Here is a 144,179-nt window from a genome sequence, read left to right as displayed (position 1 = left end):
ATTTCAGGGTCAACTAGCTCAAAAAAAAAGTTAATCCACGAAATATACCAAATGAAGTCAGAAATTGTTGAAATTTTGTGATGTGCCCTTGAATGGTGCATTTTGAACACACAAAAAGTATGGAGTTCAAATAATTTCAAAAAAATGAAATCTCTTTGTAAGAGATGAGTTCTCGTTCGAAACCCTGATACTTCGAGAGAGATTGTCCGTTTTGTACAGGAAGTGCATCCAGTTTTTGTCGTAGCCATCTCAACTTTTTAACACATGCTATGTGGGTGAAATGATGATAGCATGCCAACTTTCAACATTTTCAGAGTTCATTTGTAGTGCTTTTCAATTTCAGGGTCAACTAGGTCAAAAAAAAAAGTAAATCCACGAAACATACCAAATGAAGACAGAAATTGTTGAAATTTTGTGATGTGTCTTTGAATGGTGCATTTTGAACACACACAAAAGTATGGAGTTCAAATAAGTTCAAAAAAATGAAATCCCTTTGTAAGAGATGAGTTCTCGTTCGAAACCCTGATACTTCGAGAGAGATTGTCCGTTTTGTACACGAAGTGCATCCAGTTTTTGTCGTAGCCCTCTGAACTTTTTAAAACATGCTATGTGTGTGAAATGATGATAGCATGCCAACTTTCAACATTTTCAGAGTTCATTTGTAGTGCTTTTCAATTTCAGGGTCAACTAGCTCAAAAAAAAAAGTAAATCCACGAAATATACCAAATGAAGTCATAAATTGTTGAAATTTTGTTATGTGCCTTTGAATGGTGATTTTTGAACACACAAAAAGTATGGAGTTCAAATAAGTTCAAAAAAATGAAATCCCTTTGTAAGAGATGAGTTCTCGTTCGAAACCCTGATACTTCGAGAGAGATTGTCCGTTTTGTACACGAAGTGCATCCAGTTTTTGTCGTAGCCCTCTCAACTTTTTAACACATGCTATGTGGGTGAAATGATGATAGCATGCCAACTTTCAACATTTTCAGAGTTCATTTGTAGTGCTTTTCAATTTCAGGGTCAACTAGCTCAAAAAAAAAGTTAATCCACGAAATATACCAAATGAAGTCAGAAATTGTTGAAATTTTGTGATGTGCCCTTGAATGGTGCATTTTGAACACACAAAAAGTATGGAGTTCAAATAATTTCAAAAAAATGAAATCTCTTTGTAAGAGATGAGTTCTCGTTCGAAACCCTGATACTTCGAGAGAGATTGTCCGTTTTGTACAGGAAGTGCATCCAGTTTTTGTCGTAGCCATCTCAACTTTTTAACACATGCTATGTGGGTGAAATGATGATAGCATGCCAACTTTCAACATTTTCAGAGTTCATTTGTAGTGCTTTTCAATTTCAGGGTCAACTAGGTCAAAAAAATAAGTAAATGCACGAAATATACCAAATGAAGTCAGAAATTGTTCAAATTTTGTGATGTGCCTTTGAATGGTGCATTTTGAACACACAAAAAGTATAGAGTTCAAGTAAGTAAAAAAAGAAATCCCTTTGTAAGAGACGAGTTCTCGTTCGAAACCCTAATACTTCGAGAGAGATTGTCCGTTTTGTACACGAAGTGCATCCAGTTTTTGTCGTAGCCCTCTGAACTTTTTAAAACATGCTATGTGTGTGAAATGATGATAGCATGCCAACTTTCAACATTTTCAGAGTTCATTTGTAGTGCTTTTCAATTTCAGGGTCAACTAGCTCAAAAACAAAGTAAATGCACGAAATATACCAAATGAAGTCAGAAATTGTTGAAATTTTGTGATGTGCCTTTGAATGGTGCATTTTGAACACACAAAAAGTATGGAGATCAAATAAGTTTAAAAAAATGAGATCCCTTTGTAAGAGATGAGTTCTCGTTCGAAACCCTTATACTTCGAGAGAGATTGTCCGTTTTGTACACGAAGTGCATCCAGTTTTTGTCGTAGCCATCTCAACTTTTTAACACATGCTATGTGGGTGAAATGATTATAGCATGCCAACTTTCAACATTTTCATAGTTCATTTGTAGTGCTTTTCAATTTCAGGGTCAACTAGCTCAAAAAAAATAAGTAAATGCACGAAATATACCAAATGAAGTCAGAAATTGTTGAAATTTTGTGATGTGCCTTTTAATGGTGTATTTTGAACACACAAAAAGTATGGAGTTCAAATAAGTTAAAAAAAATGAGATCCCTTTGTAAGAGATGAGTTCTCGTTTGAAACCCTGATACTTCGAGAGAGATTGTCCGTTTTGTACACGAAGTGCATCCAGTTTTTGTCGTAGCCCTCTCAACTTTGTAACACATGCTATGTGGGTGAAATGATTATAGCATGCCAACTTTCAACATTTTCAGAGTTCATTTGTAGTGCTTTTCAATTTTAGGGTCAACTAGCTCAAAAAAAGTAAGTAAATCCACGAAATATACCAAATGAAGTCAGAAATTGTTGAAATTTTGTGATGTGCCTTTGAATGGTGCATTTTGAACACACAAAAAGAATGGAGTTCATAGAAGTTCAAAAAAATGAAATCCCTTTGTAAGAGATGAGTTCTCGTTCAAAACCTTGATACTTCGAGAGAGATTGTCCGTTTTGTACACGAAGTGCATCCAGTTTTTATCGTAGCCATCTCAACTTTTTAACACATGCTATGTGGGTGAAATGATGATAGCATGCCAACTTTGAACATTTTCAGAGTTCATTTGTAGTGCTTTTCAATTTCAGGGTCAACTAGCTCCAAACAATAAGTAAATGCACGAAATATACCAAATGAAGTCAGAAATTGTTGAAATTTTGTGATGTGCCTTTGAATGGTGCATTTTGAACACACAAAAAGTATGGAGGTCAAATAAGTTCAAAAAATGAAATCACTTTGTAAGAGATGAGTTCTCGTTCGAAACCCTGATACTTCGAGAGAGATTGTCCGTTTTGTACACGGAGTGCATCCAGTTTTTGTCGTAGCCCTCTCAACTTTGTAACACATGCTATGTGGGTGAAATGATGATAGCATGCCAACTTTCAACATTTTCAGAGTTCATTTGTAGTGATTTTCAATTTCAGGGTCAACTAGCTCAAAAAAAAAAGTAAATCCACGAAACATACCAAATGAAGACAGAAATTGTTGAAATTTTGTGATGTGCCTTTGAATGGTGCATTTTGAACACACACAAAAGTATGGAGTTCAAATAACTTAAAAAAATGAAATCCCTTTGTAAGAGATGAGTTCTCGTTCGAAACCCTGATACTTCGAGAGAGATTGTCCGTTTTGTACACGGAGTGCATCCAGTTTTTGTCGTAGCCCTCTCAACTTTTTAACACATGCTATGTGGGTGAAATGATGATAGCATGCCAACTTTGAACATTTCCAGAGTTCATTTGTAGTGCTTTTCAATTTCAGGGTCAACTAGCTAAAAAAAAAGTAAATCCACGAAATATACCAAATGAAGTCAGAAATTGTTGAAATTTTGTGATGTGCCTTTGAATGGTGCATTTTGAACACACAAAAAGTATGGAGCTCAAATAAGTTCAAAAAAATGAAATCCCTTTGTAAGAGATAAGTTCTCGTTCGAAACCCTGATACTTCGAGAGAGATTGTTCGTTTTGTACACGGAGTGCATCCAGTTTTTGTCGTAGCCCTCTCAAATTTGTAACACATGCTATGTGGGTGAAATGATGATAGCATGCCAACTTTCAACATTTTCAGAGTTCATTTGTAGTGCTTTTCAATTTCAGGGTCAACTAGCTCAAAAAAAATAAGTAAATGCACGAAATAGACCCAAATGAAGTCAGAAATTGTTGAAATTTTATGATGTGCCTTTGAATGGTGCATTTTCAACACACAAAAAGTATGGAGTTCAAATAAGTTAAAAAAATGAAATCCCTTTGTAAGAGATGAGTTCTCGTTCGAAACCCTGATACTTCGAGAGAGATTGTCCTTTTTGTACACGAAGTGCATCCAGTTTTTGTCGTAGCCCTCTCAACTTTGTAACACATGCTATGTGGGTGAAATGATGATAGCATGCCAACTTTCAACATTTTCAGAGTTCATTTGTAGTGCTTTTTCAATTTCAGGGTCAACTAGCTCAAAAAAAAAAAGTAAATCCACGAAATATACCAAATGAAGTCAGAAATTGTTGAAATTTTGTGATGTGCCTTTGAATGGTGAATTTTGAACACACAAAAAAGTATGGAGTTCAAGTAAGTTCAAAAAAATGAAATCCCTTTGTAAGAGATGAGTTCTCGTTCGAAACCGTGATACTTCGAGAGAGATTGTCCGTTTTGTACACGAAGTGCATCCAGTTTTTGTCGTAGCCATCTCAACTTTTAAACACATGCTATGTGGGTGAAATGATGATAGCATGCCAACTTTCAACATTTCAGAGTTCATTTGTAGTGCTTTTCAATTTCAGGGTCAACTAGCTCAAAAAAATAAGTAATTGCACGAAATATACCAAATGAAGTCAGAAATTGTTGAAATTTTGTGATGTGCCTTTGATTGGTGTATTTTGAACACACAAAAAGTATGGAGTTCAAATAAGTTCAAAAAAAAGAAATCCCTTTGTAAGAGATGAGTTCTCGTTCGAAACCCTCATACTTCGAGAGAGATTGTCCGTTTTGTACACGAAGTGCATCCAGTTTTTGTCGTAGCCCTCTCAACATTGTAACACATGCTATGTGGGTGAAATGATGATAGCATGCCAACTTTCAACATTTTCAGAGTTCATTTGTAGTGCTTTTCAATTTCATGGTCAACTAGCTCAAAAAAAAGTAAATCCACGAAATATACCAAATGAAGTCAGAAATTGTTGAAATTTTGTGATGTGCCTTTGAATGGTGCATTTTGAACACACAAAAAGTATGGAGTTCAAAAAAGTTCAAAAAACTGAAATCCCTTTGTAAGAGATGAGTTCTCGTTCGAAACTCTGATACATCGAGAGAGATTGTCCGTTTTGTACACGAAGTGCATCCAGTTTTTGTCGTAGCCATCTCAACTTTTTAACACATGCTATGTGGGTGAAATGATGATAGGATGCCAACTTTCAACATTTTCGGAGTTCATTTGTAGTGCTTTTCAATTTCAGGGTCAACTAGCTCAAAAAAAAAAGTAAATGCACGAAATATACCAAATGAAGTCAGAAATTGTTCAAATTTTGTGATGTGCCTTTGAATGGTGCATTTTGAACACACAAAAAGTATGGAGTTCAAATAAGTTAAAAAAATGAAATCCCTTTGTAAGAGATGAGTTCTCGTTCGAAACGATGATACTTCAAGAGAGATTGTCCGTTTTGTACACGAAGTGCATCCAGTTTTTGTCGTAGCCCTCTCAAATTTTTAACACATGCTATGTGGGTGAAATGATGATAGCATGCCAACTTTCAACATTTTTAGAGTTCATTTGTAATGCTTTTCAATTTCAGGGTCAACTAGCTGAAAAAAAAAATCAACGAAATATACCAAATGAATTCAGAAATTGTTGAAATTTTGTGATGTGCCTTTGAATGGTGCATTTTGAACACACAAAAAGTATGGAGTTCAAAAAAATGAAATCCCTTTGTAAGAGATGAGTTCTCGTTCGAAACCCTGATACTTCGAGAGAGATTGTCCGTTTTGTACACGAAGTGCATCCAGTTTTTGTCGAAGTGCATCCAGTTTCAGAGTTCATTTGTAGTGCTTTTCAATTTCAGGGTCAACTAGCTCAAAAAAAATAAGTAAATGCACGAAATATACCAAATGAAGTCAGAAATTGTTGAAATTTTGTGATGTGCCTTTGAATGGTGCATTTTGAACACAGAAAAACAAGGGGTTCAAATAAGTTAAAAAAAATGAAATCCCTTTGTAAGAGATGAGTTCTCGTTTGAAACCTGATACTTCGAGAGAGATTGTCCGTTTTGTACACGAAGTGCATCCAGTTTTTGTCGTAGCCCTCTCAACTTTTTAACACATGCTATGTGGGTGAAATGATGATAGCATGCCCACTTTCAACATTTTCAGAGTTCATTTGTAGTGCTTTTCAATTTCAGGGTCAACTAGCTCAAAAAAAATAAGTAAATGCACGAAACATACCAAATGAAGTCTGAAATTGTTGAAATTTTGTTATGTGCCTTTGAATGGTGCATTTTGAACACACAAAAAGTATGGAGATCAAATAAGTTCAAAAAAATGAGATCCCTTTGTAAGAGATGAGTTCTCGTTCGAAACCCTGATACTTCGAGAGAGATTGTCCGTTTTGTACACGAAGTTCATCCAGTTTTTGTCGTAGCCATCTCAACTTTTTAACACATGCTATGTGGGTGAAATGATGATAGCATGCCAACTTTCAACATTTTCATAGTTCATTTGTAGTGCTTTTCAATTTCAGGGTCAACTAGCTCAAAAAAAAAAAGTAAATGTACGAAATATACCAAATGAAGTCAGAAATTGTTGAACTTTTGTGATGTGCCTTGTAATGGTGCATTTTGAACACACAAAAAGTATGGAGTTCAAATAAGTTAAAAAAATGAGATCCCTTTGTAAGAGATGAGTTCTCGTTCGAAACCCTGATACTTCGAGAGAGATTGTCCGTTTTGTACACGAAGTGCATCCAGTTTTTGTCGTAGCCCTCTCAACTTTGTAACACATGCTATCTGGGTGAAATGATTATAACATGCCAACTTTCAACATTTTCAGAGTTCATTGGTAGTGCTTTTCAATTTCAGGGTCAACTAGCTCAAAAAAATAAGTAAATCCACGAAATATACCAAATGAAGTCAGAAATTGTTGAAATTTTGTGATGTGCCTTTGAATGGTGCATTTTGAACACGTAAAAAGTATGGAGTTCATATAAGTTCAAAAAAACGAAATCCCTTTGTAAGAGATGAGTTCTCGTTCGAAACCTTGATACTTCGAGAGAGATTGTCCGTTTTGTACACGAAGTGCATCCAGTTTTTGTCGTAGCCATCTCAACTTTTTAACACATGCTATGTGGGTGAAATGATGATAGCATGCCAACTTTGAACATTTTCAGAGTTCATTTGTAGTGCTTTTCAATTTCAGGGTCAACTAGCTCCAAACAATAAGTAAATGCACGAAATATACCAAATGAAGTCAGAAATTGTTGAAATTTTGTGATGTGCCTTTGAATGGTGCATTTTGAACACACAAAAAGTTTGGAGGTCAAATAAGTTCAAAAAATGAAATCACATTGTAAGAGATGAGTTCTCGTTCGAAACCCTGATACTTCGAGAGAGATTGTCCGTTTTGTACACGGAGTGCATCCAGTTTGTGTCGTAGCCCTCTCAACTTTGTAACACATGCTATGTGGGTGAAATGATGATAGCATGCCAACTTTCAACATCTTCAGAGTTCATTTGTAGTGATTTTCAATTTCAGGGTCAACTAGCTCAAAAAAAAAAGTAAATCCACGAAACATACCAAATGAAGACAGAAATTGTTGAAATTTTGTGATGTGCCTTTGAATGGTGCATTTTGAACACACACAAAAGTATGGAGTTCAAATAAGTTAAAAAAATGAAATCCCTTTGTAAGAGATGAGTTCTCGTTCGAAACCCTGATACTTCGAGAGAGATTGTCCGTTTTGTACACGGAGTGCATCCAGTTTTTGTCGTAGCCCTCTCAACTTTTTAACACATGCTATGTGGGTGAAATGATGATAGCATGCCAACTTTGAACATTTCCAGAGTTCATTTGTAGTGCTTTTCAATTTCAGGGTCAACTAGCTAAAAAAAAAGTAAATCCATGAAATATACCAAATGAAGTCAGAAATTGTTGAAATTTTGTGATGTGCCTTTGAATGGTGCATTTTGAACACACAAAAAGTATGGAGTTCAAATAAGTTCAAAAAAATGAAATCCCTTTGTAAGAGATAAGTTCTCGTTCGAAACCCTGATACTTCGAGAGAGATTGTTCGTTTTGTACACGGAGTGCATCCAGTTTTTGTCGTAGCCCTCTCAACTTTGTAACACATGCTATGTGGGTTAAATGATGATAGCATGCCAACTTTCCACATTTTCAGAGTTCATTTGTAGTGCTTTTCAATTTCAGGGTCAACTAGCTCAAAAAAAAAGTAAATCCACGAAACATACCAAATGAAGTCAGAAATTGTTGAAATTTTGTGATTTGCCTTTGAATGGTGCATTTTGAACACACAAAAAGTATGGAGTTCAAATACGTTAAAAAAATGAAATCCCTTTGTAAGAGATGAGTTCTCGTTCGAAACCCTCATACTTCGAGAGAGATTGTCCGTTTTGTACACGGAGTGCATCCAGTTTTTGTCGTAGCCATCTCAACTTCTTAACACATGCTATGTGGGTGAAATGGTGATAGCATGCCAACTTTCAACATTTTCAGAGTTCATTTGTAGTGCTTTTCAATTTCAGGGTCAACTAGCTCCAAAAAATAAGTAAATGCACGAAATATACCAAATGAAGTCAAAAATTGTTGAAATTTTGTGATGTGCCTTTGAATGGTGCATTTTGAACACACAAAAAGTATGGAGGTCAAATAAGTTCAAAAAATGAAATCACTTTGTAAGAGATGAGTTCTCGTTCGAAACCGTGATACTTCGAGAGAGATTGTCCGTTTTGTACACGGAGTGCATCCAGTTTTTGTCGTAGCCCTCTCAACTTTTTAACACATGCTATGTGGGTGAAATGATGATATCATGCCAACTTTGAACATTTTCAGAGTTCATTTGTGGTGCTTTTCAATTTCAGGGTTAACTAGCTCAAAAAAAAAGTAAATCCACGAAATATACCATATGAAGTCAGAAATTGTGGAAATTTTGTGATGTGCCTTTGAATGGTGCATTTTGAACACACAAAAAGTATGGAGTTCAAATAAGTTCAGAAAAATGAAATCCCTTTGTAAGAGATGAGTTCTCGTTCGAAACCCTGATACTTCGAGAGAGATTGTCCGTTTTGTACACGGAGTCCATCCAGTTTTTGTCGTAGCCCTGTCAACTTTGTAACACATGCTAGGTGGGTGAAATGATGATAGCATGCCAACTTTCAACATTTTTAGAGTTCATTTGTAGTGCTTTTCAATTTCACGGTCAACTAGCTCAAAAAAAAGTAAATCCACGAAACATACCAAATGAAGTCAGAAGTTGTTGAAATTTTGTGATGTGCCTTTGAATGGTGAATTTTGAACACACACAAAAGTATGGAGTTCAAATAAGTTAAAAAAATGAAATCCCTTTGTAAGAGATGTGTTCTCGTTCGAAACTCTGATACTTCGAGAGAGATTGTCCGTTTTGTACACGGAGTGCATCCAGTTTTTGTCGTAGCCCTCTCAACTTTTTAACACATGCTATGTGGGTGAAATGATGATAGCATGCCAACTTTGAACATTTTTAGAGTTCATTTGTAGTGCTTTTCAATTTCAGGGTCAACTAGCTCAAAAAAAGTGAATCCACGAAATATACCAAATGAAGTCAGAAATTGTTGAAATTTTGTGATGTGCTTTTGAATGGTGCATTTTGAACACACAAAAAGTATGGAGTTCAAATAAGTTCAAAAAATGAAATCCCTTTGTAAGAGATGAGTTCTCGTTCGAAACCCTCATACTTCGAGAGAGATTGTCCGTTTTGTACACGGAGTGCATCCAGTTTTTGTCATAGCCCTCTCAACATTGTAACACATGCTATGTGGGTGAAATGATGATAGCATGCCAACTTTCAACATTTTTGGAGTTCATTTGTAGTGCTTTTCAATTTCAGGGTCAACTAGCTCAAAAAAAAAGTAAATCCATGAAACTTACCAAATGAAGTCAGAAATTGTTGAAATTTTGTGATGTGCCTTTGAATGGTGCATTTTGAACACACAAAAAGTATGGAGTTCAAATACGTTAAAAAATGAAATCCCTTTGTAAGAGATGAGTTCTCGTTCGAAGCCCTCATACTTCGAGAGAGATTGTCCGTTTTGTACACTAAGTGCATCCAGTTTTTGTCGTAGCCCTCTCAACTTTTTAACACATGCTATGTGGGTGAAATGATGATAGCATGCCAACTTTCAACATTTTCAGAGTTCATTTCTAGTGCTTTTCAATTTCAGGGTCAACTAGCTCAAAAAACAAAGTAAATGCACGAAATATACCAAATGAAGTGAGAAATTGTTGAAATTTTGTGATGTGCCTTTGAATGGTGCATTTTGAACACACAAAAAGTATGGAGATCAAATAAGTTCAAAAAAATGAGATCCCTTTGTAAGAGATGAGTTCTCGTTCGAAACCCTGATACTTCGAGAGAGATTGTCCGTTTTGTACACGAAGTGCATCCAGTTTCAGAGTTCATTTGTAGTGCTTTTCAATTTCAGGGTCAACTAGCTCAAAACAAATAAGTAAATGCACGAAATATACCAAATGAAGTCAGAAATTGTTGAAATTTTGTGATGTGCCTTTGAATGGTGCATTTTGAACACACACAAAGTATGGAGTTCAAATACGTTAAAAAAATGAAATCCCTTTGGAAGAGATGAGTGCTCGTTCGAAACCCTCATACTTCGAGAGAGATTGTCCGTTTTGTACACGGAGTGCATCCAGTTTTTGTCGTAGCCATCTCAACTTTTTAACACATTCTATGTGGGTGAAATGATGAAAGCATGCCAACTTTCAACATTTTCAGAGTTCATTTGTAGTGCTTTTCAATTTCAGGGTCAACTAGCTCCAAAAAATAAGTAAATGCACGAAATATACCAAATGAAGTCAGAAATTGTTGAAATTTTGTGATGTGCCTTTGAATGGTGCATTTTGAACACACAAAAAGTATGGAGGTCAAATAAGTTCAAAAAATGAAATCACTTTGTAAGAGATGAGTTCTCGTTAGAAACCCTGATACTTCGAGAGAGATTGTCCGTTTTGTACACGGAGTGCATCCAGTTTTTGTCGTAGCCCTCTCAACTTTTTAACACATGCTATGTGGGTGAAATGATGATAGCATGCCAACTTTGAACATTTCCAGAGTTCATTTGTAGTGCTTTTCAATTTCAGGGTCAACTAGCTAAAAAAAAGTAAATCCACGAAATATACCAAATGAAGTCAGAAATTGTTGAAATTTTGTGATGTGCCTTTGAATGGTGCATTTTGAACACACAAAAAGTATGGAGTTCAAATAAGTTCAAAAAAATGAAATCCCTTTGTAAGAGATAAGTTCTCGTTCGAAACCCTGATACTTCGAGAGAGATTGTTCGTTTTGTACACGGAGTGCATCCAGTTTTTGTCGTAGCCCTCTCAACTTTGTAACACATGCTATGTGGGTGAAATGATGATAGCATGCCAACTTTCTACATTTTCAGAGTTCATTTGTAGTGCTTTTCAATTTCAGGGTCAACTAGCTCAAAAAAAAAAAGTAAATCCACGAAAAATACCAAATGAAGTCAGAAATTGTTGAAATTTTGTGATTTGCCTTTGAATGGTGCATTTTGAACACACAAAAAGTATGGAGTTCAAATACGTTAAAAAAATGAAATCCCTTTGTAAGAGATGAGTTCTTGTTCGAAACCCTCATACTTCGAGAGAGATTGTCTGTTTTGTACGCGGAGTGCATCCAGTTTTTGTCGTAGCCATCTGAACTTTTTAACACATGCTATGTGGGTGAAATGGTGATAGCATGCCAACTTTCAACATTTTCAGAGTTCATTTGTAGTGCTTTTCAATTTCAGGGTCAACTAGCTCCAAAAAATAAGTAAATGCACGAAATATACCAAATGAAGTCAGAAATTGTTGAAATTTTGTGATGTGCCTTTGAATGGTGCATTTTGAACACACAAAAAGTATGGAGGTCAAATAAGTTCAAAAAATGAAATCACTTTGTAAGAGATGAGTTCTCGTTCGAAACCGTGATACTTCGAGAGAGATTGTCCGTTTTGTACACGGAGTGCATCCAGTTTTTGTCGTAGCCCTCTCAACTTTTTAACACATGCTATGTGGGTGAAATGATGATAGCATGCCAACTTTGAACATTTTCAGAGTTCATTTGTAGTGCTTTTCAATTTCAGGGTTAACTAGCTCAAAAAAAAGTAAATCCACGAAATATACCAAATGAAGTCAGAAATTGTGGAAATTTTGTGATGTGCCTTTGAATGGTGCATTTTGAACACACAAAAAGTATGGAGTTCAAATAAGTTCAGAAAAATGAAATCCCTTTGTAAGAGATGAGTTCTCGTTCGAAACCCTGATACTTCGAGAGAGATTGTCCGTTTTGTACACGGAGTCCATCCAGTTTTTGTCGTAGCCCTGTCAACTTTGTAACACATGCTATGTGGGTGAAATGATGATAGGATGCCAACTTTCAACATTTTCAATGTTCATTTGTAGTGCTTTTCAATTTCAGGGTCAACTAGCTCAAAAAAAAGTAAATCCACGAAACATACCAAATGAAGTCAGAAGTTGTTGAACATTTGTGATGTGCCTTTGAATGGTGCATTTTGAACACACACAAAAGTATGGAGTTCAAATAAGTTAAAAAAATGAAATCCCTTTGTAAGAGATAAGTTCTCGTTCGAAACCCTGATACTTCGAGAGAGATTGTCCGTTTTGTACACGAAGTGCATCCAGTTTTTGTCGTAGCCCTCTCAAATTTTTAACACATGCTATGTGGGTGAAATGATGATAGCATGCCAACTTTCAACATTTTTAGAGTTCATTTGTAATTCTTTTCAATTTCAGGGTCAACTAGCTGGAAAAAAAAAATCAACGAAATATACCAAATGAATTCAGAAATTGTTGAAATTTTGTGATGTGCCTTTGAATGGTGCATTTTGAACACACAAAAAGTATGGAGTTCAAAAAAATGAAATCCCTTTGTAAGAGATGAGTTCTCGTTCGAAACCCTGATACTTCGAGAGAGATTGTCCGTTTTGTACACGAAGTGCATCCAGTTTTTGTCGAAGTGCATCCAGTTTCAGAGTTCATTTGTAGTGCTTTTCAATTTCAGGGTCAACTAGCTCAAAAAAAATAAGTAAATGCACGAAATATACCAAATGAAGTCAGAAATTGTTGAAATTTTGTGATGTGCCTTTGAATGGTGCATTTTGAACACAGAAAAACAAGGGGTTCAAATAAGTTAAAAAAAATGAAATCCCTTTGTAAGAGATGAGTTCTCGTTCGAAACCTGATACTTCGAGAGAGATTGTCCATTTTGTACACGAAGTGCATCCAGTTTTTGTCGTAGCCCTCTCAACTTTTTAACACATGCTATGTGGGTGAAATGATAATAGCATGCCAACTTTCAACATTTTCAGAGTTCATTTGTAGTGCTTTTCAATTTCAGGGTCAACTAGCTCAAAAAAAAATAAGTAAATGCACGAAACATACCAAATGAAGTCTGAAATTGTTGAAATTTTGTTATGTGCCTTGGAATGGTGCATTTTGAACACACAAAAATTATGGAGTTCGAATAAGTTCAAAAAAATGAAATCCCTTTGTAAGAGATGAGTTCTCGTTCGAAACCGTGATACTTCGAGAGAGATTGTCCGTTTTGTACACGAAGTGCATCCAGTTTTTGTCGTAGCCCTCTGAACTTTTTAAAACATTCTATGTGTGTGAAATGATGATAGCATGCCAACTTTCAACATTTTCAGAGTTCATTTGTAGTGCTTTTCAATTTCAGGGTCAACTAGCTCAAAAACAAAGTAAATGCACGAAATATACCAAATGAAGTCAGAAATTGTTGAAATTTTGTGATGTACCTTTGGATGGTGCATTTTGAACACACAAAAAGTATGGAGATCAAATAAGTTCAAAAAAATGAGATCCCTTTGTAAGAGATGAGTTCTCGTTCAAAACCCTGATACTTCGAGAGAGATTGTCCGTTTTGTACTCGAAGTTCATCCAGTTTTTGTCGTAGCCATCTCAACTTTTTAACACATTCTATGTGGGTGAAATGATGATAGCATGCCAACTTTCAACATTTTCATAGTTCATTTGTAGTGCTTTTCAATTTCAGGGTCAACTAGCTCAAAAAAAATAAGTAAATCCACGAAACATACCAAATGAAGTCAGAAATTGTTGAAATTTTGTGATGTGCCTTTGAATGGTGCATTTTGAACACACAAAAAGTATGGAGTTCAAATACGTTAAAAAATGAAATCCCTTTGTAAGAGATGAGTTCTCGTTCGAAACCCTCATACTTCGAGAGAGATTGTCCGTTTTGTACACGAAGTGCATCCAGTTTTTGTCGTAGCCCTCTCAACTTTTTCACACATGCTATGTGGGTGAAATGATGATAGCATGCCAACTTTCAACATTTTCAGAGTTCATTTCTAGTGCTTTTCAATTTCAGGGTCAACTAGCTCAAAAAACAAAGTAAATGCACGAAATATACCAAATGAAGTGAGAAATTGTTGAAATTTTGTGATGTGCCTTTGAATGGTGCATTTTGAACACACAAAAAGTATGGAGATCAAATAAGTTCAAAAAAATGAGATCCCTTTGTAAGATATGAGTTCTCGTTCGAAACCCTGATACTTCGAGAGAGATTGTCCGTTTTGTACACGAAGTGCATCCAGTTTCAGAGTTCATTTGTAGTGCTTTTCAATTTCAGGGTCAACTAGCTCAAAACAAATAAGTAAATGCAAGAAATATACCAAATGAAGTCAGAAATTGTTGAAATTTTGTGATGTGCCTTTGAATGGTGCATCTTGAACACACACAAAGTATGGAGTTCAAATACGTTAAAAAAATGAAATCCCTTTGTAAGAGATGAGTGCTCGTTCGAAACCCTCATACTTCGAGAGAGATTGTCCGTTTTGTACACGGAGTGCATCCAGTTTTTGTCGTAGCCATCTCAACTTTTTAACACATTCTATGTGGGTGAAATGATGAAAGCATGCCAACTTTCAACATTTTCAGAGTTAATTTGTAGTGCTTTTCAATTTCAGGGTCAACTAGCTCCAAAAAATAAGTAAATGCACGAAATATACCAAATGAAGTCAGAAATTGTTGAAATTTTGTGATGTGCCTTTGAATGGTGCATTTTGAACACACAAAAAGTATGGAGGTCAAATAAGTTCAAAAAATGAAATCACTTTGTAAGAGATGAGTTCTCGTTCGAAACCCTGATACTTCGAAAGAGATTGTCCGTTTTGTACACGGAGTGCATCCAGTTTTTGTCGTAGCCCTCTCAACTTTTTAACACATGCTATGTGGGTGAAATGATGATAGCATGCCAACTTTGAACATTTCCATAGTTCATTTGTAGTGCTTTTCAATTTCAGGGTCAACTAGCTAAAAAAAAAGTAAATCCACGAAATATACCAAATGAAGTCAGAAATTGTTGAAATTTTATGATGTGCCTTTGAATGGTGCATTTTGAACACACAAAAAGTATGGAGTTCAAATAAGTTCAAAAAAATGAAATCCCTTTGTAAGAGATAAGTTCTCGTTCGAAACCCTGATACTTCGAGAGAGATTGTTCGTTTTGTACGCGGAGTGCATCCAGTTTTTGTCGTAGCCCTCTCAACTTTGTAACACATGCTATGTGGGTGAAATGATGATAGCATGCCAACTTTCCACATTTTCAGAGTTCATTTGTAGTGCTTTTCAATTTCAGGGTCAACTAGCTCAAAAAAAAAGTAAATCCACGAAACATACCAAATGAAGTCAGAAATTGTTGAAATTTTGTGATTTGCCTTTGAATGGTGCATTTTGAACACACAAAAAGTATGGAGTTCAAATACGTTAAAAAATGAAATCCCTTTGTAAGAGATGAGTTCTTGTTCGAAACCCTCATACTTCGAGAGAGATTGTCCGTTTTGTACACGGAGTGCATCCAGTTTTTGTCGTAGCCATCTCAACTTTTTAACACATGCTATGTGGGTGAAATGGTGATAGCATGCCAACTTTCAACATTTTCAGAGTTCATTTGTAGTGCTTTTCAATTTCAGGGTCAACTAGCTCCAAAAAATAAGTAAATGCACGAAATATACCAAATGAAGTCAGAAATTGTTGAAATTTTGTGATGTGCCTTTGAATGGTGCATTTTGAACACACAAAAAGTATGGAGGTCAAATAAGTTCAAAAAATGAAATCACTTTGTAAGAGATGAGTTCTCGTTCGAAACCGTGATACTTCGAGAGAGATTGTCCGTTTTGTACACGGAGTGCATCCAGTTTTTGTCGTAGCCCTCTCAACTTTTTAACACATGCTATGTGGGTGAAATGATGATAGCATGCCAACTTTGAACATTTTCAGAGTTCATTTGTAGTGCTTTTCAATTTCAGGGTTAACTAGCTCAAAAAAAAAGTAAATCCACGAAATATACCAAATGAAGTCAGAAATTGTGGAAATTTTGTGATGTGCCTTTGAATGGTGCATTTTGAACACACAAAAAGTATGGAGTTCAAATAAGTTCAGAAAAATGAAATCCCTTTGTAAGAGATGAGTTCTCGTTCGAAACCCTGATACTTCGAGAGAGATTGTCCGTTTTGTACACGGAGTCCATCCAGTTTTTGTCGTAGCCCTGTCAACTTTGTAACACATGCTATGTGGGTGAAATGATGATAGCATGCCAACTTTCAACATTTTCAGAGTTCCTTTGTAGTGCTTTTCAATTTCAGGGTCAACTAGCTCAAAAAAAAGTAAATCCACGAAACATACCAAATGAAGTCAGAAGTTGTTGAACATTTGTGATGTGCCTTTGAATGGCGCATTTTGAACACACACAAAAGTATGGAGTTCAAATAAGTTCAAAAAAATGAAATCCCTTTGTAAGAGATAAGTTCTCGTTCGAAACCCTGATACTTCGAGAGAGATTGTCCGTTTTGTACACGAAGTGCATCCAGTTTTTGTCGTAGCCCTCTCAAATTTTTAACACATGCTATGTGGGTGAAATGATGATAGCATGCCAACTTTCAACATTTTTAGAGTTCATTTGTAATGCTTTTCAATTTCAGGGTCAACTAGCTGGAAAAAAAAATCAACGAAATATACCAAATGAATTCAGAAATTGTTGAAATTTTGTGATGTGCCTTTGAATGGTGCATTTTGAACACACAAAAAGTATGGAGTTCAAAAAAATGAAATCCCTTTGTAAGAGATGAGTTCTCGTTCGAAACCCTGATACTTCGAGAGAGATTGTCCGTTTTGTACACGAAGTGCATCCAGTTTTTGTCGAAGTGCATCCAGTTTCAGAGTTCATTTGTAGTGCTTTTCAATTTCAGGGTCAACTAGCTCAAAAAAAATAAGTAAATGCACGAAATATACCAAATGAAGTCAGAAATTGTTGAAATTTTGTGATGTGCCTTTGAATGGTGCATTTTGAACACAGAAAAACAAGGGGTTCAAATAAGTTAAAAAAAATGAAATCCCTTTGTAAGAGATGAGTTCTCGTTCGAAACCTGATACTTCGAGAGAGATTGTCCGTTTTGTACACGAAGTGCATCCAGTTTCAGAGTTCATTTGTAGTGCTTTTCAATTTCAGGGTCAACTAGCTCAAAAAAAATAAGTAAATGCACGAAACATACCAAATGAAGTCTGAAATTGTTGAAATTTTGTTATGTGCCTTTGAATGGTGCATTTTGAACACACAAAAAGTATGGAGTTCAAATAAGTTCAAAATATGAAATCACTTTGTAAGAGATGAGTTCTCGTTCGAAACCCTGATACTTCGAGAGAGATTGTCCGTTTTGTACACGGAGTGCATCCAGTTTTTGTCGTAGCCCTCTCAACTTTGTAACACATGCTATGTGGGTGAAATGATGATAGCATGCCAACTTTCAACATCTTCAGAGTTCATTTGTAGTGATTTTCAATTTCAGGGTCAACTAGCTCAAAAAAAAAAGTAAATCCACGAAACATACCAAATGAAGACAGAAATTGTTGAAATTTTGTGATGTGCCTTTGAATGGTGCATTTTGAACACACACAAAAGTATGGAGTTCAAATAAGTTAAAAAAATGAAATCCCTTTGTAAGAGATGAGTTCTCGTTCGAAACCCTGATACTTCGAGAGAGATTGTCCGTTTTGTACACGGAGTGCATCTAGTTATTGTCGTAGCCCTCTCAACTTTTTAACACATGCTATGTGGGTGAAATGATGATAGCATGCCAACTTTGAACATTTCCAGAATTCATTTGTAGTGCTTTTCAATTTCAGGGTCAACTAGCTAAAAAAAAAGTAAATCCACGAAATATACCAAATGAAGTCAGAAATTGTTGAAATTTTGTGATGTGCCTTTGAATGGTGCATTTTGAACACACAAAAAGTATGGAGTTCAAATAAGTTAAAAAAATGAGATCCCTTTGTAAGAGATGAGTTCTCGTTCGAAACCCTGATACTTCGAGAGAGATTGTCCGTTTTGTACACGAAGTGCATCCAGTTTTTGTCGTAGCCCTCTCAACTTTGTAACACATGCTATGTGGGTGAAATGATTATAGCATGCCAACTTTCAACATTTTCAGAGTTCATTTGTAGTGCTTTTCAATTTCAGGGTCAACTAGCTCAAAAAAAATAAGTAAATCCACGAAATATACCAAATGAAGTCAGAAATTGTTGAAATTTTGTGATGTGCCTTTGAATGGTGCATTTTGAACACGTAAAAAGTATGGAGTTCATATAAGTTCAAAAAAATGAAATCCCTTTGTAAGAGATGAGTTCTCGTTCGAAACCTTGATACTTCGAGAGAGATTGTCCGTTTTGTACACGAAGTGCATCCAGTTTTTGTCGTAGCCATCTCAACTTTTTAACACATGCTATGTGGGTGAAATGATGATAGCATGCCAACTTTGAACATTTTTAGAGTTCATTTGTAGTGCTTTTCAATTTCAGGGTCAACTAGCTCCAAACAATAAGTAAATGCACGAAATATACCAAATCAAGTCAGAAATTGTTGAAATTTTGTGATGTGCCTTTGAATGGTGCATTTTGAACAGGTCAAATAAGTTCAAAATATGAAATCACTTTGTAAGAGATGAGTTCTCGTTCGAAACCCTGATACTTCGAGAGAGATTGTCCGTTTTGTACACGGAGTGCATCCAGTTTTTGTCGTAGCCCTCTCAACTTTGTAACACATGCTATGTGGGTGAAATGATGATAGCATGCCAAATTTCAACATCTTCAGAGTTCATTTGTAGTGATTTTCAATTTCAGGGTCAACTAGCTCAAAAAAAAAGTAAATCCACGAAACATACCAAATGAAGACAGAAATTGTTGAAATTTTGTGATGTGCCTTTGAATGGTGCATTTTGAACACACACAAAAGTATGGAGTTCAAATAAGTTAAAAAAATGAAATCCCTTTGTAAGAGATTAGTTCTCGTTCGAAACCCTGATACTTCGAGAGAGATTGTCCGTTTTGTACACGGAGTGCATCTAGTTATTGTCGTAGCCCTCTCAACTTTTTAACACATGCTATGTGGGTGAAATGATGATAGCATGCCAACTTTGAACATTTCCAGAGTTCATTTGTAGTGCTTTTCAATTTCAGGGTCAACTAGCTAAAAAAAAAGTAAATCCACGAAATATACCAAATGAAGTCAGAAATTGTTGAAATTTTGTGATGTGCCTTTGAATGGTGCATTTTGAACACACAAAAAGTATGGAGTTCAAATAAGTTCAAAAAAATGAAATCCCTTTGTAAGAGATAAGTTCTCGTTCGAAACCCTGATACTTCGAGAGAGATTGTTCGTTTTGTACACGGAGAGCATCCAGTTTTTGTCGTAGCCCTCTCAACTTTGTAACACATGCTATGTGGGTGAAATGATGATAGCATGCCAGCTTTCCACATTTTCAGAGTTCATTTGTAGTGCTTTTCAATTTCAGGGTCAACTAGCTCAAAAAAAAAAGTAAATCCACGAAACATACCAAATGAAGTCAGAAATTGTTGAAATTTTGTGATTTGCCTTTGAATGGTGCATTTTTAACACACAAAAAGTATGGAGTTCAAATACGTTAAAAAAATGAAATCCCTTTGTAAGAGATGAGTTCTCGTTCGAAACCCTCATACTTCGAGAGAGATTGTCCGTTTTGTACACGGAGTGCATCCAGTTTTTGTCGTAGCCATCTCAACTTTTTAACACATGCTATGTGGGTGAAATGGTGATAGCATGCCAACTTTCAACATCTTCAGAGTTCATTTGTACTGCTTTTCAATTTCAGGGTCAACTAGCTCCAAAAAATAAGTAAATGCACGAAATATACCAAATGAAGTCAGAAATTGTTGAAATTTTGTGATGTGCCTTTGAATGGTGCATTTTGAACACACAAAAAGTATGGAGGTCAAATAAGTTCAAAAAATGAAATCACTTTGTAAGAGATGAGTTCTCGTTCGAAACCGAGATACTTCGAGAGAGATTGTCCGTTTTGTACACGGAGTGCATCCAGTTTTTGTCGTAGCCCTCTCAACTTTTTAACACATGCTATGTGGGTGAAATGATGATAGCATGCCAACTTTGAACATTTTCAGAGTTCATTTGTAGTGCTTTTCAATTTCAGGGTTAACTAGCTCAAAAAAAAAAGTAAATCCACGAAATATACCAAATGAAGTCAGAAATTGTGGAAATTTTGTGATGTGCCTTTGAATGGTGCATTTTGAACACACAAAAAGTATGGAGTTCAAATAAGTTAAGAAAAATGAAATCCCTTTGTAAGAGATGAGTTCTCGTTCGAAACCCTGATACTTCGAGAGAGATTGTCCGTTTTGTACACGGAGTCCATCCAGTTTTTGTCGTAGCCCTGTCAACTTTGTAACACATGCTATGTGGGTGAAATGATGATAGCATGCCAACTTGCAACATTTTCAGAGTTCATTTGTAGTGCTTTTCAATTTCAGGGTCAACTAGCTCAAAAAAAAGTAAATCCACGAAACATACCAAATGAAGTCAGAAGTTGTTGAAATTTTGTGATGTGCCTTTGAATGGTGCATTTTGAACACACACAAAAGTATGGAGTTCAAATAAGTTTAAAAAATGAAATCCCTTTGTAAGAGATGAGTTCTCGTTCGAAACCCTGATACTTCGAGAGAGATTGTCCGTTTTGTACACGGAGTGCATCCAGTTTTTGTCGTAGCCCTCTCAACTTTTTAACACATGCTATGTGGGTGAAATGATGATAGCATGCCAACTTTGAACATTTTCAGAGTTCATTTGTAGTGCTTTTCAATTTCAGGGTCAACTAGCTCAAAAAAATTAAATCCACGAAATATACCAAATGAAGTCAGAAATTGTTGAAATTTTGTGATGTGCTTTTGAATGGTGCATTTTGAACACACAAAAAGTATGGAGTTCAAATAAGTTCAAAAAATGAAATCCCTTTGTAAGAGATGAGTTCTCGTTCGAAACCCTCATACTTCGAGAGAGATTGTCCGTTTTGTACACGGAGTGCATCCAGTTTTTGTCATAGCCCTCTGAACATTGTAACACATGCTATGTGGGTGAAATGATGATAGCATGCCAACTTTCAACATTTTTAGAGTTCATTTGTAGTGCTTTTCAATTTCAGGGTCAACTAGCTCAAAAAAAAAAGTAAATCCACGAAACATACCAAATGAAGTCAGAAATTGTTGAAATTTTGTGATGTGCCTTTGAATGGTGCATTTTGAACACACAAAAAGTATGGAGTTCAAATACGTTAAAAAATGAAATCCCTTTGTAAGAGATGAGTTCTCGTTCGAAACCCTCATACTTCGAGAGAGATTGTCCGTTTTGTACACGAAGTGCATCCAGTTTTTGTCGTAGCCCTCTCAACTTTTTAACACATGCTATGTGGGTGAAATGATGATAGCATGCCAACTTTCAACATTTTCAGAGTTCATTTCTAGTGCTTTTCAATTTCAGGGTCAACTAGCTCAAAAAACAAAGTAAATGCACGAAATATACCAAATGAAGTGAGAAATTGTTGAAATTTTGTGATGTGCCTTTGAATGGTGCATTTTGAACACACAAAAAGTATGGAGATCAAATAAGTTCAAAAAAATGAGATCCCTTTGTAAGAGATGAGTTCTCGTTCGAAACCCTGATACTTCGAGAGAGATTGTCCGTTTTGTACACGAAGTGCATCCAGTTTCAGAGTTCATTTGTAGTGCTTTTCAATTTCAGGGTCAACTAGCTCAAAACAAATAAGTAAATCCACGAAATATACCAAATGAAGTCAGAAATTGTTGAAATTTTGTGATGTGCCTTTGAATGGTGCATTTTGAACACACAAAAAGTATGGAGTTCAAATACGTTAAAAAAATGAAATCCCTTTGTAAGAGATGAGTTCTCGTTCGAAACCCTCATACTTCGAGAGAGATTGTCCGTTTTGTACACGGAGTGCATCCAGTTTTTGTCGTAGCCATCTCAACTTTTTAACACATGCTATGTGGGTGAAATGATGAAAGCATGCCGACTTTCAACATTTTCAGAGTTCATTTGTAGTGCTTTTCAATTTCAGGGTCAACTAGCTCCAAAAAATAAGTAAATGCACGAAATATACCAAATGAAGTCAGAAATTGTTGAAATTTTGTGATGTGCCTTTGAATGGTGCATTTTGAACACACAAAAAGTATGGAGGTCAAATAAGTTCAAAAAATGAAATCACTTTGTAAGAGATGAGTTCTCGTTCGAAACCCTGATACTTCGAGAGAGATTGTCCGTTTTGTACACGGAGTGCATCCAGTTTTTGTCGTAGCCCTCTCAACTTTGTAACACATGCTATGTGGGTGAAATGATGATAGCATGCCAGCTTTGAACATTTTCAGAGTTCATTTGTAGTGCTTTTCAATTTCGGGGTTAACTAGCTCAAAAAAAAAAGTAAATCCACGAAATATACCAAATGAAGTCAGAAATTGTTGAAATTTTGTGATGTGCCTTTGAATGGTGCATTTTGAACACACAAAAAGTATGGAGTTCAAATAAGTTCAGAAAAATGAAATCCCTTTGTAAGAGATGAGTTCTCGTTCGAAACCCTGATACTTCGAGAGAGATTGTCCGTTTTGTACACGGAGTGCATCCAGTTTTTGTCGTAGCCCTGTCAACTTTGTAACACATGCTATGTGGGTGAAATGATGATAGCATGCCAACTTTCAACATTTTCAGAGTTCATTTGTAGTGCTTTTCAATTTCAGGGTCAACTAGCTCAAAAAAAAGTAAATCCACGAAACATACCAAATGAAGTCAGAAGTTGTTGAAATTTTGTGATGTGCCTTTGAATGGTGCATTTTGAACACACACAAAAGTATGGAGTTCAAATAAGTTAAAAAAATGAAATCCCTTTGTAAGAGATGAGTTCTCGTTCGAAACCCTGATACTTCGAGAGAGATTGTCCGTTTTGTACACGGAGTGCATCCAGTTTTTGTCGTAGCCCTCTCAACTTTTTAACACATCCTATGTGGGTGAAATGATTATAGCATGCCAACTTTGAACATTTTCAGAGTTCATTTGTAGTGCTTTTCTATTTCAGGGTCAACTAGCTCAAAAAAAGTAAATCCACGAAATATACCAAATGAAGTCAGAAATTGTTGAAATTTTGTGATGTGCTTTTGAATGGTGCATTCTGAACACACAAAAAGTATGGAGTTCAAATAAGTTCAAAAAATGAAATCCCTTTGTAAGAGATGAGTTCTCGTTCGAAACCCTGATACTTCGAGAGAGATTGTCCGTTTTGTACACGGAGTGCATCCAGTTTTTGTCATAGCCCTCTGAACATTGTAACACATGCTATGTGGGTGAAATGATGATAGCATGCCAACTTTCAACATTTTTAGAGTTCATTTGTAGTGCTTTTCAATTTCAGGGTCAACTAGCTCAAAAAAAAAGTAAATCCACGAAACATACCAAATGAAGTCAGAAATTGTTGAAATTTTGTGATGTGCCTTTGAATGGTGCATTTTGAACACACAAAAAGTATGGAGTTCAAATACGTTAAAAAATGAAATCCCTTTGTAAGAGATGAGTTCTCGTTCGAAACCCTCATACTTCGAGAGAGATTGTCCGTTTTGTACACGAAGTGCATCCAGTTTTTGTCGTAGCCCTCTCAACTTTTTAACACATGCTATGTGGGTGAAATGATGATAGCATGCCAACTTTCAACATTTTCAGAGTTCATTTCTAGTGCTTTTCAATTTCAGGGTCAACTAGCTCAAAAAACAAAGTAAATGCACGAAATATACCAAATGAAGTGAGAAATTGTTGAAATTTTGTGATGTGCCTTTGAATGGTGCATTTTGAACACACAAAAAGTATGGAGATCAAATAAGTTCAAAAAAATGAGATCCCTTTGTAAGAGATGAGTTCTCGTTCGAAACCCTGATACTTCGAGAGAGATTGTCCGTTTTGTACACGAAGTGCATCCAGTTTCAGAGTTCATTTGTAGTGCTTTTCAATTTCAGGGTCAACTAGCTCAAAACAAATAAGTAAATCCACGAAATATACCAAATGAAGTCAGAAATTGTTGAAATTTTGTGATGTGCCTTTGAATGGTGCATTTTGAACACACAAAAAGTATGGAGTTCAAATACGTTAAAAAAATGAAATCCCTTTGTAAGAGATGAGTTCTCGTTCGAAACCCTCATACTTCGAGAGAGATTGTCCGTTTTGTACACGGAGTGCATCCAGTTTTTGTCGTAGCCATCTCAACTTTTTAACACATGCTATGTGGGTGAAATGATGAAAGCATGCCGACTTTCAACATTTTCAGAGTTCATTTGTAGTGCTTTTCAATTTCAGGGTCAACTAGCTCCAAAAAATAAGTAAATGCACGAAATATACCAAATGAAGTCAGAAATTGTTGAAATTTTGTGATGTGCCTTTGAATGGTGCATTTTGAACACACAAAAAGTATGGAGGTCAAATAAGTTCAAAAAATGAAATCACTTTGTAAGAGATGAGTTCTCGTTCGAAACCCTGATACTTCGAGAGAGATTGTCCGTTTTGTACACGGAGTGCATCCAGTTTTTGTCGTAGCCCTCTCAACTTTTTAACACATGCTATGTGGGTGAAATGATGATAGCATGCCAACTTTGAACATTTTCAGAGTTCATTTGTAGTGCTTTTCAATTTCGGGGTTAACTAGCTCAAAAAAAAAAGTAAATCCACGAAATATACCAAATGAAGTCAGAAATTGTTGAAATTTTGTGATGTGCCTTTGAATGGTGCATTTTGAACACACAAAAAGTATGGAGTTCAAATAAGTTCAGAAAAATGAAATCCCTTTGTAAGAGATGAGTTCTCGTTCGAAACCCTGATACTTCGAGAGAGATTGTCCGTTTTGTACACGGAGTGCATCCAGTTTTTGTCGTAGCCCTGTCAACTTTGTAACACATGCTATGTGGGTGAAATGATGATAGCATGCCAACTTTCAACATTTTCAGAGTTCATTTGTAGTGCTTTTCAATTTCAGGGTCAACTAGCTCAAAAAAAAGTAAATCCACGAAACATACCAAATGAAGTCAGAAGTTGTTGAAATTTTGTGATGTGCCTTTGAATGGTGCATTTTGAACACACACAAAATTATGGAGTTCAAATAAGTTAAAAAAATGAAATCCCTTTGTAAGAGATGAGTTCTCGTTCGAAACCCTGATACTTCGAGAGAGATTGTCCGTTTTGTACACGGAGTGCATCCAGTTTTTGTCGTAGCCCTCTCAACTTTTTAACACATGCTATGTGGGTGAAATGATTATAGCATGCCAACTTTGAACATTTTCAGAGTTCATTTGTAGTGCTTTTCAATTTCAGGGTCAACTAGCTCAAAAAAAGTAAATCCACGAAATATACCAAATGAAGTCAGAAATTGTTGAAATTTTGTGATGTGCTTTTGAATGGTGCATTTTGAACACACAAAAAGTATGGAGTTCAAATAAGTTCAAAAAATGAAATCCCTTTGTAAGAGATGAGTTCTCGTTCGAAACCCTGATACTTCGAGAGAGATTGTCCGTTTTGTACACGGAGTGCATCCAGTTTTTGTCATAGCCCTCTGAACATTGTAACACATGCTATGTGGGTGAAATGATGATAGCATGCCAACTTTCAACATTTTTAGAGTTCATTTGTAGTGCTTTTCAATTTCAGGGTCAACTAGCTCAAAAAAAAAGTAAATCCACGAAACATACCAAATGAAGTCAGAAATTGTTGAAATTTTGTGATGTGCCTTTGAATGGTGCATTTTGAACACACAAAAAGTATGGAGTTCAAATACGTTAAAAAATGAAATCCCTTTGTAAGAGATGAGTTCTCGTTCGAAACCCTCATACTTCGAGAGAGATTGTCCGTTTTGTACACGAAGTGCATCCAGTTTTTGTCGTAGCCCTCTCAACTTTTTAACACATGCTATGTGGGTGAAATGATGATAGCATGCCAACTTTCAACATTTTCAGAGTTCATTTCTAGTGCTTTTCAATTTCAGGGTCAACTAGCTCAAAAAACAAAGTAAATGCACGAAATATACCAAATGAAGTGAGAAATTGTTGAAATTTTGTGATGTGCCTTTGAATGGTGCATTTTGAACACACAAAAAGTATGGAGATCAAATAAGTTCAAAAAAATGAGATCCCTTTGTAAGAGATGAGTTCTCGTTCGAAACCCTGATACTTCGAGAGAGATTGTCCGTTTTGTACACGAAATGCATCCAGTTTCAGAGTTCATTTGTAGTGATTTTCAATTTCAGGGTCAACTAGCTCAAAACAAATAAGTAAATGCACGAAATATACCAAATGAAGTCAGAAATTGTTGAAATTTTGTGATGTGCCTTTGAATGGTGCATTTTGAACACACAAAAAGTATGGAGTTCAAATACGTTAAAAAAATGAAATCCCTTTGTAAGAGATGAGTTCTCGTTCGAAACCCTCATACTTCGAGAGAGATTGTCCGTTTTGTACACGGAGTGCATCCAGTTTTTGTCGTAGCCATCTCAACTTTTTAACACATGCTATGTGGGTGAAATGATGAAAGCATGCCGACTTTCAACATTTTCAGAGTTCATTTGTAGTGCTTTTCAATTTCAGGGTCAACTAGCTCCAAAAAATAAGTAAATGCACGAAATATACCAAATGAAGTTAGAAATTGTTGAAATTTTGTGATGTGCCTTTGAATGGTGCATTTTGAACACACAAAAAGTATGGAGGTCAAATAAGTTCAAAAAATGAAATCACTTTGTAAGAGATGAGTTCTCGTTCGAAACCCTGATACTTCGAGAGAGATTGTCCGTTTTGTACACGGAGTGCATCCAGTTTTTGTCGTAGCCCTCTCAACTTTTTAACACATGCTATGTGGGTGAAATGATGATAGCATGCCAACTTTGAACATTTTCAGAGTTCATTTGTAGTGCTTTTCAATTTCGGGGTTAACTAGCTCAAAAAAAAAAGTAAATCCACGAAATATACCAAATGAAGTCAGAAATTGTTGAAATTTTGTGATGTGCCTTTGAATGGTGCATTTTGAACACACAAAAAGTATGGAGTTCAAATAAGTTCAGAAAAATGAAATCCCTTTGTAAGAGATGAGTTCTCGTTCGAAACCCTGATACTTCGAGAGAGATTGTCCGTTTTGTACACGGAGTGCATCCAGTTTTTGTCGTAGCCCTGTCAACTTTGTAACACATGCTATGTGGGTGAAATGATGATAGCATGCCAACTTTCAACATTTTCAGAGTTCATTTGTAGTGCTTTTCAATTTCAGGGTCAACTAGCTCAAAAAAAAGTAAATCCACGAAACATACCAAATGAAGTCAGAAGTTGTTGAAATTTTGTGATGTGCCTTTGAATGGTGCATTTTGAACACACACAAAAGTATGGAGTTCAAATAAGTTAAAAAAATGAAATCCCTTTGTAAGAGATGAGTTCTCGTTCGAAACCCTGATACTTCGAGAGAGATTGTCCGTTTTGTACACGGAGTGCATCCAGTTTTTGTCGTAGCCCTCTCAACTTTTTAACACATCCTATGTGGGTGAAATGATTATAGCATGCCAACTTTGAACATTTTCAGAGTTCATTTGTAGTGCTTTTCTATTTCAGGGTCAACTAGCTCAAAAAAAGTAAATCCACGAAATATACCAAATGAAGTCAGAAATTGTTGAAATTTTGTGATGTGCTTTTGAATGGTGCATTCTGAACACACAAAAAGTATGGAGTTCAAATAAGTTCAAAAAATGAAATCCCTTTGTAAGAGATGAGTTCTCGTTCGAAACCCTGATACTTCGAGAGAGATTGTCCGTTTTGTACACGGAGTGCATCCAGTTTTTGTCATAGCCCTCTGAACATTGTAACACATGCTATGTGGGTGAAATGATGATAGCATGCCAACTTTCAACATTTTTAGAGTTCATTTGTAGTGCTTTTCAATTTCAGGGTCAACTAGCTCAAAAAAAAAGTAAATCCACGAAACATACCAAATGAAGTCAGAAATTGTTGAAATTTTGTGATGTGCCTTTGAATGGTGCATTTTGAACACACAAAAAGTATGGAGTTCAAATACGTTAAAAAATGAAATCCCTTTGTAAGAGATGAGTTCTCGTTCGAAACCCTCATACTTCGAGAGAGATTGTCCGTTTTGTACACGAAGTGCATCCAGTTTTTGTCGTAGCCCTCTCAACTTTTTAACACATGCTATGTGGGTGAAATGATGATAGCATGCCAACTTTCAACATTTTCAGAGTTCATTTCTAGTGCTTTTCAATTTCAGGGTCAACTAGCTCAAAAAACAAAGTAAATGCACGAAATATACCAAATGAAGTGAGAAATTGTTGAAATTTTGTGATGTGCCTTTGAATGGTGCATTTTGAACACAAAAAAAGTATGGAGATCAAATAAGTTCAAAAAAATGAGATCCCTTTGTAAGAGATGAGTTCTCGTTCGAAACCCTGATACTTCGAGAGAGATTGTCCGTTTTGTACACGAAGTGCATCCAGTTTCAGAGTTCATTTGTAGTGCTTTTCAATTTCAGGGTCAACTAGCTCAAAACAAATAAGTAAATGCACGAAACATACCAAATGAAGTCAGAAATTGTTGAAATTTTGTGATGTGCCTTTGAATGGTGCATTTTGAACACACAAAAAGTATGGAGTTCAAATACGTTAAAAAATGAAATCCCTTTGTAAGAGATGAGTTTTCGTTCGAAACCCTCATACTTCGAGAGAGATTGTCCGTTTTGTACACGAAGTGCATCCAGTTTTTGTCGTAGCCCTCTCAACTTTTTAACACATGCTATGTGGGTGAAATGATGATAGCATGCCAACTTTCAACATTTTCAGAGTTCATTTCTAGTGCTTTTCAATTTCAGGGTCAACTAGCTCAAAAAACAAAGTAAATGCACGAAATATACCAAATGAAGTCAGAAATTGTTGAAATTTTGTGATGTGCCTTTGAATGGTGCATTTTGAACACACAAAAAGTATGGAGATCAAATAAGTTCAAAAAAATGAGATCCCTTTGTAAGAGATGAGTTCTCGTTCGAAACCCTGATACTTCGAGAGAGATTGTCCGTTTTGTACACGAAGTGCATCCAGTTTCAGAGTTCATTTGTAGTGCTTTTCAATTTCAGGGTCAACTAGCTCAAAACAAATAAGTAAATGCACGAAATATACCAAATGAAGTCAGAAATTGTTGAAATTTTGTGATGTGCCTTTGAATGGTGCATTTTGAACACACAAAAAGTATGGAGTTCAAATACGTTAAAAAAATGAAATCCCTTTGTAAGAGATGAGTTCTCGTTCGAAACCCTCATACTTCGAGAGAGATTGTCCGTTTTGTACACGGAGTGCATCCAGTTTTTGTCGTAGCCATCTCAACTTTTTAACACATGCTATGTGGGTGAAATGATGAAAGCATGCCGACTTTCAACATTTTCAGAGTTCATTTGTAGTGCTTTTCAATTTCAGGGTCAACTAGCTCCAAAAAATAAGTAAATGCACGAAATATACCAAATGAAGTCAGAAATTGTTGAAATTTTGTGATGTGCCTTTGAATGGTGCATTTTGAACACACAAAAAGTATGGAGGTCATATAAGTTCAAAAAATGAAATCACTTTGTAAGAGATGAGTTCTCATTCGAAACCCTGATACTTCGAGAGAGATTGTCCGTTTTGTACACGGAGTGCATCCAGTTTTTGTCATAGCCCTCTCAACTTTTTAACACATGCTATGTGGGTGAAATGATGATAGCATGCCAACTTTGAACATTTTCAGAGTTCATTTGTAGTGCTTTTCAATTTCGGGGTTAACTAGCTCAAAAAAAAAAGTAAATCCACGAAATATACCAAATGAAGTCAGAAATTGTTGAAATTTTGTGATGTGCCTTTGAATGGTGCATTTTGAACACACAAAACGTATGGAGTTCAAATAAGTTCAGAAAAATGAAATCCCTTTGTAAGAGATGAGTTCTCGTTCGAAACCCTGATACTTCGAGAGAGATTGTCCGTTTTGTACACGGAGTGCATCCAGTTTTTGTCGTAGCCCTCTCAACTTTGTAACACATGCTATGTGGGTGAAATGATGATACCATGCCAACTTTCAACATTTTCAGAGTTCATTTGTAGTGCTTTTCAATTTCAGGGTCAACTAGCTCAAAAAAAAGTAAATCCACGAAACATACCAAATGAAGTCAGAAGTTGTTCAAATTTTGTGATGTGCCTTTGAATGGTGCATTTTGAACACACACAAAAGTATGGAGTTCAAATAAGTTAAAAAAATGAAATCCCTTTGTAAGAGATGAGTTCTCGTTCGAAACTCTGATACTTCGAGAGAGATTGTCCGTTTTGTACACGGAGTGCATCCAGTTTTTGTCGTAGCCCTCTCAAGTTTTTAACACATGCTATGTGGGTGAAATGATTATAGCATGCCAACTTTGAACATTTTCAGAGTTCATTTGTAGTGCTTTTCAATTTCAGGGTCAACTAGCTCAAAAAAAGTAAATCCACGAAATATACCAAATGAAGTCAGAAATTGGTGAAATTTTGTGATGTGCTTTTGAATGGTGCATTTTGAACACACAAAAAGTATGGAGTTCCAATAAGTTCAAAAAATGAAATCCCTTTGTAAGAGATGAGTTCTCGTTCGAAACCCTGATACTTCGAGAGAGATTGTCCGTTTTGTACACGGAGTGCATCCAGTTTTTGTCATAGCCCTCTCAACATTGTAACACATGCTATGTGGGTGAAATGATGATAGCATGCCAACTTTCAACATTTTTAGAGTTCATTTGTAGTGCTTTTCAATTTCAGGGTCAACTAGCTCAAAAAAAAAGTAAATCCACGAAACATACCAAATGAAGTCAGAAATTGTTGAAATTTTGTGATGTGCCTTTGAATGGTGCATTTTGAACACACAAAAAGTATGGAGTTCAAATACGTTAAATAAATGAAATCCCTTTGTAAGAGATGAGTTCTCGTTCAAAACCCTCATACTTCGAGAGAGATTGTCCGTTTTGTACACGAAGTGCATCCAGTTTTTGTCGTAGCCCTCTCAACTTTTTAACACATGCTATGTGGGTGAAATTATGATAGCATGCGAACTTTCAACATTTTCAGAGTTCATTTCTAGTGCTTTTCAATTTCAGGGTCAACTAGCTCAAAAAACAAAGTAAATGCACGAAATATACCAAATGAAGTGAGAAATTGTTGAAATTTTGTGATGTGCCTTTGAATGGTGCATTTTGAACACACAAAAAGTATGGAGATCAAATAAGTTCAAAAAAATGAGATCCCTTTGTAAGAGATGAGTTCTCGTTCGAAACCCTGATACTTCGAGAGAGATTGTCCGTTTTGTACATGAAGTGCATCCAGTTTCAGAGTTCATTTGTAGTGCTTTTCAATTTCAGGGTCAACTAGCTCAAAAAAAAAAGTAAATGCACGAAATATACCAAATGAAGTCAGAAATTGTTGAAATTTTGTGATGTGCCTTTGAATGGTGCATTTTGAACACACAAAAAGTATGGAGTTCAAATAAGTTTAAAAAATGAAATCCCTTTGTAAGAGATGAGTTCTCGTTCGAAACCTTGATACTTCGAGAGAGATTGTCCGTTTTGTACACGAAGTGCATCCAGTTTTTGTCGTAGCCCTCTCAACATTTTAACACATGCTATGTGGGTGAAATGATGATAGCATGCCAACTTTCAACATTTTCAGAGTTCATTTGTAGTGCTTTTCAATTTCAGGGTCAACTAGCTCAAAAAAAAGTAAATCCACGAAATATACCAAATGAAGTCAGAAATTGTTGAAATTTTGTGATGTGCCTTTGAATGGTGCATTTTGAACACACAAAAAGTATGGAGTTCATATAAGTTCAAAAAAATGAAATCCCTTTGTAAGAGATGAGTTCTCGTTCGAAACCTTGATACTTCGAGAGAGATTGTCCGTTTTGTACACGAAGTGCATCCAGTTTTTGTCGTAGCCATTTCAACTTTTTAACACATGCTATTTGGGTGAAATGATGATAGCATGCCAACTTTCAACATTTTCAGAGTTCATTTGTAGTGCTTTTCAATTTCAGGGTCAACTAGCTCTAAAAAATAAGTAAATGCACGAAATATACCAAATGAAGTCAGAAATTGTTGAAATTTTGTGATGTTCCTTTGAATGGTGCATTTTGAAAACACAAAAAGTATGGAGGTCAAATAAGTTCAAAAAAATGAAATCACTTTGTAAGAAATGAGTTCTCGTTCGAAACCCTGATACTTCGAGAGAGATTGTCCGTTTTGTACACGGAGTGCATCCAGTTTTTGTCGTAGCCCTCTCAACTTTTTAACACATGCTATGTGGGTGAAATGATGATAGCATGCCAACTTTGAACATTTTCAGAGTTCATTTGTAGTGCTTTTCAATTTCAGGGTTAACTAGCTCAAAAAAAAAGTAAATCCACGAAATATACCAAATGAAGTCAGAAATTGTTGAAATTTTGTGATGTGCCTTTGAATGGTGCATTTTGAACACACTAAAAGTATGGAGTTCAAATACGTTAAAAAAATGAAATCCCTTTGTAAGAGATGAGTTCTCGTTCAAAACCCGCATACTTCGAGAGAGATTGTCCGTTTTGTACACGAAGTGCATCCAGTTTTTGTCGTAGCCCTCTCAACTTTTTAACACATGCTATGTGGGTGAAATTATGATAGCATGCCAACTTTCAACATTTTCAGAGTTCATTTCTAGTGCTTTTCAATTTCAGGGTCAACTAGCTCAAAAAACAAAGTAAATGCACGAAATATACCAAATGAAGTGAGAAATTGTTGAAATTTTGTGATGTGCCTTTGAATGGTGCATTTTGAACACACAAAAAGTATGGAGATCAAATAAGTTCAAAAAAATAAGATCCCTTTATAAGAGATGAGTTCTCGTTCGAAACCCTGATACTTCGAGAGAGATTGTCCGTTTTGTACACGAAGTGCAACCAGTTTTTGTCGAAGTGCATCCAGTTTCAGAGTTCATTTGTAGTGCTTTTCAATTTCAGGGTCAACTAGCTCAAAAAAAATAAGTAAATGCACGAAATATACCAAATGAAGTCAGAAATTGTTGAAATTTTGTGATGTGCCTTTGAATGGTGCATTTTGAACACACAAAAAGTATGGAGTTCAAATAAGTTAAAAAAATGAAATCCCTTTGTAAGAGATGAGTTCTCGTTCGAAACCCTGATACTTCGAGAGAGATTGTCCGTTTTGTACACGAAGTGCATCCAGTTTTTGTCGTAGCCCTCTCAACTTTTTAACACATGCTATGTGGGTGAAACGATGATAGCATGCCAACTTTGAACATTTTCAGAGTTCATTTGTAGTGCTTTTCAATTTCAGGGTTAACTAGCTCAAAAAAAAAGTAAATCCACGAAATATACCAAATGAAGTCAGAAATTGTTGAAATTTTGTGATGTGCCTTTGAATGGTGCATTTTGAACACACAAAAAGTATGGAGTTCAAATAAGTTCAAAAAATGAAATCCCTTTGTAAGAGATGAGTTCTCGTTCGAAACCCTGATACTTCGAGAGAGATTGTCCGTTTTGTACACGAAGTGCATCCAGTTTTTGTCGTAGCCCTCTCAACTTTTTAACACATGCTATGTGGGTGAAATGATGATAGCATGCCAACTTTCAACATTTTCAGAGTTCATTTGTAGTGCTTTTCAATTTCAGGGTCAACTAGCTCAAAAAAAAGTAAATCCACGAAATATACCAAATGAAGTCAGAAATTGTTGAAATTTTGTGATGTGCCTTTGAATGGTGCATTTTGAACACACAAAAAGTATGGAGTTCAAATAAGTTAAAAAAATGAAATCCCTTTGTAAGAGATGAGTTCTCGTTCGAAACCCTGATACTTCGAGAGAGATTGTCCGTTTTGTACACGAAGTGCATCCAGTTTTTGTCGTAGCCCTCTCAACTTTTTAACACATGCGATGTGGGTGAAACGATGATAGCATGCCAACTTTGAACATTTTCAGAGTTCATTTGTAGTGCTTTTCAATTTCAGGGTCAACTAGCTCAAAAAAAAAGTAAATCCACGAAATATACCAAATGAAGTCAGAAATTGTTGAAATTTTGTGATGTGCCTTTGAATGGTGCATTTTGAACACACAAAAAGTATGGAGTTCAAATAAGTTAAAAAAAAGAAATCCCTTTGTAAGAGATGAGTTCTCGTTCGAAACCTTGATACTTCGAGAGAGATTGTCCGTTTTGTACACGAAGTGCATCCAGTTTTTGTCGTAGCCCTCTCAACTTTTTAACACATGCTATGTGGGTGAAATGATGATAGCATGCCAACTTTCAACATTTTCAGAGTTCATTTGTAGTGCTTTTCAATTTCAGGGTCAACTAGCTCAAAAAAAAGTAAATCCACGAAATATACCAAATGAAGTCAGAAATTGTTGAAATTTTGTGATGTGCCTTTGAATGGTGCATTTTGAACACACAAAAAGTATGGAGTTCATATAAGTTCAAAAAAATGAAATCCCTTTGTAAGAGATGAGTTCTCGTTCGAAACCTTGATACTTCGAGAGAGATTGTCCGTTTTGTACACGAAGTGCATCCAGTTTTTGTCGTAGCCATTTCAACTTTTTAACACATGCTATTTGGGTGAAACGATGATAGCATGCCAACTTTCAACATTTTCAGAGTTCATTTGTAGTGCTTTTCAATTTCAGGGTCAACTAGCTCTAAAAAATAAGTAAATGCACGAAATATACCAAATGAAGTCAGAAATTGTTGAAATTTTGTGATGTGCCTTTGAATGGTGCATTTTGAACACACAAAAAGTATGGAGTTCAAATAAGTTCAAAAAATGAAATCCCTTTGTAAGAGATGAGTTCTCGTTCGAAACCTTGATACTTCGAGAGAGATTGTCCGTTTTGTACACGAAGTGCATCCAGTTTTTGTCGTAGCCCTCTCAACTTTTTAACACATGCTATGTGGGTGAAATGATGATAGCATGCCAACTTTCAACATTTTCAGAGTTCATTTGTAGTGCTTTTCAATTTCAGGGTCAACTAGCTCAAAAAAAAGTAAATCCACGAAATATACCAAATGAAGTCAGAAATTGTTGAAATTTTGTGATGTGCCTTTGAATGGTGCATTTTGAACACACAAAAAGTATGGAGTTCATATAAGTTCAAAAAAATGAAATCCCTTTGTAAGAGATGAGTTCTCGTTCGAAACCTTGATACTTCGAGAGAGATTGTTCGTTTTGTACACGAAGTGCATCCAGTTTTTGTCGTAGCCATTTCAACTTTTTAACACATGCTATTTGGGTGAAATGATGATAGCATGCCAACTTTCAACATTTTCAGAGTTCATTTGTAGTGCTTTTCAATTTCAGGGTCAACTAGCTCTAAAAAATAAGTAAATGCACGAAATATACCAAATGAAGTCAGAAATTGTTGAAATTTTGTGATGTGCCTTTGAATGGTGCATTTTGAACACACAAAAAGTATGGAGTTCAAATAAGTTCAAAAAATGAAATCCCTTTGTAAGAGATGAGTTCTCGTTCGAAACCTTGATACTTCGAGAGAGATTGTCCGTTTTGTACACGAAGTGCATCCAGTTTTTGTCGTAGCCCTCTCAACTTTTTAACACATGCTATGTGGGTGAAATGATGATAGCATGCCAACTTCCAACATTTTCAGAGTTCATTTGTAGTGCTTTTCAATTTCAGGGTCAACTAGCTCAAAAAAAAGTAAATCCACGAAATATACCAAATGAAGTCAGAAATTGTTGAAATTTTGTGATGTGCCTTTGAATGGTGCATTTTGAACACACAAAAAGTATGGAGTTCGTATAAGTTCAAAAAAATGAAATCCCTTTGTAAGAGATGAGTTCTCGTTCGAAACCTTGATACTTCGAGAGAGATTGTCCGTTTTGTACACGAAGTGCATCCAGTTTTTGTCGTAGCCATTTCAACTTTTTAACACATGCTATTTGGGTGAAATGATGATAGCATGCCAACTTTCAACATTTTCAGAGTTCATTTGTAGTGCTTTTCAATTTCAGGGTCAACTAGCTCTAAAAAATAAGTAAATGCACGAAATATACCAAATGAAGTCAGAAATTGTTGAAATTTTGTGATGTGCCTTTGAATGGTGCATTTTGAAAACACAAAAAGTATGGAGGTCAAATAAGTTCAAAGAAATGAAATCACTTTGTAAGAGATGAGTTCTCGTTCGAAACCCTCATACTTCGAGAGAGATTGTCCGTTTTGTACACGGAGTGCATCCAGTTTTTGTCGTAGCCCTCTCAACTTTTTAACACATGCTATGTGGGTGAAATGATGATAGCATGCCAACTTTGAACATTTTCAGAGTTCATTTGTAGTGCTTTTCAATTTCAGGGTTAACTAGCTCAAAAAAAAAAGTAAATCCACGAAATATACCAAATGAAGTCAGAAATTGTTGAAATTTTGTGATGTGCCTTTGAATGGTGCATTTTGAACACACTAAAAGTATGGAGTTCAAATACGTTAAAAAAATGAAATCCCTTTGTAAGAGATGAGTTCTCGTTCAAAACCCGCATACTTCGAGAGAGATTGTCCGTTTTGTACACGAAGTGCATCCAGTTTTTGTCGTAGCCCTCTCAACTTTTTAACACATGCTATGTGGGTGAAATGATGATAGCATGCCAACTTTCAACATTTTCAGAGTTCATTTCTAGTGCTTTTCAATTTCAGGGTCAACTAGCTCAAAAAACAAAGTAAATGCACGAAATATACCAAATGAAGTGAGAAATTGTTGAAATTTTGTGATGTGCCTTTGAATGGTGCATTTTGAACACATAAAAAGTATGGAGATCAAAATAGTTAAAAAAAATAAGATCCCTTTGTAAGAGATGAGTTCTCGTTCGAAACCCTGATACTTCGAGAGAGATTGTCCGTTTTGTACACGAAGTGCATCCAGTTTTTGTCGAAGTGCATCCAGTTTCAGAGTTCATTTGTAGTGCTTTTCAATTTCAGGGTCAACTAGCTCAAAAAAAATAAGTAAATGCACGAAATATACCAAATGAAGTTAGAAATTGTTGAAATTTTGTGATGTGCCTTTGAATGGTGCATTTTGAACACACAAAAAGTATGGAGTTCAAATACGTTAAAAAAATGAAATCCCTTTGTAAGAGATGAGTTCTCGTTCAAAACCCGCATACTTCGAGAGAGATTGTCCGTTTTGTACACGAAGTGCATCCAGTTTTTGTCGTAGCCCTCTCAACTTTTTAACACATGCTATGTGGGTGAAATGATGATAGCATGCCAACTTTCAACATTTTCAGAGTTCATTTGTAGTGTTTTTCAATTTCAGGGTCAACTAGCTCAAAAAAAAGTAAATCCATGAAATATACCAAATGAAGTCAGAAATTGTTGAAATTTTGTGATGTGCCTTTGAATGGTGCATTTTGAACACACAAAAAGTATGGAGTTCATATAAGTGCAAAAAAATGAAATCCCTTTGTAAGAGATGAGTTCTCGTTCGAAACCTTGATACTTCGAGAGAGATTGTCCGTTTTGTACACGAAGTGCATCCAGTTTTTGTCGTAGCCATCTCAACTTTTTAGCACATGCTATGTGTGTGAAATGATGATAGAATGCCAACTTTCAACATTTTCAGAGTTCATTTGTAGTGCTTTTCAATTTTAGGGTCAACTAGCTCCAAAAATTAAGTAAATGCACGAAATATACCAAATGAAGTCAGAAATTGTTGAAATTTTGTGATGTGCCTTTGAATGGTGCATTTTGAACACACAAAAAGTATGGAGGTCAAATAAGTTCAAAAAAATGAAATCACTTTGTAAGAGACGAGTTCTCGTTCGAAACCCTGATACTTCGAGAGAGATTGTCCGTTTTGTACACGGAGTGCATCCAGTTTTTGTCGTAGCCCTCTCAACTTTTTAACACATGCTATGTGGGTAAAATGATGATAGCATGCCAACTTTGAACATTTTCAGAGTTCATTTGTAGTGCTTTTCAACTTCAGGGTTAACTAGCTCAAAAAAAAAGTAAATCCACGAAATATACCAAATGAAGTCAGAAATTGTTGAAATTTTGTGATGTGCCTTTGAATGGTGCATTTTGAACACACAAAAAGTATGGAGTTCAAATAAGTTCAGAAAAATGAAATCCCTTTGTAAGAGATGAGTTCTCGTTCGAAACCCTGATACTTCGAGAGAGATTGTCCGTTTTGTACACGGAGTGCATCCAGTTTTTGTCGTAGCCCTCTCAACTTTGTAACACATGATATGTGGGTGAAATGATGATAGCATGCCAACTTTCAACATTTTCAGAGTTCATTTGTAGTGCTTTTCAATTTCAGGGTCAACTAGCTCAAAAAAAAAGTAAATCCACGAAACATACCAAATGAAGTCAGAAGTTGTTGAAATTTTGTGATGTGCCTTTGAATGGTGCATTTTGAACACACACAAAAGTATGGAGTTCAAATAAGTTAAAAAAATGAAATCCCTTTGTAAGAGATGAGTTCTCGTTCGAAACCCTGATACTTCGAGAGAGATTGTCCGTTTTGTACACGGAGTGCATCCAGTTTTTGTCGTAGCCCTCTCAACTTTTTAACACATGCTATGTGGGTGAAATGATGATAGCATGCCAACTTTGAACATTTTCAGAGTTCATTTGTAGTGCTTTTCAATTTTAGGGTCAACTAGCTCAAAAAAAAAAGTAAATCCACGAAACATACCAAATGAAGTCAGAAATTGTTGAAATTTTGTGATGTGCCTTTGAATGGTGCATTTTGAACACACAAAAAGTATGGAGTTCAAATACGTTAAAAAATGAAATCCCTTTGTAAGAGATGAGTTCTCGTTCGAAACCCTCATACTTCGAGAGAGATTGTCCGTTTTGTACACGAAGTGCATCCAGTTTCAAAGTTCATTTGTAGTGCTTTTCAATTTCAGGGTCAACTAGCTCAAAACAAATAAGTAAATGCACGAAATATACCAAATGAAGTCAGAAATTGTTGAAATTTTGTGATGTGCCTTTGAATGGTGCATTTTGAACACACAAAAAGTATGGAGTTCAAATACGTTAAAAAAATGAAATCCCTTTGTAAGAGATGAGTTCTCGTTCGAAACCCTCATACTTCGAGAGAGATTGTCCGTTTTGTACACAGAGTGCATCCAGTTTTTGTCGTAGCCATCTCAACTTTTTAACACATGCTATGTGGGTGAAATGATGATAGCATGCCAACTTTCAACATTTTCAGAGTTCATTTGTAGTGCTTTTCAATTTCAGGGTAAACTAGCTCCAAAAAATAAGTAAATGCACGAAATATACCAAATGAAGTCAGAAATTGTTGAAATTTTGTGATGTGCCTTTGAATGGTGCATTTTGAACACACAAAAAGTATGGAGGTCAAATAAGTTCAAAAAATGAAATCACTTTGTAAGAGATGAGTTCTCGTTCGAAACCCTGATACTTCGAGAGAGATTGTCCGTTTTGTACACGGAGTGCATCCAGTTTTTGTCGTAGCCCTCTCAACTTTTTAACACATGCTATGTGGGTGAAATGATGATAGCATGCCAACTTTGAACATTTTCAGAGTTCATTTGTAGTGCTTTTCAATTTCAGGGTCAACTAGCTCAAAAAAAAAGTAAATCCACGAAATATACCAAATGAAGTCAGAAATTGTTGAAATTTTGTGATGTGCCTTTGAATGGTGCATTTTGAACACACAAAAAGTATGGAGTTCAAATAAGTTAAAAAAATGAAATCCCTTTGTAAGAGATGAGTTCTCGTTCGAAACCCTGATACTTCGAGAGAGATTGTCCATTTTGTACACGAAGTGCATCCAGTTTTTGTCGTAGCCCTCTCAACTTTTTAACACATGCTATGTGGGTGAAATGATGATAGCATGCCAACTTTCAACATTTTCAGAGTTCATTTGTAGTGCTTTTCAATTTCAGGGTCAACTAGCTCAAAAAAAAGTAAATCCACGAAATATACCAAATGAAGTCAGAAATTGTTGAAATTTTGTGATGTGCCTTTGAATGGTGCATTTTGAACACACAAAAAGTATGGAGTTCATATAAGTTCAAAAAAATGAAATCCCTTTGTAAGAGATGAGTTCTCGTTCGAAACCTTGATACTTCCAGAGAGATTGTCCGTTTTGTACACGAAGTGCATCCAGTTTTTGTCGTAGCCATCTCAACTTTTTAACACATGCTATGTGGGTGAAATGATGATAGAATGCCAACTTTCAACATTTTCAGAGTTCATTTGTAGTGCTTTTCAATTTTAGGGTCAACTAGCTCCAAAAATTAAGTAAATGCACGAAATATACCAAATGAAGTCAGAAATTGTTGAAATTTTGTGATGTGCCTTTGAATGGTGCATTTTGAACACACAAAAAGTATGGAGGTCAAATAAGTTCAAAAAAATGAAATCACTTTGTAAGAGATGAGTTCTCGTTCGAAACCCTGATACTTCGAGAGAGATTGTCCGTTTTGTACACGGAGTGCATCCAGTTTTTGTCGTAGACCTCTCAACTTTTTAACACATGCTATGTGGGTAAAATGATGATAGAATGCCAACTTTGAACATTTTCAGAGTTCATTTGTAGTGCTTTTCAATTTCAGGGTTAACTAGCTCAAAAAAAAAGTAAATCCACGAAATATACCAAATGAAGTCAGAAATTGTTGAAATTTTGTGATGTGCCTTTGAATGGTGCATTTTGAACACACAAAAAGTATGGAGTTCAAATAAGTTCAGAAAAATGAAATCTCTTTGTAAGAGATGAGTTCTCGTTCGAAACCCTGATACTTCGAGAGAGATTGTCCGTTTTGTACACGGAGTGCATCCAGTTTTTGTCGTAGCCCTCTCAACTTTGTAACACATGATATGTGGGTGAAATGATGATAGCATGCCAACTTTCAACATTTTCAGAGTTCATTTGTAGTGCTTTTCAATTTCAGGGTCAACTAGCTCAAAAAAAAAGTACATCCACGAAACATACCAAATGAAGTCAGAAGTTGTTGAAATTTTGTGATGTGCCTTTGAATGGTGCATTTTGAACACACACAAAAGTATGGAGTTCAAATAAGTTAAAAAAATGAAATCCCTTTGTAAGAGATGAGTTCTCGTTCGAAACCCTGATACTTCGAGAGAGATTGTCCGTTTTGTACACGGAGTGCATCCAGTTTTTGTCGTAGCCCTCTCAACTTTTTAACACATGCTATGTGGGTGAAATGATGATAGCATGCCAACTTTGAACATTTTCAGAGTTCATTTGTAGTGCTTTTCAATTTCAGGGTCAACTAGCTCAAAAAAAAAGTAAATCCACGAAACATACCAAATGAAGTCAGAAATTGTTGAAATTTTGTGATGTGCCTTTGAATGGTGCATTTTGAACACACAAAAAGTATGGAGTTCAAATACGTTAAAAAATGAAATCCCTTTGTAAGAGATGAGTTCTCGTTCGAAACCCTCATACTTCGAGAGAGATTGTCCGTTTTGTACACGAAGTGCATCCAGTTTCAGAGTTCATTTGTAGTGCTTTTCAATTTCAGGGTCAACTAGCTCAAAACAAATAAGTAAATGCACGAAATATACCAAATGAAGTCAGAAATTGTTGAAATTTTGTGATGTGCCTTTGAATGGTGCATTTTGAACACACAAAAAGTATGGAGTTCAAATACGTTAAAAAAATGAAATCCCTTTGTAAGAGATGAGTTCTCGTTCGAAACCCTCATACTTCGAGAGAGATTGTCCGTTTTGTACACAGAGTGCATCCAGTTTTTGTCGTAGCCATCTCAACTTTTTAACACATGCTATGTGGGTGAAATGATGATAGCATGCCAACTTTCAACATTTTCAGAGTTCATTTGTAGTGCTTTTCAATTTCAGGGTAAACTAGCTCCAAAAAATAAGTAAATGCACGAAATATACCAAATGAAGTCAGAAATTGTTGAAATTTTGTGATGTGCCTTTGAATGGTGCATTTTGAACACACAAAAAGTATGGAGGTCAAATAAGTTAAAAAAATGAAATCACTTTGTAAGAGATGAGTTCTCGTTCGAAACCCTGATACTTCGAGAGAGATTGTCCGTTTTGTACACGGAGTGCATCCAGTTTTTGTCGTAGCCCTCTCAACTTTTTAACACATGCTATGTGGGTGAAATGATGATAGCATGCCAACTTTGAACATTTTCAGAGTTCATTTGTAGTGCTTTTCAATTTCAGGGTCAACTAGCTCAAAAAAAGTAAATCCACGAAATATACCAAATGAAGTCAGAAATTGTTGAAATTTTGTGATGTGCTTTTGAATGGTGCATTTTGAACACACAAAAAGTATGGAGTTCAAATAAGTTCAAAAAATGAAATCCCTTTGTAAGAGATGAGTTCTCGTTCGAAACCCTGATACTTCGAGAGAGATTGTCCGTTTTGTACACGGAGTGCATCCAGTTTTTGTCATAGCCCTCTCAACATTGTAACACATGCTATGTGGGTGAAATGATGATAGCATGCCAACTTTCAACATTTTTAGAGTTCATTTGTAGTGCTTTTCAATTTCAGGGTCAACTACCTCAAAAAAAAGTAAATCCACGAAATATACCAAATGAAGTCAGAAATTGTTGAAATTTTGTGATGTGCCTTTGAATGGTGCATTTTGAACACACAAAAAGTACGGAGTTCAAATACGTTAAAAAAATGAAATCCCTTTGTAAGAGATGAGTTCTCGTTCGAAACCCGCATACTTCGAGAGAGATTTTCCGTTTTGTACACGAAGTGCATCCAGTTTTTGTCGTAGCCCTCTCTACTTTTTAACACATGCTATGTGGGTGAAATGATGATAGCATGCCAACTTTCAACATTTTCAGAGTTCATTTCTAGTGCTTTTCAATTTCAGGGTCAACTAGCTCAAAAAACAAAGTAAATGCACGAAATATACCAAATGAAGTGAGAAATCGTTGAAATTTTGTGATGTGCCTTTGAATGGTGCATTTTGAACACACAAAAAGTATGGAGATCAAATAAGTTCAAAAAAATGAGATCCCTTTGTAAGAGATGAGTTCTCGTTCGAAACCCTGATACTTCGAGAGAGATTGTCCGTTTTGTACACGAAGTGCATCCAGTTTTTGTCGAAGTGCATCCAGTTTCAGAGTTCATTTGTAGTGCTTTTCAATTTCAGGGTCAACTAGCTCAAAAAAAATAAGTAAATGCACGAAATATACCAAATGAAGTCAGAAATTGTTGAAATTTTGTGATGTGCCTTTGAATGGTGCATTTTGAACACACAAAAAGTATGGAGTTCAAATAAGTTAAAAAAATGAAATCCCTTTGTAAGAGATGAGTTCTCGTTCGAAACCCTGATACTTCGAGAGAGATTGTCCGTTTTGTACACGGAGTGCATCCATTTTTTGTCGTAGGCCTCTCAACTTTTTAACACATGCTATGTGGGTGAAATGATGATAGCATGCCAACTTTGAACATTTTCAGAGTTCATTTGTAGTGCTTTTCAATTTCAGGGTCAACTAGCTCAAAAAAAGTAAATCCACGAAATATACCAAATGAAGTCAGAAATTGTTGAAATTTTGTGATGTGCTTTTGAATGGTGCATTTTGAACACACAAAAAGTATGGAGTTCAAATAAGTTCAAAAAATGAAATCCCTTTGTAAGAGATGAGTTCTCGTTCGAAACCCTGATACTTCGAGAGAGATTGTCCGTTTTGTACACGGAGTGCATCCAGTTTTTGTCGTAGCCCTCTCAACTTTGTAACACATGATATGTGGGTGAAATGATGATAGCATGCCAACTTTCAACATTTTCAGAGTTCATTTGTAGTGCTTTTCAATTTCAGGGTCAACTAGCTCAAAAAAAAAGTAAATCCACGAAACATACCAAATGAAGTCAGAAGTTGTTGAAATTTTGTGATGTGCCTTTGAATGGTGCATTTTGAACACACACAAATGTATGGAGTTCAAATAAGTTAAAAAAATGAAATCCCTTTGTAAGAGATGAGTTCTCGTTCGAAACCCTGATACTTCGAGAGAGATTGTCCGTTTTGTACACGAAGTGCATCCAGTTTTTGTCGTAGCCCTCTCAACTTTTTAACACATGCTATGTGGGTGAAATGATGATAGCATGCCAACTTTGAACATTTTCAGAGTTCATTTGTAGTGATTTTCAATTTCAAGGTCAACTAGCTCAAAAAAAAAGTAAATCCACGAAATATACCAAATGAAGTCAGAAATTGTTGAAATTTTGTGATGTGCCTTTGAATGGTGCATTTTGAACAGACAAAAAGTATGGAGTTCAAATAAGTTCAAAAAAAATGAAATCCCTTTGTAAGAGATGAGTTCTCGTTCGAAACCCTGATACTTCGAGAGAGATTGTCCGTTTTGTACACGAAGTGCATCCAGTTTTTGTCGTAGCCCTCTCAACTTTTTAACACATGCTATGTGGGTGAAATGATGATAGCATGCCAACTTTCAACATTTTCAGAGTTCATTTGTAGTGCTTTTCAATTTCAGGGTCAACTACCTCAAAAAAAAGTAAATCCACGAAATATACCAAATGAAGTCAGAAATGTTGAAATTTTGTGATGTGCCTTTGAATGGTGCATTTCGAACACACAAAAAGTATGGAGTTCATATAAGTTCAAAAAAATGAAATCCCTCTGTAAGAGATGAGTTCTCGTTCGAAACCTTGATACTTCGAGAGAGATTGTCCGTTTTGTACACGAAGTGCATCCAGTTTTTGTCGTAGCCATCTCAACTTTTTAACACATGCTATGTGGGTGAAATGATGATAGAATGCCAACTTTCAACATTTTCAGAGTTCATTTGTAGTGCTTTTCAATTTTAGGGTCAACTAGCTCCAAAAAATAAGTAAATGCACGAAATATACCAAATGAAGTCAGAAATTGTTGAAATTTTGTGATGTGCCTTTGAATGGTGCATTTTGAACACACAGAAAGTATGGAGGTCAAATAAGTTCAAAAAAATGAAATCACTTTGTAAGAGATGAGTTCTCGTTCGAAACCCTGATACTTCGAGAGAGATTGTCCGTTTTGTACACGGAGTGCATCCAGTTTTTGTCGTAGCCCTCTCAACTTTTTAACACATGCTATGTGGGTGAAATGATGATGGCATGCCAACTTTGAACATTTTCAGAGTTCATTTGTAGTGCTTTTCAATTTCAGGGTTAACTAGCTCAAAAAAAAAGTAAATCCACGAAATATACCAAATGAAGTCAGAAATTGTTGAAATTTTGTGATGTGCCTTTGAATGGTGCATTTTGAACACACAAAAAGTATGGAGTTCAAATAAGTTCAGAAAAATGAAATCCCTTTGTAAGAGATGAGTTCTCGTTCGAAACCCTGATACTTCGAGAGAGATTGTCCGTTTTGTACACGGAGTGCATCCAGTTTTTGTCGTAGCCCTCTCAACTTTGTAACACATGCTATGTGGGTGAAATGATGATAGCATGCCAACTTTCAACATTTTCAGAGTTCATTTGTAGTGCTTTTCAATTTCAGGGTCAACTAGCTCAAAAAAAAAGTAAATCCACGAAACATACCAAATGAAGTCAGAAGTTGTTGAAATTTGTGATGTGCCTTTGAATGGTGCATTTTGAACACACACAAAAGTATGGAGTTCAAATAAGTTAAAAAAATGAAATCCCTTTGTAAGAGATGAGTTCTCGTTCGAAACCCTGATACTTCGAGAGAGATTGTCCGTTTTGTACACGGAGTGCATCCAGTTTTTGTCGTAGCCCTCTCAACTTTTTAACACATGCTATGTGGGTGAAATGATGATAGCATGCCAACTTTGAACATTTTCAGAGTTCATTTGTAGTGCTTTTCAATTTCAGGGTCAACTAGCTCAAAAAAAAAAGTAAATCCACGAAACATACCAAATGAAGTCAGAAATTGTTGAAATTTTGTGATGTGCCTTTGAATGGTGCATTTTCAACACACAAAAAGTATGGAGTTCAAATAAGTTCAAAAAAATGAAATCCCTTTGTAGGAGATGAGTTCTCGTTCGAAACCCTGATACTTCGAGAGAGATTGTCCGTTTTGTACACGAAGTGCATCCAGTTTTTGTCGTAGCCATCTCAACTTTTTAAAACATGCTATGTGGGTGAAATGATGATAGCATGCCAACTTTCAACATTTTCAGAGTTCATTTCTAGTGCTTTTCAATTTCAGGGTCAACTAGCTCAAAAAACAAAGTAAATGCACGAAATATACCAAATGAAGTGAGAAATTGTTGAAATTTTGTGATGTGCCTTTGAATGGTGCATTTTGAACACACAAAAAGTATGGAGATCAAATAAGTTCAAAAAATGAGATCCCTTTGTAAGAGATGAGTTCTCGTTCGAAACCCTGATACTTCGAGAGAGATTGTCCGTTTTGTACACGAAGTGCATCCAGTTTTTGTCGAAGTGCATCCAGTTTCAGAGTTCATTTGTAGTGCTTTTCAATTTCAGGGTCAACTAGCTCAAAAAAAAATAAGTAAATGCACGAAATATACCAAATGAAGTCAGAAATTGTTGAAATTTTGTGATGTGCCTTTGAATGGTGCATTTTGAACACACAAAAAGTATGGAGTTCAAATAAGTTAAAAAAATGAAATCCCTTTGTAAAAGATGAGTTCTCGTTCGAAACCCTGATACTTCGAGAGAGATTGTCCGTTTTGTACACGAAGTGCATCCATTTTTTGTCGTAGCCCTCTCAACTTTTTAACACATGCTATGTGGGAGAAATGATGATAGCATGCCAACTTTGAACATTTTCAGAGTTCATTTGTAGTGCTTTTCAATTTCAGGGTCAACTAGCTCAAAAAAAAGTAAATCCATGAAATATACCAAATGAAGTCAGAAATTGTTGAAATTTTGTGATGTGCCTTTGAATGGTGCATTTTGAACACACAAAAAGTATGGAGTTCAAATAAGTTCAAAAAAAATGAAATCCCTTTGTAAGAGATGAGTTCTCGTTCGAAACCCTGATACTTCGAGAGAGATTGTCCGTTTTGTACACGAAGTGCATCCAGTTTTTGTCGTAGCCCTCGCAACTTTTTAACACATGCTATGTGGGTGAAATGATGATAGCATGCCAACTTTCAACATTTTCAGAGTTCATTTGTAGTGCTTTTCAATTTCAGGGTCAACTACCTCAAAAAAAAGTAAATCCACGAAATATACCAAATGAAGTCAGAAATTGTTTTAATTTTGTGATGTGCCTTTGAATGGTGCATTTTGAACACACAAAAAGTATGGAGTTCATATAAGTTCAAAAAAATGAAATCCCTTTGTAAGAGATGAGTTCTCGTTCGAAACCTTGATACTTCGAGAGAGATTGTCCGTTTTGTACACGAAGTGCATCCAGTTTTTGTCGTAGCCATCTCAACTTTTTAACACATGCTATGTCGGTGAAATGATGATAGAATGCCAACTTTCAACATTTTCAGAGTTCATTTGTAGTGCTTTTCAATTTTAGGGTCAACTAGCTCCAAAAAATAAGTAAATGCACGAAATATACCAAATGAAGTGAGAAATTGTTGAAATTTTGTGATGTGCCTTTGAATGGTGCATTTTGAACACACAAAAAGTATGGAGGTCAAATAAGTTCAAAAAAATGAAATCACTTTGTAAGAGATGAGTTCTCGTTCGAAACCCTGATACTTCGAGAGAGATTGTCCGTTTTGTACACGGAGTGCATCCAGTTTTTGTCGTAGCCCTCTCAACTTTTTAACACATGCTATGTGGGTGAAATGATGATAGCATGCCAACTTTGAACATTTTTAGAGTTCATTTGTAGTGCTTTTCAATTTCAGGGTTAACTAGCTCAAAAAAAAAGTAAATCCACGAAATATACCAAATGAAGTCAGAAATTGTTGAAATTTTGTGATGTGCCTTTGAATGGTGCATTTTGAACACAGAAAAAGTATGGAGTTCAAATAAGTTCAGAAAAATGAAATCCCTTTGTAAGAGATGAGTTCTCGTTCGAAACCCCGATACTTCGAGAGAGATTGTCCGTTTTGTACACGGAGTGCATCCAGTTTTTGTCGTAGCCCTCTCAACTTTGTAACACATGCTATGTGGGTGAAATGATGATAGCATGCCAACTTTCAACATTTTCAGAGTTCATTTGTAGTGCTTTTCAATTTCAGGGTCAACTAGCTCAAAAAAAAAGTAAATCCACGAAACATACCAAATGAAGTCAGAAGTTGTTGAAATTTTGTGATGTGCCTTTGAATGGTGCATTTTGAACACAGACAAAAGTATGGAGTTCAAATAAGTTAAAAAAATGAAATCCCTTTGTAAGAGATGAGTTCTCGTTCGAAACCCTGATACTTCGAGAGAGATTGTCCGTTTAGTACACGGAGTGCATCCAGTTTTTGTCGTAGCCCTCTCAACTTTTTAACACATGCTATGTGGGTGAAATGATGATAGCATGCCAACTTTGAACATTTTCAGAGTTCATTTGTAGTGCTTTTCAATTTCAGGGTCAACTAGCTCAAAAAAAAAAAGTAAATCCACGAAACATACCAAATGAAGTCAGAAATTGTTGAAATTTTGTGATGTGCCTTTGAATGGTGCATTTTAAAACACACAAAAAGTATGGAGTTCAAATAAGTTCAAAAAAATGAAATCCCTTTGTAAGAGATGAGTTCTCGTTCGAAACCCTGATACTTCGAGAGAGATTGTCCGTTTTGTACACGAAGTGCATCCAGTTTTTGTCGTAGCCATCTCAACTTTTTAAAACATGCTATGTGGGTGAAATGATGATAGCATGCCAACTTTCAACATTTTCAGAGTTCATTTCTAGTGCTTTTCAATTTCAGGGTCAAGTAGCTCAAAAAACAAAGTAAATGCATGAAATATACCAAATGAAGTGAGAAATTGTTGAAATTTTGTGATGTGCCTTTGAATGGTGCATTTTGAACACACAAAAAGTATGGAGATCAAATAAGTTCAAAAAAATGAGATCCCTTTGTAAGAGATGAGTTCTCGTTCGAAACCCTGATACTTCGAGAGAGATTGTCCGTTTTGTACACGAAGTGCATCCAGTTTTTGTCGAAGTGCATCCAGTTTCAGAGTTCATTTGTAGTGCTTTTCAATTTCAGGGTCAACTAGCTCAAAAAAAATAAGTAAATGCACGAAATATACCAAATGAAGTCAGAAATTGTTGAAATTTTGTGATGTGCCTTTGAATGGTGCATTTTGAACACACAAAAAGTATGGAGTTCAAATAAGTTAAAAAAATGAAATCCCTTTGTAAGAGATGAGTTCTCGTTCGAAACCCTGATACTTCGAGAGAGATTGTCCGTTTTGTACACGAAGTGCATCCAGTTTTTGTCGTAGCCCTCTCAACTTTTTAACACATGCTATGTGGGTGAAATGATGATAGCATGCCAACTTTGAACATTTTCAGAGTTCATTTGTAGTGCTTTTCAATTTCAGGGTCAACTAGCTCAAAAAAAAAAAAGTAAATGCACGAAATATACCAAATGAAGTCAGAAATTGTTGAAATTTTGTGATGTGCCTTTGAATGGTGCATTTTGAACACACAAAAAGTATGGAGTTCAAATAAGTTCAAAAAAAATGAAATCCCTTTGTAAGAGATGAGTTCTTGTTCGAAACCCTGATACTTCGAGAGAGATTGTCCGTTTTGTACACGAAGTGCATCCAGCTTTTGTCGTAGCCCTCTCAACTTTTTAACACATGCTATGTGGGTGAAATGATGATAGCATGCCAACTTTCGACATTTTCAGAGTTCATTTGTAGTGCTTTTGAATTTCAGGGTCAACTACCTCAAAAAAAGTAAATCCACGAAATATACCAAATGAAGTCAGAAATTGTTGAAATTTTGTGATATGCCTTTGAATGGTGCATTTTCAACACACAAAAAGTATGGAGTTCATATAAGTTCAAAAAAATGAAATCCCTTTGTAAGAGATGAGTTCTCGTTCGAAACCTTGATACTTCGAGAGAGATTGTCCGTTTTGTACACGAAGTGCATCCAGTTTTTGTCGTAGCCATCTCAACTTTTTAACACATGCTATGTGGGTGAAATGATGATAGAATGCCAACTTTCAACATTTTCAGAGTTCATTTGTAGTGCTTTTCAATTTTAGGGTCAACTAGCTCCAAAAAATAAGTAAATGCACGAAATATACCAAATGAAGTCAGAAATTGTTGAAATTTTGTGATGTGCCTTTGAATGGTGCATTTTGAACACACAAAAAGTATGGAGGTCAAATAAGTTCAAAAAAATGAAATCACTTTGTAAGAGATGAGTTCTCGTTCGAAACCCTGATACTTCGAGAGAGATTGTCCGTTTTGTACACGGAGTGCATCCAGTTTTTGTCGTAGCCCTCTCGACTTTTTAACACATGCTATGTGGTTGAAATGATGATAGCATGCCAACTTTGAACATTTTCAGAGTTCATTTGTAGTGCTTTTCAATTTCAGGGTTAACTAGCTCAAAAAAAAAGTAAATCCACGAAATATACCAAATGAAGTCAGAAATTGTTGAAATTTTGTGATGTGCCTTTGAATGGTGCATTTTGAACACACAAAAAGTATGGAGTTCAAATAAGTTCAGAAAAATGAAATCCCTTTGTAAGAGATGAGTTCTCGTTCGAAACCCTGATACTTCGAGAGAGATTGTCCGTTTTGTACACGGAGTGCATCCAGTTTTTGTCGTAGCCCTCTCAACTTTGTAACACATGCTATGTGGGTGAAATGATGATAGCATGCCAACTTTCAACATTTTCAGAGTTCATTTGTAGTGCTTTTCAATTTCAGGGTCAACTAGCTCAAAAAAAAGTAAATCCACGAAACATACCAAATGAAGTCAGAAGTTGTTGAAATTTTGTGATGTGCCTTTGAATGGTGCATTTTGAACAGACACAAAAGTATGGAGTTCAAATAAGTTAAAAAAATGAAATCCCTTTGTAAGAGATGAGTTCTCGTTCGAAACCCTGATACTTCGAGAGAGATTGTCCGTTTTGTACACAGAGTGCATCCAGTTTTTGTCGTAGCCCTCTCAACTTTTTAACACATGCTATGTGGGTGAAATGATGATAGCATGCCAACTTTGAATATTTTCAGAGTTCATTTGTAGTGCTTTTCAATTTCAGGGTCAACTAGCTCAAAAAAAAAGTAAATCCACGAAACATACCAAATGAAGTCAGAAATTGTTGAAATTTTGTGACGTGCCTTTGAATGGTGCATTTTCAACACACAAAAAGTATGGAGGTCAAATAAGTTCAAAAAAATGAAATCACTTTGTAAGAGATGAGTTCTCGTTCGAAACCTTGATACTTCGAGAGAGATTGTCCGTTTTGTACACGGAGTGCATCCAGTTTTTGTCGTAGCCCTCTCAACTTTTTAACACATGCTATGTGGGTGAAATGATGATAGCATGCCAACTTTCAACATTTTCAGAGTTCATTTCTAGTGCTTTTCAATTTCAGGGTCAACTAGCTCAAAAAACAAAGTAAATGCACGAAATATACCAAATGAAGTGAGAAATTGTTGAAATCTTGTGACGTGCCTTTGAATGGTGCATTTTGAACACACAAAAAGTATGGAGATCAAATAAGTTCAAAAAAATGAGATCCCTTTGTAAGAGATGAGTTCTCGTTCGAAACCCTCATACTTCGAGAGAGATTGTCCGTTTTGTACACGAAGTGCATCCAGTTTTTGTCGTAGCCCTCTCAACTTTTTAACACATGCTATGTGGGTGAAATGATGATAGCATGCCAACTTTCAACATTTTCAGAGTTCATTTCTAGTGCTTTTCAATTTCAGGGTCAACTAGCTCAAAAAACAAAGTAAATGCACGAAATATACCAAATGAAGTGAGAAATTGTTGAAATCTTGTGACGTGCCTTTGAATGGTGCATTTTGAACACACAAAAAGTATGGAGATCTAATAAGTTCAAAAAAATGAGATCCCTTTGTAAGAGATGAGTTCTCGTTCGAAACCCTGATACTTCGACAGAGATTGTCCGTTTTGTACACGAAGTGCATCCAGTTTCAGAGTTCATTTGTAGTGCTTTTCAATTTTAGGGTCAACTAGCTCAAAAAAAATAAGTAAATGCACGAAATATACCAAATGAAGTCAGAAATTGTTGAAATTTTGTGATGTGCCTTTGAATGGTGCATTTTGAACACACAAAAAGTATGGAGGTCAAATAAGTTCAAAAAAATGAAATCACTTTGTAAGAGATGAGTTCTCGTTCGAAACCCTGATACTTCGAGAGAGATTGTCCGTTTTGTACACGGAGTGCATCCAGTTTTTGTCGTAGCCCTCTCAACTTTTTAACACATGCTATGTGGGTGAAATGATGATAGCATGCCAACTTTGAACATTTTCAGAGTTCATTTGTAGTGCTTTTCAATTTCAGGGTTAACTAGCTCAAAAAAAAGTAAATCCACGAAATATACCAAATGAAGTCAGAAATTGTTGAAATTTTGTGATGTGCCTTTGAATGGTGCATTTTGAACACAGAAAAAGTATGGAGTTCAAATAAGTTCAGAAAAATGAAATCCCTTTGTAAGAGATGAGTTCTCGTTCGAAACCCTGATACTTCGAGAGAGATTGTCCGTTTTGTACACGGAGTGCATCCAGTTTTTGTCGTAGCCCTCTCAACTTTGTAACACATGCTATGTGGGTGAAATGATGATAGCATGCCAACTTTCAACATTTTCAGAGTTCATTTGTAGTGCTTTTCAATTTCAGGGTCAACTAGCTCAAAAAAAAAGTAAATCCACGAAACATACCAAATGAAGTCAGAAGTTGTTGAAATTTTGTGATGTGCCTTTGAATGGTGCATTTTGAACACACACAAAAGTATGGAGTTCAAATAAGTTAAAAAAATGAAATCCCTTTGTAAGAGATGAGTTCTCGTTCGAAACCCTGATACTTCGAGAGAGATTGTCCGTTTTGTACACGGAGTGCATCCAGTTTTTGTCGTAGCCCTCTCAACTTTTTCACACATGCTATGTGGGTGAAATGATGATAGCATGCCAACTTTGAACATTTTCAGAGTTCATTTGTAGTGCTTTTCAATTTCAGGGTCAACTAGCTCAAAAAAAAAAGTAAATCCACGAAACATACCAAATGAAGTCAGAAATTGTTGAAATTTTGTGATGTGCCTTTGCATGGTGTATTTTCAACACACAAAAAGTATGGAGTTCAAATACGTTAAAAAATGAAATCCCTTTGTAAGAGATGAGTTCTCGTTTGAAACCCTCATACTTCGAGAGAGATTGTCCGTTTTGTACACGAAGTGCATCCAGTTTTTGTCGTAGCCCTCTCAACTTTTTAACACATGCTATGTGGGTGAAATGATGGTAGCATGCCAACTTTCAACATTTTCAGAGTTCATTTCTAGTGCTTTTCAATTTCAGGGTCAACTAGCTCAAAAAACAAAGTAAATGCACGAAATATACCAAATGAAGTGAGAAATTGTTGAAAATTTGTGATGTGCCTTTGAATGGTGCATTTTGAACACACAAAAAGTATGGAGATCAAATAAGTTCAAAAAAATGAGATCCCTTTGTAAGAGATGAGTTCTCGTTCGAAACCCTGATTCTTCGAGAGAGATTGTCCGTTTTCTACACGAAGTGCATCCAGTTTCAGAGTTCATTTGTAGTGCTTTTCAATTTCAGGGTCAACTAGCTCAAAAACAATAAGTAAATGCACGAAATATACCAAATGAAGTCAGAAATTGTTGAAATTTTGTGATGTGCCTTTGAATGGTGAATTTTGAACACACAAAAAGTATGGAGTTCAAATAAGTTAAAAAAATGAAATCCCTTTGTAAGAGATGAGTTCTCGTTCGAAACCCTCATAGTTCGAGAGAGATTGTCCGTTTTGTACACGGAGTGCATCCAGTTTTTGTCGTAGCCCTCTCAACTTTTTAACACATGCTATGTGGGTGAAATGATGATAGCATGCCAACTTTGAACATTTTTAGAGTTCATTTGTAGTGCTTTTCAATTTCAGGGTCAACTAGCTCAAAACAAATAAGTAAATCCACGAAATATACCAAATGAAGTCAGAAATTGTTGAAATTTTGTGATGTGCCTTTGAATGGTGCATTTTGAACACACAAAAAGTATGGAGTTCAAATAAGTTAAAAAAATGAAATCCCTTTGTAAGAGATGAGTTCTCGTTCGAAACCCTGATACTTCGAGAGAGATTGTCCGTTTTGTAGATGGAGTGCATCCAGTTTTTGTCTCAGCCCTCTCAACTTTTTAACACATGCTATGTGGGTGAAATGATGATAGCATGCCATCTTTGAACATTTTCAGAGTTCATTTGTAGTGCTTTTCAATTTCAGGGTCAACTAGCTCAAAAAAAAAGTAAATCCACGAAATATACCAAATGAAGTCAGAAATTGTTGAAATTTTGTGATGTGCCTTTGAATTGTGCATTTTGAACACACAAAAAGTATGGAGTTCAAATAAGTTCAAAAAAATGAAATCCCTTTGTAAGAGATGAGTTCTCGTTCGAAACCCTGATACTTCTAGAGAGATTGTCCGTTTTGTACACGGAGTGCAACCAGTTTTTGTCGTAGCCCTCTCAACTTTGTAACACATGCTATGTGGGTGAAATGATGATAGCATGCCAACTTTGAACATTTTCAGAGTTCATTTGTAGTGCTTTTCAATTTCAGGGTCAACTAGCTCAAAAAAAAAGTAAATCCACGAAACATACCAAATGAAGTCAGAAATTGTTGAAATTTTGTGATGTGCCTTTGAATGGTGCATTTTGAACACACAAAAAGTATAGAGTTCAAATACGTTAAAAAAATGAAATCCCTTTGTAAGAGATGAGTTCTCGTTCGAAACCCAAACACTTCGAGAGAGATTGTCCGTTTTGTACACGAAGTGCATCCAGTTTTTGTCGTAGCCCTCTCAACTTTTTAACACATGCTATGTGGGTGAAATGATGATAGCATGCCAACTTTCAACATTTTCAGAGGTCATTTCTAGTGCTTTTCAATTTCAGGGTCAACTAGCTCAAAAAACAAAGTAAATGCACGAAATATACCAAATGAAGTGAGAAATTGTTGAAATTTTGTGATGTGCCTTTGAATGGTGCATTTTGAACACACAAAAAGTATGGAGATCTAATATGTTCAAAAAAAATGAGATCCCTTTGTAAGAGATGAGTTCTCGTTCGAAACCCTGATACTTCGAGAGAGATTGTCCGTTTTGTACACGAAGTGCATCCAGTTTTTGTCGAAGTGCATCCAGTTTCAGAGTTCATTTGTAGTGCTTTTCAATTTCAGGGTCAACTAGCTCAAAAAAAAATAAGTAAATGCACGAAATATACCAAAAGAAGTCAGAAATTGTTGAAATTTTGTGATGTGCCTTTGAATGGTGCATTTTGAACACACAAAAAGTATGGAGTTCAAATAAGTTAAAAAAATGAAATCCCTTTGTAAGAGATAAGTTCTCGTTCGAAACCCTGATACTTCGAGAGAGATTGTCCGTTTTGTACACGAAGTGCATCCAGTTTTTTTCGTAGCCCTCTCAACTTTTTAACACATGCTATGTGGGTGAATTGATGATAGGATGCCAACTTTGAACATTTTCAGAGTTCATTTGTAGTGCTTTTCAATTTCAGGGTCAACTAGCTCAAAAAAAAAGTAAATCCACGAAATATACCAAATGGAGTCAGAAATTGTTGAAATTTCGTGATGTGCCTTTGAATGGTGCATTTTGAACACACAAAAAGTATGGAGTTCAAATAAGTTCAAAAAAAATAAAATCCCTTTGTAAGAGATGAGTTCTCGTTCGAAACCCTGATACTTCGAGAGAGATTGTCCGTTTTGTACACGAAGTGCATCCAGTTTTTGTCGTAGCCCTCTCAACTTTTTAACACATGCTATGTGGGTGAAATGATGATAGCATGCCAACTTTCAACATTTTCAGAGTTCATTTGTAGTGCTTTTCAATTTCAGGGTCAACTAGCTCAAAAACAAGTAAATCCACGAAATATACCCAATGAAGTCAGAAATTGTTGAAATTTTGTGATGTGCCTTTGAATGGTGCATTTTGAACACACAAAAAGTATGGAGTTCATATAAGTTCAAAAAAATGAAATCCCTTTGTAAGAGATGAGTTCTCGTTCGAAACCGTGATACTTCGAGAGAGATTGTCCGTTTTGTACACGAAGTGCATCCAGTTTTTGTCGTAGCCATCTCAACTTTTCAACACATGCTATGTGGGTGAAATGATGATAGCATGCCAACTTTCAACATTTTCAGAGTTCATTTCTAGTGCTTTTCAATTTCAGGGTCAACTAGCTCAAAAAACAAAGTAAATGCAAAAAATATACCAAATGAAGTGAGAAATTGTTGAAATTTTGTGATGTGCCTTTGAATGGTGCATTTTGAACACACAAAAAGTATGGAGATCAAATAAGTTCAAAAAAAAATGAGATCCCTTTGTAAGAGATGAGTTCTCGTTCGAAACCCTCATACTTCGAGAGAGATTGTCCGTTTTGTACACGAAGTGCATCCAGTTTTTGTCGAAGTGCATCCAGTTTCAGAGTTCATTTGTAGTGCTTTTCAATTTCAGGGTCAACTAGCTCAAAAAAAATAAGTAAATGCACGAAATATACCAAAAGAAGTCAGAAATTGTTGAAATTTTGTGATGTGCCTTTGAATGGTGCATTTTGAACACACAAAAAGTATGGAGTTCAAATAAGTTAAAAAAAATGAAATCCCTTTGTAAGAGATAAGTTCTCGTTCGAAACCCTGATACTTCGAGAGAGATTGTCTGTTTTGTACACGAAGTGCATCCAGTTTTTGTCGTAGCCCTCTCAACTTTTTAACACATGCTATGTGGGTGAAATGATGATAGGATGCCAACTTTGAACATTTTCAGAGTTCATTTGTAGTGCTTTTCAATTTCAGGGTCAACTAGCTCAAAAAAAAGTAAATCCACGAAATATACCAAATGAAGTCAGAAATTGTTGAAATTTTGTGATGTGCCTTTGAATGGTGCATTTTGAACACACAAAAAGTATGGAGTTCAAATAAGTTCAAAAAAAATAAAATCCCTTTGTAAGAGATGAGTTCTCGTTCGAAACCCTGATACTTCGAGAGAGATTGTCCGTTTTGTACACGAAGTGCATCCAGTTTTTGTCGTAGCCCTCTCAACTTTTTAACACATGCTATGTGGGTGAAATGATGATAGCATGCCAACTTTCAACATTTTCAGAGTTCATTTGTAGTGCTTTTCAATTTCAGGGTCAACTAGCTCAAAAAAAAGTAAATCCACGAAATATACCCAATGAAGTCAGAAATTGTTGAAATTTTGTGATGTGCCTTTGAATGGTGCATTTTGAACACACAAAAAGTATGGAGTTCATATAAGTTCAAATAAATGAAATCCCTTTGTAAGAGATGAGTTCTCGTTCGAAACCTTGATACTTCGAGAGAGATTGTCCGTTTTGTACACGAAGTGCATCCAGTTTTTGTCGTAGCCATCTCAACTTTTTAAGACATGCTATGTGGGTGAAATGATGATAGCATGCCAACTTTCAACATTTTCAGAGTTCATTTGTAGTGCTTTTCAATTTCAGGGTCAACTAGCTCCAAAAAATAAGTAAATGCACGAAATATACCAAATGAAGTCAGAAATTGTTGAAATTTTGTGATGTGCCTTTGAATGGTGCATTTTGAACACACAAAAAGTATGGAGTTCAAATAAGTTCAAAAAAATAAAATCCCTTTGTAAGACATGAGTTCTCGTTCGAAACCCTGATACTTCGAGAGAGATTGTCCGTTTTGTACACGAAGTGCATCCAGTTTTTGTCGAAGTGCATCCAGTTTCAGAGTTCATTTGTAGTGCTTTTCAATTTCAGGGTCAACTAGCTCAAAAAAAATAAGTAAATGCACGAAATATACCAAACGAAGTCAGAAATTGTTGAAATTTTGTGATGTCCCTTTGAATGGTGCATTTTGAACACACAAAAAGTATGGAGTTCAAATAAGTTAAAAAAATGAAATCCCTTTGTAAGAGATGAGTTCTCGTTCGAAACCCTGATACTTCGAGAGAGATTGTCCGTTTTGTACACGAAGTGCATCCAATTTTTGTCGTAGCCCTCTCAACTTTTTAACACATGCTATGTGGGTGAAATGATGATAGGATGCCAACTTTGAACATTTTCAGAGTTCATTTGTAGTGCTTTTCAATTTCAGGGTCAACTAGCTCAAAAAAAAGTAAATCCACGAAATATACCAAATGAAGTCAGAAATTGTTGAAATTTTGTGATGTGCCTTTGAATGGTGCATTTTGAACACACAAAAAGTATGGAGTTCAAATAAGTTCAAAAAAAAAATCCCTTTGTAAGAGATGAGTTCTCGTTCGAAACCTTGATACTTCGAGAGAGATTGTCCGTTTTGTACACGAAGTGCATCCAGTTTTTGTCGTAGCCCTCTCAACTTTTTAACACATGCTATGTGGGTGAAATGATGATAGCATGCCAACTTTGAACATTTTCAGAGTTCATTTATAGTGCTTTTCAATTTCAGGGTTAACTAGCTCAAAAAAAAAGTAAATCCACGAAATATACCAAATGAAGTCAGAAATTGTTGAAATTTTGTGATGTGCCTTTGAATGGTGCATTTTGAACACACAAAAAGTATGGAGGTCAAATAAGTTCAAAAAAATGAAATCACTTTGTAAGAGATGAGTTCTCGTTCGAAACCCTGATACTTCGAGAGAGATTGTCCGTTTTGTACACGGAGTGCATCCAGTTTTTGTCGTAGCCCTCTCAACTTTTTAACACATGCTATGTGGGTGAAATGATGATAGGATGCCAACTTTGAACATTTTCAGAGTTCATTTGTAGTGCTTTTCAATTTCAGGGTCAACTAGCTCAAAAAAAAGTAAATCCACGAAATATACCAAATGAAGTCAGAAATTGTTGAAATTTTGTGATGTGCCTTTGAATGGTGCATTTTGAACACACAAAAAGTATGGAGTTCAAACAAGTTCAAAAAAAAAATCCCTTTGCAAGAGATGAGTTCTCGTTCGAAACCTTGATACTTCGAGAGAGATTGTCCGTTTTGTACACGAAGTGCATCCAGTTTTTGTCGTAGCCCTCTCAACTTTTTAACACATGCTATGTGGGTGAAATGATGATAGCATGCCAACTTTGAACATTTTCAGAGTTCATTTACAGTGCTTTTCAATTTCAGGGTTAACTAGCTCAAAAAAAAGTAAATCCACGAAATATACCAAATGAAGTCAGAAATTGTTGAAATTTTGTGATGTGCCTTTGAATGGTGCATTTTGAACACACGAAAAGTATGGAGTTCAAATAATTTAAAAAAATGAAATCCCTTTGTAAGAGATGAGTTCTCGTTCGAAACCCTGATACTTCGAGAGAGATTGTCCGTTTTGTACACGGAGTGCATCCAGTTTTTGTCGTAGCCCTCTCAACTTTTTAACACATTCTATGTGGGTGAAATGATGATAGCATGCCAACTTTCAACATTTTCAGAGTTCATTTGTAGTGCTTTTCAATTTCAGGGTCAACTAGCTCCAAAAAATAAGTAAATGCACGAAATATACCAAATGAAGTCAGAAATTGTTGAAATTTTGTGATGTGCCTTTGAATGGTGCATTTTGAACACACAAAAAGTATGGAGGTCAAATAAGTTCAAAAAATTGAAATCACTTTGTAAGAGATGAGTTCTCGTTCGAAACCCTGATACTTCGAGAGAGATTGTCCGTTTTGTACACGGAGTGCATCCAGTTTTTGTCGTAGCCCTCTCAACTTTTTAACACATGCTATGTGGGTGAAATGATGATAGCATGCCAACTTTGAACATTTTCAGAGTTCATTTGTAGTGATTTTCAATTTCAGGGTTAACTGGCTCAAAAAAAAAGTAAATCCACGAAATATACCAAATGAAGTCAGAAATTGTTGAAATTTTGTGATGTGCCCTTGAAAGGTGCATTTTGAACACACAAAAAGTATGGAGTTCAAATAAGTTAAAAAAATGAAATCCCTTTGTAAGAGATGAGTTCTCGTTCGAAACCCTGATACTTCGAGAGAGATTGTCCGTTTTGTACACGGAGTGCATCCAGTTTTTGTCGTAGCCCTCTCAACTCACATGCTATGTTGGTGAAATGATGATAGCATGCCAACTTTGAACATTTTCAGAGTTCATTTGTAGTGCTTTTCAATTTCAGGGTCAACTAGCTCAAAAAAAAGTAAATCCACGAAATATACCAAATGAAGTCAGAAATTGTTGAAATTTTGTGATGTGCCTTTGAATGGTGCATTTTGAACACACAAAAAGTATGGAGTTCAAATAACTTCAAAAAAATGAAATCCCTTTGTAAGAGATGAGTTCTCGTTCGAAACCCTAATACTTCGAGAGAGATTGTCCGTTTTGTACACGGAGTGCATCCAGTTTTTGTCATAGCGCTCTCAACTTTGTAACACATGCTATGTGGGTGAAATGATGATAGCATGCCAACTTTCAACATTTTCAGAGTTCATTTGTAGTGCTTTTCAATTTCAGGGTCAACTAGCTCAAAAAAAAAGTAAATCCACGAAACATACCAAATGAAGTCAGAAATTGTTGAAATTTTGTGATGTGCCTTTGAATGGTGCATTTTGAACACACAAAAAGTATGGAGTTCAAATACGTTAAAAAAATGAAATCCCTTTGTAAGAGATGAGTTCTCGTTCGAAACCCTCATACTTCGAGAGAGATTGTCCGTTTTGTACACGAAGTGCATCCAGTTTTTGTCGTAGCCCTCTCAACTTTTTAACACATGCTATGTGGGTGAAATTATGATAGGATGCCAACTTTGAACATTTTCAGAGTTCATTTGTAGTGCTTTTCAATTTCAGGGTCAACTAGCTCAAAAAAAAGTAAATCCACGAAATATACCAAATGAAGTCAGAAATTGTTGAAATTTTGTGATGTGCCTTTGAATGGTGCATTTTGAACACACAAAAAGTATGGAGTTCAAATAAGTTCAAAAAAAATAAAATCCCTTTGTAAGAGATGAGTTCTCGTTCGAAACCCTGATACTTCGAGAGAGATTGTCCGTTTTGTACACGAAGTGCATCCAGTTTTTGTCGTAGCCCTCTCAACTTTTTAACACATGCTATGTGGGTGAAATGATGATAGCATGCCAACTTTCAACATTTTCAGAGTTCATTTGTAGTGCTTTTCAATTTCAGGGTCAACTAGCTCAAAAAAAAGTAAATCCACGAAATATACCCAATGAAGTCAGAAATTGTTGAAATTTTGTGATGTGCCTTTGAATGGTGCATTTTGAACACACAAAAAGTATGGAGTTCATATAAGTTCAAATAAATGAAATCCCTTTGTAAGAGATGAGTTCTCGTTCGAAACCTTGATACTTCGAGAGAGATTGTCCGTTTTGTACACGAAGTGCATCCAGTTTTTGTCGTAGCCATCTCAACTTTTTAAGACATGCTATGTGGGTGAAATGATGATAGCATGCCAACTTTCAACATTTTCAGAGTTCATTTGTAGTGCTTTTCAATTTCAGGGTCAACTAGCTCCAAAAAATAAGTAAATGCACGAAATATACCAAATGAAGTCAGAAATTGTTGAAATTTTGTGATGTGCCTTTGAATGGCTGCATTTTGAACACACAAAAAGTATGGAGTTCAAATAACTTCAAAAAAATGAAATCCCTTTGTAAGAGATGAGTTCTCGTTCGAAACCCTAATACTTCGAGAGAGATTGTCCGTTTTGTACACGGAGTGCATCCAGTTTTTGTCATAGCGCTCTCAACTTTGTAACACATGCTATGTGGGTGAAATGATGATAGCATGCCAACTTTCAACATTTTCAGAGTTCATTTGTAGTGCTTTTCAATTTCAGGGTCAACTAGCTCAAAAAAAAAGTAAATCCACGAAACATACCAAATGAAGTCAGAAATTGTTGAAATTTTGTGATGTGCCTTTGAATGGTGCATTTTGAACACACAAAAAGTATGGAGTTCAAATACGTTAAAAAAATGAAATCCCTTTGTAAGAGATGAGTTCTCGTTCGAAACCCTCATACTTCGAGAGAGATTGTCCGTTTTGTACACGAAGTGCATCCAGTTTTTGTCGTAGCCCTCTCAACTTTTTAACACATGCTATGTGGGTGAAATGATGATAGGATGCCAACTTTGAACATTTTCAGAGTTCATTTGTAGTGCTTTTCAATTTCAGGGTCAACTAGCTCAAAAAAAAGTAAATCCACGAAATATACCAAATGAAGTCAGAAATTGTTGAAATTTTGTGATGTGCCTTTGAATGGTGCATTTTGAACACACAAAAAGTATGGAGTTCAAATAAGTTCAAAAAAAATAAAATCCCTTTGTAAGAGATGAGTTCTCGTTCGAAACCCTGATACTTCGAGAGAGATTGTCCGTTTTGTACACGAAGTGCATCCAGTTTTTGTCGTAGCCCTCTCAACTTTTTAACAAATGCTATGTGGGTGAAATGATGATAGCATGCCAACTTTCAACATTTTCAGAGTTCATTTGTAGTGCTTTTCAATTTCAGGGTCAACTAGCTCAAAAAAAAGTAAATCCACGAAATATACCCAATGAAGTCAGAAATTGTTGAAATTTTGTGATGTGCCTTTGAATGGTGCATTTTGAACACACAAAAAGTATGGAGTTCATATAAGTTCAAATAAATGAAATCCCTTTGTAAGAGATGAGTTCTCGTTCGAAACCTTGATACTTCGAGAGAGATTGTCCGTTTTGTACACGAAGTGCATCCAGTTTTTGTCGTAGCCATCTCAACTTTTTAAGACATGCTATGTGGGTGAAATGATGATAGCATGCCAACTTTCAACATTTTCAGAGTTCATTTGTAGTGCTTTTCAATTTCAGGGTCAACTAGCTCCAAAAAATAAGTAAATGCACGAAATATACCAAATGAAGTCAGAAATTGTTGAAATTTTGTGATGTGCCTTTGAATGGTGCATTTTGAACACACAAAAAGTATGGAGTTCAAATAAGTTCAAAAAAATAAAATCCCTTTGTAAGACATGAGTTCTCGTTCGAAACCCTGATACTTCGAGAGAGATTGTCCGTTTTGTACACGAAGTGCATCCAGTTTTTGTCGAAGTGCATCCAGTTTCAGAGTTCATTTGTAGTGCTTTTCAATTTCAGGGTCAACTAGCTCAAAAAAAATAAGTAAATGCACGAAATATACCAAACGAAGTCAGAAATTGTTGAAATTTTGTGATGTCCCTTTGACTGGTGCATTTTGAACACACAAAAAGTATGGAGTTCAAATAAGTTAAAAAAATGAAATCCCTTTGTAAGAGATGAGTTCTCGTTCGAAACCCTGATACTTCGAGAGAGATTGTCCGTTTTGTACACGAAGTGCATCCAATTTTTGTCGTAGCCCTCTCAACTTTTTAACACATGCTATGTGGGTGAAATGATGATAGGATGCCAACTTTGAACATTTTCAGAGTTCATTTGTAGTGCTTTTCAATTTCAGGGTCAACTAGCTCAAAAAAAAGTAAATCCACGAAATATACCAAATGAAGTCAGAAATTGTTGAAATTTTGTGATGTGCCTTTGAATGGTGCATTTTGAACACACAAAAAGTATGGAGTTCAAATAAGTTCAAAAAAAAAATCCCTTTGCAAGAGATGAGTTCTCCTTCGAAACCTTGATACTTCGAGAGAGATTGTCCGTTTTGTACACGAAGTGCATCCAGTTTTTGTCGTAGCCCTCTCAACTTTTTAACACATGCTATGTGGGTGAAATGATGATAGCATGCCAACTTTGAACATTTTCAGAGTTCATTTACAGTGCTTTTCAATTTCAGGGTTAACTGGCTCAAAAAAAAAGTAAATCCACGAAATATACCAAATGAAGTCAGAAATTGTTGAAATTTTGTGATGTGCCTTTGAATGGTGCATTTTGAACACACGAAAAGTATGGAGTTCAAATAATTTAAAAAAATGAAATCCCTTTGTAAGAGATGAGTTCTCGTTCGAAACCCTGATACTTCGAGAGAGATTGTCCGTTTTGTACACGGAGTGCATCCAGTTTTTGTCGTAGCCCTCTCAACTTTTTAACACATTCTATGTGGGTGAAATGATGATAGCATGCCAACTTTCAACATTTTCAGAGTTCATTTGTAGTGCTTTTCAATTTCAGGGTCAACTAGCTCCAAAAAATAAGTAAATGCACGAAATATACCAAATGAAGTCAGAAATTGTTGAAATTTTGTGATGTGCCTTTGAATGGTGCATTTTGAACACAAAAAAAGTATGGAGGTCAAATAAGTTCAAAAAAATGAAATCACTTTGTAAGAGATGAGTTCTCGTTCGAAACCCTGATACTTCGAGAGAGATTGTCCGTTTTGTACACGGAGTGCATCCAGTTTTTGTCGTAGCCCTCTCAACTTTTTAACACATGCTATGTGGGTGAAATGATGATAGCATGCCAACTTTGAACATTTTCAGAGTTCATTTGTAGTGATTTTCAATTTCAGGGTTAACTGGCTCAAAAAAAAAGTAAATCCACGAAATATACCAAATGAAGTCAGAAATTGTTGAAATTTTGTGATGTGCCCTTGAAAGGTGCATTTTGAACACACAAAAAGTATGGAGTTCAAATAAGTTAAAAAAATGAAATCCCTTTGTAAGAGATGAGTTCTCGTTCGAAACCCTGATACTTCGAGAGAGATTGTCCGTTTTGTACACGGAGTGCATCCAGTTTTTGTCGTAGCCCTCTCAACTCACATGCTATGTTGGTGAAATGATGATAGCATGCCAACTTTGAACATTTTCAGAGTTCATTTGTAGTGCTTTTCAATTTCAGGGTCAACTAGCTCAAAAAAAAGTAAATCCACGAAATATACCAAATGAAGTCAGAAATTGTTGAAATTTTGTGATGTGCCTTTGAATGGTGCATTTTGAACACACAAAAAGTATGGAGTTCAAATAACTTCAAAAAAATGAAATCCCTTTGTAAGAGATGAGTTCTCGTTCGAAACCCTAATACTTCGAGAGAGATTGTCCGTTTTGTACACGGAGTGCATCCAGTTTTTGTCATAGCGCTCTCAACTTTGTAACACATGCTATGTGGGTGAAATGATGATAGCATGCCAACTTTCAACATTTTCAGAGTTCATTTGTAGTGCTTTTCAATTTCAGGGTCAACTAGCTCAAAAAAAAAAGTAAATCCACGAAACATACCAAATGAAGTCAGAAATTGTTGAAATTTTGTGATGTGCCTTTGAATGGTGCATTTTGAACACACAAAAAGTATGGAGTTCAAATACGTTAAAAAAATGAAATCCCTTTGTAAGAGATGAGTTCTCGTTCGAAACCCTCATACTTCGAGAGAGATTGTCCGTTTTGTACACGAAGTGCATCCAGTTTTTGTCGTAGCCCTCTCAACTTTTTAACACATGCTATGTGGGTGAAATTATGATAGCATGCCAACTTTCAACATTTTCAGAGTTCATTTGTAGTGCTTTTCAATTTCAGGGTCAACTAGGTGAAAAAACAAAGTAAATGCACGAAATATACCAAATGAAGTGAGAAATTGTTGAAATTTTGTGATGTGCCTTTGAACGGTGCATTTTGAACACACAAAAAGTATGGAGATCAAATAAGTTCAAAAAAATGAGATCCCTTTGTAAGAGATGAGTTCTCGTTCGAAACCCTGATACTTCGAGAGAGATTGTCCGTTTTTTACACGAAGTGCATCCAGTTTTTGTCGTAGCCCTCTCTACTTTTTAACACATGCTATGTGGGTGAAATGATGATAGCATGCCAACTTTGAACATTTTCAGAGTTCATTTGTAGTGCTTTTCAATTTCAGGGTCAACTAGCTCAAAAAAAAAGTAAATCCACGAAATATACCAAATGAAGTCAGAAATTGTTGCAATTTTGTGATGTGACTTTGAATGGTGCATTTTGAACACACAAAAAGTATGGAGTTCAAATAAGTTCAAAAAAATGAAATCCCTTTGTAAGAGATGAGTTCTCGTTCGAAACCCTGATACTTCGAGAGAGATTGTCCGTTTTGTACACGAAGTGCATCCAGTTTTTGTTGTAGCCCTCTCAACTTTTTAACACATGCTATGTGGGTGAAATGATGATAGCATGCCAACTTTCAACATTTTCAGAGTTCATTTGTAGTGATTTTCAATTTCAGGGTCAACTAGCTCCAAAAAATAAGTAAATGCACGAAATATACCAAGTGAAGTCAGAAATTGTTGAAATTTTGTGATGAGCCTTTGAATGGTTCATTTTGAACACACAAAAAGTATGGAGGTCAAATAAGTTCAAAAAAATGAAATCACTTTGTAAGAGATGAGTTCTCGTTCGAAACCCTGATACTTCGAGAGAGATTGTCCGTTTTGTACACGGAGTGCATCCAGTTTTTGTCGTAGCCCTCTCAACTTTTTAACACATGCTATGTGGGTGAAATGATGATAGCGTGCCAACTTTGAACATTTTCAGAGTTCATTTGTAGTGCTTTTCAATTTCAGGGTTAACTGGCTCAAAAAAAAGTAAATCCACGAAATATACCAAATGAAGTCAGAAATTGTTGAAATTTTGTGATGTGCCTTTGAAAGGTGCATTTTGAACACACAAAAAGTATGGAGTTCAAATAAGTTAAAAGAATGAAATCCCTTTGTAAGAGATGAGTTCTCGTTCGAAACCCTGATACTTCGAGAGAGATTGTCCGTTTTGTACACGGAGTGCATCCAGTTTTTGCCGTAGCCCTCTCAACTCACATGCTATGTTGGTGAAATGATGATAGCATGCCAACTTTGAACATTTTCAGAGTTCATTTGTAGTGCTTTTCAATTTCAGGGTCAACTAGCTCAAAAAAAAGTAAATCCACGAAATATACCAAATGAAGTCAGAAATTGTTGAAATTTTGTGATGTGCCTTTGAATGGTGCATTTTGAACACACAAAAAGTATGGATTTCAAATAAGTTCAAAAAAATGAAATCCCTTTGTAAGAGATGAGTTCTCGTTCGAAACCCTGATACTTCGAGAGAGATTGTCCGTTTTGTACACGGAGTGCATCCAGTTTTTGTCGTAGCCCTCTCAACTCACATGCTATGTTGGTGAAATGATGATAGCATGCCAACTTTGAACATTTTCAGAGTTCATTTGTAGTGCTTTTCAATTTCAGGGTCAACTAGCTCAAAAAAAAGTAAATCCACGAAATATACCAAATGAAGTCAGAAATTGTTGAAATTTTGTGATGTGCCTTTGAATGGTGCATTTTGAACACACAAAAAGTATGGATTTCAAATAAGTTCAAAAAAATGAAATCCCTTTGTAAGAGATGAGTTCTCGTTCGAAACCCTGATACTTCGAGAGAGATTGTCCGTTTTGTACACAGAGTGCATCCAGTTTTTGTCGTAGCCCTCTCAACTCACATGCTATGTTGGTGAAATGATGATAGCATGCCAACTTTGAACATTTTCAGAGTTCATTTGTAGTGCTTTTCAATTTCAGGGTCAACTAGCTCAAAAAAAAGTAAATCCACGAAATATACCAAATGAAGTCAGAAATTGTTGAAATTTTGTGATGTGCCTTTGAATGGTGCATTTTGAACACACAAAAAGTATGGAGTTCAAATAACTTCAAAAAAATGAAATCCCTTTGTAAGAGATGAGTTCTCGTTCGAAACCCTAATACTTCGAGAGAGATTGTCCGTTTTGTACACGGAGTGCATCCAGTTTTTGTCATAGCGCTCTCAACTTTGTAACACATGCTATGTGGGTGAAATGATGATAGCATGCCAACTTTCAACATTTTCAGAGTTCATTTGTAGTGCTTTTCAATTTCAGGGTCAACTAGCTCAAAAAAAAAGTAAATCCACGAAACATACCAAATGAAGTCAGAAATTGTTGAAATTTTGTGATGTGCCTTTGAATGGTGCATTTTGAACACACAAAAAGTATGGAGTTCAAATACGTTAAAAAAATGAAATCCCTTTGTAAGAGATGAGTTCTCGTTCGAAACCCTCATACTTCGAGAGAGATTGTCCGTTTTGTACACGAAGTGCATCCAGTTTTTGTCGTAGCCCTCTCAACTTTTTAACACATGCTATGTGGGTGAAATTATGATAGCATGCCAACTTTCAACATTTTCAGAGTTCATTTGTAGTGCTTTTCAATTTCAGGGTCAACTAGGTGAAAAAACAAAGTAAATGCACGAAATATACCAAATGAAGTGAGAAATTGTTGAAATTTTGTGATGTGCCTTTGAACGGTGCATTTTGAACACACAAAAAGTATGGAGATCAAATAAGTTCAAAAAAATGAGATCCCTTTGTAAGAGATGAGTTCTCGTTCGAAACCCTGATACTTCGAGAGAGATTGTCCGTTTTTTACACGAAGTGCATCCAGTTTTTGTCGTAGCCCTCTCTACTTTTTAACACATGCTATGTGGGTGAAATGATGATAGCATGCCAACTTTGAACATTTTCAGAGTTCATTTGTAGTGCTTTTCCATTTCAGGGTCAACTAGCTCAAAAAAAAAGTAAATCCACGAAATATACCAAATGAAGTCAGAAATTGTTGCAATTTTGTGATGTGACTTTGAATGGTGCATTTTGAACACACAAAAAGTATGGAGTTCAAATAAGTTCAAAAAAATGAAATCCCTTTGTAAGAGATGAGTTCTCGTTCGAAACCCTGATACTTCGAGAGAGATTGTCCGTTTTGTACACGAAGTGCATCCAGTTTTTGTTGTAGCCCTCTCAACTTTTTAACACATGCTATGTGGGTGAAATGATGATAGCATGCCAACTTTCAACATTTTCAGAGTTCATTTGTAGTGATTTTCAATTTCAGGGTCAACTAGCTCCAAAAAATAAGTAAATGCACGAAATATACCAAGTGAAGTCAGAAATTGTTGAAATTTTGTGATGAGCCTTTGAATGGTTCATTTTGAACACACAAAAAGTATGGAGGTCAAATAAGTTCAAAAAAATGAAATCACTTTGTAAGAGATGAGTTCTCGTTCGAAACCCTGATACTTCGAGAGAGATTGTCCGTTTTGTACACGGAGTGCATCCAGTTTTTGTCGTAGCCCTCTCAACTTTTTAACACATGCTATGTGGGTGAAATGATGATAGCGTGCCAACTTTGAACATTTTCAGAGTTCATTTGTAGTGCTTTTCAATTTCAGGGTTAACTGGCTCAAAAAAAAGTAAATCCACGAAATATACCAAATGAAGTCAGAAATTGTTGAAATTTTGTGATGTGCCTTTGAAAGGTGCATTTTGAACACACAAAAAGTATGGAGTTCAAATAAGTTAAAAGAATGAAATCCCTTTGTAAGAGATGAGTTCTCGTTCGAAACCCTGATACTTCGAGAGAGATTGTCCGTTTTGTACACGGAGTGCATCCAGTTTTTGCCGTAGCCCTCTCAACTCACATGCTATGTTGGTGAAATGATGATAGCATGCCAACTTTGAACATTTTCAGAGTTCATTTGTAGTGCTTTTCAATTTCAGGGTCAACTAGCTCAAAAAAAAGTAAATCCACGAAATATACCAAATGAAGTCAGAAATTGTTGAAATTTTGTGATGTGCCTTTGAATGGTGCATTTTGAACACACAAAAAGTATGGATTTCAAATAAGTTCAAAAAAATGAAATCCCTTTGTAAGAGATGAGTTCTCGTTCGAAACCCTGATACTTCGAGAGAGATTGTCCGTTTTGTACACGGAGTGCATCCAGTTTTTGTCGTAGCGCTCTCAACTTTGTAACACATGCTATGTGGGTGAAATGATGATAGCATGCCAACTTTCAACATTTTCAGAGTTCATTTGTATTGCTTTTCAATTTCAGGGTCAACTAGCTCAAAAAAAAAAGTAAATCCACGAAACATACCAAATGAAGTCAGAAATTGTGGAAATTTTGTGATGTGCCTTTGAATGGTGCATTTTGAACACACAAAAAGTATGGAGTTCAAATACGTTAAAAAAATGAAATCCCTTTGTAAGAGATGAGTTCTCTTTCGAAACCCTGATACTTCGAGAGAGATTGTCCGTTTTGTACACGAAGTGCATCCAGTTTTTGTTGTAGCCCTCTCAACTTTTTAACACATGCTATGTGGGTGAAATGATGATAGCATGCCAACTTTCAACATTTTCAGAGTTCATTTGTAGTTATTTTCAATTTCAGGGTCAACTAGCTCCAAAAAATAAGTAAATGCACGAAATATACCAAATGAAGTCTGAAATTGTTGAAATTTTGTGATGAGCCTTTGAATGGTTCATTTTGAACACACAAAAAGTATGGAGTTCAAATAAGTTGAAAAAAATGAAATCCCTTTGTAAGAGATGAGTTCTCGTTCGAAACCCTGATACTTCGAGAGAGATTGTCCGTTTTGTACACGGAGTGCATCCAGTTTTTGTCGTAGCCCTCTCAACTTTTTAACACATGCTATGTGGGTGAAATGATGATTGCATGCCAACTTTGAACATTTTCAGAGTTCATTTGTAGTGCTTTTCAATCTCAGGGTCAACTAGCTCAAAAAAAAGTAAATCCACGAAATATACCAAATGAAGTCAGAAATTTTTGAAATTTTGTGATGTGCCTTTGAATGGTGCATTTTGAACACACAAAAAGTATGGAGTTCAAATAAGTTCAAAAAAATGAAATCCCTTTGTAAGAGATGAGTTCTCGTTCGAAACCCTGATACTTCGAGAGAGATTGTCCGTTTTGTACACGGAGTGCATCAAGTTTTTGTCGTATCCCTCTCAACTTTGTAACACATGCTATGTGGGTGAAATGATGATAGCATGCCAACTTTCAACATTTTCAGAGTTCATTTGTAGTGCTTTTCAATTTCAGGGTCAACTAGCTCAAAAAAAAAAGTAAATCCACGAAACATACCAAATGAAGTCAGACATTGTTGAAATTTTGTGATGTGCCTTTGAATGGTGCATTTTGAACACACAAAAAGTATGGAGTTCAAATACGTTAAAAAAATGAAATCCCTTTGTAAGAGATGAGTTCTCTTTCGAAACCCTGATACTTCGAGAGAGATTGTCCGTTTTGTACACGAAGTGCATCCAGTTTTTGTTGTAGCCCTCTCAACTTTTTAACACGTGCTATGTGGGTGAAATTATGATAGCATGCCAACTTTCAACATTTTCAGAGTTCATTTGTATTGCTTTTCAATTTCAGGGTCAACTAGCTCAAAAAAAAAAGTAAATCCACGAAACATACCAAATGAAGTCAGAAATTGTGGAAATTTTGTGATGTGCCTTTGAATGGTGCATTTTGAACACACAAAAAGTATGGAGTTCAAATACGTTAAAAAAATGAAATCCCTTTGTAAGAGATGAGTTCTCTTTCGAAACCCTGATACTTCGAGAGAGATTGTCCGTTTTGTACACGAAGTGCATCCAGTTTTTGTTGTAGCCCTCTCAACTTTTTAACACATGCTATGTGGGTGAAATGATGATAGCATGCCAACTTTCAACATTTTCAGAGTTCATTTGTAGAGCTTTTCAATTTCAGGGTCAACTAGCTCCAAAAAATAAGTAAATCCACGAAATATACCAAATGAAGTCTGAAATTGTTGAAATTTTGTGATGAGCCTTTGAATGGTGCATTTTGAACACACAAAAAGTATGGAGTTCAAATAAGTTGAAAAAAATGAAATCCCTTTGTAAGAGATGAGTTCTCGTTCGAAACCCTGATACTTCGAGAGAGATTGTCCGTTTTGTACACGGAGTGCATCCAGTTTTTGTCGTAGCCCTCTCAACTTTTTAACACATGCTATGTGGGTGAAATGATGATTGCATGCCAACTTTGAACATTTTCAGAGTTCATTTGTAGTGCTTTTCAATCTCAGGGTCAACTAGCTCAAAAAAAAGTAAATCCACGAAATATACCAAATGAAGTCAGAAATTTTTGAAATTTTGTGATGTGCCTTTGAATGGTGCATTTTGAACACACAAAAAGTATGGAGTTCAAATAAGTTCAAAAAAATGAAATCCCTTTGTAAGAGATGAGTTCTCGTTCGAAACCCTGATACTTCGAGAGAGATTGTCCGTTTTGTACACGGAGTGCATCAAGTTTTTGTCGTATCCCTCTCAACTTTGTAACACATGCTATGTGGGTGAAATGATGATAGCATGCCAACTTTCAACATTTTCAGAGTTCATTTGTAGTGCTTTTCAATTTCAGGGTCAACTAGCTCAAAAAAAAAAGTAAATCCACGAAACATACCAAATGAAGTCAGACATTGTTGAAATTTTGTGATGTGCCTTTGAATGGTGCATTTTGAACACACAAAAAGTATGGAGTTCAAATACGTTAAAAAAATGAAATCCCTTTGTAAGAGATGAGTTCTCTTTCGAAACCCTGATACTTCGAGAGAGATTGTCCGTTTTGTACACGAAGTGCATCCAGTTTTTGTTGTAGCCCTCTCAACTTTTTAACACGTGCTATGTGGGTGAAATTATGATAGCATGCCAACTTTCAACATTTTCAGAGTTCATTTGTAGTGATTTTCAATTTCAGGGTCAACTAGCTCCAAAAAATAAGTAGATGCACGAAATATACCAAATGAAGTCTGAAATTGTTGAAATTTTGTGATGAGCCTTTGAATGGTTCATTTTGAACACACAAAAAGTATGGAGGTCAAATAAGTTCAAAAAAATGAAATCACTTTGTAAGAGATGAGTTCTCGTTCGAAACCCTGATACTTCGAGAGAGATTGTCCGTTTTGTACACGGAGTGCATCCAGTTTTTGTCGTAGCCCTCTCAACTTTTTAACACATGCTATGTGGGTGAAATGATGATAGCATGCCAACTTTGAACATTTTCAGAGTTCATTTGTAGAGCTTTTCAATTTCAGGGTTAACTAGCTCAAAAAAAAGTAAATCCACGAAATATACCAAATGAAGTCAGAAATTGTTGAAATTTTGTGATGTGCCTTTGAATGGTGCATTTTGAACACACAAAAAGTATGGAGTTCAAATAAGTTGAAAAAAATGAAATCCCTTTGTAAGAGATGAGTTCTCGTTCGAAACCCTGATACTTCGAGAGAGATTGTCCGTTTTGTACACGGAGTGCATCCAGTTTTTGTCGTAGCCCTCTCAACTTTTTAACACATGCTATGTGGGTGAAATGATGATTGCATGCCAACTTTGAACATTTTCAGAGTTCATTTGTAGTGCTTTTCAATCTCAGGGTCAACTAGCTCAAAAAAAAGTAAATCCACGAAATATACCAAATGAAGTCAGAAATATTTGAAATTTTGTGATGTGCCTTTGAATGGTGCATTTTGAACACACAAAAAGTATGGAGTTCAAATAAGTTCAAAAAAATGAAATCCCTTTGTAAGAGATGAGTTCTCGTTCGAAACCCTGATACTTCGAGAGAGATTGTCCGTTTTGTACACGGAGTGCATCCAGTTTTTGTCGTATCCCTCTCAACTTTGTAACACATGCTATGTGGGTGAAATGATGATAGCATGCCAACTTTCAACATTTTCAGAGTTCATTTGTAGTGCTTTTCAATTTCAGGGTCAACTAGCTCAAAAAAAAAAGTAAATCCACGAAACATACCAAATGAAGTCAGACATTGTTGTAATTTTGTGATGTGCCTTTGAATGGTGCATTTTGAACACACAAAAAGTATGGAGTTCAAATACGTTAAAAAAATGAAATCCCTTTGTAAGAGATGAGTTCTCTTTCGAAACCCTGATACTTCGAGAGAGATTGTCCGTTTTGTACACGAAGTGCATCCAGTTTTTGTTGTAGCCCTCTCAACTTTTTAACACATGCTATGTGGGTGAAATTATGATAGCATGCCAACTTTCAACATTTTCAGAGTTCATTTGTAGTGATTTTCAATTTCAGGGTCAACTAGCTCCAAAAAATAAGTAGATGCACGAAATATACCAAATGAAGTCTGAAATTGTTGAAATTTTGTGATGAGCCTTTGAATGGTTCATTTTGAACACACAAAAAGTATGGAGGTCAAATAAGTTCAAAAAAATGAAATCACTTTGTAAGAGATGAGTTCTCGTTCGAAACCCTGATACTTCGAGAGAGATTGTCCGTTTTGTACACGGAGTGCATCCAGTTTTTGTCGTAGCCCTCTCAACTTTTTAACACATGCTATGTGGGTGAAATGATGATAGCATGCCAACTTTGAACATTTTCAGAGTTCATTTGTAGTGCTTTTTAATTTCAGGGTTAACTAGCTCAAAAAAAAGTAAATCCACGAAATATACGAAATGAAGTCAGAAATTGTTGAAATTTTGTGATGTGCCTTTGAATGGTGCATTTTGAACACACAAAAAGTATGGAGTTCAAATAAGTTGAAAAAAATGAAATCCCTTTGTAAGAGATGAGTTCTCGTTCGAAACCCTGATACTTCGAGAGAGATTGTCCGTTTTGTACACGGAGTGCATCCAGTTTTTGTCGTAGCCCTCTCAACTTTTTAACACATGCTATGTGGGTGAAATGATGATTGCATGCCAACTTTGAACATTTTCAGAGGTCATTTGTAGTGCTTTTCAATCTCAGGGTCAACTAGCTCAAAAAAAAGTAAATCCACGAAATATACCAAATGAAGTCAGAAATTGTTGAAATTTTGTGATGTGCCTTTGAATGGTGCATTTTGAACACACAAAAAGTATGGAGTTCAAATAAGTTCAAAAAAATGAAATCCCTTTGTAAGAGATGAGTTCTCGTTCGAAACCCTGATACTTCGAGAGAGATTGTCCGTTTTGTACACGGAGTGCATCCAGTTTTTGTCGTATCCCTCTCAACTTTGTAACACATGCTATGTGGGTGAAATGATGATAGCATGCCAACTTTGAACATTTTCAGAGTTCATTTGTAGTGCTTTTCAATTTCAGGGTCAACTAGCTCAAAAAAAAAAGTAAATCCACGAAACATACCAAATGAAGTCAGAAATTGTTGTAATTTTGTGATGTGCCTTTGAATGGTGCATTTTGAACACACAAAAAGTATGGAGTTCAAATACGTTAAAAAAATGAAATCCCTTTGTAAGAGATGAGTTCTCTTTCGAAACCCTGATACTTCGAGAGAGATTGTCCGTTTTGTACACGAAGTGCATCCAGTTTTTGTTGTAGCCCTCTCAACTTTTTAACACATGCTATGTGGGTGAAATGATGATAGCATGCCAACTTTCAACATTTTCAGAGTTCATTTGTAGTGATTTTCAATTTCAGGGTCAACTAGCTCCAAAAAATAAGTAAATGCACGAAATATACCAAATGAAGTCTGAAATTGTTGAAATTTTGTGATGAGCCTTTGAATGGTTCATCTTGAACACACAAAAAGTATGGAGGTCAAATAAGTTCAAAAAAATGAAATCACTTTGTAAGAGATGAGTTCTCGTTCAAAACCCTGATACTTCGAGAGAGATTGTCCGTTTTGTACATGGAGTGCATCCAGTTTTTGTCGTAGCCCTCTCAACTTTTTAACACATGCTATGTGGGTGAAATGATGATAGCATGCCAACTTTGAACATTTTCAGAGTTCATTTGTAGTGCTTTTCAATTTCAGGGTTAACTAGCTCAAAAAAAAGTAAATCGACGAAATATACCAAATGAAGTCAGAAATTGTTGAAATTTTGTGATGTGCCTTTGAATGGTGCATTTTGAACACACAAAAAGTATGGAGTTCAAATAAGTTGAAAAAAATGAAATCCCTTTGTAAGAGATGAGTTCTCGTTCGAAACCCTGATACTTCGAGAGAGATTGTCCGTTTTGTACACGGAGTGCATCCAGTTTTTGTCGTATCCCTCTCAACTTTGTAACACATGCTATGTGGGTGAAATGATGATAGCATGCCAACTTTCAACATTTTCAGAGTTCATTTGTAGTGCTTTTCAATTTCAGGGTCAACTAGCTCAAAAAAAAAGTAAATCCACGAAACATACCAAATGAAGTCAGAAATTGTTGAAATTTTGTGATGTGCCTTTGAATGGTGCATTTTGAACACACAAAAAGTATGGAGTTCAAATACGTTAAAAAAATGAAATCCCTTTGTAAGAGATGAGTTCTCTTTCGAAACCCTCATACTTCGAGAGAGATTGTCCGTTTTGTACACGAAGTGCATCCAGTTTTTGTCGTAGCCCTCTCAACTTTTTAACACATGCTATGTGGGTGAAATGATGATAGCATGCCAACTTTCAACATTTTCAGAGTTCATTTGTAGTGCTTTTCAATTTCAGGGTCAACTAGCTCAAAAAACAAAGTAAATGCACGAAGTATACCAAATGAAGTGAGAAATTGTTGAAATTTTGTGCTGTGCCTTTGAATGGTGCATTTTGAACACACAAAAAGTATGGAGATCAAATAAGTTCAAAAATATGAGATCCCTTTGTAAGAGATGAGTTCTCATTCGAAACCCTGATACTTCGAGAGAGATTTTCCGTTTTGTACACGAAGTGCATCCAGTTTTTGTCGAAGTGCATCCAGTTTCAGAGTTCATTTGTAGTGCTTTTCAATTTCAGGGTCAACTAGCTCACAAAAAATAAGTAAATGCACGAAATATACCAAATGAAGTCAGAAATTGTTGAAATTTTGTGATGTGCCTTTGAATGGTGCATTTTGAACACACAAAAAGTATGGAGTTCAAATACGTTAAAAAAATGAAATCCCTTTGTAAGAGATGAGTTCTCGTTCGAAACCTTGATACTTCGAGAGAGATTGTCCGTTTTGTACACGAAGTGCATCCAGTTTTTGTCGTAGCCCTCTCAACTTTTTAACACATGCTATGTGGGTGAAATGATGATAGCATGCCAACTTTCAACATTTTCAGAGTTCATTTGTAGTGCTTTTCAATTTCAGGGTCAACTAGCTCAAAAAAAAAAGTAAATCCACGAAACATACCAAATGAAGTCAGAAATTGTTGAAATTTTGTGATGTGCCTTCGAATGGTGCATTTTGAACACACAAAAAGTATGGAGTTCAAATACGTTAAAAAAATGAAATCCCTTTGTAAGAGATGAGTTCTCGTTCGAAACCCTGATACTTTGAGAGAGATTGTCCGTTTTGTACACGAAGTGCATCCAGTTTTTGTCGTAGCCCTCTCAACTTTTTAACACATGCTATGTGGGTGAAATGATGATAGCATGCCAACTTTCAACATTTTCAGAGTTCATTTGTAGTGCTTTTCAATTTCAGGGTCAGCTAGCTCAAAAAAAAAGTAAATCCACGAAACATACCAAATGAAGTCAGAAATTGTTGAAATTTTGTGATGTGCCTTTGAATGGTGCATTTTGAACACACAAAAAGTATGGAGTTCAAAATAAGTGAAAAAAATGAAATCCCTTTGTAAGAGATGAGTTCTCGTTCGAAACCCTGATACTTCGAGAGAGATTGTCCGTTTTGTACACGAAGTGCATCCAGTTTTTGTCGTAGCCCTCTCAACTTTTTAACACATGCTATGTGGGTGAAATGATGATAGCATGCCAACTTTCAATATTTTCAGAGTTCATTTGTAGTGCTTTTCAATTTCGGGGTCAACTAGCTCAAAAAAAAAGTAAATCCACGAAACATACCAAATGAAGTCAGAAATTGTTGAAATTTTGTGATGTGCCTTTGAATGGTGCATTTTGAACACACAAAAAGTATGGAGTTCAAATACGTTAAAAAAATGAAATCCCTTTGTAAGAGATGAGTTCTCGTTCGAAACCCTGATACTTCGAGAGAGATTGTCCGTTTTGTACACGAAGTGCATCCAGTTTTTGTCGTAGCCCTCTCAACTTTTTAACACATGCTATGTGGGTGAAATGATGATAGCATGCCAACTTTCAACATTTTCAGAGTTCATTTGTAGTGCTTTTCAATTTCAGGGTCAACTAGCTAAAAAAAAAAGTAAATCCACGAAACATACCAAATGAAGTCAGAAATTGTTGAAATTTTGTGATGTGCCTTTGAATGGTGCATTTTGAACACACAAAAAGTATGGAGTTCAAATACGTTAAAAAATGAAATCCCTTTGTAAGAGATGAGTTCTCGTTCGAAACCCTCATACTTCGAGAGAGATTGTCCGTTTTGTACACGAAGTGCATCCAGTTTTTGTCGTAGCCCTCTCAACTTTTTAACACATGCTATGTGGGTGAAATGATGATAGCATGCCAACTTTCAACATTTTCAGAGTTCATTTGTAGTGCTTTTCAATTTCAGGGTCAACTAGCTCAAAAACAAAGTAAATGCACGAAATATACCAAATGAAGTCAGAAATTGTTGAAATTTTGTGATGTGCCTTTGAATGGTGCATTTTGAACACACAAAAAGTATGGATATCAAATAAGTTCAAAAAAATGAGATCCCTTGGTAAGAGATGAGTTCTCGTTCGAAACCCTCATACTTCGAGAGAGATTGTTCGTTTTGTACACGAAGTGCATCCAGTTTTTGTCATAGCCATCTCAACTTTTTAACACATGCTATGTGGGTGAAATGATGATAGCATGCCAACTTTCAACATTTTCAGAGTTCATTTGTAGTGCTTTTCAATTTCAGGGTCAACTAGGTCAGAAAAAAGTAAATGCACGAAATATACCAAATGAAGTCAGAAATTGTTGAAATTTTGTGATGTGCCTTTGAATGGTGCATTTTGAACACACAAAAAGTATGGAGGTCAAATAAGTTCAAAAAAATGAAATCCCTTTGTAAGAGATGAGTTCTCGTTCGAAACCGTGATACATCGAGAGAGATTGTCCGTTTTGTACACGAAGTGCATCCATTTTTTGTCGTAGCCCTCTGAACTTTTTAACATATGCTATGTGGGTGAAATGATGATAGCATGCCAACTTTCAACATTTTCAGAGTTCATTTGTTGTGCTTTTCAATTTCAGGGTCAACTAGCTCAAAAAAAAAGTAAATGCAAGAAATATACCAAATGAAGTCAGAAATTGTTGAAATTTTGTGATGTGCCTTTGAATGGTGCATTTTGAACACACAAAAAGTATGGAGATCCAATAAGTTCAAAAAAATGAGATCCCTTTGTAAGAGATGAGTTCTCGTTCGAAACCCTGATACTTCGAGAGAGATTGTCCGTTTTGTACACGAAGTGCATCCAGTTTTTGTCGTAGCCCTCTCAACTTTTTAAAACATGCTATGTGGGTGAAATGATGATAGCATGCCAACTTTCAACATTTTCAGAGTTCATTTGTAGTGCTTTTCATTTTCAGGGTCAACTAGCTCAAAAAAAAAGTAAATGCAAGAAATATACCAAATGAAGTCAGAAATTGTTGAAATTTTGTGATGTGCCTTTGAATGGTGCATTTTGAACACACAAAAAGTATGGAGTTCAAATAAGTTAAAAAAATGAAATCCCTTTGTAAGAGATGAGTTCTCGTTCGAAACCCTGATACTTCGAGAGAGATTGTCCGTTTTGTACACGAAGTTCATCCAGTTTTTGTCGTAGCCATCTCAACTTTTTAACACATGCTATGTGGGTGAAATGATGATAGCATGCCAACTTTCAACATTTTCAGAGTTCATTTGTAGTGCTTTTCGATTTCAGGGTGAACTAGCTCAAAAAAAATAAGTAAATCCACGAAATATAACAAATGAAGTCAGAAATTGTTGAAATTTTGTGATGTGCCTTTGAATGGTGCATTTTGAACACACAAAAAGTATGGAGTTCAAATAAGTTCAAAAAAATGAAATCCCTTTGTAAGAGATGAGTTCTCGTTCGAAACCCTCATACTTCGAGAGAGATTGTCCGTTTTGTACACGAAGTGCATCCAGTTCTTGTCGTAGCGATCTCAACTTTTTAACACATGCTATGTGGGTGAAATGATGATAGCATGCCGACTTTCAACATTTTATGAGTTCATTTGTAGTGCTTTTCAATTTCAGGGTCAACTAGCTCAAAAAAAAGGTAAATCCACGAAATATACCAAATGAAGTCAGAAATTGTTGAAATTTTGTGATGTGCCTTTGAATGGTGCATTTTGAACACACAAAAAGTATGGAGGTCAAATAAGTTCAAAAAAATGAAATCCCTTTGTAAGAGATGAGTTCTCGTTCGAAACCGTGATACATCGAGAGAGATTGTCCGTTTTGTACACGAAGTGCATCCATTTTTTGTCGTAGCCCTCTGAACTTTTTAACATATGCTATGTGGGTGAAATGATGATAGCATGCCAACTTTCAACATTTTCAGAGTTCATTTGTTGTGCTTTTCAATTTCAGGGTCAACTAGCTCAAAAAAAAAAGTAAATGCAAGAAATATACCAAATGAAGTCAGAAATTGTTGAAATTTTGTGATGTGCCTTTGAATGGTGCATTTTGAACACACAAAAAGTATGGAGATCCAATAAGTTCAAAAAAATGAGATCCCTTTGTAAGAGATGAGTTCTCGTTCGAAACCCTGATACTTCGAGAGAGATTGTCCGTTTTGTACACGAAGTGCATCCAGTTTTTGTCGTAGCCCTCTCAACTTTTTAAAACATGCTATGTGGGTGAAATGATGATAGCATGCCAACTTTCAACATTTTCAGAGTTCATTTGTAGTGCTTTTCATTTTCAGGGTCAACTAGCTCAAAAAAAAAGTAAATGCAAGAAATATACCAAATGAAGTCAGAAATTGTTGAAATTTTGTGATGTGCCTTTGAATGGTGCATTTTGAACACACAAAAAGTATGGAGTTCAAATAAGTTAAAAAAATGAAATCCCTTTGTAAGAGATGAGTTCTCGTTCGAAACCCTGATACTTCGAGAGAGATTGTCCGTTTTGTACACGAAGTTCATCCAGTTTTTGTCGTAGCCATCTCAACTTTTTAACACATGCTATGTGGGTGAAATGATGATAGCATGCCAACTTTCAACATTTTCAGAGTTCATTTGTAGTGCTTTTCGATTTCAGGGTGAACTAGCTCAAAAAAAATAAGTAAATCCACGAAATATAACAAATGAAGTCAGAAATTGTTGAAATTTTGTGATGTGCCTTTGAATGGTGCATTTTGAACACACAAAAAGTATGGAGTTCAAATAAGTTCAAAAAAATGAAATCCCTTTGTAAGAGATGAGTTCTCGTTCGAAACCCTCATACTTCGAGAGAGATTGTCCGTTTTGTACACGAAGTGCATCCAGTTCTTGTCGTAGCGATCTCAACTTTTTAACACATGCTATGTGGGTGAAATGATGATAGCATGCCGACTTTCAACATTTTATGAGTTCATTTGTAGTGCTTTTCAATTTCAGGGTCAACTAGCTCAAAAAAAAGGTAAATCCACGAAATATACCAAATGAAGTCAGAAATTGTTGAAATTTTGTGATGTGCCTTTGAATGGTGCACTTTGAACACACAAAAAGTATGGAGTTCAAATAAGTTCAAAAAAATGAAATCCCTTTGTAAGAGATGAGTTCTCGTTCGAAACCCTCATACATCGAGAGAGATTGTCCGTTTTGTACACGAAGTGCATCCATTTTTTGTCGTAGCCCTCTGAACTTTTTAACATATGCTATGTGGGTGAAATGATGATAGCATGCCAACTTTCAACATTTTCAGAGTTCATTTGTTGTGCTTTTCAATTTCAGGGTCAACTAGCTCAAAAAAAAAAGTAAATGCAAGAAATATACCAAATGAAGTCAGAAATTGTTGAAATTTTGTGATGTGCCTTTGAATGGTGCATTTTGAACACACAAAAAGTATGGAGATCCAATAAGTTCAAAAAAATGAGATCCCTTTGTAAGAGATGAGTTCTCGTTCGAAACCCTGATACTTCGAGAGAGATTGTCCGTTTTGTACACGAAGTGCATCCAGTTTTTGTCGTAGCCCTCTCAACTTTTTAAAACATGCTATGTGGGTGAAATGATGATAGCATGCCAACTTTCAACATTTTCAGAGTTCATTTGTAGTGCTTTTCATTTTCAGGGTCAACTAGCTCAAAAAAAATGTAAATGCAAGAAATATACCAAATGAAGTCAGAAATTGTTGAAATTTTGTGATGTGCCTTTGAATGGTGCATTTTGAACACACAAAAAGTATGGAGTTCAAATAAGTTAAAAAAATGAAATCCCTTTGTAAGAGATGAGTTCTCGTTCGAAACCCTGATACTTCGAGAGAGATTGTCCGTTTTGTACACGAAGTTCATCCAGTTTTTGTCGTAGCCATCTCAACTTTTTAACACATGCTATGTGGGTGAAATGATGATAGAATGCCAACTTTCAACATTTTCAGAGTTCATTTGTAGTGCTTTTCGATTTCAGGGTGAACTAGCTCAAAAAAAATAAGTAAATCCACGAAATATAACAAATGAAGTCAGAAATTGTTGAAATTTTGTGATGTGCCTTTGAATGGTGCATTTTGAACACACAAAAAGTATGGAGTTCAAATAAGTTCAAAAAAATGAAATCCCTTTGTAAGAGATGAGTTCTCGTTCGAAACCCTCATACTTCGAGAGAGATTGTCCGTTTTGTACACGAAGTGCATCCAGTTCTTGTCGTAGCCATCTCAACTTTTTAACACATGCTATGTGGGTGAAATGATGATAGCATGCCAACTTTCAACATTTTTAGAGTTCATTTGTAGTGCTTTTCATTTTCAGGGTCAACTAGCTCAAAAAAAAAGTAAATGCAAGAAATATACCAAATGAAGTCAGAAATTGTTGAAATTTTGTGATGTGCCTTTGAATGGTGCATTTTGAACACACAAAAAGTATGGAGTTCAAATAAGTTAAAAAAATGAAATCCCTTTGTAAGAGATGAGTTCTCGTTCGAAACCCTGATACTTCGAGAGAGATTGTCCGTTTTGTACACGAAGTTCATCCAGTTTTTGTCGTAGCCATCTCAACTTTTTAACACATGCTATGTGGGTGAAATGATGATAGCATGCCAACTTTCAACATTTTCAGAGTTCATTTGTAGTGCTTCTCGATTTCAGGGTGAACTAGCTCAAAAAAAATAAGTAAATCCACGAAATATAACAAATGAAGTCAGAAATTGTTGAAATTTTGTGATGTGCCTTTGAATGGTGCATTTTGAACACGGAAAAACAAGGGGGTTCAAATAAGTTCAAAAAATGAAATCCCTTTGTAAGAGATGAGTTCTCGTTCGAAACCCTGATACTTCGAGAGAGATTGTCCGTTTTGTACACGAAGTGCATCCAGTTTTCGTCGTAGCCCTCTCAACTTTTTAACACATGCTATGTGGGTGAAATGATGATAGCATGCCAACTTTCAACATTTTCAGAGTTCATTTGTAGTGCTTTTCATTTTCAGGGTGAACTAGCTCAAAAAAAATAAGTAAATGCACGAAATATACCAAATGAAGTCAGAAATTGTTGATATTTTGTGATGTGCCTTTGAATGGTGCATTTTGAACACACAAAAAGTATGGAGTTCAAATAAGTTCAAAAAAATGAAATCCCTTTGTAAGAGATGAGTTCTCGTTCGAAACCCTCATACTTCGAGAGAGATTGTCCGTTTTGTACACGAAGTGCATCCAGTTCTTGTCGTAGCGATCTCAACTTTTTAACACATGCTATGTGGGTGAAATGATGATAGCATGCCGACTTTCAACATTTTATGAGTTCATTTGTAGTGCTTTTCAATTTCAGGGTCAACTAGCTCAAAAAAAAGGTAAATCCACGAAATATACCAAATGAAGTCAGAAATTGTTGAAATTTTGTGATGTGCCTTTGAATGGTGCACTTTGAACACACAAAAAGTATGGAGTTCAAATAAGTTCAAAAAAATGAAATCCCTTTGTAAGAGATGAGTTCTCGTTCGAAACCCTGATACTTCGAGAGAGATTGTCCGTTTTGTACACGAAGTGCATCCAGTTTTTGTCGTAGCCCTCTCAACTTATTAACACATGCTATGTGGGTGAAATGATGATAGAATGCCTACTTTCAACATTTTCAGAGTTCATTTGTAGTGCTTTTCAATTTCAGGGTCAACTAGCTCAAAAAAATAAGTAAATCCACGAAATATACCAAATGAAGTCAGAAATTGTTGATATTTTGTGATGTGCCTTTGAATGGTGCATTTTGAACACACAAAAAGTATGGAGTTCAAATAAGTTCAAAAAAATAAAATCCCTTTGTAAGAGATGAGTTCTCGTTCGAAGCCCTAATACTTCGAGAGAGATTCTCCGATTTGTACACGAAGTGCATCCAGTTTTTGTCGTGGCCATCTCAACTTTTTAACACATGCTATGTGGGTGAAATGATGATAGCATGCCAACTTTCAACATTTTCAGAGTTTATTTGTAGTGCTTTTCAATTTCAGGGTCAACTAGCTCAAAAAAAAAATAAGTAAATGCACGAAATAATACCAAATGAAGTCAGAAATTGTTGAAATTTTGTGATGTGCCTTTGAATGGTGCATTTTGAACACAGAAAAACAAGGTGGTTCAAATAAGTTCAAAAAAATGAAATCCCTTTGTAAGAGATGAGTTCTCGTTCGAAACCCTGATACTTCGAGAGAGATTGTCCGTTTTGTACATGAAGTGCATCCAGTTTTTGTCGTAGCCATCTCAACTTTTTAACACATTCTATTTGGGTGAAATGATGATAGCATGCCAACTTTCAACATTTTCAGAGTTCATTTGTAGTGCTTTTCATTTTCAGGGTGAACTAGCTCAAAAAAAATAAGTAAATGCACGAAATATACCAAATGAAGTCAGAAATTGTTGATATTTTGTGATGTGCCTTTGAATGGTGCATTTTGAACACGGAAAAACAAGGTTGTTCAAATAAGTTCAAAAAATGAAATCCCTTTGTAAGAGATGAGTTCTCGTTCGAAACCCTGATACTTCGAGAGAGATTGTCTGTTTTGTACACGAAGTGCATCCAGTTTTCGTCGTAGCCCTCTCAACTTTTTAACACATGCTATGTGGGTGAAATGATGATAGCATGCCAACTTTCAACATTTTCAGAGTTCATTTGTAGTGCTTTTCATTTTCAGGGTGAACTAGCTCAAAAAAAAAAGTAAATGCACGAAATATACCAAATGAAGTGAGAAATTGTTAAAATTTTGTGATGTGCCTTTGAATGGTGCATTTTGAACACACAAAAATTATGGAGTTCAAATAAGTTCAAAAAAATGAAATCCCTTTGTAAGAGACGAGTTGTCGTTCGAAACCCTGATTCTTCGAGAGAGATTGTCCATTTTGTACACGAAGTGCATCCAGTTTTTGTCGTAGCCCTCTCAACTTTTTAACACATGCTATGTGGGTGAAATGATGATAGAATGCCAACTTTCAACATTTTCAGAGTTCATTTGTAGTGCTTTTCAATTTCAGGGTCAACTAGCTCAAAAAAAATAAGTAAATCCACGAAATATACCAAATGAAGTCAGAAATTGTTGATATTTTGTGATGTGCCTTTGAATGGTGCATTTTAAACACACAAAAAGTATGGAGTTCAAATAAGTTCAAAAAAATGAAATCCCTTTGTAAGAGATGAGTTCTCGTTCGAAGCCCTAATACTTCGAGAGAGATTGTCCGTTTTGTACACGAAGTGCATCCAGTTTTTGTCGTAGCCATCTCAACTTTTTAACACATGCTATGTGGGTGAAATGATGATAGCATGCCAACTTTCAACATTTTCAGAGTTTATTTGTAGTGCTTTTCAATTTCTGGGTCAACTAGCTCAAAAAAATAAGTAAATGCACGAAATATACCAAATGAAGTCAGAAATTGTTGAAATTTTGTGATGTGCCTTTGAATGGTGCATTTTGAACACAGAAAAACAAGGTGGTTTAAATAAGTTCAAAAAAATGAAATCCCTTTGTAAGAGATGAGTTCTCGTTCGAAACCCTGATACTTCGAGAGAGATTGTCCGTTTTGTACACGAAGTGCATCCAGTTTTTGTCGTAGCCATCTCAACTTTTTAACACATGCTTTGTGGGTGAAATGATGATAGCATGCCAACTTTCAACATTTTCAGAGTTCATTTGTAGTGCTTTTCATTTTCAGGGTGAACTAGCTCAAAAAAATAAGTAAATGCACGAAATATACCAAATGAAGTCAGAAATTGTTGATATTTTGTGATGTGCCTTTGAATGGTGCATTTTGAACACACAAAAAGTATGGAGTTCAAATAAGTTCAAAAAAATGAAATCCCTTTGTAAGAGATGAATTCTCGTTCGAAACCCTGAAACTTCGAGAGAGATTGTCCGTTTTGTACACGAAGTGCATCCAGTTTTTGTCGTAGCCATCACAACTTTTTAACACATGCTATGTGGGTGAAATGATGATAGCATGCCAACTTTCAACATTTTCAGAGTTTATTTGTAGTGCTTTTCAATTTCAGGGTCAACTAGCTCAAAAAAAACAAGTAAATGCACGAAATATACCAAATGAAGTCAGAAATTGTTGAAATTTTGTGATGTGCCTTTGAATGGTGCATTTTGAACACAGAAAAACAAGGTGGTTCAAATAAGTTCAAAAAAATGAAATCCCTTTGTAAGAGATGAGTTCTCGTTCGAAACCTTGATACTTCGAGAGAGATTGTCCGTTTTGTACACGAAGTGCATCCAGTTTTTGTCGTAGCCCTCTCAACTTATTAACACATGCTATGTGGGTGAAATGATGATAGCATGCCAACTTATAACATTTTCAGAGTTCATTTGTAGTGCTTTTCAATTTCAGGGTCAACTAGCTCAAAAAAAATAAGTAAATCCAAGAAATATACCAAATGAAGTCAGAAATTGTTGAAATATTGTGATGTACCTTTGAATGGTGCATTTTGAACACACAAAAAGTATGGAGTTCAAATAAGTTAAAAAAATGAAATCCCTTTGTAAGAGATGAGTTCTCGTTCGAAACCCTGATACTTCGAGAGAGATTGTCCGTTTTGTACACGAAGTGCATCCAGTTTTTGTCGTAGCCATCTCAACTTTTTAACACATGCTATGTGGGTGAAATGATGATAGCATGCCAACTTTCAACATTTTCAGAGTTTATTTGTAGTGCTTTTCAATTTCAGGGTCAACTAGCTCAAAAAAAATAAGTAAATGCACGAAATAATACAAAATGAAGTCAGAAATTGTTGAAATTTTGTGATGTGCCTTTGAATGGTGCATTTTGAACACACAAAAAGTATGGAGTTCAAATAAGTTAAAAAAATGAAATCCCTTTATAAGAGATGACTTCTCGTTCGAAGCCCTAATACTTCGAGAGAGATTGTCCGTTTTGTACACGAAGTGCATCCAGTTTTTGTCGTAGCCATCTCAACTTTTTAACACATGCTATGTGGGTGAAATGATGATAGCATGCCAACTTTCAACATTTTCAGAGTTTATTTGTAGTGCTTTTCAATTTCAGGGTCAACTAGCTCAAAAAAAAATAAGTAAATGCACGAAATAATACAAAATGAAGTCAGAAATTGTTGAAATTTTGTGATGTGCCTTTGAATGGTGCATTTTGAACACAGAAAAACAAGGGGGTTCAAATAAGTTTAAAAAAATGAAATCCCTTTGTAAGAGATGAGTTCTCGTTCGAAACCTGATACTTCGAGAGAGATTGTCCGTTCTGTACACGAAGTGCATCCAGTTTTTGTCGTAGCCCTCTTAACTTTTTAACACATGCTATGTGGGTGAAATGATGATAGCATGCCAACTTTCAACATTTTCAGAGGTCATTTGTAGTGCTTTTCATTTTCAGGGTGAACTAGCTCAATAAAATAAGTAAATGCACGAAATATACCAAATGAAGTCAGAAATTGTTGATATTTTGTGATGTGCCTTTGAATGGTGCATTTTGAACACACAAAAAGTATGGAGTTCAAATAAGTTTAAAAAATGAAATCCCTTTGTAAGAGATGAGTTGTCGTTCGAAACCCTGATACTTCGAGAGAGATTGTCCGTTTTGTACACGAAGTGCATCCAGTTTTTGTCGTAGCCATCTCAACTTTTTAACACATGCTATGTGGGTGAAATGATGATAGCATGCCAACTTATAACATTTTCAGAGTTCATTTGTAGTGCTTTTCAATTTCAGGGTCAACTAGCTCAAAAAAAATAAGTAAATCCAAGAAATATACCAAATGAAGTCAGAAATTGTTGAAATATTGTGATGTGCCTTTTAATGGTGCATTTTGAACACACAAAAAGTATGGAGTTCAAATAAGTTAAAAAATGAAATCCCTTTGTAAGAGATGAGTTCTCGTTCGAAACCCTGATACTTCGAGAGAGATTGTCCGTTTTGTACACGAAGTGCATCCAGTTTTTGTCGTAGCCCTCTCAACTTTTTAACACATGCCATGTGGGTGAATTGATGATAGAATGCCAACTTTCAACATTTTAAGAGTTCATTTGTAGTGCTTTTGAATTTCAGGGTCAACTAGCTCAAAAAAAAAGTAAATCCACGAAATATACCAAATGAAGTCAGAAATTGTTGAAATTTTGTGATGTGCCTTTGAATGGTGCATTTTGAACACACAAAAAGTATGGAGTTCAAATAAGTTCAAAAAAATGAAATCCCTTTGTAAGAGATGAGTTCTCGTTCGAAACCCTGATACTTCGAGAGAGATTGTTCGTTTTGTACACGAAGTGCATCTAGTTTTTGTCGTAACCCTCTCAACTTTTTAACACATGCTATGTGGGTGAAATGATGATAGCATGCCAACTTTCAACATTTTCAGAGTTCATTTGTAGTGCTTTTCATTTTCAGGGTGAACTAGCTCAAAAAAAATAAGTAAATGCACGAAATATACCAAATGAAGTCAGAAATTGTTGATATTTTGTGATGTGCCTTTGAATGGTGCATTTTCAACACAGAAAAAGTATGGAGTTCAAATAAGTTCAAAAAAATGAAATCCCTTTGTAAGAGATGAGTTCTCGTTCGAAACCCTGAAACTTCGAGAGAGATTGTCCGTTTTGTACACGAAGTGCATCCAGTTTTTGTCGTAGCCATCTCAACTTTTTAACACATGCTATGTGGGTGAAATGATGATAGCATGCCAACTTTCAACATTTTCAGAGTTTATTTGTAGTGCTTTTCAATTTCAGGGTCAACTAGCTCAAAAAAAAATAAGTAAATGCACGAAATAATACAAAATGAAGTCAGAAATTGTTGAAATTTTGTGATGTGCCTTTGAATGGTGCATTTTGAACACAGAAAAACAAGGGGGTTCAAATAAGTTCAAAAAAATGAAATCCCTTTGTAAGAGATGAGTTCTCGTTCGAAACCTGATACTTCGAGAGAGATTGTCCATTCTGTACACGAAGTGCATCCAGTTTTTGTCGTAGCCCTCTTACCTTTTTAAAATATGCTATGTGGGTGAAATGATGATAGCATGCCAACTTTCAACATTTTCAGAGTTCATTTGTAGTGCTTTTCATTTTCAGGGTCAACTAGCTCAAAAAAAAAGTAGATGCACGAAATATACCAAATGAAGTCAGAAATTGTTGATATTTTGTGATGTGCCTTTGAATGGTGCATTTTGAACACACAAAAAGTATGGAGTTCAAATAAGTACAAAGAAATGAAATCCCTTTGTAAGAGATGAGTTCTCGTTCGAAACCCTGAAACTTCGAGAGAGATTGTCCGTTTTGTACACGAAGTGCATCCAGTTTTTGTCGTAGCCATCTCAACTTTTTAACACATGCTATGTGGGTGAAATGATGATAGCATGCCAACTTTCAACATTTTCAGAGTTCATTTGTAGTGCTTTTCAATTTCAGGGTCAACTAGCTCAATAAAAATAAGTAAATGCACGAAATATACCAAATGAAGTCAGAAATTGTTGAAATTTTGTGATGTGCCTTTGAATGGTGCATTTTGAACACACAAAAAGTATGGAGTTCAAATAAGTACAAAGAAATGAAATCCCTTTGTAAGAGATGAGTTCTCGTTCGAAACCCTGATACTTCGAGAGAGATTGTCCGTTTTGTACACGAAGTGCATCCAGTTTTTGTCGTAGCCCTCTCAACTTTTTAACACATGCTATGTGGGTGAAATGATGATAGCATGCCAACTTTCAACATTTTAAGAGTTCATTTGTAGTGCTTTTCAATTTCAGAGTCAACTAGCTCAAAAAAAATAAGTAAATGCAAGAAATATACCAAATGAAGTCAGAAATTGTTGAAATTTTGTGATGTGCCTTTGAATGGTGCATTTTGAACACACAAAAAGTATGGAGTTCAAATAAGTTAAAAAAATGAAATCCCTTTGTAAGAGATGAGTTCTTGTTCGAAACCCTGATATTTCGACACAGATTGTCCGTTTTGTACACGAAGTGCATCCAGTTTTTGTCGTAGCCCTCTCAACTTTTTAACACATGCTATGTGGGTGAAATGATGATAGCATGCCAACTTTCAACATTTTCAGAGTTTATTTGTAGTGCTTTTCAATTTCAGGGTCAACTAGCTCAAAAAAAAAAAAGTAAATGCACGAAATAATACAAAATGAAGTCAGAAATTGTTGAAATTTTGTGATGTGCCTTTGAATGGTGCATTTTGAACACAGAAAAACAAGGGGGTTCAAATAAGTTCAAAAAAATGAAATCCCTTTGTAAGAGATGAGTTCTCGTTCGAAACCTGATACTTCGAGAGAGATTGTCCGTTCTGTACACGAAGTGCATCCAGTTTTTGTCGTAGCCCTCTTACCTTTTTAAAATATGCTATGTGGGTGAAATGATGATAGCATGCCAACTTTCAACATTTTCAGAGTTCATTTGTAGTGCTTTTCATTTTCAGGGTCAACTACCTCAAAAAAAAAAGTAGATGCACGAAATATACCAAATGAAATCAGAAATTGTTGATATTTTGTGATGTGCCTTTGAATGGTGCATTTTGAACACACAAAAAGTATGGAGTTCAAATAAGTTTAAAAAATGAAATCCCTTTGTAAGAGATGAGTTCTCGTTCGAAACCCTGATACTTCGAGAGAGATTGTCCGTTTTTTACACGAAGTGCATCCAGTTTTTGTCGTAGCCATCTCAACTTTTTAACACATGCTATGTGGGTGAAATGATGATAGCATGCCAACTTATAACATTTTCAGAGTTCATTTGTAGTGCTTTTCAATTTCAGGGTCAACTAGCTCAAAAAAAAAAAGTAAATCCAAGAAATATACCAAATGAAGTCAGAAATTGTTGAAATATTGTGATGTGCCTTTGAATGGTGCATTTTGAACACACAAAAAGTATGGAGTTCAAATAAGTTAAAAAAAATGAAATCCCTTTGTAAGAGATGAGTTCTCGTTCGAAACCCTGATACTTCGAGAGAGATTGTCCGTTTTGTACACGAAGTGCATCCAGTTTTTGTCGTAGCCCTCTCAACTTTTTAACACATGCCATGTGGGTGAATTGATGATAGAATGCTAGCTTTCAACATTTTAAGAGTTCATTTGTAGTGCTTTTCAATTTCAGGGTCAACTAGCTCAAAAAAAAAGTAAATCCACGAAATATACCAAATGAAGTCAGAAATTGTTGAAATTTTGTGATGTGCCTTTGAATGGTGCATTTTGAACACACAAAAAGTATGGAGTTCAAATAAGTTCAAAAAAATGAAATCCCTTTGTAAGAGATGAGTTCTCGTTCGAAACCCTGATACTTCGAGAGAGATTGTTCGTTTTGTACACGAAGTGCATCCAGTTTTTGTCGTAGCCCTCTCAACTTTTTAACACATGCTATGTGGGTGAAATGATGATAGCATGCCAACTTTCAACATTTTCAGAGTTCATTTGTAGTGCTTTTCATTTTCAGGGTGAACTAGCTCAAAAAAAAATAAGTAAATGCACGAAATATACCAAATGAAGTCAGAAATTGTTGATATTTTGTGATGTGCCTTTGAATGGTGCATTTTCAACACAGAAAAAGTATGGAGTTCAAATAAGTTCAAAAAAATGAAATCCCTTTGTAAGAGATGAGTTCTCGTTCGAAACCCTGAAACTTCGAGAGAGATTGTCCGTTTTGTACACGAAGTGCATCCAGTTTTTGTCGTAGCCATCTCAACTTTTTAACACATGCTATGTGGGTGAAATGATGATAGCATGCCAACTTTCAACATTTTCAGAGTTCATTTGTAGTGCTTTTCAATTTCAGGGTCAACTAGCTCAATAAAAATAAGTAAATGCACGAAATATACCAAATGAAGTCAGAAATTGTTGAAATTTTGTGATGTGCCTTTGAATGGTGCATTTTGAACACACAAAAAGTATGGAGTTCAAATAAGTACAAAGAAATGAAATCCCTTTGTAAGAGATGAGTTCTCGTTCGAAACCCTGATACTTCGAGAGAGATTGTCCGTTTTGTACACGAAGTGCATCCAGTTTTTGTCGTAGCCCTCTCAACTTTTTAACACATGCTATGTGGGTGAAATGATGATAGCATGCCAACTTTCAACATTTTAAGAGTTCATTTGTAGTGCTTTTCAATTTCAGAGTCAACTAGCTCAAAAAAAATAAGTAAATGCAAGAAATATACCAAATGAAGTCAGAAATTGTTGAAATTTTGTGATGTGCCTTTGAATGTTGCATTTTGAACACACAAAAAGTATGGAGTTCAAATAAGTTAAAAAAATGAAATCCCTTTGTAAGAGATGAGTTCTTGTTCGAAACCCTGATATTTCGACACAGATTGTCCGTTTTGTACACGAAGTGCATCCAGTTTTTGTCGTAGCCCTCTCAACTTTTTAACACATGCTATGTGGGTGAAATGATGATAGCATGCCAACTTTCAACATTTTCAGAGTTTATTTGTAGTGCTTTTCAATTTCAGGGTCAACTAGCTCAAAAAAAAAATAAGTAAATGCACGAAATAATACAAAATGAAGTCAGAAATTGTTGAAATTTTGTGATGTGCCTTTGAATGGTGCATTTTGAACACAGAAAAACAAGGGGGTTCAAATAAGTTCAAAAAAATGAAATCCCTTTGTAAGAGATGAGTTCTCGTTCGAAACCTGATACTTCGAGAGAGATTGTCCGTTCTGTACACGAAGTGCATCCAGTTTTTGTCGTAGCCCTCTTACCTTTTTAAAATATGCTATGTGGGTGAAATGATGATAGCATGCCAACTTTCAACATTTTCAGAGTTCATTTGTAGTGCTTTTCATTTTCAGGGTCAACTAGCTCAAAAAAAAAAGTAGATGCACGAAATATACCAAATGAAATCAGAAATTGTTGATATTTTGTGATGTGCCTTTGAATGGTGCATTTTGAACACACAAAAAGTATGGAGTTCAAATAAGTTTAAAAAATGAAATCCCTTTGTAAGAGATGAGTTCTCGTTCGAAACCCTGATACTTCGAGAGAGATTGTCCGTTTTTTACACGAAGTGCATCCAGTTTTTGTCGTAGCCATCTCAACTTTTTAACACATGCTATGTGGGTGAAATGATGATAGCATGCCAACTTATAACATTTTCAGAGTTCATTTGTAGTGCTTTTCAATTTCAGGGTCAACTAGCTCAAAAAAAATAAGTAAATCCAAGAAATATACCAAATGAAGTCAGAAATTGTTGAAATATTGTGATGTGCCTTTGAATGGTGCATTTTGAACACACAAAAAGTATGGAGTTCAAATAAGTTAAAAAAAATGAAATCCCTTTGTAAGAGATGAGTTCGCGTTCGAAACCCTGATACTTCGAGAGAGATTGTCCGTTTTGTACACGAAGTGCATCCAGTTTTTGTCGTAGCCCTCTCAACTTTTTAACACATGCCATGTGGGTGAATTGATGATAGAATGCCAGCTTTCAACATTTTAAGAGTTCATTTGTAGTGCTTTTCAATTTCAGGGTCAACTAGCTCAAAAAAAAAGTAAATCCACGAAATATACCAAATGAAGTCAGAAATTGTTGAAATTTTGTGATGTGCCTTTGAATGGTGCATTTTGAACACACAAAAAGTATGGAGTTCAAATAAGTTCAAAAAAATGAAATCCCTTTGTAAGAGATGAGTTCTCGTTCGAAACCCTGATACTTCGAGAGAGATTGTTCGTTTTGTACACGAAGTGCATCCAGTTTTTGTCGTAGCCCTCTCAACTTTTTAACACATGCTATGTGGGTGAAATTATGATAGCATGCCAACTTTCAACATTTTCAGAGTTCATTTGTAGTGCTTTTCATTTTCAGGGTGAACTAGCTCAAAAAAAATAAGTAAATGCACGAAATATACCAAATGAAGTCAGAAATTGTTGATATTTTGTGATGTGCCTTTGAATGGTGCATTTTCACCACAGAAAAAGTATGGAGTTCAAATAAGTTCAAAAAAATGAAATCCCTTTGTAAGAGATGAGTTCTCGTTCGAAACCCTGAAACTTCGAGAGAGATTGTCCGTTTTGTACACGAAGTGCATCCAGTTTTTGTCGTAGCCATCTCAACTTTTTAACACATGCTATGTGGGTGAAATGATGATAGCATGCCAACTTTCAACATTTTCAGAGTTCATTTGTAGTGCTTTTCAATTTCAGGGTCAACTAGCTCAATAAAAATAAGTAAATGCACGAAATATACCAAATGAAGTCAGAAATTGTTGAAATTTTGTGATGTGCCTTTGAATGGTGCATTTTGAACACACAAAAAGTATGGAGTTCAAATAAGTACAAAGAAATGAAATCCCTTTGTAAGAGATGAGTTCTCGTTCGAAACCCTGATACTTCGAGAGAGATTGTCCGTTTTGTACACGAAGTGCATCCAGTTTTTGTCGTAGCCCTCTCAACTTTTTAACACATGCTATGTGGGTGAAATGATGATAGCATGCCAACTTTCAACATTTTAAGAGTTCATTTGTAGTGCTTTTCAATTTCAGAGTCAACTAGCTCAAAAAAAATAAGTAAATGCAAGAAATATACCAAATGAAGTCAGAAATTGTTGAAATTTTGTGATGTGCCTTTGAATGGTGCATTTTGAACACACAAAAAGTATGGAGTTCAAATAAGTTAAAAAAATGAAATCCCTTTGTAAGAGATGAGTTCTTGTTCGAAACCCTGATATTTCGACACAGATTGTCCGTTTTGTACACGAAGTGCATCCAGTTTTTGTCGTAGCCCTCTCAACTTTTTAACACATGCTATGTGGGTGAAATGATGATAGCATGCCAACTTTCAACATTTTCAGAGTTTATTTGTAGTGCTTTTCAATTTGAGGGTCAACTAGCTCAAAAAAAAATAAGTAAATGCACGAAATAATACAAAATGAAGTCAGAAATTGTTGAAATTTTGTGATGTGCCTTTGAATGGTGCATTTTGAACACAGAAAAACAAGGGGGTTCAAATAAGTTCAAAAAAATGAAATCCCTTTGTAAGAGATGAGTTCTCGTTCGAAACCTGATACTTCGAGAGAGATTGTCCGTTCTGTACACGAAGTGCATCCAGTTTTTGTCGTAGCCCTCTTACCTTTTTAAAATATGCTATGTGGGTGAAATGATGATAGCATGCCAACTTTCAACATTTTCAGAGTTCATTTGTAGTGCTTTTCATTTTCAGGGTCAACTAGCTCAAAAAAAAAAGTAGATGCACGAAATATACCAAATGAAATCAGAAATTGTTGATATTTTGTGATGTGCCTTTGAATGGTGCATTTTGAACACACAAAAAGTATGGAGTTCAAATAAGTTTAAAAAATGAAATCCCTTTGTAAGAGATGAGTTCTCGTTCGAAACCCTGATACTTCGAGAGAGATTGTCCGTTTTGTACACGAAGTGCATCCAGTTTTTGTCGTAGCCATCTCAACTTTTTAACACATGCTATGTGGGTGAAATGATGATAGCATGCCAACTTATAACATTTTCAGAGTTCATTTGTAGTGCTTTTCAATTTCAGGGTCAACTAGCTCAAAAAAAATAAGTAAATCCAAGAAATATACCAAATGAAGTCAGAAATTGTTGAAATATTGTGATGTGCCTTTGAATGGTGCATTTTGAACACACAAAAAGTATGGAGTTCAAATAAGTTAAAAAAAATGAAATCCCTTTGTAAGAGATGAGTTCTCGTTCGAAACCCTGATACTTCGAGAGAGATTGTCCGTTTTGTACACGAAGTGCATCCAGTTTTTGTCGTAGCCCTCTCAACTTTTTAACACATGCCATGTGGGTGAATTGATGATAGAATGCCAGCTTTCAACATTTTAAGAGTTCATTTGTAGTGCTTTTCAATTTCAGGGTCAACTAGCTCAAAAAAAAAGTAAATCCACGAAATATACCAAATGAAGTCAGAAATTGTTGAAATTTTGTGATGTGCCTTTGAATGGTGCATTTTGAACACACAAAAAGTATGGAGTTCAAATAAGTTCAAAAAAATGAAATCCCTTTGTAAGAGATGAGTTCTCGTTCGAAACCCTGATACTTCGAGAGAGATTGTTCGTTTTGTACACGAAGTGCATCCAGTTTTTGTCGTAGCCCTCTCAACTTTTTAACACATGCTATGTGGGTGAAATGATGATAGCATGCCAACTTTCAACATTTTCAGAGTTCATTTGTAGTGCTTTTCATTTTCAGGGTGAACTAGCTCAAAAAAAAATAAGTAAATGCACGAAATATACCAAATGAAGTCAGAAATTGTTGATATTTTGTGATGTGCCTTTGAATGGTGCATTTTCAACACAGAAAAAGTATGGAGTTCAAATAAGTTCAAAAAAATGAAATCCCTTTGTAAGAGATGAGTTCTCGTTCGAAACCCTGAAACTTCGAGAGAGATTGTCCGTTTTGTACACGAAGTGCATCCAGTTTTTGTCGTAGCCATCTCAACTTTTTAACACATGCTATGTGGGTGAAATGATGATAGCATGCCAACTTTCAACATTTTCAGAGTTCATTTGTAGTGCTTTTCAATTTCAGGGTCAACTAGCTCAATAAAAATAAGTAAATGCACGAAATATACCAAATGAAGTCAGAAATTGTTGAAATTTTGTGATGTGCCTTTGAATGGTGCATTTTGAACACACAAAAAGTATGGAGTTCAAATAAGTACAAAGAAATGAAATCCCTTTGTAAGAGATGAGTTCTCGTTCGAAACCCTGATACTTCGAGAGAGATTGTCCGTTTTGTACACGAAGTGCATCCAGTTTTTGTCGTAGCCCTCTCAACTTTTTAACACATGCTATGTGGGTGAAATGATGATAGCATGCCAACTTTCAACATTTTCAGAGTTCATTTGTAGTGCTTTTCATTTTCAGGGTGAACTAGCTCAAAAAAAAAAAAGTAAATGCACGAAATATACCAAATGAAGTCAGAAATTGTTGATATTTTGTGATGTGCCTTTGAATGGTGCATTTTCAACACAGAAAAGGTATGGAGTTCAAATAAGTTCAAAAAAATGAAATCCCTTTGTAAGAGATGAGTTCTCGTTCGAAACCCTGAAACTTCGAGAGAGATTGTCCGTTTTGTACACGAAGTGCATCCAGTTTTTGTCGTAGCCCTCTCAACTTTTTAACACATGCTATGTGGGTGAAATGATGATAGCATGCCAACTTTCAACATTTTCAGAGTTCATTTGTAGTGCTTTTCAATTTCAGGGTCAACTAGCTCAATAAAAATAAGTAAATGCACGAAATATACCAAATGAAGTCAGAAATTGTTGAAATTTTGTGATGTGCCTTTGAATGGTGCATTTTGAACACACAAAAAGTATGGAGTTCAAATAAGTACAAAGAAATGAAATCCCTTTGTAAGAGATGAGTTCTCGTTCGAAACCCTGATACTTCGAGAGAGATTGTCCGTTTTGTACACGAAGTGCATCCAGTTTTTGTCGTAGCCCTCTCAACTTTTTAACACATGCTATGTGGGTGAAATGATGATAGCATGCCAACTTTCAACATTTTAAGCGTTCATTTGTAGTGCTTTTCAATTTCAGAGTCAACTAGCTCAAAAAAAATAAGTAAATGCAAGAAATATACCAAATGAAGTCAGAAATTGTTGAAATTTTGTGATGTGCCTTTGAATGGTGCATTTTGAACACACAAAAAGTATGGAGTTCAAATAAGTTAAAAAAATGAAATCCCTTTGTAAGAGATGAGTTCTTGTTCGAAACCCTGATATTTCGACACAGATTGTCCATTTTGTACACGAAGTGCATCCAGTTTTTGTCGTAGCCCTCTCAACTTTTTAACACATGCTATGTGGGTGAAATGATGATAGCATGCCAACTTTCAACATTTTCAGAGTTTATTTGTAGTGCTTTTCAATTTCAGGGTCAACTAGCTCAAAAAAAAATAAGTAAATGCACGAAATAATACAAAATGAAGTCAGAAATTGTTGAAATTTTGTGATGTGCCTTTGAATGGTGCATTTTGAACACAGAAAAACAAGGGGGTTCAAATAAGTTCAAAAAAATGAAATCCCTTTGTAAGAGATGAGTTCTCGTTCGAAACCTGATACTTCGAGAGAGATTGTCCGTTCTGTACACGAAGTGCATCCAGTTTTTGTCGTAGCCCTCTTACCTTTTTAAAATATGCTATGTGGGTGAAATGATGATAGCATGCCAACTTTCAACATTTTCAGAGTTCATTTGTAGTGCTTTTCATTTTCAGGGTCAACTAGCTCAAAAAAAAAAGTAGATGCACGAAATATACCAAATGAAATCAGAAATTGTTGATATTTTGTGATGTGCCTTTGAATGGTGCATTTTGAACACACAAAAAGTATGGAGTTCAAATAAGTTTAAAAAATGAAATCCCTTTGTAAGAGATGAGTTCTCGTTCGAAACCCTAATACTTCGAGAGAGATTGTCCGTTTTTTACACGAAGTGCATCCAGTTTTTGTCGTAGCCATCTCAACTTTTTAACACATGCTATGTGGGTGAAATGATGATAGCATGCCAACTTATAACATTTTCAGAGTTCATTTGTAGTGCTTTTCAATTTCAGGGTCAACTAGCTCAAAAAAAATAAGTAAATCCAAGAAATATACCAAATGAAGTTAGAAATTGTTGAAATATTGTGATGTGCCTTTGAATGGTGCATTTTGAACACACAAAAAGTATGGAGTTCAAATAAGTTAAAAAAAATGAAATCCCTTTGTAAGAGATGAGTTCTCGTTCGAAACCCTGATACTTCGAGAGAGATTGTCCGTTTTGTACACGAAGTGCATCCAGTTTTTGTCGTAGCCCTCTCAACTTTTTAACACATGCCATGTGGGTGAATTGATGATAGAATGCCAGCTTTCAACATTTTAAGAGTTCATTTGTAGTGCTTTTCAATTTCAGGGTCAACTAGCTCAAAAAAAAAGTAAATCCACGAAATATACCAAATGAAGTCAGAAATTGTTGAAATTTTGTGATGTGCCTTTGAATGGTGCATTTTGAACACACAAAAAGTATGGAGTTCAAATAAGTTCAAAAAAATGAAATCCCTTTGTAAGAGATGAGTTCTCGTTCGAAACCCTGATACTTCGAGAGAGATTGTTCGTTTTGTACACGAAGTGCATCCAGTTTTTGTCGTAGCCCTCTCAACTTTTTAACACATGCTATGTGGGTGAAATGATGATAGCATGCCAACTTTCAACATTTTCAGAGTTCATTTGTAGTGCTTTTCATTTTCAGGGTGAACTAGCTCAAAAAAAAATAAGTAAATGCACGAAATATACCAAATGAAGTCAGAAATTGTTGATATTTTGTGATGTGCCTTTGAATGGTGCATTTTCAACACAGAAAAAGTATGGAGTTCAAATAAGTTCAAAAAAAATGAAATCCCTTTGTAAGAGATGAGTTCTCGTTCGAAACCCTGAAACTTCGAGAGAGATTGTCCGTTTTGTACACGAAGTGCATCCAGTTTTTGTCGTAGCCATCTCAACTTTTTAACACATGCTATGTGGGTGAAATGATGATAGCATGCCAACTTTCAACATTTTCAGAGTTCATTTGTAGTGCTTTTCAATTTCAGGGTCAACTAGCTCAATAAAAATAAGTAAATGCACGAAATATACCAAATGAAGTCAGAAATTGTTGAAATTTTGTGATGTGCCTTTGAATGGTGCATTTTGAACACACAAAAAGTATGGAGTTCAAATAAGTACAAAGAAATGAAATCCCTTTGTAAGAGATGAGTTCTCGTTCGAAACCATGATACTTCGAGAGAGATTGTCCGTTTTGTACACGAAGTGCATCCAGTTTTTGTCGTAGCCCTCTCAACTTTTTAACACATGCTATGTGGGTGAAATGATGATAGCATGCCAACTTTCAACATTTTAAGAGTTCATTTGTAGTGCTTTTCAATTTCAGAGTCAACTAGCTCAAAAAAAATAAGTAAATGCAAGAAATATACCAAATGAAGTCAGAAATTGTTGAAATTTTGTGATGTGCCTTTGAATGGTGCATTTTGAACACACAAAAAGTATGGAGTTCAAATAAGTTAAAAAAATGAAATCCCTTTGTAAGAGATGAGTTCTTGTTCGAAACCCTGATATTTCGACACAGATTGTCCGTTTTGTACACGAAGTGCATCCAGTTTTTGTCGTAGCCCTCTCAACTTTTTAACACATGCTATGTGGGTGAAATGATGATAGCATGCCAACTTTCAACATTTTCAGAGTTTATTTGTAGTGCTTTTCAATTTCAGGGTCAACTAGCTCAAAAAAAAATAAGTAAATGCACGAAATAATACAAAATGAAGTCAGAAATTGTTGAAATTTTGTGATGTGCCTTTGAATGGTGCATTTTGAACACAGAAAAACAAGGGGGTTCAAATAAGTTCAAAAAAATGAAATCCCTTTGTAAGAGATGAGTTCTCGTTCGAAACCTGATACTTCGAGAGAGATTGTCCGTTCTGTACACGAAGTGCATCCAGTTTTTGTCGTAGCCCTCTTACCTTTTTAAAATATGCTATGTGGGTGAAATGATGATAGCATGCCAACTTTCAACATTTTCAGAGTTCATTTGTAGTGCTTTTCATTTTCAGGGTCAACTAGCTCAAAAAAAAAAGTAGATGCACGAAATATACCAAATGAAATCAGAAATTGTTGATATTTTGTGATGTGCCTTTGAATGGTGCATTTTGAACACACAAAAAGTATGGAGTTCAAATAAGTTTAAAAAATGAAATCCCTTTGTAAGAGATGAGTTCTCGTTCGAAACCCTGATACTTCGAGAGAGATTGTCCGTTTTGTACACGAAGTGCATCCAGTTTTTGTCGTAGCCATCTCAACTTTTTAACACATGCTATGTGGGTGAAATGATGATAGCATGCCAACTTATAACATTTTCAGAGTTCATTTGTAGTGCTTTTCAATTTCAGGGTCAACTAGCTCAAAAAAAATAAGTAAATCCAAGAAATATACCAAATGAAGTCAGAAATTGTTGAAATATTGTGATGTGCCTTTGAATGGTGCATTTTGAACACACAAAAAGTATGGAGTTCAAATAAGTTAAAAAAAATGAAATCCCTTTGTAAGAGATGAGTTCTCGTTCGAAACCCTGATACTTCGAGAGAGATTGTCCGTTTTGTACACGAAGTGCATCCAGTTTTTGTCGTAGCCCTCTCAACTTTTTAACACATGCCATGTGGGTGAATTGATGATAGAATGCCAGCTTTCAACATTTTAAGAGTTCATTTGTAGTGCTTTTCAATTTCAGGGTCAACTAGCTCAAAAAAAAAGTAAATCCACGAAATATACCAAATGAAGTCAGAAATTGTTGAAATTTTGTGATGTGCCTTTGAATGGTGCATTTTGAACACACAAAAAGTATGGAGTTCAAATAAGTTCAAAAAAATGAAATCCCTTTGTAAGAGATGAGTTCTCGTTCGAAACCCTGATACTTCGAGAGAGATTGTTCGTTTTGTACACGAAGTGCATCCAGTTTTTGTCGTAGCCCTCTCAACTTTTTAACACATGCTATGTGGGTGAAATGATGATAGCATGCCAACTTTCAACATTTTCAGAGTTCATTTGTAGTGCTTTTCATTTTCAGGGTGAACTAGCTCAAAAAAAAATAAGTAAATGCACGAAATATACCAAATGAAGTCAGAAATTGTTGATATTTTGTGATGTGCCTTTGAATGGTGCATTTTCAACACAGAAAAAGTATGGAGTTCAAATAAGTTCAAAAAAATGAAATCCCTTTGTAAGAGATGAGTTCTCGTTCGAAACCCTGAAACTTCGAGAGAGATTGTCCGTTTTGTACACGAAGTGCATCCAGTTTTTGTCGTAGCCATCTCAACTTTTTAACACATGCTATGTGGGTGAAATGATGATAGCATGCCAACTTTCAACATTTTCAGAGTTCATTTGTAGTGCTTTTCAATTTCAGGGTCAACTAGCTCAATAAAAATAAGTAAATGCACGAAATATACCAAATGAAGTCAGAAATTGTTGAAATTTTGTGATGTGCCTTTGAATGGTGCATTTTGAACACACAAAAAGTATGGAGTTCAAATAAGTACAAAGAAATGAAATCCCTTTGTAAGAGATGAGTTCTCGTTCGAAACCCTGATACTTCGAGAGAGATTGTCCGTTTTGTACACGAAGTGCATCCAGTTTTTGTCGTAGCCCTCTCAACTTTTTAACACATGCTATGTGGGTGAAATGATGATAGCATGCCAACTTTCAACATTTTAAGAGTTCATTTGTAGTGCTTTTCAATTTCAGAGTCAACTAGCTCAAAAAAAATAAGTAAATGCAAGAAATATACCAAATGAAGTCAGAAATTGTTGAAATTTTGTGATGTGCCTTTGAATGGTGCATTTTGAACACACAAAAAGTATGGAGTTCAAATAAGTTAAAAAAATGAAATCCCTTTGTAAGAGATGAGTTCTTGTTCGAAACCCTGATATTTCGACACAGATTGTCCGTTTTGTACACGAAGTGCATCCAGTTTTTGTCGTAGCCCTCTCAACTTTTTAACACATGCTATGTGGGTGAAATGATGATAGCATGCCAACTTTCAACATTTTCAGAGTTTATTTGTAGTGCTTTTCAATTTCAGGGTCAACTAGCTCAAAAAAAAATAAGTAAATGCACGAAATAATACAAAATGAAGTCAGAAATTGTTGAAATTTTGGTATGTGCCTTTGAATGGTGCATTTTGAACACAGAAAAACTAGGGGGTTCAAATAAGTTCAAAAAAATGAAATCCCTTTGTAAGAGATGAGTTCTCGTTCGAAACCTGATACTTCGAGAGAGATTGTCCGTTCTGTACACGAAGTGCATCCAGTTTTTGTCGTAGCCCTCTTACCTTTTTAAAATATGCTATGTGGGTGAAATGATGATAGCATGCCAACTTTCAACATTTTCAGAGTTCATTTGTAGTGCTTTTCATTTTCAGGGTCAACTAGCTCAAAAAAAAAAGTAGATGCACGAAATATACCAAATGAAATCAGAAATTGTTGATATTTTGTGATGTGCCTTTGAATGGTGCATTTTGAACACACAAAAAGTATGGAGTTCAAATAAGTTTAAAAAATGAAATCCCTTTGTAAGAGATGAGTTCTCGTTCGAAACCCTGATACTTCGAGAGAGATTGTCCGTTTTGTACACGAAGTGCATCCAGTTTTTGTCGTAGCCATCTCAACTTTTTAACACATGCTATGTGGGTGAAATGATGATAGCATGCCAACTTATAACATTTTCAGAGTTCATTTGTAGTGCTTTTCAATTTCAGGGTCAACTAGCTCAAAAAAAATAAGTAAATCCAAGAAATATACCAAATGAAGTCAGAAATTGTTGAAATATTGTGATGTGCCTTTGAATGGTGCATTTTGAACACACAAAAAGTATGGAGTTCAAATAAGTTAAAAAAAATGAAATCCCTTTGTAAGAGATGAGTTCTCGTTCGAAACCCTGATACTTCGAGAGAGATTGTCCGTTTTGTACACGAAGTGCATCCAGTTTTTGTCGTAGCCCTCTCAACTTTTTAACACATGCCATGTGGGTGAATTGATGATAGAATGCCAGCTTTCAACATTTTAAGAGTTCATTTGTAGTGCTTTTCAATTTCAGGGTCAACTAGCTCAAAAAAAAAGTAAATCCACGAAATATACCAAATGAAGTCAGAAATTGTTGAAATTTTGTGATGTGCCTTTGAATGGTGCATTTTGAACACACAAAAAGTATGGAGTTCAAATAAGTTCAAAAAAATGAAATCCCTTTGTAAGAGATGAGTTCTCGTTCGAAACCCTGATACTTCGAGAGAGATTGTTCGTTTTGTACACGAAGTGCATCCAGTTTTTCTCGTAGCCCTCTCATCTTTTTAACACATGCTATGTGGGTGAAATGATGATAGCATGCCAACTTTCAACATTTTCAGAGTTCATTTGTAGTGCTTTTCATTTTCAGGGTGAACTAGCTCAAAAAAAAATAAGTAAATGCACGAAATATACCAAATGAAGTCAGAAATTGTTGATATTTTGTGATGTGCCTTAGAATGGTGCATTTTCAACACAGAAAAAGTATGGAGTTCAAATAAGTTCAAAAAAATGGAATCCCTTTGTAAGAGATGAGTTCTCGTTCGAAACCCTGAAACTTCGAGAGAGATTGTCCGTTTTGTACACGAAGTGCATCCAGTTTTTGTTGTAGCCATCTCAACTTTTTAACACATTCTATGTGGGTGAAATGATGATAGCATGCCAACTTTCAACATTTTCAGAGTTCATTTGTAGTGCTTTTCAATTTCAGGGTCAACTAGCTCAATAAAAATAAGTAAATGCACGAAATATACCAAATGAAGTCAGAAATTGTTGAAATTTTGTGATGTGCCTTTGAATGGTGCATTTTGAACACACAAAAAGTATGGAGTTCAAATAAGTACAAAGAAATGAAATCCCTTTGTAAGAGAAGAGTTCTCGTTCGAAACCCTGATACTTCGAGAGAGATTGTCCGTTTTGTACACGAAGTGCATCCAGTTTTTGTCGTAGCCCTCTCAACTTTTTAACACATGCTATGTGGGTGAAATGATGATAGCATGCCAACTTTCAACATTTTAAGAGTTCATTTGTAGTGCTTTTCAATTTCAGAGTCAACTAGCTCAAAAAAAATAAGTAAATGCAAGAAATATACCAAATGAAGTCAGAAATTGTTGAAATTTTGTGATGTGCCTTTGAATGGTGCATTTTGAACACACAAAAAGTATGGAGTTCAAATAAGTTAAAAAAATGAAATCCCTTTGTAAGAGATGAGTTCTTGTTCGAAACCCTGATATTTCGACACAGATTGTCCGTTTTGTACACGAAGTGCATCCAGTTTTTGTCGTAGCCCTCTCAACTTTTTAACACATGCTATGTGGGTGAAATGATGATAGCATGCCAACTTTCAACATTTTCAGAGTTTATTTGTAGTGCTTTTCAATTTCAGGGTCAACTAGCTCAAAAAAAATAAGTAAATGCACGAAATATACCAAATGAAGTCAGAAATTGTTGAAATTTTGTGATGTGCCTTTGAATGGTGCATTTTGAACACAGAAAAACAAGGGGTTCAAATAAGTTAAAAAAAAATGAAATCCCTTTGTAAGAGATGAGTTCTCGTTCGAAACCTGATACTTCAAGAGAGATTGTCCGTTTTGTACACGAAGTGCATCCAGTTTTTGTCGTAGCCCTCTCAACTTTTTAACACATGCTATGTGGGTGAAATGATGATAGAATGCCAACTTTCAACATTTTCAGAGTTCATTTGTAGTGCTTTTCATTTTCAGGGTGAACTAGCTCAAAAAAATAAGTAAATGCACGAAATATACCAAATGAAGTCAAAAATTGTTGATATTTTGTGATGTGCCTTTGAATGGTGCATTTTCAACACAGAAAAAGTATGGAGTTCAAATAAGTTCAAAAAAATGAAATCCCTTTGTAAGAGATGAGTTCCCGTTCGAAACCCTGAAACTTCGAGAGAGATTGTCCGTTTTGTACACGAAGTGCATCCAGTTTTTGTCGTAGCCATCTCAACTTTTTAACACATGCTATGTGGGTGAAATGATGATAGCATGCCAACTTTCAACATTTTCAGAGTTCATTTGTAGTGCTTTTCAATTTCAGGGTCAACTAGCTCAAAAAAAATAAGTAAATGCAAGAAATATACCAAATGAAGTCAGAAATTGTTGAAATATTGTGATGTGCCTTTGAATGGTGCATTTTGAACACACAAAAAGTATGGAGTTCAAATAAGTTAAAAAAATGAAATCCCTTTGTAAGAGATGAGTTCTCATTCGAAACCCTGATACTTCGAGAGAGATTGTCCGTTTTGTACACGAAGTGCATCCAGTTTTTGTCGTAGCCCTCTCAACTTTTTAACACATGCTATGTGGGTGAAATGATGATAGCATTCCAACTTTCAACATTTTAAGAGTTCATTTGTAGTGCTTTTCAATTTCAGGGTCAACTAGCTCAAAAAAAAAGTAAATCCACGAAATATACCAAATGAAGTCAGAAATTGTTGAAATTTTGTGATGTGCCTTTGAATGGTGCATTTTGAACACACAAAAAGTATGGAGTTCAAATAAGTTCAAAAAAATGAAATCCCTTTGTAAGAGATGAGTTCTCGTTCGAAACCCTCATACTTCGACAGAGATTGTCCGTTTTGTACACGAAGTGCATCCAGTTTTTGTCGTAGCCCTCTCAACTTTTTAACACATGCTATGTGGGTGAAATGATGATAGCATGCCAAATTTCAACATTTTAAGAGTTCATTTGTAGTGCTTTTCAATTTCAGGGTCAACTAGCTCAAAAAAAATAAGTAAATGCAAGAAATATACCAAATGAAGTCAGAAATTGTTGAAATTTTGTGATGTGCCTTTGAATGGTGCATTTTGAACACACAAAAAGTATGGAGTTCAAATAAGTTAAAAAAATGAAATCCCTTTGTAAGAGATAAGTTCTTGTTCGAAACCCTGATATTTCGAGAGAGATTGTCCGTTTTGTACACGAAGTGCATCCAGTTTTTGTCGTAGCCCTCTCAACTTTTTAACACATGCTATGTGGGTGAAATGATGATAGCATGCCAAATTTCAACATTTTAAGAGTTCATTTGTAGTGCTTTTCAATTTCAGGGTCAACTAGCTCAAAAAAAATAAGTAAATGCAAGAAATATACCAAATGAAGTCAGAAATTGTTGAAATTTTGTGATGTGCCTTTGAATGGTGCATTTTGAACACACAAAAAGTATGGAGTTCAAATAAGTTAAAAAAATGAAATCCCTTTGTATGAGATGAGTTCTCGTTCGAAACCCTCATACTTCGACAGAGATTGTCCGTTTTGTACACGAAGTGCATCCAGTTTTTGTCGTAGCCCTCTCATCTTTTTAACACATGCTATGTGGGTGAAATGATGATATCATGCCAACTTTCAACATTTTAAGAGTTCATTTGTAGTGCTTTTCAATTTCAGGGTCAACTAGCTCAAAAAAAGTAAATCCACGAAATATACCAAATGAAGTGAGAAATTGTTGAAATTTTGTGATGTGCCTTTGAATGGTGCATTTTGAACACCCAAAAAGTATGGAGTTCAAATAAGTTCAAAAAAATGAAATCCCTTCGTAAGAGATGACTTCTCGTTCGAAACCCTGATACTTCGAGAGAGATTGTCCGTTTTGTACACGAAGTGCATCCAGTTTTTGTCGTAGCCCTCTCAACTTTTTAACACACGCTATGTGGGTGAATTGATGATAGAATGCCAACTTTCAACATTTTAAGAGTTCATTTGTAGTGCTTTTCAATTTCAGGGTCAACTAGCTCAAAAAAAAAGTAAATCCACGAAATATACCAAATGAAGTCAGAAATTGTTGAAATTTTGTGATGTGCCTTTGAATGGTGCATTTTGAACACACAAAAAGTATGGAGTTCAAATAAGTTCAAAAAAATGAAATCCCTTTGTAAGAGATGAGTTCTCGTTCGAAACCCTGATACTTCGAGAGAGATTGTCCGTTTTGTACACGAAGTGCATCCAGTTTTTGTCGTAGCCCTCTCAACTTTTTAACACATGCTATGTGGGTGAAATGATGATAGCATGCCAAATTTCAACATTTTAAGAGTTCATTTGTAGTGCTTTTCAATTTCAGGGTGAACTAGCTCAAAAAAATAAGTAAATGCACGAAATATACCAAATGAAGTCAAAAATTGTTGATATTTTGTGATGTGCCTTTGAATGGTGCATTTTAAACACAGAAAAAGTATGGAGTTCAAATAAGTTCAAAAAAATGAAATCCCTTTGTAAGAGATGAGTTCCCGTTCGAAACCCTGAAACTTCGAGAGAGATTGTCCGTTTTGTACACGAAGTGCATCCAGTTTTTGTCGTAGCCATCTCAACTTTTTAACACATGCTATGTGGGTGAAATGATGATAGCATGCCAACTTTCAACATTTTCAGAGTTCATTTGTAGTGCTTTTCAATTTCAGGGTCAACTAGCTCAAAAAAAATAAGTAAATGCAAGAAATATACCAAATGAAGTCAGAAATTGTTGAAATATTGTGATGTGCCTTTGAATGGTGCATTTTGAACACACAAAAAGTATGGAGTTCAAATAAGTTAAAAAAATGAAATCCCTTTGTAAGAGATGAGTTCTCATTCGAAACCCTGATACTTCGAGAGAGATTGTCCGTTTTGTACACGAAGTGCATCCAGTTTTTGTCGTAGCCCTCTCAACTTTTTAACACATGCTATGTGGGTGAAATGATGATAGCATGCCAACTTTCAACATTTTAAGAGTTCATTTGTAGTGCTTTTCAATTTCAGGGTCAACTAGCTCAAAAAAAAAGTAAATCCACGAAATATACCAAATGAAGTCAGAAATTGTTGAAATTTTGTGATGTGCCTTTGAATGGTGCATTTTGAACACACAAAAAGTATGGAGTTCAAGTAAGTTCAAAAAAATGAAATCCCTTTGTAAGAGATGAGTTCTCGTTCGAAACCCTCATACTTCGACAGAGATTGTCCGTTTTGTACACGAAGTGCATCCAGTTTTTGTCGTAGCCCTCTCAACTTTTTAACACATGCTATGTGGGTGAAATGATGATAGCATGCCAAATTTCAACATTTTAAGAGTTCATTTGTAGTGCTTTTCAATTTCAGGGTCAACTAGCTCAAAAAAAATAAGTAAATGCAAGAAATATACCAAATGAAGTCAGAAATTGTTGAAATTTTGTGATGTGCCTTTGAATGGTGCATTTTGAACACACAAAAAGTATGGAGTTCAAATAAGTTAAAAAAATGAAATCCCTTTGTAAGAGATGAGTTCTTGTTCGAAACCCTGATATTTCGAGAGAGATTGTCCGTTTTGTACACGAAGTGCATCCAGTTTTTGTCGTAGCCCTCTCAACTTTTTAACACATGCTATGTGGGTGAAATGATGATAGCATGCCAAATTTCAACATTTTAAGAGTTCATTTGTAGTGCTTTTCAATTTCAGGGTCAACTAGCTCAAAAAAAATAAGTAAATGCAAGAAATATACCAAATGAAGTCAGAAATTGTTGAAATTTTGTGATGTGCCTTTGAATGGTGCATTTTGAACACACAAAAAGTATGGAGTTCAAATAAGTTAAAAAAATGAAATCCCTTTGTATGAGATGAGTTCTCGTTCGAAACCCTCATACTTCGACAGAGATTGTCCGTTTTGTACACGAAGTGCATCCAGTTTTTGTCGTAGCCCTCTCATCTTTTTAACACATGCTATGTGGGTGAAATGATGATATCATGCCAACTTTCAACATTTTATGAGTTCATTTGTAGTGCTTTTCAATTTCAGGGTCAACTAGCTCAAAAAAAGTAAATCCACGAAATATACCAAATGAAGTGAGAAATTGTTGAAATTTTGTGATGTGCCTTTGAATGGTGCATTTTGAACACCCAAAAAGTATGGAGTTCAAATAAGTTCAAAAAAATGAAATCCCTTCGTAAGAGATGACTTCTCGTTCGAAACCCTGATACTTCGAGAGAGATTGTCCGTTTTGTACACGAAGTGCATCCAGTTTTTGTCGTAGCCCTCTCAACTTTTTAACACACGCTATGTGGGTGAATTGATGATAGAATGCCAACTTTCAACATTTTAAGAGTTCATTTGTAGTGCTTTTCAATTTCAGGGTCAACTAGCTCAAAAAAAAAGTAAATCCACGAAATATACCAAATGAAGTCAGAAATTGTTGAAATTTTGTGATGTGCCTTTGAATGGTGCATTTTGAACACACAAAAAGTATGGAGTTCAAATAAGTTCAAAAAAATGAAATCCCTTTGTAAGAGATGAGTTCTCGTTCGAAACCCTGATACTTCGAGAGAGATTGTCCGTTTTGTACACGAAGTGCATCCAGTTTTTGTCGTAGCCCTCTCAACTTTTTAACACATGCTATGTGGGTGAAATGATGATAGCATGCCAAATTTCAACATTTTAAGAGTTCATTTGTAGTGCTTTTCAATTTCAGGGTCAACTAGCTCAAAAAAAATAAGTAAATGCAAGAAATATACCAAATGAAGTCAGAAATTGTTGAAATTTTGTGATGTGCCTTTGAATGGTGCATTTTGAACACACAAAAAGTATGGAGTTCAAATAAGTTAAAAAAATGAAATCCCTTTGTAAGAGATGAGTTCTTGTTCGAAACCCTGATATTTCGAGAGAGATTGTCCGTTTTGTACACGAAGTGCATCCAGTTTTTGTCGTAGCCCTCTCAACTTTTTAACACATGCTATGTGGGTGAAATGATGATAGCATGCCAAATTTCAACATTTTAAGAGTTCATTTGTAGTGCTTTTCAATTTCAGGGTCAACTAGCTCAAAAAAAATAAGTAAATGCAAGAAATATACCAAATGAAGTCAGAAATTGTTGAAATTTTGTGATGTGCCTTTGAATGGTGCATTTTGAACACACAAAAAGTATGGAGTTCAAATAAGTTAAAAAAATGAAATCCCTTTGTATGAGATGAGTTCTCGTTCGAAACCCTCATACTTCGACAGAGATTGTCCGTTTTGTACACGAAGTGCATCCAGTTTTTGTCGTAGCCCTCTCATCTTTTTAACACATGCTATGTGGGTGAAATGATGATATCATGCCAACTTTCAACATTTTATGAGTTCATTTGTAGTGCTTTTCAATTTCAGGGTCAACTAGCTCAAAAAAAGTAAATCCACGAAATATACCAAATGAAGTGAGAAATTGTTGAAATTTTGTGATGTGCCTTTGAATGGTGCATTTTGAACACCCAAAAAGTATGGAGTTCAAATAAGTTCAAAAAAATGAAATCCCTTCGTAAGAGATGACTTCTCGTTCGAAACCCTGATACTTCGAGAGAGATTGTCCGTTTTGTACACGAAGTGCATCCAGTTTTTGTCGTAGCCCTCTCAACTTTTTAACACACGCTATGTGGGTGAATTGATGATAGAATGCCAACTTTCAACATTTTAAGAGTTCATTTGTAGTGCTTTTCAATTTCAGGGTCAACTAGCTCAAAAAAAAAGTAAATCCACGAAATATACCAAATGAAGTCAGAAATTGTTGAAATTTTGTGATGTGCCTTTGAATGGTGCATTTTGAACACACAAAAAGTATGGAGTTCAAATAAGTTCAAAAAAATGAAATCCCTTTGTAAGAGATGAGTTCTCGTTCGAAACCCTCATACTTCGACAGAGATTGTCCGTTTTGTACACGAAGTGCATCCAGTTTTTGTCGTAGCCCTCTCAACTTTTTAACACATGCTATGTGGGTGAAATGATGATAGCATGCCAAATTTCAACATTTTAAGAGTTCATTTGTAGTGCTTTTCAATTTGAGGGTCAACTAGCTCAAAAAAAATAAGTAAATGCAAGAAATATACCAAATGAAGTCAGAAATTGTTGAAATTTTGTGATGTGCCTTTGAATGGTGCATTTTGAACACACAAAAAGTATGGAGTTCAAATAAGTTAAAAAAATGAAATCCCTTTGTAAGAGATGAGTTCTTGTTCGAAACCCTGATATTTCGAGAGAGATTGTCCGTTTTGTACACGAAGTGCATCCAGTTTTTGTCGTAGCCCTCTCAACTTTTTAACACATGCTATGTGGGTGAAATGATGATAGCATGCCAACTTTCAACATTTTAAGAGTTCATTTGTAGTGCTTTTCAATTTCAGGGTCAACTAGCTCAAAAAAAGTAAATCCACGAAATATACCAAACGAAGTCAGAAATTGTTGAAATTTTGTGATGTGCCTTTGAATGGTGCATTTTGAACACACAAAAAGTATGGAGTTCAAATAAGTTCAACAAAATGAAATCCCTTTGTAAGAGATGACTTCTCGTTCGAAACCCTGATACTTCGAGAGAGATTGTCCGTTTTGTACACGAAGTGCATCCAGTTTTTGTCGTAGCCATCTCAACTTTTCAACACATGCTATATGGGTGAAATGATGATAGCATGCCAACTTTCAACATTTTCAGAGTTTATTTGTAGTGCTTTTCAATTTCAGGGTCAACTAGCTCAAAAAAAAAAGTAAATGCACGAAATATACCAAATGAAGTCAGAAATTGTTGAAATTTTTTGATGTGCCTTTGAATGGTGCATTTTGAACACAGAAAAACAAGGGGTTCAAATAAGTTAAAAAAATGAAATCCCTTTGTAAGAGATGAGTTCTCGTTCGAAACCTGATACTTCGAGAGAGATTGTCCGTTTTGTACACGAAGTGCATCCAGTTTTTGTCGTAGCCCTCTCAATTTTTTAACACATGCTATGTGGGTGAAATGATGATAGCATGCCAACTTTCAACATTTTCAGAGTTCATTTGTAGTGCTTTTCATTTTTAGGGTGAACTAGCTCAAAAAAATAAGTAAATGCACGAAATATACCAAATGAAGTCAGAAATTGTTGATATTTTGTGATGTGCCTTTGAATGGTGCATTTTAAACACAGAAAAAGTATGGAGTTCAAATAAGTTCAAAAAAATGAAATCCCTTTGTAAGAGATGAGTTCTCGTTCGAAACCCTGAAACTTCGAGAGAGATTGTCAGTTTTGTACACGAAGTGCATCCAGTTTTTGTCGTAGCCATCTCAACTTTTTAACACATGCTATGTGGGTGAAATTATGATAGCATGCCAACTTTCAACATTTTCAGAGTTCATTTGTAGTGCTTTTCAATTTCAGGGTCAACTAGCTCAAAAAAAATAAGTAAATGCAAGAAATATACCAAATGAAGTCAGAAATTGTTGAAATATTGTGATGTGCCTTTGAATGGTGCATTTTGAACACACAAAAAGTATGGAGTTCAAATAAGTTAAAAAAATGAAATCCCTTTGTAAGAGATGAGTTCTCATTCGAAACCCTGATACTTCGAGAGAGATTGTCCGTTTTGTACACGAAGTGCATCCAGTTTTTGTCATAGCCCTCTCAACTTTTTAACACATGCTATGTGGGTGAATTGATGATAGAATGCCAACTTTCAACATTTTAAGAGTTCATTTGTAGTGCTTTTCAATTTCAGGGTCAACTAGCTCAAAAAAAAAGTAAATCCACGAAATATACCAAATGAAGTCAGAAATTGTTGAAATTTTGTGATGTGCCTTTGAACGGTGCATTTTGAACACACAAAAAGTATAGAGTTCAAATAAGTTCAAAAAAATGAAATCCCTTTGTAAGAGATGAGTTCTCGTTCGAAACCCTGATACTTCGAGAGAGATTGTCCGTTTTGTACACGAAGTGCATCCAGTTTTTGTCGTAGCCCTCTCAACTTTTTAACACATGCTATGTGGGTGAAATGATGATAGCATGCCAAATTTCAACATTTTAAGAGTTCATTTGTAGTGCTTTTCAATTTCAGGGTCAACTAGCTCAAAAAAAAATAAGTAAATGCAAGAAATATACCAAATGAAGTCAGAAATTGTTGAAATATTGTGATGTGCCTTTGAATGGTGCATTTTGAACACACAAAAAGTATGGAGTTCAAATAAGTTAAAAAAATGAAATCCCTTTGTAAGAGATGAGTTCTTGTTCGAAACCCTGATATTTCGAGAGAGGTTGTCCGTTTTGTACACGAAGTGCATCCAGTTTTTGTCGTAGCCCTCTCAAATTTTTAACACATGCTATGTGGGTGAAATGATGATAGCATGCCAACTTTCAACATTTTAAGAGTTCATTTGTAGTGCTTTTCAATTTCAGGGTCAACTAGCTCAAAAAAAGTAAATCCACGAAATATACCAAATGAAGTCAGAAATTGTTGAAATTTTATGATGTGCCTTTGAACGGTGCATTTTGAACACACAAAAAGTATGGAGTTCAAATAAGTTCAAAAAAATGAAATCCCTTTGTAAGAGATGAGTTCTCGTTCGAAACCCTGATACTTCGAGAGAGATTGTCCGTTTTGTACACGAAGTGCATCCAGTTTTTGTCGTAGCCCTCTCAACTTTTTAACACATGCTATGTGGGTGAAATGATGATAGCATGCCAAATTTCAACATTTTAAGAGTTCATTTGTAGTGCTTTTCAATTTCAGGGTCAACTAGCTCAAAAAAAAATAAGTAAATGCAAGAAATATACCAAATGAAGTCAGAAATTGTTGAAATTTTGTGATGTGCCTTTGAATGGTGCATTTTGAACACACAAAAAGTATGGAGTTCAAATAAGTTAAAAAAATGAAATCCCTTTGTAAGAGATGAGTTCTTGTTCGAAACCCTGATATTTCGAGAGAGATTGTCCGTTTTGTACACGAAGTGCATCCAGTTTTTGTCGTAGCCCTCTCAACTTTTTAACACATGCTATGTGGGTGAAATGATGATAGCATGCCAACTTTCAACATTTTAAGAGTTCATTTGTAGTGCTTTTCAATTTCAGGGTCAACTAGCTCAAAAAAAGTAAATCCACGAAATATACCAAACGAAGTCAGAAATTGTTGAAATTGTGTGATGTGCCTTTGAATGGTGCATTTTGAACACAAAAAAAGTATGGAGTTCAAATAAGTTCAAAAAAATGAAATCCCTTTGTAAGAGATGACTTCTCGTTCGAAACCCTGATACTTCGAGAGAGATTGTCCGTTTTGTACACGAAGTGCATCCAGTTTTTGTCGTAGCCATCTGAACTTTTCAACACATCCTATATGGGTGAAATGATGATAGCATGCCAACTTTCAACATTTTCAGAGTTTATTTGTAGTGCTTTTCAATTTCAGGGTCAACTAGCTCAAAAAAAATAAGTAAATGCACGAAATATACCAAATGAAGTCAGAAATTGTTGAAATTTTGTGATGTGCCTTTGAATGGTGCATTTTGAACACAGAAAAACAAGGGGTTCAAATAAGTTAAAAAAAATGAAATCCCTTTGTAAGAGATGAGTTCTCGTTCGAAACCTGATACTTCGAGAGAGATTGTCCGTTTTGTACACGAAGTGCATCCAGTTTTTGTCGTAGCCCTCTCAACTTTTTAACACATGCTATGTGGGTGAAATGATGATAGCATGCCAACTTTCAACATTTTCAGAGTTCATTTGTAGTGCTTTTCATTTTCAGGGTGAACTAGCTCAAAAAAATAAGTAAATGCACGAAATATACCAAATGAAGTCAGAAATTGTTGATATTTTGTGATGTGCCTTTGAATGGTGCATTTTAAACACAGAAAAAGTATGGAGTTCAAATAAGTTCAAAAAAATGAAATCCCTTTGTAAGAGATGAGTTCTCGTTCGAAACCCTGAAACTTCGAGAGAGATTGTCAGTTTTGTACACGAAGTGCATCCAGTTTTTGTCGTAGCCATCTCAACTATTTAACACATGCTATGTGGGTGAAATTATGATAGCATGCCAACTTTCAACATTTTCAGAGCTCATTTGTAGTGCTTTTCAATTTCAGGGTCAACTAGCTCAAAAAAAATAAGTAAATGCAAGAAATATACCAAATGAAGTCAGAAATTGTTGAAATATTGTGATGTGCCTTTGAATGGTGCATTTTGAACACACAAAAAGTATGGAGTTCAAATAAGTTAAAAAAATGAAATCCCTTTGTAAGAGATGAGTTCTCATTCGAAACCCTGATACTTCGAGAGAGATTGTCCGTTTTGTACACGAAGTGCATCCAGTTTTTGTCATAGCCCTCTCAACTTTTTAACACATGCTATGTGGGTGAATTGATGATAGAATGCCAACTTTCAACATTTTAAGAGTTCATTTGTAGTGCTTTTCAATTTCAGGGTCAACTAGCTCAAAAAAAAAGTAAATCCACGAAATATACCAAATGAAGTCAGAAATTGTTGAAATTTTGTGATGTGCCTTTGAACGGTGCATTTTGAACACACAAAAAGTATGGAGTTCAAATAAGTTCAAAAAAATGAAATCCCTTTGTAAGAGATGAGTTCTCGTTCGAAACCCTGATACTTCGAGAGAGATTGTCCGTTTTGTACACGAAGTGCATCCAGTTTTTGTCGTAGCCCTCTCAACTTTTTAACACATGCTATGTGGGTGAAATGATGATAGCATGCCAAATTTCAACATTTTAAGAGTTCATTTGTAGTGCTTTTCAATTTCAGGGTCAACTAGCTCAAAAAAAAATAAGTAAATGCAAGAAATATACCAAATGAAGTCAGAAATTGTTGAAATTTTGTGATGTGCCTTTGAATGGTGCATTTTGAACACACAAAAAGTATGGAGTTCAGATAAGTTAAAAAAATGAAATCCCTTTGTAAGAGATGAGTTCTTGTTCGAAACCCTGATATTTCGAGAGAGATTGTCCGTTTTGTACACGAAGTGCATCCAGTTTTTGTCGTAGCCCTCTCAACTTTTTAACACATGCTATGTGGGTGAAATGATGATAGCATGCCAACTTTCAACATTTTAAGAGTTCATTTGTAGTGCTTTTCAATTTCAGGGTCAACTAGCTCAAAAAAAGTAAATCCACGAAATATACCAAACGAAGTCAGAAATTGTTGAAATTTTGTGATGTGCCTTTGAATGGTGCATTTTGAACACACAAAAAGTATGGAGTTCAAATAAGTTCAAAAAAATGAAATCCCTTTGTAAGAGATGACTTCTCGTTCGAAACCCTGATACTTCGAGAGAGATTGTCCGTTTTGTACACGAAGTGCATCCAGTTTTTGTCGTAGCCATCTGAACTTTTCAACACATCCTATATGGGTGAAATGATGATAGCATGCCAACTTTCAACATTTTCAGAGTTTATTTGTAGTGCTTTTCAATTTCAGGGTCAACTAGCTCAAAAAAAATAAGTAAATGCACGAAATATACCAAATGAAGTCAGAAATTGTTGAAATTTTGTGATGTGCCTTTGAATGGTGCATTTTGAACACAGAAAAACAAGGGGTTCAAATAAGTTAAAAAAAATGAAATCCCTTTGTAAGAGATGAGTTCTCGTTCGAAACCTGATACTTCGAGAGAGATTGTCCGTTTTGTACACGAAGTGCATCCAGTTTTTGTCGTAGCCCTCTCAACTTTTTAACACATGCTATGTGGGTGAAATGATGATAGCATGCCAACTTTCAACATTTTCAGAGTTCATTTGTAGTGCTTTTCATTTTCAGGGTGAACTAGCTCAAAAAAATAAGTAAATGCACGAAATATACCAAATGAAGTCAGAAATTGTTGATATTTTGTGATGTGCCTTTGAATGGTGCATTTTAAACACAGAAAAAGTATGGAGTTCAAATAAGTTCAAAAAAATGAAATCCCTTTGTAAGAGATGAGTTCTCGTTCGAAACCCTGAAACTTCGAGAGAGATTGTCAGTTTTGTACACGAAGTGCATCCAGTTTTTGTCGTAGCCATCTCAACTATTTAACACATGCTATGTGGGTGAAATTATGATAGCATGCCAACTTTCAACATTTTCAGAGCTCATTTGTAGTGCTTTTCAATTTCAGGGTCAACTAGCTCAAAAAAAATAAGTAAATGCAAGAAATATACCAAATGAAGTCAGAAATTGTTGAAATATTGTGATGTGCCTTTGAATGGTGCATTTTGAACACACAAAAAGTATGGAGTTCAAATAAGTTAAAAAAATGAAATCCCTTTGTAAGAGATGAGTTCTCATTCGAAACCCTGATACTTCGAGAGAGATTGTCCGTTTTGTACACGAAGTGCATCCAGTTTTTGTCATAGCCCTCTCAACTTTTTAACACATGCTATGTGGGTGAATTGATGATAGAATGCCAACTTTCAACATTTTAAGAGTTCATTTGTAGTGCTTTTCAATTTCAGGGTCAACTAGCTCAAAAAAAAAGTAAATCCACGAAATATACCAAATGAAGTCAGAAATTGTTGAAATTTTGTGATGTGCCTTTGAACGGTGCATTTTGAACACACAAAAAGTATGGAGTTCAAATAAGTTCAAAAAAATGAAATCCCTTTGTAAGAGATGAGTTCTCGTTCGAAACCCTGATACTTCGAGAGAGATTGTCCGTTTTGTACACGAAGTGCATCCAGTTTTTGTCGTAGCCCTCTCAACTTTTGAACACATGCTATGTGGGTGAAATGATGATAGCATGCCAAATTTCAACATTTTAAGAGTTCATTTGTAGTGCTTTTCAATTTCAGGGTCAACTAGCTCAAAAAAAAATAAGTAAATGCAAGAAATATACCAAATGAAGTCAGAAATTGTTGAAATTTTGTGATGTGCCTTTGAATGGTGCATTTTGAACACACAAAAAGTATTGAGTTCAAATAAGTTAAAAAAATGAAATCCCTTTGTAAGAGATGAGTTCTTGTTCGAAACCCTCATATTTCGAGAGAGGGTGTCCGTTTTGTACACGAAGTGCATCCAGTTTTTGTCGTAGCCCTCTCAACTTTTTAACACATGCTATGTGGGTGAAATGATGATAGCATGCCAACTTTCAACATTTTAAGAGTTCATTTGTAATGCTTTTCAATTTCAGGGTCAACTAGCTCAAAAAAAGTAAATCCACGAAATATACCAAATGAAGTCAGAAATTGTTGAAATTTTGTGATGTGCCTTTGAATGGTGCATTTTGAACACACAAAAATTATGGAGTTCAAATAAGTTCAAAAAAATGAAATCCCTTTGTAAGAGATGACTTCTCGTTCGAAACCCTGATACTTCGAGAGAGATTGTCCGTTTTGTACACGAAGTGCATCCAGTTTTTGTCGTAGCCATCTCAACTTTTCAACACATGCTATATGGGTAAAATGATGATAGCATGCCAACTTTCAACATTTTCAGAGTTTATTTGTAGTGCTTTTCAATTTCAGGGTCAACTAGCTCAAAAAAAATAAGTAGATGCATGAAATATACCAAATGAAGTCAGAAATTGTTGAAATTTTGTGATGTGCCTTTGAATGGTGCATTTTGAACACAGAAAAACAAGGGGTTCAAATAAGTTAAAAAAAATGAAATCCCTTTGTAAGAGATGAGTTCTCGTTCGAAACCTGATACTTCGAGAGAGATTGTCCGTTTTGTACACGAAGTGCATCCAGTTTTTGTCGTAGGCCTCTCAACTTTTTAACACATGCTATGTGGGTGAAATGATGATAGCATGCCAACTTTCAACATTTTCAGAGTTCATTTCTAGTGCTTTTCATTTTCAGGGTGAACTAGCTCAAAAAAATAAGTAAATGCACGAAATATACCAAATGAAGTCAGAAATTGTTGATATTTTGTGATGTGCCTTTGAATGGTGCATTTTAAACACAGAAAAAGTATGGAGTTCAAATAAGTTCAAAAAAATGAAATCCCTTTGTAAGAGATGAGTTCTCGTTCGAAACCCTGAAACTTCGAGAGAGATTGTCAGTTTTGTACACGAAGTGCATCCAGTTTTTGTCGTAGCCATCTCAACTTTTTAACACATGCTATGTGGGTGAAATTATGATAGCATGCCAACTTTCAACATTTTCAGAGTTCATTTGTAGTGCTTTTATATTTCAGGGTCAACTAGCTCAAAAAAAATAAGTAAATGCAAGAAATATACCAAATGAGGTCAGAAATTGTTGAAATATTGTGATGTGCCTTTGAATGGTGCATTTTGAACACACAAAAAGTATGGAGTTCAAATAAGTTAAAAAAATGAAATCCCTTTGTAAGAGATGAGTTCTCATTCGAAACCCTGATACTTCGAGAGAGATTGTCCGTTTTGTACACGAAGTGCATCCAGTTTTTGTCATAGCCCTCTCAACTTTTTAACACATGCTATGTGGGTGAATTGATGATAGAATGCCAACTTTCAACATTTTAAGAGTTCATTTGTAGTGCTTTTCAATTTCAGGGTCAACTAGCTCAAAAAAAAAGTAAATCCACGAAATATACCAAATGAAGTCAGAAATTGTTGAAATTTTGTGATGTGCCTTTGAACGGTGCATTTTGAACACACAAAAAGTATGGAGTTCAAATAAGTTCAAAAAAATGAAATCCCTTTGTAAGAGATGAGTTCTCGTTCGAAACCCTGATACTTCGAGAGAGATTGTCCGTTTTGTACACGAAGTGCATCCAGTTTTTGTCGTAGCCCTCTCAACTTTTTAACACATGCTATGTGGGTGAAATGATGATAGCATGCCAAATTTCAACATTTTAAGAGTTCATTTGTAGTGCTTTTCAATTTCAGGGTCAACTAGCTCAAAAAAAAAAAGTAAATGCAAGAAATATACCAAATGAAGTCAGAAATTGTTGAAATTTTGTGATGTGCCTTTGAATGGTGCATTTTGAACACACAAAAACTATTGAGTTCAAATAAGTTAAAAAAATGAAATCCCTTTGTAAGAGATGAGTTCTTGTTCGAAACCCTGATATTTCGAGAGAGGGTGTCCGTTTTGTACACGAAGTGCATCCAGTTTTTGTCGTAGCCCTCTCAACTTTTTAACACATGCTATGTGGGTGAAATGATGATAGCATGCCAACTTTCAACATTTTAAGAGTTCATTTGTAATGCTTTTCAATTTCAGGGTCAACTAGCTCAAAAAAAGTAAATCCACGAAATATACCAAATGAAGTCAGAAATTGTTGAAATTTTGTGATGTGCCTTTGAATGGTGCATTTTGAACACACAAAAAGTATGGAGTTCAAATAAGTTCAAAAAAATGAAATCCCTTTGTAAGAGATGACTTCTCGTTCGAAACCCTGATACTTCGAGAGAGATTGTCCGTTTTGTACACGAAGTGCATCCAGTTTTTGTCGTAGCCATCTCAACTTTTCAACACATGCTATGTGGTTGAAATGATGATAGCATGCCAACTTTCAACATTTTCAGAGTTTATTTGTAGTGCTTTTCAATTTCAGGGTCAACTAGCTCAAAAAAAATAAGTAAATGCACGAAATATACCAAATGAAGTCAGAAATTGTTGAAATTTTGTGATGTGCCTTTGAATGGTGCATTTTGAACACAGAAAAACAAGGGGTTCAAATAAGTTAAAAAAAATGAAATCCCTTTGTAAGAGATGAGTTCTCGTTCGAAACCTGATACTTCGAGAGAGATTGTCCGTTTTGTACACGAAGTGCATCCAGTTTTTGTCGTAGCCCTCTCAACTTTTTAACACATGCTATGTGGGTGAAATGATGATAGCATGCCAACTTTCACCATTTTCAGAGTTCATTTGTAGTGCTTTTCATTTTCAGGGTGAACTAGCTCAAAAAAAATAACTAAATGCACGAAATATACCAAATGAAGTCAGAAATTGTTGATATTTTGTGATGTGCCTTTGAATGGTGCATTTTCAACACAGAAAAAGTATGGAGTTCAAATAAGTTCAAAAAAATGAAATCCCTTTGTAAGAGATGAGTTCTCGTTCGAAACCCTGAAACTTCGAGAGAGATTGTCCGTTTTGTACACGAAGAGCATCCAGTTTTTGTCGTAGCCATCTCAACTTTTTAACACATGCTATGTGGGTGAAATGATGATAGCATGCCAACTTTCAACATTTTCAGAGTTCATTTGTAGTGCTTTTCAATTTCAGGGTCAACTAGCTCAAAAAAAATAAGTAAATGCAAGAAATATACCAAATGAAGTCAGAAATTGTTGAAATATTGTGATGTGCCTTTGAATGGTGCATTTTGAACACACAAAATGTATGGAGTTCAAATAAGTTAAAAAAATGAAATCCCTTTGTAAGAGATGAGTTCTCATTCGAAACCCTGATACTTCGAGAGAGATTGTCCGTTTTGTACACGAAGTGCATCCAGTTTTTTTCGCCACCCTCTCAACTTTGTAACACATGCTATGTGGGTGAAATGATGATAGCATGCCAACTTTCAACATTTTCAGAGTTCATTTGTAGTGCTTTTCAATTTCAGGGTCAACTAGCTCAAAAAAAAAGTAAATCCACGAAACATACCAAATGAAGTCAGAAGTTGTTGAAATTTTGTGATGTGCCTTTGAATGGTGCATTTTGAACACAGACAAAAGTATGGAGTTCAAATAAGTTAAAAAAATGAAATCCCTTTGTAAGAGATGAGTTCTCGTTCGAAACCCTGATACTTCGAGAGAGATTGTCCGTTTAGTACACGGAGTGCATCCAGTTTTTGTCGTAGCCCTCTCAACTTTTTAACACATGCTATGTGGGTGAAATGATGATAGCATGCCAACTTTGAACATTTTCAGAGTTCATTTGTAGTGCTTTTCAATTTCAGGGTCAACTAGCTCAAAAAAAAAAAGTAAATCCACGAAACATACCAAATGAAGTCAGAAATTGTTGAAATTTTGTGATGTGCCTTTGAATGGTGCATTTTAAAACACACAAAAAGTATGGAGTTCAAATAAGTTCAAAAAAATGAAATCCCTTTGTAAGAGATGAGTTCTCGTTCGAAACCCTGATACTTCGAGAGAGATTGTCCGTTTTGTACACGAAGTGCATCCAGTTTTTGTCGTAGCCATCTCAACTTTTTAAAACATGCTATGTGGGTGAAATGATGATAGCATGCCAACTTTCAACATTTTCAGAGTTCATTTCTAGTGCTTTTCAATTTCAGGGTCAAGTAGCTCAAAAAACAAAGTAAATGCATGAAATATACCAAATGAAGTGAGAAATTGTTGAAATTTTGTGATGTGCCTTTGAATGGTGCATTTTGAACACACAAAAAGTATGGAGATCAAATAAGTTCAAAAAAATGAGATCCCTTTGTAAGAGATGAGTTCTCGTTCGAAACCCTGATACTTCGAGAGAGATTGTCCGTTTTGTACACGAAGTGCATCCAGTTTTTGTCGAAGTGCATCCAGTTTCAGAGTTCATTTGTAGTGCTTTTCAATTTCAGGGTCAACTAGCTCAAAAAAAATAAGTAAATGCACGAAATATACCAAATGAAGTCAGAAATTGTTGAAATTTTGTGATGTGCCTTTGAATGGTGCATTTTGAACACACAAAAAGTATGGAGTTCAAATAAGTTAAAAAAATGAAATCCCTTTGTAAGAGATGAGTTCTCGTTCGAAACCCTGATACTTCGAGAGAGATTGTCCGTTTTGTACACGAAGTGCATCCAGTTTTTGTCGTAGCCCTCTCAACTTTTTAACACATGCTATGTGGGTGAAATGATGATAGCATGCCAACTTTGAACATTTTCAGAGTTCATTTGTAGTGCTTTTCAATTTCAGGGTCAACTAGCTCAAAAAAAAAAAAGTAAATGCACGAAATATACCAAATGAAGTCAGAAATTGTTGAAATTTTGTGATGTGCCTTTGAATGGTGCATTTTGAACACACAAAAAGTATGGAGTTCAAATAAGTTCAAAAAAAATGAAATCCCTTTGTAAGAGATGAGTTCTTGTTCGAAACCCTGATACTTCGAGAGAGATTGTCCGTTTTGTACACGAAGTGCATCCAGCTTTTGTCGTAGCCCTCTCAACTTTTTAACACATGCTATGTGGGTGAAATGATGATAGCATGCCAACTTTCGACATTTTCAGAGTTCATTTGTAGTGCTTTTGAATTTCAGGGTCAACTACCTCAAAAAAAGTAAATCCACGAAATATACCAAATGAAGTCAGAAATTGTTGAAATTTTGTGATATGCCTTTGAATGGTGCATTTTCAACACACAAAAAGTATGGAGTTCATATAAGTTCAAAAAAATGAAATCCCTTTGTAAGAGATGAGTTCTCGTTCGAAACCTTGATACTTCGAGAGAGATTGTCCGTTTTGTACACAAAGTGCATCCAGTTTTTGTCGTAGCCATCTCAACTTTTTAACACATGCTATGTGGGTGAAATGATGATAGAATGCCAACTTTCAACATTTTCAGAGTTCATTTGTAGTGCTTTTCAATTTTAGGGTCAACTAGCTCCAAAAAATAAGTAAATGCACGAAATATACCAAATGAAGTCAGAAATTGTTGAAATTTTGTGATGTGCCTTTGAATGGTGCATTTTGAACACACAAAAAGTATGGAGGTCAAATAAGTTCAAAAAAATGAAATCACTTTGTAAGAGATGAGTTCTCGTTCGAAACCCTGATACTTCGAGAGAGATTGTCCGTTTTGTACACGGAGTGCATCCAGTTTTTGTCGTAGCCCTCTCGACTTTTTAACACATGCTATGTGGTTGAAATGATGATAGCATGCCAACTTTGAACATTTTCAGAGTTCATTTGTAGTGCTTTTCAATTTCAGGGTTAACTAGCTCAAAAAAAAAGTAAATCCACGAAATATACCAAATGAAGTCAGAAATTGTTGAAATTTTGTGATGTGCCTTTGAATGGTGCATTTTGAACACACAAAAAGTATGGAGTTCAAATAAGTTCAGAAAAATGAAATCCCTTTGTAAGAGATGAGTTCTCGTTCGAAACCCTGATACTTCGAGAGAGATTGTCCGTTTTGTACACGGAGTGCATCCAGTTTTTGTCGTAGCCCTCTCAACTTTGTAACACATGCTATGTGGGTGAAATGATGATAGCATGCCAACTTTCAACATTTTCAGAGTTCATTTGTAGTGCTTTTCAATTTCAGGGTCAACTAGCTCAAAAAAAAGTAAATCCACGAAACATACCAAATGAAGTCAGAAGTTGTTGAAATTTTGTGATGTGCCTTTGAATGGTGCATTTTGAACAGACACAAAAGTATGGAGTTCAAATAAGTTAAAAAAATGAAATCCCTTTGTAAGAGATGAGTTCTCGTTCGAAACCCTGATACTTCGAGAGAGATTGTCCGTTTTGTACACAGAGTGCATCCAGTTTTTGTCGTAGCCCTCTCAACTTTTTAACACATGCTATGTGGGTGAAATGATGATAGCATGCCAACTTTCAACATTTTCAGAGTTCATTTCTAGTGCTTTTCAATTTCAGGGTCAACTAGCTCAAAAAGCAAAGTAAATGCACGAAATATACCAAATGAAGTGAGAAATTGTTGAAATCTTGTGACGTGCCTTTGAATGGTGCATTTTGAACACACAAAAAGTATGGAGATCAAATAAGTTCAAAAAAATGAGATCCCTTTGTAAGAGATGAGTTCTCGTTCGAAACCCTCATACTTCGAGAGAGATTGTCCGTTTTGTACACGAAGTGCATCCAGTTTTTGTCGTAGCCCTCTCAACTTTTTAACACATGCTATGTGGGTGAAATGATGATAGCATGCCAACTTTCAACATTTTCAGAGTTCATTTCTAGTGCTTTTCAATTTCAGGGTCAACTAGCTCAAAAAACAAAGTAAATGCACGAAATATACCAAATGAAGTGAGAAATTGTTGAAATCTTGTGACGTGCCTTTGAATGGTGCATTTTGAACACACAAAAAGTATGGAGATCTAATAAGTTCAAAAAAATGAGATCCCTTTGTAAGAGATGAGTTCTCGTTCGAAACCCTGATACTTCGACAGAGATTGTCCGTTTTGTACACGAAGTGCATCCAGTTTCAGAGTTCATTTGTAGTGCTTTTCAATTTTAGGGTCAACTAGCTCAAAAAAAATAAGTAAATGCACGAAATATACCAAATGAAGTCAGAAATTGTTGAAATTTTGTGATGTGCCTTTGAATGGTGCATTTTGAACACACAAAAAGTATGGAGGTCAAATAAGTTCAAAAAAATGAAATCACTTTGTAAGAGAAGAGTTCTCGTTCGAAACCCTGATACTTCGAGAGAGATTGTCCGTTTTGTACACGGAGTGCATCCAGTTTTTGTCGTAGCCCTCTCAACTTTTTAACACATGCTATGTGGGTGAAATGATGATAGCATGCCAACTTTGAACATTTTCAGAGTTCATTTGTAGTGCTTTTCAATTTCAGGGTTAACTAGCTCAAAAAAAAGTAAATCCACGAAATATACCAAATGAAGTCAGAAATTGTTGAAATTTTGTGATGTGCCTTTGAATGGTGCATTTTGAACACAGAAAAAGTATGGAGTTCAAATAAGTTCAGAAAAATGAAATCCCTTTGTAAGAGATGAGTTCTCGTTCGAAACCCTGATACTTCGAGAGAGATTGTCCGTTTTGTACACGGAGTGCATCCAGTTTTTGTCGTAGCCCTCTCAACTTTGTAACACATGCTATGTGGGTGAAATGATGATAGCATGCCAACTTTCAACATTTTCAGAGTTCATTTGTAGTGCTTTTCAATTTCAGGGTCAACTAGCTCAAAAAAAAAGTAAATCCACGAAACATACCAAATGAAGTCAGAAGTTGTTGAAATTTTGTGATGTGCCTTTGAATGGTGCATTTTGAACACACACAAAAGTATGGAGTTCAAATAAGTTAAAAAAATGAAATCCCTTTGTAAGAGATGAGTTCTCGTTCGAAACCCTGATACTTCGAGAGAGATTGTCCGTTTTGTACACGGAGTGCATCCAGTTTTTGTCGTAGCCCTCTCAACTTTTTCACACATGCTATGTGGGTGAAATGATGATAGCATGCCAACTTTGAACATTTTCAGAGTTCATTTGTAGTGCTTTTCAATTTCAGGGTCAACTAGCTCAAAAAAAAAAGTAAATCCACGAAACATACCAAATGAAGTCAGAAATTGTTGAAATTTTGTGATGTGCCTTTGCATGGTGTATTTTCAACACACAAAAAGTATGGAGTTCAAATACGTTAAAAAATGAAATCCCTTTGTAAGAGATGAGTTCTCGTTCGAAACCCTCATACTTCGAGAGAGATTGTCCGTTTTGTACACGAAGTGCATCCAGTTTTTGTCGTAGCCCTCTCAACTTTTTAACACATGCTATGTGGGTGAAATGATGGTAGCATGCCAACTTTCAACATTTTCAGAGTTCATTTCTAGTGCTTTTCAATTTCAGGGTCAACTAGCTCAAAAAACAAAGTAAATGCACGAAATATACCAAATGAAGTGAGAAATTGTTGAAATTTTGTGATGTGCCTTTGAATGGTGCATTTTGAACACACAAAAAGTATGGAGATCAAATAAGTTCAAAAAAATGAGATCCCTTTGTAAGAGATGAGTTCTCGTTCGAAACCCTGATTCTTCGAGAGAGATTGTCCGTTTTCTACACGAAGTGCATCCAGTTTCAGAGTTCATTTGTAGTGCTTTTCAATTTCAGGGTCAACTAGCTCAAAAACAATAAGTAAATGCACGAAATATACCAAATGAAGTCAGAAATTGTTGAAATTTTGTGATGTGCCTTTGAATGGTGAATTTTGAACACACAAAAAGTATGGAGTTCAAATAAGTTAAAAAAATGAAATCCCTTTGTAAGAGATGAGTTCTCGTTCGAAACCCTCATAGTTCGAGAGAGATTGTCCGTTTTGTACACGGAGTGCATCCAGTTTTTGTCGTAGCCCTCTCAACTTTTTAACACATGCTATGTGGGTGAAATGATGATAGCATGCCAACTTTCAACATTTTCAGAGTTCATTTGTAGTGCTTTTCAATTTCAGGGTCAACTAGCTCCAAAAAATAAGTAAATGCACGAAATATACCAAATGAAGTCAGAAATTGTTGAAATTTTGTGATGTGCATTTGAATGGTGCATTTTGAACACACAAAAAGTATGGAGGTCAAATAAGTTCAAAAAAATGAAATCACTTTGTAAGAGATGAGTTCTCGTTCGAAACCTTGATACTTCGAGAGAGATTGTCCGTTTTGTACACGAAGTGCATCCAGTTTTTGTCGTAGCCAAGTCAACTTTTTAACACATGCTATGTGGGTGAAATGATGATAGCATGCCAACTTTCAACATTTTCAGAGTTCATTTCTAGTGCTTTTCAATTTCAGGGTCAACTACCTCAAAAAACAAAGTAAATGCACGAAATATACCAAATGAAGTGAGAAATTGTTGAAATTTTGTGATGTGCCTTTGAATGGTGCATTTTGAACACACAAAAAGTATGGAGATCAAATAAGTTCAAAAAAATGAGATCCCTTTGTAAGAGATGAGTTCTCGTTCGAAACCCTGATACTTCGAGAGAGATTGTCCGTTTTGTACACGAAGTGCATCCAGTTTCAGAGTTCATTTGTAGTGCTTTTCAATTTCAGGGTCAACTAGCTCAAAACAAATAAGTAAATCCACGAAATATACCAAATGAAGTCAGAAATTGTTGAAATTTTGTGATGTGCCTTTGAATGGTGCATTTTGAACACACAAAAAGTATGGAGTTCAAATAAGTTAAAAAAATGAAATCCCTTTGTAAGAGATGAGTTCTCGTTCGAAACCCTGATACTTCGAGAGAGATTGTCCGTTTTGTAGATGGAGTGCATCCAGTTTTTGTCTCAGCCCTCTCAACTTTTTAACACATGCTATGTGGGTGAAATGATGATAGCATGCCATCTTTGAACATTTTCAGAGTTCATTTGTAGTGCTTTTCAATTTCAGGGTCAACTAGCTCAAAAAAAAAGTAAATCCACGAAATATACCAAATGAAGTCAGAAATTGTTGAAATTTTGTGATGTGCCTTTGAATTGTGCATTTTGAACACACAAAAAGTATGGAGTTCAAATAAGTTCAAAAAAATGAAATCCCTTTGTAAGAGATGAGTTCTCGTTCGAAACCCTGATACTTCTAGAGAGATTGTCCGTTTTGTACACGGAGTGCAACCAGTTTTTGTCGTAGCCCTCTCAACTTTGTAACACATGCTATGTGGGTGAAATGATGATAGCATGCCAACTTTGAACATTTTCAGAGTTCATTTGTAGTGCTTTTCAATTTCAGGGTCAACTAGCTCAAAAAAAAAGTAAATCCACGAAACATACCAAATGAAGTCAGAAATTGTTGAAATTTTGTGATGTGCCTTTGAATGGTGCATTTTGAACACACAAAAAGTATGGAGTTCAAATACGTTAAAAAAATGAAATCCCTTTGTAAGAGATGAGTTCTCGTTCGAAACCCAAACACTTCGAGAGAGATTGTCCGTTTTGTACACGAAGTGCATCCAGTTTTTGTCGTAGCCCTCTCAACTTTTTAACACATGCTATGTGGGTGAAATGATGATAGCATGCCAACTTTCAACATTTTCAGAGGTCATTTCTAGTGCTTTTCAATTTCAGGGTCAACTAGCTCAAAAAACAAAGTAAATGCACGAAATATACCAAATGAAGTGAGAAATTGTTGAAATTTTGTGATGTGCCTTTGAATGGTGCATTTTGAACACACAAAAAGTATGGAGATCTAATATGTTCAAAAAAAATGAGATCCCTTTGTAAGAGATGAGTTCTCGTTCGAAACCCTGATACTTCGAGAGAGATTGTCCGTTTTGTACACGAAGTGCATCCAGTTTTTGTCGAAGTGCATCCAGTTTCAGAGTTCATTTGTAGTGCTTTTCAATTTCAGGGTCAACTAGCTCAAAAAAAAATAAGTAAATGCACGAAATATACCAAAAGAAGTCAGAAATTGTTGAAATTTTGTGATGTGCCTTTGAATGGTGCATTTTGAACACACAAAAAGTATGGAGTTCAAATAAGTTAAAAAAATGAAATCCCTTTGTAAGAGATAAGTTCTCGTTCGAAACCCTGATACTTCGAGAGAGATTGTCCGTTTTGTACACGAAGTGCATCCAGTTTTTTTCGTAGCCCTCTCAACTTTTTAACACATGCTATGTGGGTGAATTGATGATAGGATGCCAACTTTGAACATTTTCAGAGTTCATTTGTAGTGCTTTTCAATTTCAGGGTCAACTAGCTCAAAAAAAAAGTAAATCCACGAAATATACCAAATGGAGTCAGAAATTGTTGAAATTTCGTGATGTGCCTTTGAATGGTGCATTTTGAACACACAAAAAGTATGGAGTTCAAATAAGTTCAAAAAAAATAAAATCCATTTGTAAGAGATGAGTTCTCGTTCGAAACCCTGATACTTCGAGAGAGATTGTCCGTTTTGTACACGAAGTGCATCCAGTTTTTGTCGTAGCCCTCTCAACTTTTTAACACATGCTATGTGGGTGAAATGATGATAGCATGCCAACTTTCAACATTTTCAGAGTTCATTTGTAGTGCTTTTCAATTTCAGGGTCAACTAGCTCAAAAACAAGTAAATCCACGAAATATACCCAATGAAGTCAGAAATTGTTGAAATTTTGTGATGTGCCTTTGAATGGTGCATTTTGAACACACAAAAAGTATGGAGTTCATATAAGTTCAAAAAAATGAAATCCCTTTGTAAGAGATGAGTTCTCGTTCGAAACCGTGATACTTCGAGAGAGATTGTCCGTTTTGTACACGAAGTGCATCCAGTTTTTGTCGTAGCCATCTCAACTTTTCAACACATGCTATGTGGGTGAAATGATGATAGCATGCCAACTTTCAACATTTTCAGAGTTCATTTCTAGTGCTTTTCAATTTCAGGGTCAACTAGCTCAAAAAACAAAGTAAATGCAAAAAATATACCAAATGAAGTGAGAAATTGTTGAAATTTTGTGATGTGCCTTTGAATGGTGCATTTTGAACACACAAAAAGTATGGAGATCAAATAAGTTCAAAAAAAAATGAGATCCCTTTGTAAGAGATGAGTTCTCGTTCGAAACCCTCATACTTCGAGAGAGATTGTCCGTTTTGTACACGAAGTGCATCCAGTTTTTGTCGAAGTGCATCCAGTTTCAGAGTTCATTTGTAGTGCTTTTCAATTTCAGGGTCAACTAGCTCAAAAAAAATAAGTAAATGCACGAAATATACCAAAAGAAGTCAGAAATTGTTGAAATTTTGTGATGTGCCTTTGAATGGTGCATTTTGAACACACAAAAAGTATGGAGTTCAAATAAGTTAAAAAAAATGAAATCCCTTTGTAAGAGATAAGTTCTCGTTCGAAACCCTGATACTTCGAGAGAGATTGTCTGTTTTGTACACGAAGTGCATCCAGTTTTTGTCGTAGCCCTCTCAACTTTTTAACACATGCTATGTGGGTGAAATGATGATAGGATGCCAACTTTGAACATTTTCAGAGTTCATTTGTAGTGCTTTTCAATTTCAGGGTCAACTAGCTCAAAAAAAAGTAAATCCACGAAATATACCAAATGAAGTCAGAAATTGTTGAAATTTTGTGATGTGCCTTTGAATGGTGCATTTTGAACACACAAAAAGTATGGAGTTCAAATAAGTTCAAAAAAAATAAAATCCCTTTGTAAGAGATGAGTTCTCGTTCGAAACCCTGATACTTCGAGAGAGATTGTCCGTTTTGTACACGAAGTGCATCCAGTTTTTGTCGTAGCCCTCTCAACTTTTTAACACATGCTATGTGGGTGAAATGATGATAGCATGCCAACTTTCAACATTTTCAGAGTTCATTTGTAGTGCTTTTCAATTTCAGGGTCAACTAGCTCAAAAAAAAGTAAATCCACGAAATATACCCAATGAAGTCAGAAATTGTTGAAATTTTGTGATGTGCCTTTGAATGGTGCATTTTGAACACACAAAAAGTATGGAGTTCATATAAGTTCAAATAAATGAAATCCCTTTGTAAGAGATGAGTTCTCGTTCGAAACCTTGATACTTCGAGAGAGATTGTCCGTTTTGTACACGAAGTGCATCCAGTTTTTGTCGTAGCCATCTCAACTTTTTAAGACATGCTATGTGGGTGAAATGATGATAGCATGCCAACTTTCAACATTTTCAGAGTTCATTTGTAGTGCTTTTCAATTTCAGGGTCAACTAGCTCCAAAAAATGAGTAAATGCACGAAATATACCAAATGAAGTCAGAAATTGTTGAAATTTTGTGATGTGCCTTTGAATGGTGCATTTTGAACACACAAAAAGTATGGAGTTCAAATAAGTTCAAAAAAATAAAATCCCTTTGTAAGACATGAGTTCTCGTTCGAAACCCTGATACTTCGAGAGAGATTGTCCGTTTTGTACACGAAGTGCATCCAGTTTTTGTCGAAGTGCATCCAGTTTCAGAGTTCATTTGTAATGCTTTTCAATTTCAGGGTCAACTAGCTCAAAAAAAATAGGTAAATGCACGAAATATACCAAACGAAGTCAGAAATTGTTGAAATTTTGTGATGTCCCTTTGAATGGTGCATTTTGAACACACAAAAAGTATGGAGTTCAAATAAGTTAAAAAAATGAAATCCCTTTGTAAGAGATGAGTTCTCGTTCGAAACCCTGATACTTCGAGAGAGATTGTCCGTTTTGTACACGAAGTGCATCCAATTTTTGTCGTAGCCCTCTCAACTTTTTAACACATGCTATGTGGGTGAAATGATGATAGGATGCCAACTTTGAACATTTTCAGAGTTCATTTGTAGTGCTTTTCAATTTCAGGGTCAACTAGCTCAAAAAAAAGTAAATCCACGAAATATACCAAATGAAGTCAGAAATTGTTGAAATTTTGTGATGTGCCTTTGAATGGTGCATTTTGAACACACAAAAAGTATGGAGTTCAAATAAGTTCAAAAAAAAAATCCCTTTGTAAGAGATGAGTTCTCGTTCGAAACCTTGATACTTCGAGAGAGATTGTCCGTTTTGTACACGAAGTGCATCCAGTTTTTGTCGTAGCCCTCTCAACTTTTTAACACATGCTATGTGGGTGAAATGATGATAGCATGCCAACTTTGAACATTTTCAGAGTTCATTTATAGTGCTTTTCAATTTCAGGGTTAACTAGCTCAAAAAAAAAGTAAATCCACGAAATATACCAAATGAAGTCAGAAATTGTTGAAATTTTGTGATGTGCCTTTGAATGGTGCATTTTGAACACACAAAAAGTATGGAGGTCAAATAAGTTCAAAAAAATGAAATCACTTTGTAAGAGATGAGTTCTCGTTCGAAACCCTGATACTTCGAGAGAGATTGTCCGTTTTGTACACGGAGTGCATCCAGTTTTTGTCGTAGCCCTCTCAACTTTTTAACACATGCTATGTGGGTGAAATGATGATAGGATGCCAACTTTGAACATTTTCAGAGTTCATTTGTAGTGCTTTTCAATTTCAGGGTCAACTAGCTCAAAAAAAAGTAAATCCACGAAATATACCAAATGAAGTCAGAAATTGTTGAAATTTTGTGATGTGCCTTTGAATGGTGCATTTTGAACACACAAAAAGTATGGAGTTCAAACAAGTTCAAAAAAAAAATCCCTTTGCAAGAGATGAGTTCTCGTTCGAAACCTTGATACTTCGAGAGAGATTGTCCGTTTTGTACACGAAGTGCATCCAGTTTTTGTCGTAGCCCTCTCAACTTTTTAACACATGCTATGTGGGTGAAATGATGATAGCATGCCAACTTTGAACATTTTCAGAGTTCATTTACAGTGCTTTTCAATTTCAGGGTTAACTAGCTCAAAAAAAAGTAAATCCACGAAATATACCAAATGAAGTCAGAAATTGTTGAAATTTTGTGATGTGCCTTTGAATGGTGCATTTTGAACACACGAAAAGTATGGAGTTCAAATAATTTAAAAAAATGAAATCCCTTTGTAAGAGATGAGTTCTCGTTCGAAACCCTGATACTTCGAGAGAGATTGTCCGTTTTGTACACGGAGTGCATCCAGTTTTTGTCGTAGCCCTCTCAACTTTTTAACACATTCTATGTGGGTGAAATGATGATAGCATGCCAACTTTCAACATTTTCAGAGTTCATTTGTAGTGCTTTTCAATTTCAGGGTCAACTAGCTCCAAAAAATAAGTAAATGCACGAAATATACCAAATGAAGTCAGAAATTGTTGAAATTTTGTGATGTGCCTTTGAATGGTGCATTTTGAACACACAAAAAGTATGGAGGTCAAATAAGTTCAAAAAATTGAAATCACTTTGTAAGAGATGAGTTCTCGTTCGAAACCCTGATACTTCGAGAGAGATTGTCCGTTTTGTACACGGAGTGCATCCAGTTTTTGTCGTAGCCCTCTCAACTTTTTAACACATGCTATGTGGGTGAAATGATGATAGCATGCCAACTTTGAACATTTTCAGAGTTCATTTGTAGTGATTTTCAATTTCAGGGTTAACTGGCTCAAAAAAAAAGTAAATCCACGAAATATACCAAATGAAGTCAGAAATTGTTGAAATTTTGTGATGTGCCCTTGAAAGGTGCATTTTGAACACACAAAAAGTATGGAGTTCAAATAAGTTAAAAAAATGAAATCCCTTTGTAAGAGATGAGTTCTCGTTCGAAACCCTGATACTTCGAGAGAGATTGTCCGTTTTGTACACGGAGTGCATCCAGTTTTTGTCGTAGCCCTCTCAACTCACATGCTATGTTGGTGAAATGATGATAGCATGCCAACTTTGAACATTTTCAGAGTTCATTTGTACTGCTTTTCAATTTCAGGGTCAACTAGCTCAAAAAAAAGTAAATCCACGAAATATACCAAATGAAGTCAGAAATTGTTGAAATTTTGTGATGTGCCTTTGAATGGTGCATTTTGAACACACAAAAAGTATGGAGTTCAAATAACTTCAAAAAAATGAAATCCCTTTGTAAGAGATGAGTTCTCGTTCGAAACCCTAATACTTCGAGAGAGATTGTCCGTTTTGTACACGGAGTGCATCCAGTTTTTGTCATAGCGCTCTCAACTTTGTAACACATGCTATGTGGGTGAAATGATGATAGCATGCCAACTTTCAACATTTTCAGAGTTCATTTGTAGTGCTTTTCAATTTCAGGGTCAACTAGCTCAAAAAAAAAGTAAATCCACGAAACATACCAAATGAAGTCAGAAATTGTTGAAATTTTGTGATGTGCCTTTGAATGGTGCATTTTGAACACACAAAAAGTATGGAGTTCAAATACGTTAAAAAAATGAAATCCCTTTGTAAGAGATGAGTTCTCGTTCGAAACCCTCATACTTCGAGAGAGATTGTCCGTTTTGTACACGAAGTGCATCCAGTTTTTGTCGTAGCCCTCTCAACTTTTTAACACATGCTATGTGGGTGAAATTATGATAGGATGCCAACTTTGAACATTTTCAGAGTTCATTTGTAGTGCTTTTCAATTTCAGGGTCAACTAGCTCAAAAAAAAGTAAATCCACGAAATATACCAAATGAAGTCAGAAATTGTTGAAATTTTGTGATGTGCCTTTGAATGGTGCATTTTGAACACACAAAAAGTATGGAGTTCAAATAAGTTCAAAAAAAATAAAATCCCTTTGTAAGAGATGAGTTCTCGTTCGAAACCCTGATACTTCGAGAGAGATTGTCCGTTTTGTACACGAAGTGCATCCAGTTTTTGTCGTAGCCCTCTCAACTTTTTAACACATGCTATGTGGGTGAAATGATGATAGCATGCCAACTTTCAACATTTTCAGAGTTCATTTGTAGTGCTTTTCAATTTCAGGGTCAACTAGCTCAAAAAAAAGTAAATCCACGAAATATACCCAATGAAGTCAGAAATTGTTGAAATTTTGTGATGTGCCTTTGAATGGTGCATTTTGAACACACAAAAAGTATGGAGTTCATATAAGTTCAAATAAATGAAATCCCTTTGTAAGAGATGAGTTCTCGTTCGAAACCTTGATACTTCGAGAGAGATTGTCCGTTTTGTACACGAAGTGCATCCAGTTTTTGTCGTAGCCATCTCAACTTTTTAAGACATGCTATGTGGGTGAAATGATGATAGCATGCCAACTTTCAACATTTTCAGAGTTCATTTGTAGTGCTTTTCAATTTCAGGGTCAACTAGCTCCAAAAAATAAGTAAATGCACGAAATATACCAAATGAAGTCAGAAATTGTTGAAATTTTGTGATGTGCCTTTGAATGGTGCATTTTGAACACACAAAAAGTATGGAGTTCAAATAACTTCAAAAAAATGAAATCCCTTTGTAAGAGATGAGTTCTCGTTCGAAACCCTAATACTTCGAGAGAGATTGTCCGTTTTGTACACGGAGTGCATCCAGTTTTTGTCATAGCGCTCTCAACTTTGTAACACATGCTATGTGGGTGAAATGATGATAGCATGCCAACTTTCAACATTTTCAGAGTTCATTTGTAGTGCTTTTCAATTTCAGGGTCAACTAGCTTAAAAAAAAAAGTAAATCCACGAAACATACCAAATGAAGTCAGAAATTGTTGAAATTTTGTGATGTGCCTTTGAATGGTGCATTTTGAACACACAAAAAGTATGGAGTTCAAATACGTTAAAAAAATGAAATCCCTTTGTAAGAGATGAGTTCTCGTTCGAAACCCTCATACTTCGAGAGAGATTGTCCGTTTTGTACACGAAGTGCATCCAGTTTTTGTCGTAGCCCTCTCAACTTTTTAACACATGCTATGTGGGTGAAATGATGATAGGATGCCAACTTTGAACATTTTCAGAGTTCATTTGTAGTGCTTTTCAATTTCAGGGTCAACTAGCTCAAAAAAAAGTAAATCCACGAAATATACCAAATGAAGTCAGAAATTGTTGAAATTTTGTGATGTGCCTTTGAATGGTGCATTTTGAACACACAAAAAGTATGGAGTTCAAATAAGTTCAAAAAAAATAAAATCCCTTTGTAAGAGATGAGTTCTCGTTCGAAACCCTGATACTTCGAGAGAGATTGTCCGTTTTGTACACGAAGTGCATCCAGTTTTTGTCGTAGCCCTCTCAACTTTTTAACAAATGCTATGTGGGTGAAATGATGATAGCATGCCAACTTTCAACATTTTCAGAGTTCATTTGTAGTGCTTTTCAATTTCAGGGTCAACTAGCTCAAAAAAAAGTAAATCCACGAAATATACCCAATGAAGTCAGAAATTGTTGAAATTTTGTGATGTGCCTTTGAATGGTGCATTTTGAACACACAAAAAGTATGGAGTTCATATAAGTTCAAATAAATGAAATCCCTTTGTAAGAGATGAGTTCTCGTTCGAAACCTTGATACTTCGAGAGAGATTGTCCGTTTTGTACACGAAGTGCATCCAGTTTTTGTCGTAGCCATCTCAACTTTTTAAGACATGCTATGTGGGTGAAATGATGATAGCATGCCAACTTTCAACATTTTCAGAGTTCATTTGTAGTGCTTTTCAATTTCAGGGTCAACTAGCTCCAAAAAATAAGTAAATGTACGAAATATACCAAATGAAGTCAGAAATTGTTGAAATTTTGTGATGTGCCTTTGAATGGTGCATTTTGAACACACAAAAAGTATGGAGTTCAAATAAGTTCAAAAAAATAAAATCCCTTTGTAAGACATGAGTTCTCGTTCGAAACCCTGATACTTCGAGAGAGATTGTCCGTTTTGTACACGAAGTGCATCCAGTTTTTGTCGAAGTGCATCCAGTTTCAGAGTTCATTTGTAGTGCTTTTCAATTTCAGGGTCAACTAGCTCAAAAAAAATAAGTAAATGCACGAAATATACCAAACGAAGTCAGAAATTGTTGAAATTTTGTGATGTCCCTTTGAATGGTGCATTTTGAACACACAAAAAGTATGGAGTTCAAATAAGTTAAAAAAATGAAATCCCTTTGTAAGAGATGAGTTCTCGTTCGAAACCCTGATACTTCGAGAGAGATTGTCCGTTTTGTACACGAAGTGCATCCAATTTTTGTCGTAGCCCTCTCAACTTTTTAACACATGCTATGTGGGTGAAATGATGATAGGATGCCAACTTTGAACATTTTCAGAGTTCATTTGTAGTGCTTTTCAATTTCAGGGTCAACTAGCTCAAAAAAAAGTAAATCCACGAAATATACCAAATGAAGTCAGAAATTGTTGAAATTTTGTGATGTGCCTTTGAATGGTGCATTTTGAACACACAAAAAGTATGGAGTTCAAATAAGTTCAAAAAAAAAATCCCTTTGTAAGAGATGAGTTCTCGTTCGAAACCTTGATACTTCGAGAGAGATTGTCCGTTTTGTACACGAAGTGCATCCAGTTTTTGTCGTAGCCCTCTCAACTTTTTAACACATGCTATGTGGGTGAAATGATGATAGCATGCCAACTTTGAACATTTTCAGAGTTCATTTATAGTGCTTTTCAATTTCAGGGTTAACTAGCTCAAAAAAAAAGTAAATCCACGAAATATACCAAATGAAGTCAGAAATTGTTGAAATTTTGTGATGTGCCTTTGAATGGTGCATTTTGAACACACAAAAAGTATGGAGGTCAAATAAGTTCAAAAAAATGAAATCACTTTGTAAGAGATGAGTTCTCGTTCGAAACCCTGATACTTCGAGAGAGATTGTCCGTTTTGTACACGGAGTGCATCCAGTTTTTGTCGTAGCCCTCTCAACTTTTTAACACATGCTATGTGGGTGAAATGATGATAGGATGCCAACTTTGAACATTTTCAGAGTTCATTTGTAGTGCTTTTCAATTTCAGGGTCAACTAGCTCAAAAAAAAGTAAATCCACGAAATATACCAAATGAAGTCAGAAATTGTTGAAATTTTGTGATGTGCCTTTGAATGGTGCATTTTGAACACACAAAAAGTATGGAGTTCAAATAAGTTCAAAAAAAAAATCCCTTTGCAAGAGATGAGTTCTCGTTCGAAACCTTGATACTTCGAGAGAGATTGTCCGTTTTGTACACGAAGTGCATCCAGTTTTTGTCGTAGCCCTCTCAACTTTTTAACACATGCTATGTGGGTGAAATGATGATAGCATGCCAACTTTGAACATTTTCAGAGTTCATTTACAGTGCTTTTCAATTTCAGGGTTAACTAGCTCAAAAAAAAAGTAAATCCACGAAATATACCAAATGAAGTCAGAAATTGTTGAAATTTTGTGATGTGCCTTTGAATGGTGCATTTTGAACACACGAAAAGTATGGAGTTCAAATAATTTAAAAAAATGAAATCCCTTTGTAAGAGATGAGTTCTCGTTCGAAACCCTGATACTTCGAGAGAGATTGTCCGTTTTGTACACGGAGTGCATCCAGTTTTTGTCGTAGCCCTCTCAACTTTTTAACACATTCTATGTGGGTGAAATGATGATAGCATGCCAACTTTCAACATTTTCAGAGTTCATTTGTAGTGCTTTTCAATTTCAGGGTCAACTAGCTCCAAAAAATAAGTAAATGCACGAAATATACCAAATGAAGTCAGAAATTGTTGAAATTTTGTGATGTGCCTTTGAATGGTGCATTTTGAACACAAAAAAAGTATGGAGGTCAAATAAGTTCAAAAAAATGAAATCACTTTGTAAGAGATGAGTTCTCGTTCGAAACCCTGATACTTCGAGAGAGATTGTCCGTTTTGTACACGGAGTGCATCCAGTTTTTGTCGTAGCCCTCTCAACTTTTTAACACATGCTATGTGGGTGAAATGATGATAGCATGCCAACTTTGAACATTTTCAGAGTTCATTTGTAGTGATTTTCAATTTCAGGGTTAACTGGCTCAAAAAAAAAGTAAATCCACGAAATATACCAAATGAAGTCAGAAATTGTTGAAATTTTGTGATGTGCCCTTGAAAGGTGCATTTTGAACACACAAAAAGTATGGAGTTCAAATAAGTTAAAAAAATGAAATCCCTTTGTAAGAGATGAGTTCTCGTTCGAAACCCTGATACTTCGAGAGAGATTGTCCGTTTTGTACACGGAGTGCATCCAGTTTTTGTCGTAGCCCTCTCAACTCACATGCTATGTTGGTGAAATGATGATAGCATGCCAACTTTGAACATTTTCAGAGTTCATTTGTAGTGCTTTTCAATTTCAGGGTCAACTAGCTCAAAAAAAAGTAAATCCACGAAATATACCAAATGAAGTCAGAAATTGTTGAAATTTTGTGATGTGCCTTTGAATGGTGCATTTTGAACACACAAAAAGTATGGAGTTCAAATAACTTCAAAAAAATGAAATCCCTTTGTAAGAGATGAGTTCTCGTTCGAAACCCTAATACTTCGAGAGACATTGTCCGTTTTGTACACGGAGTGCATCCAGTTTTTGTCATAGCGCTCTCAACTTTGTAACACATGCTATGTGGGTGAAATGATGATAGCATGCCAACTTTCAACATTTTCAGAGTTCATTTGTAGTGCTTTTCAATTTCAGGGTCAACTAGCTCAAAAAAAAAGTAAATCCACGAAACATACCAAATGAAGTCAGAAATTGTTGAAATTTTGTGATGTGCCTTTGAATGGTGCATTTTGAACACACAAAAAGTATGGAGTTCAAATACGTTAAAAAAATGAAATCCCTTTGTAAGAGATGAGTTCTCGTTCGAAACCCTCATACTTCGAGAGAGATTGTCCGTTTTGTACACGAAGTGCATCCAGTTTTTGTCGTAGCCCTCTCAACTTTTTAACACATGCTATGTGGGTGAAATTATGATAGCATGCCAACTTTCAACATTTTCAGAGTTCATTTGTAGTGCTTTTCAATTTCAGGGTCAACTAGGTGAAAAAACAAAGTAAATGCACGAAATATACCAAATGAAGTGAGAAATTGTTGAAATTTTGTGATGTGCCTTTGAACGGTGCATTTTGAACACACAAAAAGTATGGAGATCAAATAAGTTCAAAAAAATGAGATCCCTTTGTAAGAGATGAGTTCTCGTTCGAAACCCTGATACTTCGAGAGAGATTGTCCGTTTTTTACACGAAGTGCATCCAGTTTTTGTCGTAGCCCTCTCTACTTTTTAACACATGCTATGTGGGTGAAATGATGATAGCATGCCAACTTTGAACATTTTCAGAGTTCATTTGTAGTGCTTTTCAATTTCAGGGTCAACTAGCTCAAAAAAAAAGTAAATCCACGAAATATACCAAATGAAGTCAGAAATTGTTGCAATTTTGTGATGTGACTTTGAATGGTGCATTTTGAACACACAAAAAGTATGGAGTTCAAATAAGTTCAAAAAAATGAAATCCCTTTGTAAGAGATGAGTTCTCGTTCGAAACCCTGATACTTCGAGAGAGATTGTCCGTTTTGTACACGAAGTGCATCCAGTTTTTGTTGTAGCCCTCTCAACTTTTTAACACATGCTATGTGGGTGAAATGATGATAGCATGCCAACTTTCAACATTTTCAGAGTTCATTTGTAGTGATTTTCAATTTCAGGGTCAACTAGCTCCAAAAAATAAGTAAATGCACGAAATATACCAAGTGAAGTCAGAAATTGTTGAAATTTTGTGATGAGCCTTTGAATGGTTCATTTTGAACACACAAAAAGTATGGAGGTCAAATAAGTTCAAAAAAATGAAATCACTTTGTAAGAGATGAGTTCTCGTTCGAAACCCTGATACTTCGAGAGAGATTGTCCGTTTTGTACACGGAGTGCATCCAGTTTTTGTCGTAGCCCTCTCAACTTTTTAACACATGCTATGTGGGTGAAATGATGATAGCGTGCCAACTTTGAACATTTTCAGAGTTCATTTGTAGTGCTTTTCAATTTCAGGGTTAACTGGCTCAAAAAAAAGTAAATCCACGAAATATACCAAATGAAGTCAGAAATTGTTGAAATTTTGTGATGTGCCTTTGAAAGGTGCATTTTGAACACACAAAAAGTATGGAGTTCAAATAAGTTAAAAGAATGAAATCCCTTTGTAAGAGATGAGTTCTCGTTCGAAACCCTGATACTTCGAGAGAGATTGTCCGTTTTGTACACGGAGTGCATCCAGTTTTTGCCGTAGCCCTCTCAACTCACATGCTATGTTGGTGAAATGATGATAGCATGCCAACTTTGAACATTTTCAGAGTTCATTTGTAGTGCTTTTCAATTTCAGGGTCAACTAGCTCAAAAAAAAGTAAATCCACGAAATATACCAAATGAAGTCAGAAATTGTTGAAATTTTGTGATGTGCCTTTGAATGGTGCATTTTGAACACACAAAAAGTATGGATTTCAAATAAGTTCAAAAAAATGAAATCCCTTTGTAAGAGATGAGTTCTCGTTCGAAACCCTGATACTTCGAGAGAGATTGTCCGTTTTGTACACGGAGTGCATCCAGTTTTTGCCGTAGCCCTCTCAACTCACATGCTATGTTGGTGAAATGATGATAGCATGCCAACTTTGAACATTTTCAGAGTTCATTTGTAGTGCTTTTCAATTTCAGGGTCAACTAGCTCAAAAAAAAGTAAATCCACGAAATATACCAAATGAAGTCAGAAATTGTTGAAATTTTGTGATGTGCCTTTGAATGGTGCATTTTGAACACACAAAAAGTATGGATTTCAAATAAGTTCAAAAAAATGAAATCCCTTTGTAAGAGATGAGTTCTCGTTCGAAACCCTGATACTTCGAGAGAGATTGTCCGTTTTGTACACGGAGTGCATCCAGTTTTTGTCGTAGCCCTCTCAACTCACATGCTATGTTGGTGAAATGATGATAGCATGCCAACTTTGAACATTTTCAGAGTTCATTTGTAGTGCTTTTCAATTTCAGGGTCAACTAGCTCAAAAAAAAGTAAATCCACGAAATATACCAAATGAAGTCAGAAATTGTTGAAATTTTGTGATGTGCCTTTGAATGGTGCATTTTGAACACACAAAAAGTATGGAGTTCAAATAACTTCAAAAAAATGAAATCCCTTTGTAAGAGATGAGTTCTCGTTTGAAACCCTAATACTTCGAGAGAGATTGTCCGTTTTGTACACGGAGTGCATCCAGTTTTTGTCATAGCGCTCTCAACTTTGTAACACATGCTATGTGGGTGAAATGATGATAGCATGCCAACTTTCAACATTTTCAGAGTTCATTTGTAGTGCTTTTCAATTTCAGGGTCAACTAGCTCAAAAAAAAAGTAAATCCACGAAACATACCAAATGAAGTCAGAAATTGTTGAAATTTTGTGATGTGCCTTTGAATGGTGCATTTTGAACACACAAAAAGTATGGAGTTCAAATACGTTAAAAAAATGAAATCCCTTTGTAAGAGATGAGTTCTCGTTCGAAACCCTCATACTTCGAGAGAGATTGTCCGTTTTGTACACGAAGTGCATCCAGTTTTTGTCGTAGCCCTCTCAACTTTTTAACACATGCTATGTGGGTGAAATTATGATAGCATGCCAACTTTCAACATTTTCAGAGTTCATTTGTAGTGCTTTTCAATTTCAGGGTCAACTAGGTGAAAAAACAAAGTAAATGCACGAAATATACCAAATGAAGTGAGAAATTGTTGAAATTTTGTGATGTGCCTTTGAACGGTGCATTTTGAACACACAAAAAGTATGGAGATCAAATAAGTTCAAAAAAATGAGATCCCTTTGTAAGAGATGAGTTCTCGTTCGAAACCCTGATACTTCGAGAGAGATTGTCCGTTTTTTACACGAAGTGCATCCAGTTTTTGTCGTAGCCCTCTCTACTTTTTAACACATGCTATGTGGGTGAAATGATGATAGCATGCCAACTTTGAACATTTTCAGAGTTCATTTGTAGTGCTTTTCAATTTCAGGGTCAACTAGCTCAAAAAAAAGTAAATCCACGAAATATACCAAATGAAGTCAGAAATTGTTGAAATTTTGTGATGTGCCTTTGAATGGTGCATTTTGAACACACAAAAAGTATGGAGTTCAAATAACTTCAAAAAAATGAAATCCCTTTGTAAGAGATGAGTTCTCGTTTGAAACCCTAATACTTCGAGAGAGATTGTCCGTTTTGTACACGGAGTGCATCCAGTTTTTGTCATAGCGCTCTCAACTTTGTAACACATGCTATGTGGGTGAAATGATGATAGCATGCCAACTTTCAACATTTTCAGAGTTCATTTGTAGTGCTTTTCAATTTCAGGGTCAACTAGCTCAAAAAAAAAGTAAATCCACGAAACATACCAAATGAAGTCAGAAATTGTTGAAATTTTGTGATGTGCCTTTGAATGGTGCATTTTGAACACACAAAAAGTATGGAGTTCAAATACGTTAAAAAAATGAAATCCCTTTGTAAGAGATGAGTTCTCGTTCGAAACCCTCATACTTCGAGAGAGATTGTCCGTTTTGTACACGAAGTGCATCCAGTTTTTGTCGTAG

The sequence above is a fragment of the Hordeum vulgare genome, chromosome 1H (assembly GCF_904849725.1).
Source record: "Hordeum vulgare subsp. vulgare chromosome 1H, MorexV3_pseudomolecules_assembly, whole genome shotgun sequence".
NCBI classification, from domain to species: Eukaryota; Viridiplantae; Streptophyta; class Magnoliopsida; order Poales; family Poaceae; genus Hordeum; species Hordeum vulgare.
The sequence above is the reverse complement of the archived record's forward strand: the minus strand, read 5'-3'. Positions refer to the sequence as shown.